Below are 119,499 nucleotides of genomic sequence, written 5' to 3' on the forward strand. Positions count from 1 at the left end.
AACAGGGAGCAGAAGTCCTGAGGGCCAGTGTACAGACGTGTGGAGAAATGTCTGCCCTGTTCCTGGAAGGCCTGGATGCTTTCCTGGGAAATAGCTCTGCCCGGGGCTAGCTCAGTTCCACCTCGGCGGCCCTGATTCAACACCATCACACTGGCGTGGTAGCACAGGCCCACTCTAAAAGTACGTTTTTCTTCTATCGGTTTTATTTTTTTAATATTATTATTTATTTTAGAGAGGGGAAGGAAGGGAGAGAAACATCGATGTGCGAGAGAAGCGTGCCCGAGTTGTCTGTTGCACACCCCCAACCAGAGACCTGGCCTGCAACCCAGGCATGTGCCCTGACCAGGAACTGACCGGTGACCTTTCGGTTTGCAGGGCAACACCCAACCCTCTGAGCCACACTGGCCAGGGCCCACTTTAAAAGTTTTATGGGTATATAATCACTCTTCTCTATTAAAAACTATTAATCATCTGAAATCAAGAAGCATCCACAGGAACACAGACTTTTCTACTCAAACTGAACAGGCCATGGCCATCGGAGACGGCATTAGTACACCCTCATGAGAAGAGAGCATCTAAACGGGGGCTGATTTGATGTCTATGTACAGAAGGAGGGAAATGGGAAGAGAGGACCCAGCACGGACGTGACTGACCAGCGCGGCAAAACTGCTCCGGCCAGGGGGCCCAGGACGGGGTGCTGTTCTCGGGGAAGCGAGGAAGGCAGACAGTACCACATCCGTGTCTGCGGTCACGCTCAAGTGCATGGGCACAGGAAAGCCAAAGGCCAGAGGACACACGTGAGCCTGCTTGACGTGCACTAAGAAGGTACATTTTACAACGTGAAAACGAGACTCTCTTGGCCAGGATACTTCGCTTCTGGAATTCCCTCTGTTTTAGGTATAATAGGAATCAAAATACTCAGGGAAAACTTTACTTTTCTTATAGGCTAGTCTGATCTCAGACGTGTCTGAGTTTAGTCATTAATGTCAATATTAGTGTGTGAAGGAGCCCAACATAGCAGAGTTCAAAAATTAAATAAGTTCTCTCTGTAGATATAACAGATACACTATATAATAACTAAGCTTTTTAAAAGCACCCTCATCTAAAGTAGATAAAGCTTTGTGCCTTATACTGTAGATCAAGGAAACATTCGCCTGTCTTCCAGGTGTCCCTGTGTGTCTGTAAGCTCCCATGTTCTCTGGAAGGGAAGGCGTCTGCTATCATCCATTTTTGTAAAGGGCTTTCTTATCTTCAGCTATTTACATTAAACTGCTTGATCATAAAATAAGCACCATGAGCTTTCTTTGTGCCCACTCATCCTGTCTCACTAACAAAAAGAGGAAAAAGTCAGGACAGTCAAGTCCTGCTGTGGGGGATGCCCCGGTGCCTACTGACCGGGTCTCACAAACTCGCAAACTGCCCGGCTCTGTCCTGGTCTCGCCCCCAGAACACACAGCAGAGCCAGATGGAAATTTCACCGACTGAATTAAAACACACTAATTGGGCATCGAATTTCTCCTGAAAATGTTCCTTCCCAGCATCACAGATGAGGCATCGTGTGGGTGTCAGATGTGCGCCTGAGAGGAAATTCATTCTTTCTGTACAAATAAATCACTCAGATTCACTTTTACTAAAACTCCCTTACCGGCTCCTGGAAATGATCAAATGGAGGATGTGGGGATTTTAACTGCTCAAACATTCAAAAGGTTTATTCATGGACGGAAACAAGAACAGTCAACTCCAGCTAAATCGTTTCTAGATAAGACGGATTCCTCTGCCAACAGTCGGAGAAATCAAAGGTCACCTGTGGATACAGACATGCACAGATGTTCTTACCTCCAAACACATGAAAACCTCTTGCAGTTCACATGATATGTTAAATGTTTTAAAGACCTGATCTTAAGACTTTCTGTTCTACCACTCATTCCCAGTTTTTAGCATCACCCAAAACATGCTGTATGAATTTAACCTTGCAGTTAAATCCCACCCATGTGTTACTCAGGCCCATGAGCTGCACTGAGTACAACAGCTTTCTGGGTATTGCTTTCATGATCTTGAAACACAACTTGAACCTCCAAATGTTGCTCAGAATAGTTGGCCTGACCCGAACACCACAGGTCATGCCCGAGTAGTTCTTAAAGGGCTCTGTGCTCCTCAGGTCAAGGTCAACATCGACAGTGACAGATCATGTCCATAGCATGTGCCCTAGATGTGATGTGATGAAAATGGCATTTTATCTCTACAGTCTTCCTCCCCAGAACCAATAGCGTCATGAGAAAAATATTAAATAAATTCCAGTACAGGGACATCCAACGGAGCACCTGACCAGAAGCCCTCTAAGCTGTCCAAGTCACTAGAAACAAGGAAAGTCCGATGGCCACTCACTGTGAAGAGGTGTCCCGGGGGTGGGCTCCTGGACTGAAGAAGGGTGTCAGGTGAAAACTGAGGACACCTAAGTGGATGGTGGACCTTGGTGGACCTTGGTGGACCTTGGCTGACGGAGACACATCAGTACCGAAAGGTGACATATCTGTACTGGTTCCTGAGCTATGAGGACAGAGTTCGGCACAGGGACTAGGGTGGGGGGAACTTCTAATACCTTCTCAGTTTTTCTGTAAGTCTAAAACTGTCCTAAAAACGAAGTCTAGTTTTAAAATTCATTACAGTTATTTTTATCAATGCCAAAACTTTATGCCTACGCCTACTTGTAAATGGTTCAAATAAAAATTATACCAGTAGATGAAAACAGATGGGAAAGAATAAGACAAATGTAATAAAATGTTAATATTTGAAGACTCCAGGTAAAAGTATCTGGGAATTCTTTGTACTAAGTTTGCAATTTTTCTGTAAGTCTGAAACTGTGTCAAAATAAAAAAAAAATTAAGGTTAAAAAAACCCACCATGAACAAAAAGTAAAGATGTATACTAAAAGGGGAAGTATTTGTAACATTTAACAGACAATGAATCAACTCACGTATATGCAAACCATACACATGTCACAACCAAAAAGCTAAATGAACAAGTAGGTAACAAAAAAAGTATAAGGGCTAATTAATGTGTGTGAGTGCGTACGTGTATATAAATACATATACATAAACCTCACTACCAGAAAGAGAAATGCACATTTTCTTTAAGCTGTGGTCAAATGTTTCCTGACAAACTGACCTTCCAGAGCAAATAACAAAGAAAAAAATCTGAATTTGACCAAAAAAATTCGAAGTTGGAGAGCGTGTCATCAGACAGGCACTGCACAGCTGGCGGTTGTTCCGACCCGCCCAGCATCCGGCTGCTACTTGGCCACAGAACAGCTTTTTTTTTTTTAATTTTTTTATTATTATGCCATTACAGTTGTTCTATTCCCCCCCTTCATTCCCCTCTACCCTGCACATCCCCTCCCCCACCATTCCCCCCTTTAGTTTATGACCACGTGTCTCAAGTTCTTTAGATTCTATATTTCCCATACTATTCTTGCCCTTTCCCCTGTCTATTTTCTACCTACTATCTATGCTACTTATTTTCTGTACCTTCTTCCCCCTTCTCCTCCTCCCACTCCCCTGTTGCTAACCCTCCATGAGATCTTCATTTCTATGGTTCTGCTCCTGATCTAGCTGTCCTTTTAGTTTGCTTTTGTTTTAGGTGTGGTTGTTAATAACTGTGAGTTTGCTGTCCTTTCACTGTTCATCTTTTTTACCTTCTTTTTCTTAGATAAGTCCCTTTAACATTTCATGTTAACATTTCATAAGGGCTTGGTGATGATGAACTCCTTGAATTTGACCTTATCTGAGAAGCACTTTATCTGCCCTTGCATTCTTAATGAAAACTTTGCCGGATAGAGCAATCTTGGTTGTAGGTCTTTGGATTTCATGACTTGGAATACTTCTTTCCAGCCCCTTCTTGCCTGTAAGGTCTCTTTTGAGAAATCAGCTGACAGTCTGATGGGAACTCCTTTGTAGGTGACTGTCCCCTTATCTCTTGCTGCTTCTAGGATTCTCTCCTTCATTTTAATCTTGGCTAATGTAATGATGATGTGCCTTGGTGTGTTCCTTCTTGGGTCCAACTTCTTTGGGACTCTCTGAGCTTACTGAATTTCCTGGAAATCTATTGCCTTTGCCAGACTGGGGAAATTCTCCTTTATTATTTGTTCAAATAAGTTTTCCACTGGTGGCTGTTCCTTTCCCCCTTCTGGTACCCCTATAATTCGGATGTTGGAGCGTTTAAAGATGTCCTGGAAGTTCCTAAGTCTCTCCTCATTTTTTTGAATTCTTGTTTCTTCATTCTTTTCTGGTTGGTCATTTTTATCCTCCTTCTGGTCCACTCCTTTGATTTGAGTCCCAGTTTCCTTTCCATTACTATTGGTTTCCTGTGCATTTCCCTTCATTTCAATTAGTTTCGCCTTCATATGTTCCTCTAATTTGTGACTAAAATCAACCAGTTCTGTGAGCATCCTGATCACCAGTGTTTTGAACTGTGCATCTGAAAGTTTTGCTATTTCTTCGTCACTTAGATTTATGGGCTCTGGGGCTTTGAGATCTTCTTGAGCCATTTTTGGTCTGTTCGTGCCCGTTAAGTATGAGGAGCGGAGCCTTAGGGGTGGGGCGGGGCCTCCAGGGCGGGGTCGCTGGGTTGTGACGCTATATGTGGTGGCAGGGTCAGAGTGGGGACATGGTGTCCCCCTCTCCTGCTTCCAGATGCTGGGTGAGGGGCGGAGCCTTAGGTGTTCACCAGGATAGGGTCGCTCAGGTTGCTAGGTTGTGACGCTGTATGTGGGGGCGGGGTCAGAGCCAGGAAATGGCAGCCATCTCTGCTGCCTCCTGTCACTGGGAGCCGCTTGGTGGGTCCTGTCTCACTGCCCACTCCCTTGCCGGTCTATCTGCTCAGGAATTCGCCAGCACAGTCACCCTGCCGCCCTGTGCCCTCACTGGGTACGCCAGTTGCTCCCTGGGTCACGCTCACTAGGTTGCTCACTGGGTCAGCCCTTTGCAACCCCATGCCTGGGATCCGTGCGCCTGAGTCCGTCTGAACGAGTTTTCCTGTGCAACCCCGCTCGGCCAGTTGCTGGTTTCACCCCTCTTACCAGTCAGGCTGAACCATTCGTTGTTATCGGACTTCCAAAAATTTCAATTTTCTGTGTTCTGGCTGTGTTTTCTGTTGCTAATATTTTGTTGTCTATAAGCTTGGTCGTGTGAGAAAGCACGGCGTCTCCACCTATGCCTCCATCTTGGCGGAAGTCAGAACAGTTTTGAAAGATGTTCAGCTCCTTTGACTCAGCATCCCCTTCACTTGATAGGACGCATCCCGAGGAAATAAGCAGAGAAGTGGAAAATTACATCCGAGGCAGTTCATTATCACGTTATTTATAAAACCATCATGTTAAAGGCTGACGTGGGGACTGGTCAGATGTGAATCATGCCACATCCGTGACACTGGATTCCTAAGCAGCCACAAGACAATGAAATCACGACGGAGTGGGCCCTGACAGTGGGAAAGGCCAACAATGTGGACACTCTCAGCAGCAGTCACCCTGGGGTTGTGTCACTGTTCCGTAGGCAGGAACTTCGACGGCAGGAAGAGAGGCTGGCCCTGGCCTGAGCTGTCCTCTATCTGATGGAATGCGGTGGCTGCGAGGAGCGGCCGGGCAGCCTAAGGAAGACCTAACAACCCACCTTGGACAGATGGTACGGGTTTTACCAAAAAATGCTGACTTTTCCCAGCTTAAAAAAAAAAGCTACATATTCATTCATTTTGCAAATGCTTAGTGCCTGCTATTTCCCAAATACCACGCTAGGTGCTCTGTGAAGGGAGAAGGTTCTGGAAAGCTGAATAAGGGGTGTTCCCTGTCCCCAGTGAGCTCATGGTTTGGTGGGTGTGATCTAAATAATCTTACAAATAACCAGAGCACTGAGGAGGCAGAGGGCATATCCGGTCGTGTTGAAAGTAAAGGAGATGGGAGACCCCGGGACTCAAATATGTAAGGCTGGCGTGGGGAACAGCATGCAAAAGGGGGAGGCCTGGGGGACATAAGGCTTCTTCCAGAAAGTGCGCCTATGCCGATTCTGCTGACCACATGGCAGGGGAGGGGGAGCTAAGAATTAGAAAGGTGGGGAAGGACAGAAAATAAAAAGCCTTAAATGCCCACCTGACAATGTGAACGGAATGTGTTAAGTGAGTGTGGTTACTAAAGGTCTCCGAGCCGCTTGAGAAAACCTGTACCGATGAGATGAACCTGACTTCCGTCACCCGCAACGAGGCATCCAGAGAAACTCGCCTGGGGCAGAACAGCTCGGCCGCATTTAAGACGTCTGTGTAATGCAGGACGGGACTGGCCGAATCGTCAGTAAAATCCTTTGAGTCCTGACGTAGGAAGAAAGCATGACTCCAAATAGGCGAGAAGATGATGAAATTGGTGTCTGCTCTGAGGGCCTCTGCCAATTCCTGATGGCTGAGAGCAGGGGTCAGCAGGCTGTAGCCCAGGGGCCACATAGAGCTTGCCACCTGTTTTGTAAATAAAGATTTATTGGCACACTACCCCACCCATTCATTTACTCAAGCCCAGGGCTGCTTTCATGAGACAAGAGCAGAGCTGAGCGGTTGCAACAGAGACCACAGGGCCTGCGGAGCCTAAAATGTTTACTACCTAACCCTTCAAAAAAAGCGTGCTGAGTCCTGGACTTGAGTGTAGGTGGGTCCAGTTTGTGGGGTTTGTGAGACAAAGCCAAGGGCCCGCACAGAGGGAGACGCCGCAGGAAAAACTGCATTAAGGTGGGAACCTAAAAGTTGGCACCCTCAGTAGATGAATTAAGAAAATGTCCTCAAGAGAGAGATAAAGGGCACACAGTCATGAGCCCCATAACGACGTTTCTGTCAACGACGGACCACGTCTGTGACGGCGATCCTGTAAGATCACAAAGGAACTGAACATTTCTGTCACCTGGTGATGTTGTAGCCACGGTAACTTCCTAACACCGCCTCCCGTGCTGGCAAACCAAAGCCCCTGTGCTGCACGTTGTGAAACCGCACAGCCCCGACGATGGGGCATACATAGCACCTGATACTTGGCCATGACCGTGAACAACGACGTCACTGGTTTATATACTTACTGTACTATATACTTTTACCATTACGGTATAGCACACTCTTTCTACTAATAAGAAGAAATAAAGCTTTGCTGTTATGCTGGCAGCAGTCGAATATCTTCTGTTTACCGTGTCTCTGGATGATATCACTTTCTCTTGTGCTTGATTTAATCCCGTGTTGTTTTACACCATAACACGCTGCACAGGCTTGTAGCCTGGGAGCGATCGCAGCCTTGCTGCGCAGTAGCCTGGACCTCCGCTGTCTGAGTGAGCCCACGCCCATGTTCGCGCAGCATCGGAGTGGCCTCCTGACGCCTTAATCAGAGCGCATCCCCGTTGGTGGGCGGTGCGTGACTGGGCTTGCTTGTTTACACCCCTGGGGTGGAAAGGAAAAAAATTCCCCTGAGAATTTGGAAGTTTGTCCTCTCACTGTGCGGTGGCCCAACACTCTTCACCAAAAACCCAGCTTACTCGAGTGACCCCGGCTCAGCAGCACTTCTCGGGGGTCTGGCAAACAAACACCAGTGTTTGGACCCCCACAGCAGAGATCCAAAGAACATAAGTTTTAAATAAAAAAATCACACAGTGCATGAGGAAACAAGTTACTAAAACTAAAACTAAAACTAAGCAGAAAAAACTGACAGCAGTAAACCCACAGAGACCGCCAATACGGGAATTTTTAGATTTCCATAAACATAACATCAAATATTATGTTTACTGCAATAAAGAGAAGCTTTAGAGAAGGACACAGAGGTGACCAAAAACCAAATACGATAGAGAAACATGACAAAGATAATCATCAATATCACAAAGTCGATTAATGCAAAGTAGCAGATGCAGTTAGAAGAGAGTAATAACAGATTGGGAAATAAATGCGAACACACTACGCATAACCCAGCACAGAGGCAGACACAGAAAATGCGAAAGAGCTAAGAGACACAGGAGGGGGCAGTTAGCAAGTCTGGCACTTACCCCAGTGAAGCCAGAGAAGGGAGACAGACTGGGGAGGGGGTAACGCCCAGCAATTTTCTAGAACTGGTGAAATACCATAATCCTCGGATAACCCATAAACCCATTGCAAACAAACTGCAATGCACTGACAGAGAAAAAGCCTTTAGAGAAAAGACAATACCTGTAAGAAAGGACAATTAGACTACAAGCTAACTTTTCATTCAGTAATGATATTAGAAGACAGTGGGATAACACTTTCAAAATTCTGAGGGAAAATACCTGTCAACTTAGTTACATATACATGAAGTTATCTTTCAAGGAGGGCGAAGAAGAGACATTTTCAAGCAAAAACCAATAGAGTTTTCAACCAACAAATCATCCCCAAACGAACTTTCAAAAGAAATACATTGTAGAAAGAAAACTAACCCTAAGATGAATGATCTCTGAGGATACGAAGGAATGATGAACCAAAACGATACGTGGTTAAATCTAAATAAATATCGACTGTCCATATACACAGTAACAATAATGTCCAATTAGTGGTGCTAAAGAGAGATTCAAATCTACCCAGGAACGTGCAACTGGGAGGCCGTCCTGTGAGTTAGCGTGTTCTGAGAGTGCCCCGGTAGGTTTGCAGGAGGGCCAAGCCGTTAGCTTTTGGCTTCCCTACGTTAAGTACGGATTTCACGCGCCTTCCACAAGCGCCAGGAAAGAACCCTAGCGCGCCAGCCCAGGCCCACCCGGGCCCCAGCGCTGCGCAGCTTTTCCTCCAGCCCAAGTGGGCTTCCTCCACTTCCCCCCACCCACCCACAGACGCCCGTAGACCACGTCCTCCATCGCAAAGCCTGCTTCCCGAGGACACTGGTCTGCAGTGAGTACCCAAAGGAGAAGCCCTGGTGAAAAATCCGAAACATGGAATCAGAGTTCGGGTGGAAGACAGCGCTGTGATCGGATGCCGGTGACTTTCACACGGAGGTGACAGTGGAAGTCCCGGGTGGGAATGAGACGGCTAATTCTTCCACAAATGCAGACAGCTTCCGAGGGCGTCTCCAGCCCAGTGTCCGCACCTGAGAAGCACAGGCGACTGAAGAGGACCGAGGGGACATCGAAGCGGTGTTGCAACCCAGTGTCATCGAGGTCAAGAGCAGAAAACTTCAAGCCACTTGTCAACAGTTTTAAAGGCGCATCCTATAGATAGAAAACTGTGGTCGTGGATACTTGACGTCTGTTGAGAACATCCAGCTCCTTCTCCCAGTCTGTTCCCTAGTTTCACTGTGGGAAACCATCCATCTCAATCACAGACGCATGCCTTTATTAGAAAAAATCTACCGCCTTTAAGATATCGTTCACGCGTAATCATTATTTTAAGAAAAGGGTAATCAGGATTTTTAATTCTGTAGTCTTAGATTGACCAAGGAAGACGTGAGAAGAAATTATGTTGGCAAATGGACTGGCCAAATTGAACTCATATTAACCCACATTCATCTAACCTTTATAATAGATTTTGGTTCGTGTCTTACTTTATAAAAAGAGTATTAAACCTAAAGCTCTGCCCTGGCCAGGTAGCAGAGTTGGGGAGAGTGTTGTCCTGATATGCCAAGGGTTGCAGGTTTGATCCCTGATCAGGACACATACAAGAATCAACCGATGAATGGGAACAACAACTCTCTCCCCCTCCCCCCGCCTTCCTGTCTGTTTCTAAAACCAGCAAGTACATTAAAAATTTTTTAAACCTAAAGCCCTGGGTTCTAGTGGTTTCTCCAGTGGGTATTTGTAACTTTGGCACTGTTGTAGGCACCAAAGGAGTTACTGTAGAAGACCATGAGCCTCAACCTGACCCCCCGAAACAAGCCACAGACTCCATTCCCATTGCCCTAAGGGGGTAAAGACCGAGGGGCTGACCCGAAACCTGCATTCGTTTCTCTCACTCTCTTGCTTCTCCCCTACTTCATAATTACTGCTGAAGATCGGTGCAAGTCTTGCATCCCGGAGTTAGAACCTGTGCCCTAGTCAGAAATGATAAATCAGAGCTAAGAAAATAACTTAGCACCCCAACCAAAAGTTGTCATGGTTTTGGTCACACAGTGTCTAACAGTGACAAGAGTGACCTCTCCCTAACACAGAAATTTGAGTGACCCACTGTCCATGTCACACGTTTTGGGTGGTTCTCCTAAGTTTCAGCACGGAATGTGGACTTCCTAATATGGTCGATACGGTCGAGTAAAATCTGGCCTCCGCTTCAACTCTCCAGACGCATCTCTTACCGTCTTGTCAGTGAAGCAGACTTGGCCTCCTCATCTACCCTGCTCATCTCCCCACCCTGAAGCATTCTTCCGCTCTCAGTGTAGACCTCAAGTGGTTCGGACAGGCTCTCCTGACCCCCTGTCTGGGTTGGCGCCTCTCCTGGTACTGCCAGGACATCACAGACAGTGAACATTACAACTTCCTGCGTGCTCACCCACACCCCCCACAGCAGCAAGTGCTCTGAGGCGAGGGACTGGGTCTCTCCTGCTCACTGACCGGTACCTAGCATGGACTGGCCCACAGTGGGAGTTCCACATATGTGTATTGTTGGATGGACGAATGAAGTTATAAATGCCAAGCAGGGTTAGCATTCATGCAATGCTTCTCAACATCACTGTCTCCAGTCACTGGGTGGGTTTCCTTGTCTTAGCATTCCAGAGAAGTGGCAAAGCTGTTCCCATATCAAAGTTCTGCAGGGACTTTAAGTTTATGCACAGATTAAATCTGTTTCTTTAAAGGAAACATGCCGATGGATGTGGATGAGTGTGGGCTTACAAATAAATGCTCCTAGACACTCGGCTGCTGGTCACTGCCCTTCAGGGAAGCCCGCAGGTCCTCCCTGCCTACAGCACGTCTCCTGGGACCTGCTGGTGCCTGAAGTTTCGTGATGACAGAGTCTTTTCTTTGGCTTAAGATTTTATAGCCTCTTAAATAGAAATAATGCAGATAAAGCAGGACATTTTATCTTACAAATCATTTATGCTGCTAGAATTTAATGAAACAACTTCCTTGACCAATCTAATCATACATAGTAATAAGCCATCGAGAATTCTGGAATCTTGCCATGAAAGGTGTCCAATCTCTCTCAAAGAATATGTAACAGTAACAATGAGAAGACAATACTGATAAAAACAGCTAACAGTTATTAGGCCCTGAGGGGTCAGGCTGTGTTCTGAACGCTTTTGCAAGCACCTCCCATTCTCCTGCCGAGGAGCCCTCCGGAGTGAAAACCACAGTTGCCCCATTTTACCAGAGATTAAGTCACTGGCCTGAGTCATACAGTTGGTGAGCTGGGATTCACAGCCAAACCCTCCGATTCCGGAGCTTAGGTTCTGCATCATAGGCCACTTTTCTTATTCTACTTTTAGCCAGAATGAAAGAAAATACATTGCCAAGGGACCAATTGGGTAAAATAATGCCAAATTATTTTAGAGCTAATTTCAAAGAAGTAAACATCTCAAAGCTTCCTTTTTAAAAATATAACAACTTTATTTTCCACATGCGTCAGCTAAGCTGAGCTACTTGCTTGGGTCTACATAAACAAATCTCATCTGTGTCGGTGGCTATGAAGGAGTGAAATATATTTCTGAAATCTCTTAATGAAGAATTGAACCCGAATATTATTTATTTATTTATTTATTTGGCGAGGGACTAGAGCACACCCTACCGGCCAGCTGATTGGAAATACAGCATTTACTTGGCAGAAATTGTTCACATTTGAAGATACAATTAGATGAGTGTCTAAAAGAAATGTGAAAAAACGCTCTTGTAAACATCCACGTATTAAATTAATGTATCTATGAGATACTAAAAAAAAATTCTAGTGGTTCTAAGTTCTAGACACAGAATAGAACTAGGAATACAATAACTACCAACAGTTCTAAATGTGCATTAAAAGAGCATTAGGTAAATGAAAAGTGGCTTAATTAAAAATAAACCACTCTATGAACAACCTGTCTAAGAAAGAGCAGTTTTAAAAAGTAGCTAACATGTAAAACAACAAATTGATAAAACCTGCCTGCTCAGTCCTCTCACGAGCTGAGTATACTACAAATATATTTTCTTTCTTTCTTTTCTTTTTTTTTTAGGGGAAAGGTTAGGAAGGAAGAGGAGTAGTATCACCAGTTACATAAGGGAAAAATGGGAACTGTAAAGAACTCTTTTCCTGTGCAACTTTTCAAATGGCTGCTAAATCCGAAAGCACAACTCCTGGATGCATCTCAACTCTTATCAGCCTGCATGTCTTAAAGCAATCCACAAAGTTCTTCGCCTGCAGAAATGCACGCGTCTGTGCCCAGATGCTTCCGAAACGTAAAGCCGTTGGTTTAGTGCCGTAAACCAACAGATCTGTAAGAAATGCCATTCTTCATTCAGCTGTCAAGCATATTTTTTTCCTGCACACTTACTTATCAATTACTTTTTTTAAAAGTGGATAGTTACATTGACATTGTAAATGGACAAAAGTAAAGGCTTGTGGACTAAGGGTGATGATGCAGACAGGGTGTCTCAATTTAAAATATTTCTTTGTCCAGAAGAAGGAACACAAAACCTTTTATAAGCAAGAATAAACACCAAAATGTGTATGTCCTCGTGGGATTCAAATAATATGGAGACGAGGTTGGGAGGTGGGAAGGGTCCCCCCACCCCCTGCGAGCCCTCTGCAGCACTGGCGGCACCGCTGGGAGAGGAGAGAAAGCCCCAGCCCTGCGGAGAGCAGAGGCTGTGGATCTAAGGTTTCCAAGCCAGAACCTCCCTCTTGTTCCCACTCCAAGGACAGCTTCTTCTTACACGGAAAGAAGGGCAAGTGCACAGTGATGACCTGGGTCAACGTGATGTAAGTCTAACATTTTAGATGTTATGTTTAGGAAGTTTTTTTATACTGAAAACAATCAGCTAATATAAATTCCTTGAGAAGTGGCCTCCAAATTAAATGGACTATGAGAGGTGTAGAAAACACATTGCCCGACTTTAAATTTCTTTCTTGTTGCAGGCAATTTAAAGCAAGTTAGGTTCAGTACGAAGAGTGTTTTTTTCGTAACCTAAACCTCTAGACTAGTGTCCTAATCTGTTAAAAATCGGTGAGAATGATCATTTGATAAGTGCAATATGCTACTATTATCTCAACTTGCATAGCATTCTCCTTTCCAACTCTTTCCCAAATACTCTATTATTGACATGTCAGTGGTATAACCAAATATCTGAAGTGGACTATTAGATCAAAGATTTGTGGGGGTTACATCAGTATAAGCCTCCTCCTAATTGGCTCACAGCTGAGAAAGCCATATTGTACGAACATAACTGTAAGCAAAATTCAGTAATCTATCAGCTATACCTGGCTTTCCATCCAAAATGAATACATCATGATGTTTTTGTTGCAAGTTTAAAATGGAGCAGAAGAAAACTCAGATTAACACATTACTCAGGGGATTTTACAATTTTTGATAATTTACCAGAACATTAGCATATCATTCAGCTCACCACCGTACAGTGGGTATCCTGTTGATCTTCTGTCTCTAAAGAAGGGGTGTGTCTGATGGTTGCTTTGGTGATTATCACTGTTTTATGAATAGGGAATGTCAAAGCCATGCCAATAAGGCCAGCACAAATTACAACTGTATTGTACCAACTTGAAATAGCGTAACTAGGGTTCCTTTCCGAGGAAACTGGAGCTCATCAAGGTCCCCATTCAGTAAATGCTTCACTGTGAGCTCTGAAAAGCTGTTCTCTGGCAAATTTTCCGGCTGGTCCTTTTTTTACACTGATAACGGCATATGGGCGAGCCTTCCACATGGACGGAACCAAAATGGGGAGGGGGATCTCATATTCTGTGAATCAAAAAACCTAATGTGGTAAGAAAACCAGCAATTAGTTGTGACTAATTTCCATCATCCTACAATAATACTAAACAAAAGCCAAAAGTAAGAAGTTAACAAACAAACAAACAAAGGTGGAATTGCTGGAAATGTTGATAAGCAGCATAGATAGGAAGATAGCCTGAAGCCTCTGTTGTCCAGAAAGAGCTGGTCAGGAATGGGGATAGAGGCTACTCTGCTAAACATTCATTTATCTTGCAACTGAAAAAGGGCAAAGGGATTCTTCAGATTTTTTTGGTGTGTGCCTACGTGTGGGTGGGTGTGTGTGCTTAAGGGCCTGTATTCACAATTAAGCCTTTGAATTAAATTTAAAAGAATGTAAGTAAATAATAGGGGAGAAAAGGCAAATCGTGTCTGGGAGGGCAAAGTTAATAGTTAACCTGATAGTGAGGTGGGAATCTCTCATTCCCTGCAAGAAGCCATCCCAGTCAGGCTAAAGGTACAACTACCTTCAGCGTTATCGCTGAAAGGCAGGCAGGGACTCCAGGGAGACGTAAGAGGCAGTAGGAGGTCTCCAGCCTCTACTCAATAGAGAGTACCATTCCAAGGGAGTTGCTCTAGTTAAAACTGGAGGGTTTCTGTCTGTTTGCTCTTTTTCTCACTTCAGTTACTCTTGGTTTGTTATCATTTGTATTATTTATTTTACGGTTAAACTATAAGCCTAAAGTTGCATCACCAGTGCCCCAAGAAACCTCCTCCAGCGGGCTCCCTGGCATTTGGTCCTCGGAGTCAGGGGCTGCCCCTGGGCCAAGGGACAGGGAGGCCCGAGCGGGCCTGATAGGTAACCTTGACTTGGGGACCTCAAAGGGACGCCAAGTTAGGGGTGGAGGTGCTCCTTCTGGAAGCCTGTGGGTGGCCCTGGCCGGGTCCACTGCTGCCAGGTCAAGTGGTCAGAGGGGCAGTGGCTGGTCAGCCCCTCTCTCAACTATCCTATGGGAGAGGCATCAGCCGTTTGGCCTCAGGGCCCTTAAAGGTCTCATACTGTCCCACACTGCTCATTGTACCCCACAGTCTCTCATTTCAGGGCCCCCCTAGGTCCCATGCTGCCCCTCACTGTCCCTTGCTCTCCCACTGTCCCATGCTGCCCTACACTGTCCTACTCTGTCCCTTGTATCCCACACTGTCGCTCGTTGTCCCAGGTGTTCCTGCTCTCCCACACTGTCTCTTTCTGTCCCACGCTGCCCCACAACGTCCCAGTCTGTCCCTCGTTGGCCCTTGCTGCCCCACACTGTCCCATACTGTGCCACACCTGGCTCTCGCTGACCCTCCCACGCTGCGGCCTGCGGGCATCGTGGAGAGCGGGGCGGCGCCCGCGGACACGCAAAAACCATCCCCGCGGCTGGAAATGATGGGAAACTCCGCGCGAGGCGCAGCGCCGCCTTGGGGTGAGGCAGGAACCGCAGCCGGAGCCGGGCTGCCCCCACTCTTCTTAGAGTCCGTAGAGCTGAGACGCGAGGCCGCAGCCGGCCAGATGCACCTCCCTGGGGGAGACAAAGGCGGCTTCCACGCAGGCCGCGCGACGCCGGTGGACCCCACGCGCGCGACCGCAGCATTGCCCCTTTAAGGGACTGGCGGCCGGGATTGGCTGCCGCGGGGAAGGGGGCGGAGACGTGACGTCACGCATCTGCCAATGGCTATAAAAGCAGGCGGCAGTGGCCGGGCGACTGCGGCCGAGTGCGAGAAGAGAGTGCGAAACGGGAGAGCCGCTGCGATCGGCCAGGCGCCTGCGCGGTGTCCGGGCCCCCGGAGCCCGCGGCGCTGAGCCAGCCGGGACGGACATGCGCGGGAGGGCGCCGTGGGGCAGCCGCGGCTCCGCGGGGTAAGGGGCCTGCGGGGTACGGGTGGGGAGGGTGGTGCTGCACCCCCGCCGCTGTGGGCTGCAGGCGGCTCCCGACGCTGGGCGGGTCCCGGGGCGCGGAGAGGGTCGCCCGACGCGGAGTCTCCGCGGGACGGACGAGCGGAGGGAGGGCCAGCCGGGGTGGCGCGGCCGGGCCTGGGGGCGCCCCAGCCTCGCCGGCCGCGCACCGGGCCCCAGGACGCTCCTCGGCCCTGAGACTGCTGCGGAGGGCACGGGGCTTCGGAGCGGCGAGCCGGGTCCTGCGTCCGTGGCTGGCGGCGGCCTCGCGCGCTCTGCTTGTCCACAATGGAGCTGCCTTCTCCTGGCGCGCACCGGGTGCCCATCAACCCTGTCCTGACATCCGCGGTGGGCGATCGCTGCCCGCGCGCGGTCCCCTGCTCAGTCTTGGCGACCATGGTCTTCTAACAGTCGGTTTTCCTTAATTCATCCCATAGCTCTGAGCCCTCTTCCTCTCCTAGGAACGTGATTCTGCTCTGAGCGTCCTAAATACTGCTTCATAAGGGAAGGAACTGCAGAATTCTCTGTTCTAAACGGGAACGCTCTTGGGTATTTCCCGGTGTACGTGTGTATTTATGTATATATCATAGTCTTAGTGCAAATGAGATGACTCCTTAGCCATGATTGGTGCTGTATGGTGCTTGCTAAGTCTTTATTAGGGTTTCGTCATTGCTTGAAAGGAACCAGTCTCTTACCTGATAAAAAATATGAATAGATTGTTAGTCATAAACTTAAGTGCAGTCAGAATAGAGACTGTAGCTTTAAAAGAGATGTGTTGGTGACTTTAGGTACACCTGCAACACAGGTAGGGCAGGACTGGTTTCTAGGCAACTGTCAGAGGTGAAGGAAGGTGAGGTTAAAATGCTTTTTTTTTTCTTGAGGACGAGTGTTCTGCAAAGTTTTAAGTTTTGCAGATCTGTAAGAATGCAGTAGCCATGTGTTTGTTGAGACTGAAACATCTTTGTTCAGCATACCTAGTCTTGCCTTTTAAAAAACTGACTTTTTAAAAAAATGTCTGTAATTACACGGTTTTAAGTGAAGTTGTATTTAAAAGGATCAAAGACCGGCTAGGTGCCCATTTCAGGGAATGACCAGATTTTGGCGAGACCAAAATAAAAGTTGGTTTCTTGTTAACATGCTGACTCTGATTGTTACGAGTATGTTATCCACCAAGCTTTTTTTTTTTTTTTTAAGAGACTACATACAGGTTTTAGCCTGGACTTCAGCACACAGTCACGCCCTCCTTCACACAGGTCTGTTTTCAGGTGTGTTCCATCGGATATGCACTAATAGGTGAGAGAGGTCTTGAACAAACCATTTATAAACCAACAAGTACTAGATTGTAAACCCCTTAAGGGCAGGAACTCTGTTCCTGTCTTATGCACCCTTGTACAGAGTTAATGATTGATAAATAATTGCACGAAAGCATATTATACATTTTAAAGCTCAGCAGGATTGGAGCAGTCACTGATAAGGGTCGCAAAGCAAATCTGTTTTTTAATGACTGTTAGGAAATGTCCAAATCATTCATATGTCGATAGTAGGAAAAATTGTTTGAATGAATTGTTTATACTACTTCCAGCTCCCCAAAGGTACTAATCAGTCTTTCTGTGAGATTTAATATACCACAGACTTGAGTTTTTGTGTGAAAACTGCTGCTTCTTGGCATCTGAACCAGATAATACTTCCTTTCTGCTAATATTGATGGTAGCTTTTAAAAGCAGTTGCTAAATTACAGGTACAATCGAACATGCTTGAAGCTGACCTGAATGTCTACATGCCATCAGGTTGCTTTAGAAAGGTGAGCAGAGGAGGAGGGAGGGGGTGGTGCCAGGGTTCATTCCAGGAATTTGAATGTCATGGGCTCCCTCTACCAGAGAAACCACTCTTCTCGCAATCTAAATACATTTGAATGGCTCCTTCATCATCAGGGTTCTGTGGCGTCTGCTGGTGCTCGAGTTTGGCCGTGCTTTATAGAAGCTAATGAATAACGCACTAGGTAAACAAAATGCAGTCGTGGCATCTGGGCAGTGTCTGCAGGGATAAACACTTGCTTTGTGAAGGCAGAGAGAACGGGAGCTGCGGGGCTCTGACTGTAAGTTTAACAGAGAAGTTAGTTTGGAGGTATGGAAAAGTTAGTGTTGGCCTCAGACTTCAGAAAGGAAACAAAAGATTCTGTGAGTTAGAGTCACTGTTGATACTTTATTCCAAGTCCTAATACCAGCAGTTTTCAACTTCTTCATCTCATGACACACATAAACTAAGTACTAAAATTCTGCCGCACACCAAAAATGCATGTTTGCCAATCTGACCCAAAAAGTAGGTATAATTTTGATTCATTCACATCAGAGCACTAGTGCTATGTTGGCTGTTGTCAATTTTTTTAATTTGACAATTTAAGGGGAAAGAGGTCAGTGCCCCTGACTAAACAGTCAAATATTGAATGTTTTAAAAATTCTTGCAGCACACTGGTTGGAAATCACTGCCTCATACCATAAAATTGGGCAATTACTAAAAGGCCAATGTATACACTTTTAAAATATGGGTCCCTGGCTATATGGATTAGGCCTTTTCAGCTCCAAAGTGTGTCACAATTCAACAGGACATTACAGTTGAATAGAGGGAACCATAGGAAGATAAGAGTTAGAAGGACAGCCCTGGCTGGTGTGGTCCAGTGGATTGAGCACCAGCCTGTGAATGAAAGGGTCGCAGGTTCCATTCCTGGTCAGGGCACATGCCTGGGTTGCAGGCCAGGTCCCTGGTAGGGGGCATGTGAGATGCAACCACACACTGATGCTTCTCTCCCTGTCTTTCTCCCTCCCTTCCCCTCTCTCTAAAAATAAATAAATAAAATCTTTAAAAAAATTTTTTAAAAGAAAAAGAAGATAGTGTCCAATAACTCTTATTAAAAAGACCCACAGACTGGGAAACAACTAGACAGGTTGTCTAAAGGAATGCTGCGCCCTGTGTGTGGAGTGTTCGTCTCCTAACTCTGTGGGTGTTGCCTTTCCATCCTTTTACATAAAGGATTTTTATGTAAAAAGTCACCTGAGAGAGGCCTTCCCTAACCACCTGTTGGAGGTGACCGTGATCTGAAATGGTGGCTTTGACCGTTGTAGCTCTCACCACTGGACTGAGGCTTCAGCAGGTGGCGGCCATGTGTCTTGCACCCAGTGTCGTATCTAGTGCAGAATAAGCATTTGATGGCTGTTTATGAAAGGACTTCGTCCTTGCCCTCGAAGAACTTGTGAGCTAAACACTACAAATACCTCCCGCATTGCACGTAGCCATCCTTTGTGTCAGTTTCCCCATTTGTAAACAAGCGTGTTGGGAGGAGAAACGGTGGGGAGGGGGTCGCCTGAGAGGGAAGCAGCTGGGGAAAGGGGGGCCAGTGACAGTGTAGTGGGGAGAACACTGCTGCGTCTGAGGCAGAAGCAGTAACAGGAAGGTGCCACTTCATTTCCTCCTGTCTCTGAAATGGAGATTATAATCCCTGCCTCTTCTCACAGGGATGTCATGGGGATCAAGTGAGATGATGTGTTAGAAAGTGCTTTGTGATTTGTGGAGTGCTTGGCAAATACAAGATACCTGATTATGGAAAGCCTGCAGCCCTGAGACCCAGGCCCAGGCCGTGAGCTCGTACACTAGCAAAGGAGGCCTGGGGTCGGGGGTCACTGACCTCTTTCGAGGGTAAAGGGCACTGACCTGCAAAGTTGTGTCAAACAGGGCACTTCAATGGATGTGGGGGGGGGGGGGACATCGGCGTATCATTAAAGATTGAGGGCTTCAAAAGAATTGCTTGAAGTAATTGAAGAATATAAACCTAATACCTTTTTAGAGGATATAAAGGGCAAATCTGCAACTAATCACTTTTATAGGAGAATCTGAAGGAGTTGAAGTAAAACAAGAACTTCTGTAGGATAAGGGTTACCCAAGAAAAATTATCTCCAAGCCACAAATCCCCAGAAAAGCCCGTCTGAACCGCCCTACAACTGGAGCATTGTCGGGGTCAGAGCTCATCCTGGCTTCACTGCCAAGCGGCCTGAAGAGGCGGCGTGCGTGGTGGGGGCTTTGGTACCAGGCTCCCTGGGTTAAGTCTTGATCCACTGCTTGCCATACCCTCCTCAGACTTGACCTTGACCCAGTAAGGTGCTGACCTCTGCCTCCAGTTCCTCACCTGTAATAGTAACGCATATCCCTAGGGTTGCTGAGGGGGTTCAGTAAGTTAGCGTATAAATAAAGCACTTAGAACAATGCCTATCAGGGAAGCGTCCAGTGGATCAGTTGTTATTTTTACTGGTCTGATGTTCATTATAACAACTAGAGCTACCCTCTGGGTGCTCATTAAGTAAATTTGAAGTTTTGAAGATACGCTTCCCATCATTAGACCACCGTGCTTGTTGTCATTAAAATTAGAGTAGAATTTACACATCTCTTACAATTAGAACTACTACACGCATGTCTTAAAGGAGTAATGTTTTTCCACCCTCTGGGTGCTGCCCCTGATTAGACTGCTCTGCAGAAAAGGACAAAAGACCAGGTCTGTGGTGTCAGAGACCAGCTGAACCAAAAGGCTGTTGATAACTGTGGTAGTTGAACGGATAGGTTTTGTTACCTTGCCATTTCTTAATACTCAGAAAGCAAAGATTCTGAATTATCCAAGAGATCATGTCGCTTAGCTTTGATTTTGACAGTCTGAAGATAAGTCACTTTCCTTGTTGCCACAGCGTCTCCCGACATGGTCGTCACACACCCGGTGTGTTGGGGACAAGTGTCACCCGCGCTGGTTCCAGCTACACTTCCATCTTTACCAAAACCACCAAGCTTAGCCTGGACTCGTTCACAACTATTTTACTCACATTTTATTGAGATAATGTAAGCTTTTAAAAAGCCACCTGTGTTTTTATTTTATTTTTTTTAAGATTTTACTTATTTTTAGAGAGAGGGGAAGGGAGGGAGAGAAACATCCAATCAGTCGCCTCTCTCATGCCCCCAACTAGAGACCTGGCCTGCAACCCAGACATGTGCCCTGGCTGGGAATTGAACTGGCGACCTTTAGGTTCACAGGCCGGCACTCAATCCACCGAGCCACACCAGCCAGGGCTAAAAGTCACTGTGCTTTTAATGTGAAGGCTGTTGGTACTCTTCCCAGTGACTGGATGCAGCAAAGGAAAGAAATATCATTCACTTGCTTGCCCCTCTTTCCTGTTCCCCAAATCACACCCTATTAAAAACCCTGGGAAGAAACCCTGGGTTGAGGCCTTGATTTTGAAGTCTTTTGCTCTTAGTAAATAGCAACTGTCGCAAACACTGATAAACATCAGATCAGTGCACTTTGTCATATTATTAATAAAGGTTGCGATTCTATAAAAGAGGTCAGCTGAACGTTCGGTATGTCGAAGGGCTTGGCTGCTAGTGCTTTAGACACAACTCCCAGTAAAAATGGTGGGGTTTTGTGGTTTTTTCCCCAAAGGTGATTATTTTAGAGATTTTCAAAGGAAAGACCAAAACACGCAGGTGTCAGTTGATCTGGGGAGGATTTACAATCATGGGATGTGTCACGTTCCTAAATCAGTTTCTTCTTACACATTTTGCCCCTAAATGTAATTACCTTATATGTCCTTGGGTCTGGGCATAGTTCTGTAGGTGATTGTTGAATGCAGCTGAAAAGACCATTTATCACCCTGAATAAACAGAAATCAGGTTCTAAAACCAGATTGAAAGAAGGAAATTACATCACACTTTTAAATAAGGAAGCACTGGGCAGAACTGGATGAGTCGAGTGACAAAAATGTGCCCCTCCCCCCCTTGTGGGCTGCTCCTGAGATTTATTAATGAGATCTGGTGGCCAGGTAAGCAGATCTAGGTTATTGTCTTAAGGTAGCCTGGTTTTTTCAGGTTCAAAGAGACTGTCCTCCAGGTAAAGGCCTGGGATTCCACCTTAATAAAGAACATTCAGTGTGCTTATTGGTGTAGCTTTTTTGTTTTGTTGGGTTTTTTAACAGCAAAAATACAGTAGATGCCTTATAATCCAGAAGAAATAATGTGTAAGAGCAGGGGGAGTGAAGCACTGCCCTGAGACTGCCTTAAGTGAATACACAGCCAGAGAAACCGATTTCAAAGGCCACACTGTTAACCATTTAAGTTTACAATTTTTACCCAGTCCGCAGACTGTCCACTTTAGATTTTGGAAATGAATTTGAGGAAAATCGACTGCTTCATATCCTAAACGTATTCCTTACAGTCCTTTGCTTTTTCCCTTAGTTCTTCACTGATTTACACTGCATGTGAATCTTTCACGTAGTTACTTTTTTAAAAAAATGAGATGAACCTTTTCACAATATCCATTTAGCAGCTATTAGAAATGAGTGATGCCAGGCCTTCCGGGGAAAACCAGGCCCTGTCCTAGAAGGTTTGGAGGATGGGAAGCTCAGGGGACCCTACACAAAGCCACAGGACCCCTGGCTCTGCTCCACGCACTGGTGGACAGGTGGGCTAGGGGCTGGCCCTCGAGGGGAAGCTGAATTTTGACGGATCTGGGGGAGAGAGAAGCAAGTGCCTGACACACGTAGATGGGGCCTTGTGGAGGCCCTGAGGCCAGCCCGGGGCGCTCTGGGTCAGAAGATCTGACACAGTGGCAGGTCTGCACTTGAGCTGTAGTCGGGACCACTGAGTGGAGCGGCGCGCAGGAGTAAGGGGCACCTGGGAGACCGTGGCTCTCTGTCACTGAGCCCTGTGGGCTGCAGCTCAGGTTGAAAGTGTGGCGCCCCTAGACCCTGACCTGGTTGGGGAAGGAGGGTAGGGCGCTGGGAGTGCCAGAGGACCCCCCCTAAGTGCAAAGACAACCACCAGACAATGGGAAATGCTGCGTGGAAGCCGGAGCCAGGGCTGGGGTCAGGATTCAGGGCTGTCTGTGCTGCTGCAGCCGCAAAGTGGGTCAAAGCTGGGCAGGGCCGGCCGGTGTGAGGACCTAAAAGGACCACCTCGAGAAACATGGCTTTAAAGAGTATATTTTCCCCTTGAATGAAAAAACATCCATGTGATGTTTAACAAGAAAAAGTAGTTCACATCTGGGATTGGAATTTAACAGCATTTTTAACACACTTAAAAGATGAAAGTTAGCTCATAACTTTTAGAAAAGTTATTATACCTAAGGTTATTTAGATCCTGGTGTGTACCACACTGCCTGGATTAATTAATTAACATTGGCTTTCATATTTGCATTTCAACAATCCCATCTTGTACTCCCAGGTGCTGATTTTCCTAAGGGGTGTATTTTTGCTATTGTCCTCCTGATTAGCTGTGAGGCAGAGCTGGCTTCCCGGTTACAAAGAGACAATGTGAAACGCCACAGCTTCAGGTGGCACTCCAGCGGCGCTTTCCTTTCCACCTGAGGCCGGCCCAGTGGGTCCGGCATCTGCCCCCCATTCCAGGAGCCCTCACTCCGGTGAATGCTCAGACTTCCGCGCGTGGCGTAAAAGCATTCTGGTGGCTCCATCGCCTCAGTTTACCTGCTGTCGGAGGCACCCATGTGGCAGGTTCGTTTCCCAGCCTGTGGCAGGTTGCCCTCTGAGTCTGCAGTCATGTTTTCCGCAAGAAGAGAACATAAACTCACGCTGCCCTCCTCGCTTCTCCGTGCAAGCAAGTAGGAAGTTGCGACGGGTTTCATAATGCGGCCCATTCACAATTCCCCATTGAAACGGAGAGGCAGGTCACCTTCTATGAATACACAAAGACACTATTGTGGTCAGAAGTGAGCTGGCTTCATGAACACAATTCTTTTCAGACTAAAAAAATTTTTTTCTTAAGAAAGCTAACAAGTAGGTGATGGAAACAATGAATAAAAAATAACTTTTTCTAGAACATGTAAATGATTTTAAGGGACCCCTGAAACATAAGCTTAGAACTGAGGCGGCCGAGGCGTGTCGGTCTGTGGAAAGCTCAATAGATGGCAACGGGCGGGGGCACAGGGGCGCTGCTGGCCTGCAGACAGGTGGGGGCGGGGCCCCAGGGTCCCCACCGCGCACGTGCGGCCCTGCCTGTGCTCCCGGGTGCTCGGCACACACCTCTTCTCTGAGCTCACGGGCTCGTAGGAGGTGACAGATTTGTTCCTAAAACAAAAAAGTAACCTGTGCTCCCCTGCCCTCACCTCCATCCTCTGCACACCAGCTCACATACATTTGGTGAAAATAAGAAAGTGTTGTGAAGTCTCTTCACACATCTGACAAGGGGTCACTGTTACACATATAGTTGACAAAGTATGTCCCAAACGTGTTCTAAGCCTGACATAGATACTAATTAACACGAGCACTGATGCTCTAATGGCGAATAAAAGCGAAATTAAAAAGAGGCTCTGGGGACTCCGGGCCAGTACCCACTGATGAGGGAGGGGGCTCCCAAAGTTGAGGATCAGTAGGTCAAGGAGAGGGTACGTCCCTGTCCCTGTCACCCATGCCTTGCAGCTGGCATGTCAGCAGGAGAATGTGAAGAATGCACCTTTCTGTCTGTCTCTGAAAGGGAAGAGGAAGCTGTCCCAGGCTGCCACCAAAGCCAGCCACCTTGCAGAACTGGATTTTTACAGGATAATGGAAATCAGTATCTTCCTATATTCCTTTATTCTTGAACAAGTAACCACCGGAGAATTGTCTTCCTGAGGCCGACCCTGAAACGCAGAATCCAGATGAATGTCGGCCGTGGGCTGCCGAGGTGCCAGTTGTAGAGTCTCGTCTGCGGGAGGCGTTGGGCTCTTCGGAACAGGAGCCCTGCAGTGTGGGCCATGGGGGCTTCTGAAGGCCAGGTGTGGGCAGTCAGAGGCCGCCAGCAGGGCTGCTGTCAGCTGTGGGCCCTGGCATGAGGGGGTCCGCTCTCCCTGGCCACAGGTTATTTCCCACTTTGCTCAAAACATTGCAAATCTTGGATCAGGACTTCAGGAAAAAAATCACTTTTAACGTCTACGTTTCAGTACCCTCACAAGAAGTACGAATGAGTATAAAAATGTCAGAATTAAGCAAAAGTCTGTAACTAAGTTTTTCTGTTTGGCATCCTGGAAATTCTCTAGTATTAGCCGTTGATGGGTATTTCTGAATTGTCCCTGCATCCTCTCGTCCCTCTCTGTCTCCTAGGGACCAACAGCTGCTGGCTGACTGACAGAGCCCTTGGGGTCCCAGTGTGAGCACAATGTCAACCGCAGGAGTGGCCGCTCAGGAGATTCGCGTCCCGCTGAAAACCGGGCTTCTGCGAGATGGGCAGACCATGGGGGACCTGAGCACCTGCTGGGGCAGTCGTGGAGAGTTTGAAAAGTGAGTGTGAGACATGTTGCCTTGGACTCCCTCACTCCCTCGGAGTGTGAAAAGAAAACGAGAGTGATCGCTACTTGTTTCTGACCAAGATGTCTTTGTTTTATTTCAGTCACTTTTTAAACATTGACCCAATAACCATGGCCTACAGTCTGAAGTCTACTGCTCAGGCGCACCTGACATCTCTTGGTATGTGTCCTGCGGATCCAGGCGTCCGCCGCTCGCTTGCCCCCCGGCACTGCCTTTCAAAAGGAGGACACAACCCAAGTTCCTCCAACAGTCTGACCCCTAGTGGCAACACTCTGAAGATAGTCTGTTCTTCCGGGACTATCGTCCCTGATCCGAGTCACTGATTCCCAACTAGACCCACCTGTGGAAGTTCAAGAATTAAGTTCTGGTCCCAGTCATGACACACACATAGCTTTTAGAACCTTTGGGTGAGACCACTCACCTTTCGTACTTGTATCGAATGCCTGTTTGCAAGTGATCAAGGAGTAAAAATGTTGATAAAACCTTAGAAAGGCATGTTAGACACCATATAGTCCTTGTAACGTGGACATTACATGCTTTAGGTTTTTGCAGGCAAGTCCACTCACTCCAATACCACCCTGGCGAGAACTGCAAGGGCTTCATCTTATCTCTCGCAGGCCCCGTGCACTGGGGATGGTCGCAGCTCGTAAATGACCGGGCTGCCGTAGTGTGGTGTTCGTGTAAATTACATGCTGTTCATCTTCTGCGAGTTTTGCACACGTCACAAAACCTGCCAGAGAGGTGTGGGTGTGTGCCATGCACATGTCCAGGGGAGATAGAAGAGATAATTTGTTCTTTGAACCAGATCCTGTGCGCTAACAATCTTCTGGGCTCTAATTACACCCCTGGTGGTTGCGTTGCACGGGTGTTCTCAGGGTGACGGCGGCTGCCGTCCAGGCAGCAGCCCTGGGAGCCCGGGCAGCCGGGTCGTCCTCACGCAGGGGAGGGCCCTGCTGGGCCTTTATTCACCTTCCCGTTCTTTCCAGGGCGCTCCGTGACATCTGCTCCGACCAACGGCCACCGCCTTGCAGAGCAGGGCGCCTCTCAGAAGGCCACCCTGCCCCCTCTTACTCTTCCCACAAGTGAAAACTTGGGACCCCATGATGAAGATCAAGTTGTGGGTGGTTTTAAGAAACTCTCAGTAAATGGAGGGTGTGCTCCCACCCCCCCTCTCACACCCATGAAGAACAGCCCGTCCCCGTTCCCCTACCAGGCGCTCGAGCGGGGCTGCAGGCCCCTCCCCCCCCTGCCCATCTCGGAAGGCCACTGTCTGGACGACACAGACTGTGAGGTGGAGTTTTTCACCTGCTCCGACACAGACTTGCTTTTGGAGGACTGCACGCCTTCTGAGTTCAAGTACAGAGTCCCTGGCAGGCGGAGCTTCCGCGGGTGTGGCCAGATCAACTATGCTTATTTTGACACCCCGACCGTCTCTGTGGTGGATCTCAGCCAGGCATCCGAGCAAAACACAGGGGGGCAGCACCCAGAACCCCCTGCACCCCAGAGCCACCGGAGGTTAAGAAGGTCTCATTCGGGCCCAGCTGGATCCTTTAACAAGCCAGCTGTAAAGGCACACAGCTACGTGCACAGAGCTTCTCCAAACTCCGATGAAGACAAACCTGAGGTCCCCCCCAGGGTCCCCATACCTCCGCGGCCCATGAAGCCAGACTACAGAAGGTGGTCGGCCGAGGTGACTTCCAGCACCTACAGCGACGAAGACAGGCCTCCCAAAGTGCCACCGAGAGAACCTCTGTCGCGGAGCAACTCCCGCACGCCGAGCCCTAAAAGCCTTCCGTCTTACCTCAACGGGGTCATGCCCCCCACCCAGAGCTTTGCCCCCGACCCCAAGTACGTCAGCAGCAAAGCTCTGCAAAGACAGAACAGTGAAGGGTCTGCCAATAGGGTTCCCTGCATCCTGCCCATCATTGAGAATGGGAAGAAGGTTAGCTCCACACACTATTACCTACTACCTGAGAGACCGCCGTACCTGGACAAATATGAAAAGTTTTTTAGGGAAGCAGAAGAAGCAAATGCGAGCACTCGGGTGCAGCCCTTACCCGCCGACGGCGGTGTCGGCCCAGCCACAGAAAAGCTGGACCCGATGCCCAGAGCGGACCCGGGTGGCCACGGGAAGCGGAAGCACTCGGCCTACGTGGTCTCACCCTAGGCGCCGGCTCGGGTCCGGCGGAGGTTCCAGGGAGCAGGGGGTCCTCAAGCAAGTTCCCAGCCTGCCTGCGGTTCACGGGAAGGCGTTCCAGGCTGTGGAACAAACTGCTGAACTCTGGAGAGAGAGGCTGAGAGGTGCTGTTGTGCTGAGGGCCCGGCTTGCCAGCGCTGGAGAGAGGTCTGTCCGCGCGCCAAGACGTGGCGGGGCAGGGCGGGGCGCCACGCACACAAACGCCACAGACTGCATGTGCACTCGTGGCGCAGCCTAGACCAAGTAGCAGGTTAGCCAGCTAGTGACTCCCTTAGAGTAATATATATATATATATATATATTTGGGACGTGAGAACTCGCGCTGCAGGAGGACTCGGGGCAGACCGAAAACTGAGCACATAGAAGAAACCACAGTATTTAGATCGGAATCATAAAAATTATTTTTGCTTAGTAGTAAGTTTGCAGATTTCTGGCTCTTCGGTCTGTTATGTTTTGTTTGATTTCTTTTTGCCAGCAGTCTCTTCTTGGGGCGCGGGGTGTGCGTGCGCTCTGTGGCTGTGCCCCCCAGGCTGAAACGCCCCACGCGCTTCCCGGTTGCACGTCCTGCGGTGCTGAGGGCAGGGCCGGCAGCGTGTGTGGCAACTGCATTCTCACCCGGACGTGTCTCGCATCTTGGGAAATAAGAAGATACGACTGCATTTTCCTCACAACTCCTGCTTCGTTCCACCCACCAAGACGGCCCGTGGCCGCACGAGCCTCACGGGAACAGTGGGACGCGGGGGACTCGAGAGGCGGACTGTTCACCAGGGCTCAGGACGCGGCTCTTAAGCAATAAGGAAACACTTAGCTATGCGATTGAGAGTTACTGTGTGGGGGTGTGTGGCGGGTTTTTTGTCGTTTGTTTTGGTTTTTTTTTTAGACTCTTAATAAACAAATCCAACACAAGCTGGCCTTGTGTTGCAGGTTCCTACTCAGTATTTCCTGAGGATTGTTTGCTTTTTAAGTAAAACACTTCTGACCAAGAGCGCAATATATGTCTTGCTCCCAGAGGTCACATCAGCATCTTTCTGCTTTCCAATCCCACGGCTGCCTGCTCGTTCCACTCGCCGGAACACACAGCTCTGCTCTCACTGCCGCGGCTTGGACGTGCGAGTCCTGCGTAGCCGGGCACACGGCAGGCGCTGGCTCCCACAGGCACGCCGCTGCGACGGTCTCGCAACAGTTAAACGGGCTCTTAACGGTTTAAGCTGCTGAGTGATTATTCGAGCTATTTAAAGCTATATTTTAGTCTGAACTAAATGAAGGTTAAAACATGCTTTAGAAAGTGCACTGATTTCTGCATTATGTGTGCAGTATTGGACAAAGGATTTTATTCATTTTTTGTTGCATTATTTTGAATATTGTCTTTTCATTTTAATAAAGTTATAATACTTATTTATGATACCGTTAGTAATGTTTCTTGCCTAAACTCTCGCCAGACTTTCTATCTGCAGCAATCTGACATCACCGTTTTTAAGCACAAGGGAAGATTTCTAGTTGCACACTTGAAACTTACTGTCATTCCCTAAAATGCCAGATAATATGAGCAAGTTGTGTTTAAATAGTATACAAGTGCGCAGTGGAAACGAGCTGTTTGTGTTCCTTTCGTGAGAAAGTGAACTTGAACTGATGCCACGCTGCTATCCAAACAGGTGTCGTTGGGGAGGGGTGGCCCCTGCGAGGGGGCAGGAATGGGAGAAACCAGCCCTGATGGACTTGGTGACTCGTGTCAGATTCAGGACTAGGTTAGGATGACTCAGTCCCTGAGAGGCCACCGAGGGTCCCAGCTTGCCCCAGCATCGAGGAAAGGGTGACCCCCTGGCAGCTGCGGGTGCAGGTGGAGACTGCAAGGCTGGGCGGGTGTGCAGACGCCTCTGCCCTCGCTCTGCCTGCTCCCCACACTCCCCAGGCTCCCGGGTTCCTGGGTGAAGTGGGGGAGGTGAGGCCCTCCGGGACCTTAACAGAGCACCTGCATGTGCTGGAACCCCCCTGGGTCCCAAGTGAGGACTCGAGGACCAAAGGTCTGGGCTGGAAGTCCAAGCCCACCTCTCCTGTGCAGTGGACAGACATGAAAACAGGTGCCTCCATCTCCTCATTGGTAAGATGGGTGAGGACTGATACCCACGACAGCACATTGTCCATGACAACTGCAAATGAGCCACGGTAACTACACAGTGGACCGTTTGGGGTCACCCACCCCTCGCATCACCCTGAAACTCGGGTGTGGTTTCTGGCCTGGCCCAGATGCAGAGGGGCCTGGGGAGCTCGCTCTGCGGACATCTGTGGAATGCTAACCACACGCTGGGCCCCGAGGGAGAAGGCCCATCCCTGCGCTGATGGCACTGAAAATAGCCCGCAGTTACAATGCACAGTAAATGCTGCAAAGAAATGAGCAGTGACAATGACAAAGGGGTTGTCCCTCTCTGAGGTGTAAGATTTGAAGGGCTGGAATCTACGCTGAAGGTGGGGGGTGAATGACGGGGAGAAGCAACAGGGAGACCAGTGAGAGGCTGTTGCTATGGCAGCAGTAGGTGGACCGGGAAAGGCCAGCGGACGCTCCTCTGTGTCGGGGCTGGTGTGATCTAATTTGCCTTTAGAAGGGGACAGGGCTGTTTGGAAACACTGGAGAGAAGCTGAAGGACCTTGGGCACAAGATGTCCTGACCCAGCTGAGTGTGGGGCTGTGGGGATGGGGAGAAGCTGCCTCTGAAACACACTCGGCGGCGGAAACCGGGCGGGACACGGGCCAGCCCACGTGGCTCCAGAACCAGGCTGAGCGGTGCCCGGCCCTCCAAGTGGACGCCTGAGCGTGGCCTTTCCACCATTTTACCAGCATCCCACATTTTTTTACCTTTCATCCTCTACTGCTTTTCCTTTGTATTGTGGTGGAAGCTATAAAGATAGTTCCCTATTTGCTTCCCCCTTACCTTGGGGATTTCCCTTGAGCTTAGGAGAACATACATTTTCCTAGTGTTTCCTGGTCAGGCTAATTTTCACTGCCAGGCTAATGCCGTGTGATGAGGACCCTGCGCGTGGCAGCGTTGGCCAGCTCAGTCCTCGGCCAGCACCCCAAACACACTGCGCTTTAAAGCGCCCTCCCGGCGTGGGCTTGGCTGTGCCACTGAGGAAGCCAGGTGGGGGGTGGGGGCGGCAGGGGGTTGCCACTTGGTGCACTGCAGAGTCTCGTATTGGCCAGCATCACTTAGAAACACAGCTCGGACCTCAAATCAGGAACAGGAGGCTCCGGTCTTAACTCTCATGTCCCACGGGAAGGGCTCCCTGAGCTCCCAGACCCTCACTGCCCCAGCCACGCGGGACCACACTGGAGCAGGATGCAATACCCTACAAACCCACAGGCTCTACTATTAGGAACCTTCATGGCAGAAAGCAGAAGCTATGGTCAAGGGGGCTCCTTTGTAAGCCAACTGCAAATTCGGATGATATTAAATGTTAAGTCCTCCCAGGCTGCAACAGTCAGTGGGCATCACCCATACTGCACTGCATTCCATGTGCCGACGGGGGTGTGGCCTCGTTACACATTGATTATGTCTCTCTAGGTCTCGAGGGACGTCTTCACAAGGCTATGGAAAGAACTGTCTTTAAGAGGATGTTTCTTCACTGTCAGGGGCCCCATTCCGAAAAAGAGGCCCACAGATTCTTCTAGAGGGTTACACAGCTGAAGAAAAGAAAACTTCGTCCACTTGTCTACTGGTTCAACAATCAAAATAGATATCAAGCTACTCTTACTTTAGGTCTTAATTTCACCACAGAATTTATAGTTTTAGGATATATGGAGCCTTTTTCCTAAAAAAAAAAAAAAATCTCCTAGCATGATTATTGCATGTACTTTTTTTTTTTTACTTTTTATTTTGAAATAATTATAGGCTCCCAAGGAGTTTAAAAAACAGTACAGAGAGGTCCCCTGTGCCATTGCCGAGACTCCCCATTGGTGACATCTTTCAGAATTACGGCCCGTCATTAAAGGAGGAGACCCATGTTGTCACAACACACACAGTGTTTCATCTGGAAATAGTCACCAGCAAAACGGACTTGGGTCTGACTTTTAAATTTCCAAATGAATGTTGGCATTGTTAGGCATTTTTTGCGAAGCCAATAAAGTTTTAAAAATATGGTGCCATGCAACTACACATCACGGTCATGGCAGCCGAGAAGGTAAGATGACGTGAACTTTGATCTGCCACAACTTTCGGCGAGACTCATTTGCCTTAGCCCTAGAAACGGCACTTCAAACCGAGGACTCGCGAGGGGCGCTTCCCGTAAAGGCCTGCAGGTCGACACAACCTGGCGGTTTCACATCCTCGCAAACGGGAACTGGCCAGGAGGTGAATGGGTTTCTAAACCAGGACTAGAGCTCATGGTATTCTCATCCTTAGGAAAATGTTTGGTTCAAACTCAAACACACTCAGACGTGTTTTGTTTTGTTTTGTTTTGTTTTGTTTTGTTTTGTTTTGTTTTGTTTTTGTGGACCAGACCATTTGACAAATGTTCTGGCCCTTTTCTACTCCACATGAGAATCACAACCTTTAAGAGCAGTTTTGGGGATTCAGTGGGGGGAGAGCTGAGAGAGGAGGGCACATAGAGTGGAAGATTCAAGTGGGCCCTAAGCTGGCCTCACATTCGCTCCTTGTCACTAAGGGATTGCGTGAGACCTGTCTAGTGAAGCTGGAGGGTGTGACTTCTCATGCTTTCTTTGCACTTGAATGTATCCAACTTTAAGGCACTTCCACCTAAGACCCAGAGAACCACTCACAACGCGTGTTAAACAAGGTCAGCTCAAGCTTCGTGCTCTCAGAGCTCAGGGGCCGGCGTGCGGTGAGGATGTACTTCCCTGAGGAAACCCCTCCGCCACCTGGAACGGCCCTTTGCACACCGCCTGGCAGGGGGGCCGTGGGGCGTGGCATGGGGATGGGCAGAGGCCCCAGGAAGCCCACGGAGGAGGCTTCCAAGGACTGGTGTCCACCTGCCTAGAAGGGCCGCTGTCCGACCACCGAGCCGTCACCCCTCGATCTGTGATGCCAGAAAACTGCCGGGTACCCCCAGCAAGTCAGTCTGCAGCCAGTTCCCCGAAACAGTCTCCGTGAGGACACCCAGTAGAAAGGCCAGGGGGAGGGACCAGTCCTTGGGAGAGAGTGTTAGTCCCTTGACTCTGTCTTTAGGAACACAGGCACCACCTTCATTCCTCGGAAATAACTCTGGATCCACGTCAAACATCTTAATCACACGCTTGGTGCAGATTTCATTTGCCAGTGGGCGGGGTCAGCCCGGCGCCGCCCCCGGGGACTGCATGGCCTGTGGACACTCCCTTCTTGTGTAAGGCTAATGAGTGTCTTTCTGGCCTGAGCTGCAATGCCTCGGGCACGGCACGCAGGAAGCTGCCTGTACAGTGTGCCAAGTCCCGGGCGGGCCCAGTGTTCTTGCGAGAGCCAGTGTCCTAGTGCGTGGTTTTCTGTTTAGTAATCGATGGAAGCTCTGGGCCGAGCAGAAGCAGCTTTGGACAGTTCCCTGGCTCAGCCAGGCCTGGGCCCAGATCAGCAGCGCGGCAGAGGGAGCCGTGCAGCCACAGGGGCCCGGACGCGTGATAAGACTTGTCTGCGCATCACCCGGGCCGGGAGCCTCTAATTACACGTCTGGGACCTGCCGGAGCCCAGGCGGCCGGCTCACATGCTCCAGAACTGTGAAGCCAGCTCGGGCTCGGTTCTCACTGCCCGCACACCCAGTGGGGGAGGCGCCGAGCCCGTGCGTCACGGCCATACAAATTATAATAACCACATTCCAAAGACAACAGGAGTCCATTTACCCAGGCTGTTCTTTCTGCTCAAAGCATTGCCACAACTTTATCTTCCCATCGATGTTCCAAGCCCTGCCTCTTTCTCTGTTTCATCTCAACTTTCCACCTGCTCCCAACGTAAACAGTACAGCAGAGCGCTGCTCGGCACCTCAGCAAAGCTGGGGTGCAGAAATGGGCAGTGCTGGTTCCCCGGGCCGCTGCCGTGTCTTGCTCCGCACTGCGAGGTGTCTGGGGTGCTGGAACTTGGGTGGATTCACCCTGCTTACGGGCACCTAATAACTGCCACCAGGTATCAAGAACCTACCATTTGTCAGGGAGAGAAACACTGATGGGTGATGTCAGCAGAATCACCCTGAGAACTAAAAGGCGTCATTCAAAGGAAAGAGCTCTCGCACAGAGCCCGGGCAGAAAGTCGCCGCCACTGGACCAAACCTGCGAGGGGACGTGCCAGGCAGCAGAGGAGGGCTGCACGGGGAGGGTGGGGCCTGCAGCTGCTGACCCCGTGGGCAACCCGCCTTGCGGGAGGCTGCCGACGGCAGCAGCCAGAGTCTGTTCTTGTTTTTGTTTTTGAAGCTACACTTTTTGTCCCCTTCCAAGCTGAGTGGATGCTGATTCAGTTCAATTGTTCCCTTTGCAAGAATCCACAACCATTGTTTATTATTAACAATAATAAATAGATCACCATGGGTCACCTGGTCCTTGATAAGGATCTCAAAAATTGAGTTACTGCACTGACATGCTCATTTAAAATGTTTTCCTACAAAACATACAGTGTCAGTCTGTAGACAGCTTATATCCACATAATTTTTTTCTAAAATTGTATTTTTTAACTTACTTATTTTCAGAAAGAGGGGAAGCAAAGGAGAAAGACAGGGAGAGAAACATCCATGTAGGAGAGCAACACGGATCAGTTGCCTCTCACATGCCCCCCACTGGGGACCTGGCCTGCAACCCAGGCATGTGCCCCGACTGGGAATCGACCAGTGACCTTTTGGTTCACAGGCTGGTGCTCAATGCACTGAGCCCCACCAGCCAGAGCTGAAACTGTATTCTTCAGGATTCTGTGCGATCAGTAACCCCCAAGGACAGTTTTCTGGACACAGAGATGTCTCTGAACAGCCTGTGGGCCAGAGAAGGTGTTGCCATCCTCCCGGCACCGTGACTCTGTCCTGGCTTCACCCGCACCCAGATGCCCATCTCCACCGACACAAACCCGCATTATTCCTTCTGAATCATACATAAACACCACGCCCTGAGTTGCACATAGAGCTCGGCCGCACCACGCAGACGTCGCTGTCTACCGCCACACGCCGTGGCTGGCTCAGAAGACGGCCGCTCACGTTCTTCCTGACTCACATCTCACTTCTCCCCACCTGGTTGCCGGTGCGAGTTTCACCGACGCGTTTTCCTCTAAAACTGCCTAATTGGAGGAGACGTTTCCAACCCCTTTTCTGGTTATCAATCCTGGCGCTGGCAGGTCTTTAAACTCTGAACCTCACTCAAGACAAGCGACGGGACTCAGAGAGCGGCAGACCCTGTTTTACAGTTCACAGCCAGCAACGTGGGTGATAGGCAAGGAGCGCCGGTCCACACACGGACCGGCGGGGAACCAGGGCCTCCTGCTTCCCCGCTAACCATGTCCTGAAATCTGAAATTAAGGCTAACTCGGCAAGAAAAACGCAGAAATGTCAACTGGCACACGGGACTACTTCAGGAATTCACAACAGGCACAGAGCAGATGGGTGTGGCCGGGGGAGAGACCCAGTCAGAGTACGGGGCCAACACGTTCCTGGGGACGCCTCCTGTGGAGGCCCTTCCAGGAGTTCGGAGAAAGCTCTGAGCTTATGGCAGTGGATCAGGATGGAGCCTGGGGTGGCGGTCACGGTGGCCACAGAGAGAACCACGTTTAGGGTCCCAGCCCCTCCCCCAAGCTGCCTCCCTGAGTCCACACCTGCAGCCTTGAGCCTGGTGGCGGAGAGGCTTGACGTGGCCCCAGGGGGCCCGAAATCTCTGGGTGAGGTGGAGGGCTCCCATCCCGGCTCCCTCTGTCCCTAAGCCAGGCCCTTCCTCTCCCCAGCTCTTGGGGATTTTGAAACACAAATATGAGCGTAAACTTTATAATCACAAAACATTTGAGGAAAATTAATATCAAGAAAAGCACAAAACAATAAACAGAGGCCGGCACCCACGCAAACGTCCCACAAACACATGTTCAAGTAATCCTCGGAGATCAGACAGAGGATCTCGCCCGCGAGACAAACACGGGCCTTCACGGAAAAAGAAGAGCTAAAGGGAAGCGGCGCTTAAGGGTCGGAGCGGACAGGAACCGACGGCCGAGGACGTGGTCAAGATGCGGCAGCAGGAAAGCGTCCAGCTCCGGGGGCCACGCAGGTCTTCACGGGAAAAGGACCCTGAGGCCGAATGACTCCCCTGGAGACAGGAGCAACCCAGATACACTTGCAAAGCTTCGGAACGCCAGGGACAAATAAATAAGTAAAGAAAACCTTCCAAACAGAAGGATTCCAAAGAGAAAAACAAGCAGAAAGTCAGCCTGCAGAGGAGTGAGAATTAGATGAACCCCAGCCACAAGGGATGCAGAAGAAGATGGAGCCCTATCATGAAGGTTCCAAGAAAAACTGAATTTGAACTTGGTCCCATCAAGAGCATTCGAGTGAAAGGTCAGAATCCAACGCTTCAGGCATACAAGCTTCAGAAAGTCTGTCCCTCCCAGACTTGCTCTCTGAGAACTTCTCAAGGACTGCAACACAGCAAGACAGACTGAGGAGGAGGAGGAGGAGGAGGAGTCCCCAACGGGCCATGGCAAACGGAGAAGCCACTGGCAACTCTGAGTGACGTTTCCATAATTGTTTGTGCAAAATAACAAGTAATAATAGACAACCAAGATCCTGGACTAACTGAAGGAAGAGAATGAGGGCAGAAGGGAAAGCAGACTAAGGTTTTGGTCTCTTTGGAGGAGAGGACAGAGTTGATTAATTCTGGATGGTCTTGAATGCCACAAAGCATACATTGAAGATTTAGGATAAGTTCTTCAGGTGACAGCGTAGAGGCGATTCAGGAGAACCATCCTGCCCATGATCATGGTACACGGAGGACAGGGCAGAACCATGGGAGGGTCCCAGAGAGTGGCCGGTGCCTGCCAAGAAGGCAAACAAGCTGGCGGAGGTCCTCGAGTCACCAGCTTTCCCCAGGCACCTGCCTCACTGTCCCAGCGCATGAGACACAGGTTTAAACAGAACATGGCCATCTCATTGGGCTGAAAAGACAGGGCTGCCAGAGTAGCTGGGAGCTGAGGCGGGTCTGTGTACAAATAACCCTAAAATCCTTGGTGGAATCCTCAGCTGTCCACGTACAGGTCACACCTCTAAGGGGCTCAGGGGAAAGTGGCAACCAGAGGCCAAAACGCTGAGCAGAGATTGTAGCGGCTGCTTGGCTGCAGACAGAGTTCGGAAGTCAAGTCCAGCCAAGTCAGAGATGCTTGGCCAACCCCACAGAGGGGCCGTGTTTTAGAATTGAGGGGCCCCACCCAGACTGAGTGCAAAAGTAAAATAAGCCTGTCCCCGCAAAGCCGAGAAGCAAGCCACCGCAGGGCCACGTCATCTGCAGGGCATCGAATGCCTTCTAGAACAAATTTCACCACTTTCCAGAGGACGGCGAGAAAAACCTCTGTTCTGCGGTGCCCCACCCATAACGTTAATTATCTGATCAAAACGTATGAGGCAGGCCAAGCAGGAGAATGGACCCGTAATCAGAAGAAAAAGCAGGCGATAGAAGCAGAGCCTCGGACAGCGCAGATGTGGGAACTGGCAACCCCTCTGACGGGACTCTAAGCGTGGGAAGGACTTCACGGGCTGAAGACGGCTGTAATGGATGAAGGCATAGGGAGTTTGGGGACGTGACGGAGAAATCACAAAAAAAGAACCCAATGGACATCTTAGACCTGAAAAATGCTGCATCCGAAGAAAAAATTTTGTTGTAGGGAATTAAAAGCAGGTGGGATACTGTAAAAGAAAGGATTATAACAGGAACATAGAGACCAAGAGGTAGAGAGCATTCAAACTGCAAACACAGAAAGGGAAAGATCAGGAAAGGGTCCCGGCTGGGACGGCAGAAACTGGATGGAGAACTTCTAAGTCATTTGAAGAAAAAGAAAAGAAACTTAAAAAAAAAATGATCAACCCAACAAATGATAAGTAAAAAGAAGAAATTTAACGTTAAAAAACCCATGAAGCCTGGAGGCCTGGAACTGCTGCAGGGCTGGTATTTCAGCAATTCTCTTGACGTCTCCTTCACGGTCACAGGATGCCTGCCAGGGCTCCAGGTGTTGCACCCGCATGGAAGGCGGGAGGGGCAGGGAGCAATCCTCATCACATTGCTTCCTTTTCCAGGAAAAGCAAAAACCTTTCCATAGAGCTCTCCATAGACTTCTGCTTGTGTTTCATCAATCAGAACTGCTGTCTCCTGGCAAAAGAGGCAGCCCACCCCAGCCTCCCTAGTAAAAGAATACGAGGGAATTAGATGAGTGTCCAGTAGCCAGTGAATAGTGTCTCCCACAGGTTCAAAACGAGGGAGTGGGAAAAACACACCAGCAAACGCTGACAAAAGACCAGCAAGGGCCGCTCGGTCACAGAGAGCGCGACTGCCGGGCACTTCTGTCCTAAACACGATCACCAGGGCTTGTGTGTCGCGGTCAAGTGAGAGATTCATTGTCAAGGCTCTTTTGCAGCGAGGTTCTAGCAATGAGGGTCCTCCTGCCCCTGCACAGACCCATGTGGGTTTCAGTAAATGCACCGAGGCAGAGGCTGTCTTTCTGCTGACCACCAAGGGCATGGGGACGAGAGTGAGACTGTGTGGCTGGGCCGGACTAGGCAGTGCGGGGTCTGAGCAGCCGCTGCGTGGGTAGACATGGCTGCTATGGTCCCAGCCGCGGTGGCACTAGTGGCCTCCTAATCCCAGCTTCCCGATGCCTGAGTCAAACCTATGGAGGTGTGGTCTTCAGCTCAACAGTCCAGGGAGACTCCCTGATTCCCACCCCTCCAGTTCTCCCAGTGATTTTATAAATGCCTCATCCCCCAGTTTAAATCCCTTTCTGCAGATGACTTGTTGAGCTGCTTCTATTTCCTGCGCTGAACTCTGAAACCGATACCAAACATACATCTTGGAATGACAGGGCCCATGAGGAGGGACTTTCAGGGGCAAATGCAAACCCTTTCTGGAAGAACCCAAACCTCAAAGAATTCCTACAGAAAAAGCAAATAAATAAAATCGAGGAAAATAAGCACATCCCAAGCAAAACACACAAAACCCCCAAGGAGACAAAGCACCCCAGGCTAAAACCGCAGGAACCACAGGACACGGAACAGCACCGCCAAGACTTCGTGTTTTGGAACGACCGGCCATGGACACGTGAGCCTCGTGCTCGGTGTGTGTTGGTAAGTGAACATGTGTGCAGAACAAACAGATTTGAAAAGGAATAAAACATTTAAAGATAAAATGTGTATGTGCTAATTAAAACGAGTCGGTCAGTGAACGTGCCGACCACCAGACTGGGCACAACCGAAGACTCAGGGACCGGACAACGGGTCTGGATGGGTCACAGGGACACAGGACCAAAGACCCGGGTGGAGGTTCGACTGGGCGGTTACAGGTGTGGAAGGCACAACGAGAGGGAGTGGCCATGTCATCGGGAAGGAGAGGTTCAGTGTTGTCCCCACACTGGTGACAGTTAAAACGCTGGACAGGAGCCAGTGTGTCAGGACATGGGACTGCCACCATTTTTATTCCCTGCTCCTGGGCTACAGACTGCTGGGACCCTCAGAAGATGGCGCAGCCTCTCCCAGTGCAGGGGTCTTAACCCGGGTGCATGGTGACTACTGAGGGGCCTGTGAACTTGAGTGGGGAAAAGACCTACCTCTGTATCTTCTCTCCTCTCCTACCAGACTCGGTTTTGTCTTCTTTGGGGGCCCAAACCCAAGTAGTTTCAGTAGTACTTGTGACTTCCATCAGGGGAACACAGATGTTTGCCTCCCACGGTAAACATGTCGCCGATGTCCCACAATGTCACTGATGGTCACCGTGACTTCAAAAGGATGGCAGCTGTCTGACCGATTGCTACATATTACCACTTAACTGAAAGACAACATATGGCTTTACCATAGGTTTGTTTTTTTAAATATTTTGAAAACTACATCACAACACAACTGGCTTCCCTCGCAATCCTGTGTATTTTATTTTACGCATTTTAAAATGCTATTCTGAGAAGGTGTCAGAAGGCTCCCCTAGTGTGCCAAAGGGGTCCCCGGAACAATGGTGGTTAAGACCCCTGTCACCACTACTGTGGGACATGAGTGGGACATCACCAAGTGTCCACCCTGGAGAAACTCCTACACGTGTGCGTCCGGAGGGTACGCGTGCACAACACTGGAAATGACCCCAATGGGCGCCAACAGTACAGTGGCCAGACTGTGGACGAGTCCGCGGTGAACTCGTGAGAGGCGTTACTTCGGGGGAGGAGGTGGGGCCGCTGCCAGAGCCGCTGACCCGGCCCCGGCAAAGTCTCTCTCCTTAACTTGGGTGGTGGGTAAACAGGCATTCATTTAACGTTGTGCATCTGCATTTTCATCCGATTTCTGTATGTAAGCTATCTCACAATAGAGATTTTAAAATAAAGAAATGGATAATAATCCAAATTCTTGAGCACAGGGGGAAACAGGCAAACTGGAAGGCAACTTGGATTAACATTGCCTGTCAAAGGCCCAAAGCGTGTGCCTGGTCTTTGATCCAAAAAATTCTCTGAAAATATTCACACTTGTACAAAAATATATGTACAAACGTATTCCCTGAAACATTTAAAAATATTTAACAATTGTAGCCCTGGCTGGTGTGGCTCAGTGGATTGAGTTCCGGCCTGAAAACCAAAGGGTTGCTGGTTCAATTCCCAGTCAGGGCACAAACATGGGTTTTAGGCCAAGTCCCCAGTAGGGGGCGCAGGAGAGGCAACCACACATTGATGTTTCTCTCCTGTTCTTTCTCCCTCTCTCTCTAAAAATAAATAAAATCTTTAAAAATTATTTAATAATTAAAAAAATATAATGCATTCATATCAACAAGAAAACTAAACCTAATTCAAATATTAACAAAGGACTAGACATTTCTCCTAAGAAGACATATGAATGGGCAACAAGCACGTGAAAAGATGCTCAACATCACTAATAATTAGGGAAATTCAAATCAAAACCACAATGGGATACCACCTCATAATTAGGTGTCTACAATTAAAAAAAAAAAAAAGAACAAGTGTGGTGAGAACACAAAGTGGAAACGTGTGTGCGGTTGGTGGGGTGTGATGTGGCCCAGCTGCAGTGGAAACAGAATGGACAGCCCTCACAAAGCTGAACGTCCAGTTACCATGGGACCCAGCAATGGTAACCGGAAGTGGGTACGCTTCTGGGTCCACACCCCAGAGAACTGAGAGCAGGCTCTCAGAGAAATCTGCGTGCCCCGAGTTCCTAACAGCATTATCCACAACAGATAAATGCAGAAGCAACCTGAGTGTCCGTCAGCAAAGCAGTGGATAAACAAACTGTGGCCCATCCACACCGTGGAGCATCACTCAGCCTCAAAAGGAGGTTCTAACACAGGCTACAGCGTGGGTGGGCCCGGAGGACATCACGCTGAGTAAGTCAGTCCCCAAAACACAAAGGCTGTATAGGAGCCCACTCCTCCGAGGTCCCGGGAGGGGTCTGACTCATAGAGACGGAAGGACAGATGGTGGCGCGGGGGGCCGGGGGGCCGGGGGGCGAGTGTGCAGTGGCCGGAGCCTCGGTTTTGCACAATAGAAGTCCTGGGGACAGAAGGTGGTGGCGGCTGCACAACAGGCCCCCGAACTGTGCACTTAAAAATGAGAAGATGATAAATTTGATGTTGCTTATTTTACCATGATAAATAAAACTAAGGGAAGAAGCACGAGCAGAGGAATGGCTAAAACTTCCACCGCCCAGCAGTGCTGTGGAAATCTGTTCAACTGTTACATAAACAAAGTCGACCGCACAGGGCTTAGGTCTCTGAGACGTATCAGGTGTCTAAAACATTCGATTTGCAAGACAATGTACACAACAGGATCCTACTCATCCATTAAAAACACCATTTAAAATGATAGCATACCTATCTGTGAGCACGTGCAACGTGTGAGGGTGTGGGTGTGTACGGGCGCACGTTTGTGAAGTTCATGAGAACAGACTGGAAGAGAGGCCCCAAAGTGGGAACGTGGGCAAAGGGCAGGGGCACGAGAGGGGACAGGCAGGTGCGGCTTCACCTGTCCGTGCACTAGGTGAGTCTCTGCCGGTGAGCAGGTAGCGCTAGATCTACTGTATAACTGAGTTCTAAAAAGTGTAAGACGCACACGGTGGCATTAACCCTGGCTGGTGTGGCTCAGTGGATTGAGCACTGGCTTGTGAACGAAAAGGTCACTGGTTCAATTCCCAGTCAGGGCACGTGCCTGGGTTGCAGGATAGGTCCCCAGTTGGGGGCTGCAAGAGGCAGCTGAGAGATCTCTCTCAGGGACGAGGGGGATTGAAAAAAAGATGCAGGTGCACAGAGCTTGGTGTCCCTTGGACACAGTACGAGTATCATCCACGGTATGACATTGACTCAGTCTGCTAGAAGCACAATGAGTGGACTTGGGAGTGCAGATGGAGAAACACACCGAGTTTTTTTAAAGAGAGAGTGGTCTCATCCTGCTGATGAGCTCACAGTTATTCTTGTGTTGATGCCCTGCTCACGGAGAATCAGACGGACTGCTCAGGGTCGAAGGCTTCACTGCCAGTTCCCATCATCTTTTTACCTGCCTCTCACCTGGCAAGTTATCCATGACAAGGCTGCCACCTCACCACCCGACATCCCCAGGGCTGGTCAGTCAACACAGAATGGAGAAAACTCTGCTTTTTGTTTGAAACTGACCACCCACCGCACCTTGGTGGGGCCTGGAGGCTCAAGGCCAGACGGACAAGGCCAAGCCTTCACACTGAGACCGGGAGGGAGGCTTGTGAGCACAAGCCTCTGGGGACAGGACAGCGCAGCCATTCAGGGCTGATACAGTGCATTCCATCCGGGTTTCAAAACAAAGCACGACTTTCTCTTTGGTAAACTTGGTGAAATATTATTCTCCCTTTGAAAAAGGAAACCCGAGCCAAGCACACTCTTCACGGCACAGTCCCCTCTGCTTGGCTTTTGAAAAACCACTGGAGCAGACATGTGGGCCACGCTGAGGCCCTGACCCGGGTGGCTTTCCCGAGAGGCAGAGCCTCGGGTTCTGGGTCCTTCCCTGTGTCTGTGTCTGCGGGTGGCTCCCGTGACCCATGACTTTTTTCGTTCCTGGTTTTTGAAGACAATGAACTTTTCATTCTAACATTACTTGTAAGCCAAGCAAATATCTCCAAGAGCAGGATGTGATCGCACGTGAAAATGAAAAAGCAAAACAGCAGCTGAGTGGAGAGGCACAGCGTGAGGCCAACGGGAGCCCTGGTTGGCCCGGGACTCATCTGGGAACCCGGAGCAGCCCCTGCCGGCCGCAGGAAATGAAGATGAGGGTGATGACGACCATGCAGTAGTGGTGATGGTGATGCGGACGGAAAGAGGGGTTCACGGAAAGTGGCCTCACAGGGTGATCTGATCATGAATTTCTGACTGGGCAGGTCACAGTGACTAGTCATGTCCCAGGCCTGTGACTTTTTAGTGAAAGGCTGATCTTTGGGGGAGCCAGCCTGGTCCGTGGTTTCTGCGCACCGAGGTTAACACACCTTCGAAAGGACCTCGTCAGCAGAGCAGAGGATCTTGTCCAGGACCCTGTAATCCAATCCCCGCACGCTTTCTCCCACCTCCGTGGAAACGTCCTCATTTTCCCTCCTGCGTTTCAAAGGCACAGAGAAGCTGAAACTGTTCTCAGGAGCATCTGGGGGCCTACTCACCAGCCCATGTGGTCAGTTTGGCTCAACTAAACTCGAAAAATTCTCTACAGGTCTGGACGTTTTTTAACAATGGTGACAGTGGTGATAACAGTCAATTCTTCCTCAGTGGGTGGTCCCATGAAAGCCCAGCCCAGCCCGGGGGCCTTGAGGCTGGAGCTGGGTCTGGGCAGGCTGTGTCCTGCCCAGAAGGAACAGGACTTCCTGTGGCCCCTTCCTGCCACCTCACTGGCTCTGATCCCCCACATGTCGCTAAAAGGAGGCCGGTAAGGGAACATGGCCCTGCCCCACTGTTGCTGCGAGGGCGCCCAGGTGCCTTAAGTAGGGCAGAAGCAGGGAATTTTCCAAAAAGGGCAACGAGCCCCAGCACACCGTGAGATGATTCTGCAGGAAAAGGCTTCTTCCTTCCCCAGGGCCCCAACGCCCTCAAGGCTGCAGCAGTCCCCAGCTTTTTCATCTCCTTGGTTCCTGGAACTGACCGCCTCCCTAACTCTCCAAGGGGCCGAGTGCAAACGAAATGCTGGAGCCCCCAGAGCCGTCCTGAAGTGAAAGAAACGATGCCCGCCCTGACCGGTGTGGCTCGGGGGGTTGGACGTGGTCCAGCAAACTGAAAACTGAAAGTTCACCTGTTCGATTCCTGGTCAGCGCACATGCCTGGGTCGTGGGCCAGGTCCCCAGCTGGGGGTGTGAGAGGCAACTGACTGATGTTTCTCTCCCACTCTTTCTCCTTCCCTTCCCTTCTCTAAAAATAAATTAAGACTTTTTAAAAAGAAAAGGAAGGATGCCTGAAGGCCCTTGATTTCGGCCACCCAGGCTTAGGAGGCGGCCCAGGGCAGCAGAACGGGCCGAAGACTCACACTCCGACTGCAGGTCCCTCCCACTTTAGTTTGAGTCCTCCTGCTCCGTGCAACCCCGCCCCACCCCCAGCCCCCTAACTTCCTAGATGGAAGGGGGCAGGTGTGTTTAGCTCAGAGACAGGCAGAGAGGAAGGGAGAGACTTTTAAATGTTACCAGTTTGCCTGAAGCCAGTAATCCTGGACTTGGTCAGAAAGGACCCAGGCGGGTCCTGGAGCCCACCCCGAACACCCCCACACCACAGGGGCTGTGGGGTCTCCGAGAAATGCTCTCCTATCGTGTCCAACTGTCAGGGGTAATCTCCAGCAGGTCCTCACTGGTAGGTCTCTCTGGAATTCCAGGGAGCTCATTCAGGGGTACGGGCTGCAGGCAAGACTGCCCGGGCCTGGGGAGAGCTACCAGTGCTCACCACTGAGCCACACCTTCCCTTAGCGCTCTGTGTCCACGGTAACAGGTCTCCAGTTTTCTCCTCTATGAAAGGTGCATTTGAGAGACACCGCGGATTCCTCCACCCGAACTCTAAGTCCGCCCCGCCTGCCCCCCTCGCGGCTCAGGGTGTGGACTCTCCACGTGCCCTGGTGTCCGAGTTGGAGACCGGGCCATATATTCCTCTCACCCACAGGTGGGTGCCCATCTGCACCCGCCGAAGCCTCCCACCCTGGGCCTCCTTCTGTACAGAGGAAGCCTTGGAGCCCAACAGGATCAGGGTCCTCCTGCATCAAGGGGGTTCCCATCTGAGTCAGTTCCGGTCTGGTCTCCAGCTCCCCCCCAACTGCAGGCCCCCAGCCCAAGGGGCTGTTCCCTCGAAGCCCAAGGTCTCCTGCCTGCGGTGCCCTCACTCAGGCCTTCCCTAACCACCCTGGGGCCCGCTTCCCCCCACAGGATGTAGCTGTTCTTCAACTCGTTTTCTTCTCTCCCTCTCCTACAGGGCCCACGAGGACAGACTCTCCCAGCAGCTTATACCCGGCCCCGGGGACATGCTCGGTACACAGCAGAACGAACAGACAGCCGAGGGAATGACACCCAGCCCCCACCCCCACCCCAGGCCTCAGCTCCGAGGCCTGTCCCCCGGGGACCTACCCTACCACCCCACCCGAGGGACGGTGTGGCCCGAGGCCCTTAGCAGTGCGCATCCCCGTGGGCAACTGCTGTGTCCTCGTTCCAACAGTTACCACCCGCCCAGCCTTCTGGTCCGGGCTCGGCCGACCAGAGCCCACGGGCCACCCCCACGGCTGCCTCCTCCCCACCCCGAGCAGCTTTGCTGACCACCTACAGTGTCCGTGGCTGCTCCAAGGCCGGGAGGCAGCAGCTGTGACACCAACTTTGTGGCCCGCACGTCTACGGTATCTGCCACCCGGCCTTTTCGGAACGTGTGTTGACATCTGTCCCGTCAGAGGAGGGAAAAGGAACAAGAGAGGCTGTGGGCAAAGGGCCCCTCTGAGGCTCGATCGTCCTTCGTAGCTTCGCTGCCTTCGGACGCCCGAGCACTGCCTCCTGCCTTTGCCACGGTACCTGCCCCGGGTGAGGAAACAACTGAGAAAGCCGGGACTGCAGCTCCTGTCAGCGGGGGCGGCTGCCGCCTGCGCTCAGGCACAGGGGGGCCCGGCCCTGGTACCGTGCCGGCCCTGCACCCCGTGCTGACGCCAGGCTCCCACGTCAGGGTGCAGTCTCACCGCCTGTTCCCTCGCCCGCCCAACACAGGGAGAGCACGCGGCGGTCCAGGCAGAGGCCCGGCATCCGGCTGCACTGGCTGACTGCTCTCTCCTGGGCCGCTCGGGCGGGGTCGACAAGGCTCTGCCCGCTGGGGCCTGGGCCACCTGCCCAGCCTGGGGAGTGTGCCAGTCACTGCTATGGGCGCTGGGTGGCTCCTGCACGTGAACAGCTAGGAGCTGTTACCAGAGAAGGAAAAGCGGAGCCCACCCCGGACTCGGAGAGCTCCCAGCTCCGCCCGCAGCCTCTCTGTGACGGCCAGAGGGGAGCTGGTCTTCACCAACGACCATGACGGCCCCTCACCTCCTCTTCATGTCTTTTGTCCTGGACACACACGTGTGTGGAGGCTTCCCCACACCAAGCAACGCTCGGACCCCAGCAGGGTGTCTGAGAGCTCAACTCCTCTGGACACCACCCAGAGAAGCAATGTGATCCCAGAGGGGAAGGACTCAGGCCCACGGGGCCGCCCTCCACTGGGCTGCCCGGTGCTTCCGACCCACCAGCCACAGGTGGGAGGGTCCGAACTCCCCTCCTCAGTCCCACTGATCTGCTGGGACGGCTCAGGGAACTCAAGAAAACCTGCTCACTCACTAGATCGCTGACTTCTTAGGAGAGACACTGCAGGGTGCAGATCGGCAGCCAGATGGAGACGTGCACTTGGGGAGGTCGGGGAGGAGGACGGCGCTTCTGTCCCTCTACAGCGTGGGGCCCGGCTTGGTGACTCATGGAACAATTCTGCTTTCCCACCGTGGAAGCTTTTCGAGAAAGGGACCGATGACCTGTCCTTTCCGGGGTTTGTGGCAGCTTCGTTACATAGTCAAGACTACGTCACTGGCCATTGTTGAATGATTCAACCTCCGGCCCTGCTTCCTCCCCCCAAAAACCCAGGGGTGCCTCCGAAAGTTCCAGTCCTCTAACAATGAGAGGTCCCACCGGCCCCCGGCCCCCACCCTTGGGTGGAGTCCAAAGGCAGTTTCGTGAACCTAACGAGGCACAGGGATCACTCCGAGGAAAGCCCGAGGGTCTGGGAGCTCTGTGCCGGGGGACCAGACACGCGTTTCTCACTGGAGAATCGCCACACCACACGTGGCCACTGTGCCTTCGTTCCAGCAGCTGCGTCACAGTGAAGGGCTGCCCACGAAGCCGGTAATGAATCTGGTTCCACAAAAGAAATGGGAGACAAAAGGGGACATCTGGCAGTTTGCTAAACGTCCTGTTTATTCTGCAATCAAGGTTCAGAAATGTGGGGACACAGCTGTGGGCGAGGAACCCATGGAGGGTCCCTTTGCGACCACACTTCACGAGAGCAGCGCCGCGGCTTCCCTGCCCAGACACCGCCCGCCCGGGTCTAACACGCACGTGGAGGATGCGCGGCCTGTTTCTAACCCGTGACCCGACGCTTCTGCTCTAATCCTTCAGCACGAGCGGAGCCTTCACCTGCTGAGCCACCTCCTGGCCGCTCAGCGCCTCGACAATAGCAAGAGCGAACTCGAAGCTGGTCCCCGGCCCCCGGCTCGTGAGGATCAGGCCGTCCTTCTCCACGCGACTCTCCGAGTAGCTGTAATGACCTTGGGTGTAAAGATAAGACAGGGTTACATCCCACTGGGCTCTGCTGGACAAGCACAAGTATCACTCAGCCGCTCAATTCCTGGGTTGCAGCCTATCACTGGTCTTATGTGAATAAACCAGAAGGAACACCCAACACTCCAGCCAGCGGTTCAAAGCCAGGCAGGCGCTCCCAGCCTGCGAAGCACAGCAGGAACACATGGAAGAAGCTGTCCCGCAGAGGGCGGGGCCGGAACAGCCGGTGAACGAGATGAACGTGGGTGCGTGCAGCTGCACAGGGCCTGCTCGGCGTGAGGGAAAGCAAGCGTGAACTGCCCCGTTCCTGCTGTACAACCCACGCTCAATTCTGTAAACTGAGGGGCAGCAGAACGTGGCCCCCAAGATGTGACTGTACGAGCTCAGGACACGCCGCCCCCAAGTGCGCCGCGGGGACATGTCATCTGAAAAACAGCCAGTGTGGCGGGAGGCTTTCTCTGAACCCCCTCACCTGCACGGACACAGGTCCCCTGAGAGCGACTCAGGGGCCACCCGTCCCTCCCAGGAGCTTCATGACCCGGGGCAGGTGGACTCTCGTCATTGGAGAGGAGGCCAGAAGCCGACCCACACCCAGACCGACGCTGCCACTGACTATCATTCCCTCTTCTCTCCTCTCCTAAGGGCCCATCCGTCTCCCTGGAAACCGCTTCCTCCCAGAGAGGCCTCTCTCCCCCATCCCCTGTCACTTATAATGGTGTTTAAGTCCAAACTCAAAGCCACATCAGGAAGTTACCCATTTTCCCCTGGGCGGCTCCCATGTATACACGAGTTAGAGGTGTTAATACACTTCTTTTAGTTCTTTTGTTAATTGGTCTTTCACTACAGGGCTTTGGGCCAGTGCTCAGCCAGGCAGAGGGTCAGTTGTTTCTCCTTCTCTACAAAACGCTAGAGGGGAAGGGCTGAGGGTGGAACTCGCGGGCAGTGCCGACGCCCCGTGCCGTGCACTCTCTCTGTGTCCCACAGAGCAACCACGGCAGCAGGACACGCGGGATGGGAGAGACCCCCCTCCTTTCCCAGGGCCCGTGTTCCCGCCGCGGCCCCCGCCGAGGGCGTTCTGCAGAGACGGCAGCGGGAACCGGCCTCTCCTACGTGCAGGAGAGACCGGGCCACAGGTGGGCTCCTCCGCGTGGACTCGCAGGCTGCCCCGCGGACAGTCATCAGACCCCCCTGTGCATAGAACTGGCCTCCTGCGGAGAGCACCCCCACCACGTTGCGGAGCACACCCCAACTTTCCTGCCCCAGGGAGCACTGCACTGGCTGCTCCCCGGCCCGGAATGCTCCTCTCACAACCTCCTCCCTCGGTCTTAGCATTGACACTGAGAGGAGGTGTCTGTGACCCCCTCCCTTACCCAGGTCCCTTGGATCACAGCCCCCTCCCTGCACCGACCCAGCTATGAGCTGACCACCAGGCTCCCTGATCACTGTCCACCCTTCAGAAGGCTGGGCCTGCAGTACCCATGGCCCCCAGGTACCTAGAGACACCACCTTACCACAGGCTCTGTGCATCACAGTCCCCTTCTGCTTCTCTTCCCCCCACTCCATGCTCTGCAAAACCAAAACGGTGACCTTTCCGAAATGCAAAGCCCCTCCGGTTCCCTCCCCCGTGAGAACCTTTGCCAACTTTCTCCAGCACCTAAAGGTGACTCCAAGCTCTGTGCCACGAGGTGCAGGCCCTCTGGGTCTGGCCCGACCTCGAGACCAAACTGGAAGGAACCAGAAGAGGACAGAAAAGAACCTGCCATCCAGGTGGACAGTGGCAGAAAAGAGGAAAGGACGGTTTGAGATGTAGCTTAGAGAGAAAACGCCCAGAACTTAGTGAAGGGGCGGTGCCACGCAGTGACCTGGGACACGGAAGACAGGTTCAGGGGAGGGGTCGACACTAAGGAGGGTCCTCTAAGGAACCCCGCCACGCCCTGTCACCGTGGCTGGAGCAAGCACGAAGGCAGCCCCCACCCCGAAAGCAGTGCAGACCACCGCCCGCCTCTCCCCACCACCAGAGGGGCCGCTTCCAGAGCCTAAGGAGGGCTCCCGAAGGGCCTGTTCAACGCACACGTGCAGAAACGCCACCGAGGACTGAGTGAAGCAGAGGCATCAGAGCTGTCACTTCACGGTGGCTCCGTCCTTTCAGAGGGGACCGGCCGACCACCTCCAGGAACTTGCCTTCCTTTCCTCGTTAAACATCAAGTCACCCGCTGAAGTAACACAACACAGGACATCAAAGGTCTTCTAGTTACACTACTGCAGAGCTAAGAGGACCCCTGGCCTGAGCAGAAAGGTCTACACAGTCTAACCCTCCTTGCTCATGATCAAAGCAGGCCAAGGTCATTCAAACGCTAAGCTAGAAAACCGGCTGAGCTGGGTCCTCCAGAGCCGTGGGGTGAGCTGCCTGCACCGGAGCAGTGTGAGGCCTGATTCTATGGAAGGGGCTCACTGAACAAACGCTTTGCAGGTAAAATACTACAAGTACCGCCTGAACTAGTTAAAGGTGTTCAAAGCTGCTCCACAGTGCTTTTCAAAATTACAACCAGAAAGTGCCAATGGTCCCACTTGTCCACTACCGCCACCTGGTGGCAATCGGGAAAAAAACAGTGCGAGTAGCAGCTACTGATTTGGTGCTTAGCGAAGTCACACCTCATAACCATTCTGGCACAGGGCATTAATTTCCCTTAACTATAAGCAAATACCCCAAAGCTGGGAGTCTCTTCAGAGATAAAGCACCTGGGGAAGTTAAGGTCAACCATGAACACAGCTCCTGGGCACGTGGTCTGGCTCCTTTAGTTGCTGACAAGCCTGAAACATTTACTATTTGGCCTTTCAAGGGGAACTGGGATCAAATCCCATGCTTGCCATTTAGTAACCCGACCTCTCTGAGCCTCGCTTTCTCTTCTGTAAAATGGGGGTGACACCAACCGCACAGGACTGTGTGGGAACCCAACCAAACCAGCCACCGGGCCAGAGTGGTGGCAGTACAGTCGAAGCAGACAGTGGTTGGGCAGCCTGCGCACCGCGGTGAGCTGGCTCGCCCTCCTCCACGTGGGCTCAGGCCGGGCAGTGTTCTGAGTTAAAGATGCTACCTCGCCGAAGCCACCAACAGCCCTGAGCAGGTGCTACCGTCAACCTCGGACAACGCGAGGGGGAGACAGGCTCAGGGAGGCTAGGGACCTGCCCGGGAGCCCGACCGGTGGCCACCTGCCTCCAGAGGGCCGCCTGCCCCCAGAGGGCCCGCCCACTCCTCATGGTGGGCACCGGGCCATGGGCCGCTCACTGAGCAACGGACCAGTGGGAACTGAGACCAAATTAGAGTCAAGACTTACTTCAAAAAGGGAGAAATGGAAAGACTTTGCCCCTCCGATGGGATTGCTTACTTGAATAAAAGCCTCATACTGCTCTGGGGAATTCGCGGACACACCCAGCGGGAAGACACCCAGGGGGTGCTCCCGGCTCCACGTCTCAGAACGTCTGAAGGAGCAGAAACTCCACACATTTTTTTTCTCGTAACAGGGCTTCCTGACTCCACTCCATGCCTGGTAACCTGGCCGCGTGCGGGAACCTCACGAGGCGGTGGCCCGGCCTCTCTGAGCCCATTTCCTCACTGGGGAGGCCAACAGGATGCGGCCCGGGGCCCGGGGGGCTCCACTGGATGATACCTGTAAGCACCTTAAGGAGTTTACAGCCTCATCCGTGCTTCCACTCCCCATCAACCTCCGTGTTCTTCAGGCGGTACAAGGAAACAGAAGCAACAGATGCACCTTCGGGTCACGAGGAGCGTCCTCTACTCAAGTCTTCGCTCTTAGTGTCCTAACGACCTCGGGAAGCCAGATTCGGCTCCTCCCGGGCCTCCAACACCTCCCCACCGGCTCACAGCAAATTAAATGCCTATGAAGTGAAACATGCCCAGAAGTGAAAAGATATTTTTAGAAATCAGTTTTCGGGAGGGAGGTATAAGAGGAATAAGCGGTAATGGAAAAAAAATAAATAAATAAAGGTTAAATTTTTAAAAAATCGGTTTTCACACAGATAGTTCTGACAATTCAGTATCCTTCTAGCAACTACAACAAAGTTACAGTTTTCAAGAAATACCATCTTGGATCAAATTTAAGAACGTGCAGAATGTGCCACACGGAGAGTGAACCCGAATGTGAACTGTGGACTTTGGGTGATGACAACGTGTCGATGCCGGTTCCCCAACCGTGACGGACGCCCCGCCTGGCGCAGGAAAGGAAGCTGGAGCGGAGGGAGGCTGTGCCTGGGGGGTGGGGGGGCCGATACATGGGACCGCTGTACTGTCTGCTCAGTTTTGCTGTGAACCTAAAATTGCTCTAAAAAAGACAATCTGTTAATTGAAAAACACAGCAATATAACAAAAAACCGCCATCGTTCTGCAGTATAAGAGCTAACACATGTTAGCTGCCATACTCTGCTCTAATTCAGAGCAGCCTAGAGCACGATGAGTGCGGGGAGAAGCTGCATCAGTTGCGGTGACCTTCAAGTCAGCTCTGGATGCTACCGCTACCCGGTCTCGTTTATTCAATGATGCTGGCTGGGTGCTATGCTAACTCAGTTTCCGCACTAGCTGCACATCGGCTGCACCACATGTGGCTCCTAACTGGGAATTTCTGATTCTCTTGCAATTATTTTGCACAGGTGTGATTTTTCTTTCTCTTTACAAGTTCCAGGGTCTCTGCCTCTCTGTGACACCCACTCAAGGGACAGATGACAGGAAGGCACCACCTGTCTGACAAAAGGCACCTGGCTGGTGCTCGGAATGTCATGCCGAGAAGCAGTAGCTGTCACCAAGAAAGCATCCGTCATTAGGCTGTTGGACATGCCGGTGCCTGGCCACGTTGTTCTGCTGCTAATTAGACACTACCTGGTATTTTGAAACTTGCTGTCCGTGTCTCCGTGAGCAGTTAACCCCTGCAGGGCAGACACAGTGTTCTGATTCTTTTATAGCCTCCAAATAATAAGCAACACAAGGAAGTGAAAGAAACAGTTGACAGATAACAAAAAAAGATGTAAGACAATGTCAGGTTAAAAAAGCAAGCTGCAGAGAAATATACTTAGTAGCTCATTTGAATAAAAATATTAAACTACAAAGAATAATGCATATGTGCAGAGAAAATTCTAGAGCTAACAAGAAACTCTGAATAGAAGTTACCTCTGAAAAGGAGAAAGGGGGTGGAGAGGTTAGAGGAGAAACATGCATATACTTTACCCCCTTCTAGCCTGTTTTCGTTTCTTACTATGAAAAGAAACTATTTTAAAGAACATAAACTGATCAAAGTCAAATATCTAGCTGGTATTTATAAAGGAAACATGTCACTAAAGGAAACATGCCTACCACCCAGGTATTCTCTGAAGGAAGAGGGCAATGTCCATTTTACTCTGGACTACGGGTGAAAGGGCACTTTCTGAAATTGCTGCTGAGGTTTAAAATTTACCCTCAGGCCGCTGGCAAAGTACCCGGTAAAACTACTAGTTAAACTGGCGAGTCGTCATCACCCCCATCCGCGACCGACGGGAGCCACCACCCCGCCCCCCCGCCCGGGCACCGCACACAGGCCTCCCCGGCGGCGCACTGGCGGACAGAGGGGCCCCTCGCACAGGTGCCACTGGGCGGCCAAGAGAAGGCCCAGCTCTTCGAGAAGCTCTTTTTGTACGTGAAACGCGAGCACACACTTACTTCCGGTCATCATTTTGTCTTTAGCAAGTGGGTGTGTTGTGACTTTGCTTCCAAAACCTATTTCATGAGCCAACAAAGCCGTTGGACCTAAAAAGAAGATGAATAAAAGATTTAAGTGTAGAAAGAAAAAACCATGTTTTGAAAATTACAAAAGCAAAAGTATTCTTCAAAATCAAGAGGCTCTTACCTAAAATATACTTATGATTCTGAAATTATATACTTCTTAGTATGAGAGGTAAAGTATATTTATGTATTTATTTATTTTTAAATATTTTATTTTTAGAAAGGGGAAGGGAGGGAGAAAGAGAGGGAGAGAAACAGCGACATGATGTGCCAGAGAAACAAGGACCGGCTGCCTCTCACACACCCAGCAGGGGACCTGGACCACAACACAGGCACGTGCCCTGACTGGAATCGAACAGGCGACCTTTCGGTTCAAAGGCCAGTGCTCATCCACTGAGCCACACCAGTCAGGGCAAAAGTATATTTATAAGAAACCATCCACTGAGCATTTCTGGAAAAGGTGTACAAATTCAAAGCACTTGAAAAAGAGTGCTCAGAAAGACTCGGCGTGCTCTCAAGGAGCGCACAGGTAAATGGCTGCGGCCCCGCCTCAGGGGACGGGCGGCGCACGTGCTGGGGTGCGAGTGGGACGCGGCCAGGGCTCAGTGTCCCCCCACCCAGCAGGTGGAAATTTACCTACACGTTAGTTAAAGGCAACTGCAACTCTCTGAACTTCTGGACTTGATCGCTATTTTACAGACCAATTTTATTTCTTTTTACTTGGAAATATTAGCACCTACCCATCCAAACATACCAGGTGGTAAAATTTTTTTTAATTATTTTATTTTTTGAGTGATTTTATGTATTTATTTTTAGAGAGGGGGAATTTTATGTATTTATTTTTAGAGAGGGGGAAGGGAGGAAGAGAAACATCACTGTGTGGTTGCCTGTCAAGCGACCCCTACTGGCAACTTGGCCTGCAACCCAGAAATGTGCCCTGACTAGGAACTGAACTGGCGATGCAGGCCAGCACTCGATCCACTGAACCACACCAGCCAAGGCTGGTGGTAAAATTATTAAAATGAAGAGAATACTGTCTAGCCCGGAAGGAGATAACTGTTAAATGTTTACAAGTCTGAGATATGAAGACACTAGCATTTCCTTATTAAAACTAATTAAGAACCATGAACAAATGTCAGTGTGCAGTCCTCTATGCCTTCCCTCTTAAAATAAAAATGTAAAAAATATGCAGTTGCTAACAAGATTTATCAAAATGTATTCACTGAAATGGTCAACTTCACTGACAACCACAACATATTTAGGGTGTAATGGCCCACCAGTAAGGACAAACGAGAAAGGTTTTTAGACATTTGTTACATTATCTTAAAACCTTTTGTTTTTGTTGTTGTTCCACTCGCTGATGTACTCATTGATTGATTCTTGTGTGTGCCTTGACCAGGGATCGAACCCGCAACCTTGGCATATCGGGACAATGCTCTAACCAACTGAGGTCTACCTGACCAGGGCTTTAAAACTGAGTATTCTGCCTTTTTTCTCTAAGGCACACATACAAACCTTTCTAAGACCTCATGTCACACCTAGGAAAACATGCGTCAGAACTGTCTCTTGACCCCTGAAATGATTCGGGCACTGTGGCTAGAACACTAGGACAGTCTGTACACTGGAGCTTCAGCAAACCTGAGCACCGGCTCTTACTGGCCTTTCATTCTGCAACATGATTCCAAGTGAAAAGTAGTTACATAATAAACTAACAGGCTGCTCAGATCGTAGCTGCTACAAAGGAAGATCAAACAAACAGCGTGTAATCACACGAGCTTCCTGCGGGCATCAGGTGTCGGTCTCAGACCAGGTCCTGGTATCTCTCGTAAATCAGAAGCCTCAGATATTTGATGTCTCTTTCCGCCTTACTCTTGTCCTCAATATGAGACAGCTACGTAGGGCAGCAACTTTTAAAACTCTGTAAAACTGCATAATCACTCAATTCTTATTTGAATGAATTCATGAATTACCCTTTATTCTAATTTTGTAAGATTTTAAGAAACAAGAAATAATTGCCTACGTTGTATTTTAAAGCAAACCTCAAGAGATGATTGTACTGTGAGGAGAATGACCATACAGTGACTTAGGAATTTTTAAGCTGCTCCTTTCAGGTGATAAAACTGCTGCCTACAGTAATGTGCCAATAAATTTATGTTACAGCTGAACAGAGGGCTTCACACCTTACTCATAGGGTAAGCTCTTCATTACTGCTGTGTGAGGCTTAAAAATTCTGCTTGGAAAAATGAGAGAAGAGGTATTTAACCACTACCATTACCTCAAACTCTACAGGGACCCAGCTCTGAGCAGGGGCAGGGGGAAAGGCGGACAGTAGTCCCTTGGGCAACTAAGAGGGGAAGCCATCAGCGCCACCGTGTGGTGATTTACAGAAAGAACACCACTGCTGGCTCTCTCACTTCTAGGCTTCCATCCCTTTCCCCCACCCAGAGTGACACTTTATTTTGCTTTTGATTTTCATGATAGTCTCCCTTCCAGTTTCTGTCTCTCTCACTTAGTATTAGGGGCTAAGCTACCATTCTTCTGGTTCAATAAACACTGCCCATCTACAACTGCAACACTTAAGAATCATCTCACGCTTCATCACTTCTTCCTCTTCTTTGCAACGCCCAGGAAAGCAGCCAGGACACCCGACAATGCACATGCACTGTCAGAGCACTGTTACTTTCTAATGCCAATCTGAACGATTCTAAGACCTAGGCACGCAGGCTCGCCTGAGCGCAGCACAGTGAACCAGATGGGGCAGATGAGTTGCAATCCTGGTGACCCTGCAGGGCAAACTGACATGTGGTTCCCACATTCGGCAGAGTCAGGAGGGAATGGCCCAGCCCCAAGCCTTCCTTTCGTCCCCTGGTGAGGGCACCCCAGGAACCTGGGGGTGGGGGCAACAGGTCAAATCCTCACACAACCAAGAGGACCTTCGACTCCCTCCTCTCCAAAGAGGGATGCAGCTGCTTGGGCTGCAGCAACTGCCCAGTCCTCCTGCAGAGAGAAACCCCTGCGCCCCAAGGGCAGGTCAAGAGGCTGGTGCTGAGCCGAACCCAGGACGTCCAGGGCTGTCTCTAATGTAGCGGTTCTCAAACCCTGAGATCTTAGAACCCTTTAGCTTTTAGGGAGGTTATGTGTCTCAATAACTGTCCCATTAGAAATTAAACCTGGGAAATGTTTACAGCACAGGAACCCTCGAGCCCACACACCCAAATAGCAGCATCAACACACTGTTGCTACTCCTGTGAGAACAAGAAGGGAAAAGGCAAACAATGTCTTCACAGAATCTGCTCCGCCCCTTTCAAACCCTCTGAAAGAAAGCCGAGAACCACGGCTCTGACTGGAAGTCCCAGGATCCCTAGCCATAAACTTCTTCTAACATCTACTGCAGTGAACAAAACGTAGCTGCGCCATTTTATCCAATCCACCCATTTTTTGTTTGTTCCACTCTCTCCTTTTTCATCCTCACCTGGGGACATTTCTTCATGCTTTTAGAAAGAGAGGAAGCGAGAGAGAAACATCGATGACAGAAAAAAAACATCAGCTGGTTGCCTCCCGTACGTGTCCTGAACAAGGATCAAACCTGCGACCTAGGTCCACAGCGTGACTGGGAACTGAACCCACAACCCTTGGGTTACGGGAAAACACTCCAACCAGCTGAGCCACACTGGCCAGGGCTATTTCACTCTTTGGACAAACATTTAATAAAGACCTATAACCAGGGAGGCACTGGTCAAAATTACAGTATGGAAAAAATGCAAGGTGCAGAAGATCGTCTGATAGGAGAGCAAGAATAGATTTAAAAATGGTATGAGAAATGAAAATATGGCCGTTTCAAAGATGAGGGACAGCTATGAAGCACCACTGGCCTCATTCTAAATTGGGGCAGATATGAGTCTAGCACTGGACGCTGAGGGTCAGGCAGGAAGTACCCCGGGGCCGCAGGGCAGGCACAGGGCAGAGCGGTTGTTTATGTCTGACGGCTCCTGCTGACTGTGCTGGCAGAAATGCTTCCTGGCCCAGAGATTTGCTGCGACAAGCTGTTTACTGAATTCCAGAGGGCTGCATTTTCCCCCGAGGTCAACCAAACACAGAAAACGCTGTTTCACAGAATGCAGACCAAAGGCAGGGAGAGGCAGAAAACAACTGTACTCAGCTCTGAAAGGACCCCAACGTCACACCACCCAAACTGGAAATGCTGCCCCAGACGCCCTCCATGCTTCACGAAGGGGAAAAAGTACTCTGAGCAATGTCTGGCAAGTGCTGATCACCGCCCCCCCTCACATAGTTTTCGGAGAAAAGCAACAAGACACGGAAGCCCGGGCAGCGGGCGCGGTACCTGCACAGATGGCGGCTATGAGGCCCTTCCTGCTCTCCTGCTCCTTCAGTATCTCCTTCACGGCAGCAGACTGTTCAGAGAGGACCGAGAGCACATCAAGTTCTCATTAAGCCACAAGCCAGTACCTGCTAGCAACTTTAGTAGAATCTGATTTCAGCTTAAACCACAAGATCTTAAATCTAGCTACTTTCAAGAGTAGTTCTAAATGCTTAAAACAAAAATGATCAAAGTCACAATGTTTCTGCATTCCTAAACCCAATCAAGGCACTTATTATAAGGAAAAGGAATCCTTTTCTTAAAAATATTTGAGGTTGAGATGAGAAAAGCAACCTCCCCTGGGCACGGTGATCGCCGCCCCCTCCCCAGGGTCTTGTACTACAAGGAGGAAGAACTGGACGTGAGGGACGTGGTGTTTGGGGGTCTTCAGGTGGCAGGTTCAGAAACAGTGGCACAGCCCCCGCTGTCTGTCTCCACCTGCTTCACGAGGTCATCCGCCCTCCCTCCCCCCACACTCCCACTGCGACCCCGTGACCCGTGGGGTCCCTAATACCGTTTCTGCTCAGACCAGCAGCTCGGCCCGCAGGAGTCCCAGCCCCACTCCCCAGGCGCTGAGGAGACAGCTAAGCTCTCTCGCTCCTTGCGCAGCGCTGCACAGAACACAAACGTTCTCTTCTGCTGCCGAGTGGGGAGCAAGGTAGCCTGACGTCTGGACTGTAACCCCCAAATGTGTTCATAAACGACTCTACCAATTCAGCTTACTGCTACAGTGTATGTCACCGGACACAGGTTTTGAGATTAAGTTGGGATTGTTCATTTCACCTGCTCCTATTGTAGTCACAACCTCCTTCCTGAGATAGTACCAACAAGATGAACAGAGCTCGGCAGTCCTTACCTCACACAGATTCTGTGCTCCCACATTACCTCCCGGCAGAACCACCACGTCATAGGGCCCCTGTAACGGTGTGAGACACAGAACAAAAGAGAACATTTCATGTATAATGTGCATTAAAGTGACAGTCCATAAAACGTTCACATTTTAGTCCTGGCTGGTGTGGCTCAGGGGAACGAATGCCTGCCTGCGAACCCAAGGTTCGCCAGTTCGATTCCCAGTCAGGGCACGTGCCTGGGCTGTGGGCTGGGTCCCCAGTGTGGGGGGCACGTGAGAGGAAACCACATGCTGATGTTTCTCTCCTGATCTTTCTCCCTCCCTTCCCTTCTAAAATTAAATAAAATCTTTAAAAATAAAAAAAAATAAAGCTTCCATATTTTCAACACAGGCCACAGCAGAGCATCCAGAAGACCTGTGAGCAGTGCCACGAGAGACACTGTGCCCTGCGGGGCTGCGGGGCAGCACGACCTCACTCCTGCGAGACACAACTGCACGTGTGTGCGCGCGCACATGCGTGGGCATGGCACGCACACACTGCCACACGTGTGTAGAGCACAGACACGCGCAGATGAGGGAGGCGCCCCAAGCGTTAAAGGGGTGGTGTGGATGGAGGCAAGGGGGGGACATTCACATTGTGGCTCTACATACATCTACACTGTATGAGTTATTTTTCAACAGGAATGTACACAGTAATAAAATATAATCAAAAGAAAAACAAATTTTGAGTAAAAGGCAATGAAAAATATTTTTTACTTTCTGAAAAGTGAAACGAGTCCTGGCTGGTGTAGCTCAGTGGATTGAGCATGGGCCTGTGAGGCAAAGGATCACGGTTCGACTCCCAGTCAGGGCACATGCCTGGGTTGCAGGCCAGTTCCCAGTGGAGGAAGCATGAGAGGCAACCACATTGATATTTCTCTCCCTCTCTCCTTCCCTTTCCCTCTAAACATAAATAAATCTCTATAAAAGTAACTTAATGAAACGAGAGAAATATGATGTACTCTTTTAGTGTCCTAAATACCAAAACATCCTAGAAATCTAATGATTTCAATTTGTTGAAATTACAAAACGAAAACTGGTTTAATAATATCTTCACGTTTAAAAAGTTTAAAAGATTTCATCATTAAGCAAATTAGAAATGAAAATAATTCAGTATATTTAGAGCAACATCTACTATTTAGAATTACTTTTTTTTTTTTAATTTAATTTATTTATCTTTAGAGGGGAAGGGAAAGAGAGAGGGAGAGAAACACCAATGTATGGTCGCTTCTTGTGTGTCCCCTGCTGGAAGCTGGCCCGCAACCCAGGCATGTGCCCCGACAGGGAATCGAACCGCAACCCTTTGGTTCACAGGCCCGTGCTCAATCCACTGAGCTACACCAGCCAGGGCTAGAATTATTTTTAGAGACTACAAATATCCTGTTGTTTTAAAACCAAAGGAAACTGAACCCTAAAAAAGAACATATGTGACGTACAGAATTTCTGTGATGCACAGAATTTCAGTTCAGATTCTGAACCGACCCATAAATAGACACAAGAGGTAAAAACTATTCTGAAACACAACAGGACGAAAAAGGACAGAGAAGAAATATTTACTTCTACTCTTAGTTTTAGCGCACTACCTGGAGAGCTTCGCCATTTGTATGTAGATAACATTCTAACGCTCCACAGTTTACCACTGAAATGTCTGAACTGACTAGAAAGCAGTAAATCTTTTTCTGTGCATTTGAGGACTGCTAAGTATGGGGACTCGTTCTCACAGGTCCCTCAGGGGGACACAGACGGCAGTCACGAGCTGGCCCTGCCTCCTTCTCCTCTCAAGAGGGCAGAGCCCCCATGCCTGCCACACCGGCCGGGTAGGCCAGCGCCCCGTGAAAGGGCGTGCACAAGTGCCTGTGCACGTGGGCGGGCACAATTCTGAGGAGAGACCCCATCTCCAGTGGGTTCCCACACGTGCTGGCTGCCCCCAAGAGTAAGGACCCAAATTCTACTGAGACTGAGAAAGTGACACGATTTAAGTGGCACCCCTACCCCCGCCTCAATCCAGCCGTGGAGCAGGTAGAGCTGCTCCATGAGAAGCAGGCCTGCCCCTGCGCCGCTGCAAAGGAAGGGAACGCGCTGTCCTGAAATACAGAATCAGAAGCAACTGGAACATGTGGCAGCTGATCGCAGTCGATCACGGAATGAAGCTGGAACGGGAGGCACGGCTGCCTGTGCGCACCACAGAGCAGGGCTGAAGGTGGCCCATCCTTCTGCCTCCCCTCCCAGCCACTTCCTGAGTACACAAGGGGTCAGGGCACTGCCAGGTTCCACGTTTACACAGCAGAGAAAGGCCAAGTCCTGCATTACTAGGGCTTAGTGTGGGGAAGACAGTCAAGCACAGTGACTTTCCTAAAATAAGACTGTGCTAACAACAGCCTTAGATACACTCAAAGGACAGTTCAAGAAACTGGTAACAAAGCCACAGGGAGCAGTAATTCCACGTATGGAGAACGCACCTCTTTTCTTGCGTCTTCCAGACTGGCGTCAGGGCAAATGACAACGTCTCGGCTGCACTGTACGGGCTCTTTTCCAGCCAAACCCGCAACGGTGACCTTAATCTGAGAGAAAGACGTCATCGTGATATTTAAGAACACTGATATGCAGAGTAACATTTTCACAGCTACCCTGTGTTTTAAAATAACTTGACAGGAAATAGTGCAACAAAACCATGCTGACTTTAAGCTAATAAATTGGCAACATATATTTAATATTGCTAGGTCTGTCCCAGTGTGCCTGGGACAGTGCTGACTCAGATGCCGCCCCAGCACGCTGTCTGCTTAGTGTCCTTTCCCCCACACGTGTTCTGGTTTGGAAGATAAACTCTATGATCATTCTATTAATAATCCACCCTGCAGAGTTACTGCTGCCAATAAAACAACAAAATGCCACTGCATCCTGCAAAAATCTGCAAAGTTAACAATACCCAGAGCTGGAACCAGGAAAATGGAAATTTTCCTCCACTGCTGATGGGCCCACATGTTGGTTCTTTGGAGTCACTTAACAAAATCTAGTAACGCCAGCCAGGGGCTATCCTGTGGCCTAGCTAATTCACTTTCCAACACTGAGCCTGGAAAAACTTTCACCACACATTTGCACAAGGAAGCCTGTACAGGAATAAGAGTATTGTAATGCCGTGAAACAAGGTAACAGAAGAATGAATTTACAAAGACAGACTGTGGCATGTTCACAGAGTGTAACACCAAGCAGCGATTGTAAATAGACAACCCGGATCCACATGTAACGCCACCGCTGAGAACCGGAGGAGTGCGGGTTTCACGGACTCCGGGGCCAGGCTGCTGGGGCCTGAGCACGAGCTCTTCACTTACTCCCTGTGCAGTGCGGGCACTGGATCCAGTGCCTCCTGCACCAGTTCCTTCGACGGCAAAATTAAGGACAGCGACAACTCACAGGGTTGTTGTACAACCGAAACGGGTTTCTAGAAGTGCTCAGAATGACACCTAGCGCTCAGTAAATGCTATTTAAGGGTTCACTATGGTTATATAGCACATATACAGATATTTAGTACAGACACTCTAACGCTCCTTTGCCTCCGGGTCGGAAGGGGAATGGGGTTGGGGAAATGTACAGAGTGCTCTGCGGTGCTTTATTTCTCTGGGAGCATGTGTTCTGCAAGAAACACTCTGAAGGAAACAGGGCAAAGTGTTAACAAGTACTGAGTGTGGACAGCAAATAAACAGGTTATTATTACATAAACTCCACTATGTTTGAAAGATCTCATAAATTATTTTATTCCAAATGATTTTTTAAATTAAATTTATTGGGGTGACACTGCTTAGTAAGATCATATGGGTTTTAGGAATACAATTTTCCCACATCATCTGTCTATTGTACCGTGTGTTCACCACAGCAAGTCAAGTCTCCCTCCATCACCACTATCCCCTCCTTTGCCCTTTCCTTCCCTCCACCCCCTCAAATGACTTTCAAAAATCAAGAAAGGTTTTTCAAAGCGGGAGAGCTAGGAAACACAGAGGCACTCACTCCAGCTCGCCTCATGACGTCCACAGGGATGACCGTCTCCATCTCCTCGGCTCCTTTAGCCAGGATGACCAGCGCTCTTTTGGAAGCCATTGTTAATGGAGTATTTTGTCAAGACTTCAAAAAAAAAAAAAAAGATTTTCAAAAACCTTTCACCATGACCCTGGAAACAGCCAAGCTATTAAAGTTTAGACATAGATTAAAGCAGAATAACTAAGTGCCTCCCAGGGGGAAAGTGCTGCTAGACAAACACAAATGAGTCTGGAAACAGCATTTTAGGTATTGGTTCACATAAAATTTCAATTGCTGTATTTTTCAAATGAAAGCACAGTATGGTTGCTAACCCAGTTTGTATTAATTTCTCTTAATGTGTTTTTAAAAATCCAGTTTCTAATACTATACTGCAGATGAAGTTTTCTAAAACACCAGGACGTGGGTCTCGCATTTCACACAATGCAGGGAGACGGAAAATCTTTTTTGAAGTACCATTTTATAGAGGAATGACTAAATTTAATTTCATGGGCAAAAACCTAAATACACAGTCTTTAGCAATTAACCTTTAAGATTTTTGGAGGGGATTTTTTTCTTTATCTAATAGTACTAAATATTCGGAGCGGGGTGGGGAGGGGTTAACAGTGTTAAACTGATTACATGTTTTTTATGACGAATAAAGATGGGAATCCCCCCTTACTGAAAGCAACACGATACTTCTCTCATTGTAAACGACAGCTGCACCAGGGCCAAAAAAAATTTTAGCAGATAATTTTCTGCAGTGTTTGTTGCGCATGCAAAAGATTTTAATAAAACCCGATTTCAACAAACACCGGGTCAACTAGCTCCAAACTGGTGGAATGCTATGCACACAATTTTGGAAGCTTTACAGTTGCTACCACGCCAGCAGTCGAAAGCCCACAAGCTTCCGCTAGAAGGCCACACGGTCCTCAGACTCGGCGGGACACCGTCAGGAGGCCAGTGTGCGGGGGAGGGGGAGCTTCACGCCGAGGCCCCGCCCCGGCGGCCACTCGCCACCCGCAGCGCCAAGGCATGCGCACGTGCCACCCTCCCCAGTCCCAGACCTGAACCTCGCCTCTCCTCCTACAGAAGCGGTTCCTCGGCCAATTTGGCTGTACCGCTGCACCAGGCACAACCGAACTAAAACCAGCCTAACAGGCACGCACGCAGGGACGCACGCGTGCACGCAAGCACGCACACCGCCCGTCAGGAGCCCTCGGCACCGGCACCGCGCTGACGCCCGCCCGCAGGCTCCCTATTTTCACTCACTGCGCAGACGCACGTTGCTCGCATCGCGTTACGTCACATCCGCCCATCCTAACTCACCCCGGAGAACCGCAGACAGTGGCTCCTATTTTTGCGTCAAGTGTGCGCTTAGCTTGATTCCGATTGGAACATCCAGCACCGCGAGAATCCCCCGGCATCACGCATCCTTACGAAACCCCGCCCCCCGAGCGGCGGAATCCCGTGTAATCACAGCACCTGATAGGTTTAACCCGCTTTTTTGCTGTAACCCATAGGTGCAATTCCTGACCCCAGATCCGTAGCTTCTTAATTTAAGTTTGCATTTTTCAAAAATAGAGTTGTTCTTTCACCATTAGGTCTCTGTACTGTCCTCCTGGAGCGCTTTCCCGTGTCGCCTCCGCTCTGGTAGGCCTCTCATTAAGGTCACCCTGGCTTTATCAACCCCATGCTCGGTCACCACTTTTTTATAAATGGGCAGTTCTAGTTTTTTGTTTGTTTGTTTTAAATTAAAAAGACTTTATTTTTAGAGAGGAGAAGGGAAGGAGAAAGGGAGAGAAGTATCAATGTGTGGTTGCCTCTCACGCGCCCCCTACTGGGGACCTGGTCTGCAACCCAGGCATTGTGCCATGAGGGGAATGGAACCAGTGACCTTGTGGTTCACAGGCTGGCGCTCAACCCACTGAGCCACACCAGCCTAGGCTATGTCCCATTCTTGGCAACTAATTTGCTAAATTCACATGTGTTCATGTATTCACGTGTATATGTTTTCAGAGTTGTTTTTAAAGATCCCAGTGCTACTTTTGCATCCACAGAATTAGAGCAATACTGAGCACTTAAGTCTAAAAAGTACTTGATTATATTTACTGCCATTATAATCTCAAACTTTTTAAAAGTTTTTGAATGTTGATTCTTTTACCAGTTTCAAAAACCAGGAGGATCCTGATAACATTGAACAGACAGGCTCCTACCTGTCCACATCCAGTTCCATTCCCATCCCCAACAGGTTGTTTGTTTGGGGGGCATCTTTCCAGCGGTTATGCAAGCAGAAGTAAATGCAAATATATACTATTATTTTATTTTTCTACTTTCTCATAAAATACTTCCTCTAACCCCCCAATAGTTTTTTAACTGGTACCCTACTGATAACACTTAGGTTATTTCCATCGTTTCCTCTGCAGACAGCCCCGTGGGGAAACGCGGCACTGCCCTGAATGGCCTTAGTAGTACGTCCTATTGTGCAGACATAACTGGAGGGTAAATTCCCAGAGATGGGAAATGCACTGGAGCAACCCCATACAAGTTGAGTCACTTAGCACGCACACCGGTAATAGGTGAGGTCAAACAGTATTTTAGGTGTGTTTATAGGTTTCAATTTAGATGTTAAAAACAGGTTTATTTTCAAGAAATAGCTATTTTTCTTGCTTGGTTTCCAGAACACTTTTATATATCTCATGTGAACCTTGTAACGGTGGTGAGAGTGGTTTATACTCAATTTTTAAAAACTGTAAATAGACTCATTTCTGCAACATTTTGCACTTGTGCAAAAATTTTAAGTGCCTGGAATCATTGTACCTTTTCAGAATAAAACATTTTGGGAGTTCTGGAATGACTTCGCCTTTGGCTGTTTGCAAAGAAAGCAGGCAAAAGCCACCCTCTTTCAGCTCGGAAGGAGTGTGGGAAATGGGAGAGACAGACAGGGAGAGGGTGCAAGTGGCAGGACATGTGCTTTGGGAACCGAGGAGGGATTTAGGTCGACGGAAAGGAGACCAAAAGAAGACAGGCTGTTTTGCTCCCCACAGGACACTCTGGGAGGAGAAAGCGATGCTGGTGACCTGCTGCAGTGTGACAGCCACGACAGATAAAAATGGCAACATGCTTCAGCAGTGGAAGAGAAAGAACCCGAGTTAACACTTTTGAGACAACTGCATCACCATCGAGATCTGAAGTGGTCCCAAGGGAGCATTAATTTAAATCAAATGACTACACGGCACACAGTTTTTAAAACTCAGATATAACTCATGGTGAATTGGATTGTATTTCAGAAACACTGGCTCTTTCATCCACATGAGTGGAAGGGACTGCTCCCTGACTTTGGGTCTACCCTCGTTTTGGCGAATGGAACATTAGCAGACACAGCCTGATCAAAGCCATGAAAAGCATTGACCTGGTGATTAGACTTGCTCTCTTGTCTTTTCATTGCTGTAGGAGGAGCTTTCCCCCAGGGAAGGTGCTGCCACACTCCCAAACTGGGTTTCAAAATGAACACATGGAACACAGCTGCCCCAGCCAGTCTACCTGTATCTGAACCAGGGCACCACAGCCCAGTGACAGACTGTGGTACTCAGATTTTTTATACAATAGCTCATTGAGCATTACAAGGTTCATAACGAAAAACAGCAGGCTTCTCAGTCCTTCATGCCCCTCAGCAGCGCTCTTCAGAGGCAAATATTTTCAACTCTTTATTTCATCTGATAATTATCTCAGTATTTTTAAATAATAGTTACTTCTCACTTACTGATTTTAGGCATCATATATGGACTTCCTGGCAGGCAGTAACAATTTTTATTTCATAGATGCAGAGGTTGAGGTCCTAAAGGGTAAAATGACTGTACAAGATCCTGCAGAGCCTTTGCAGAAAATTCAGATATTCTGCTGCCAAATCTCACACTACCCACAGTAGACTCTACCAGTATTACTTAATAAGTCAGCAACACTCATGACACTTAACTTTATAGTTCATACCCATGAACTATAAAGTGATGAACATTTTTCATCACTTACAGTGCAAAATAAAAAGTTAAACCACTTAACCAAAAATCATTGCTCTAGGACTGGCAATGAACACGCTTCCTAGTTCAATCTCTTACTTCCAGGTAGAACAACCCATCCTATCCACCACATTTTTATTCAACAATTCAGCACTTCGCCAGTGTCCATGCACTGGGGGAGGCACACACTAAAAGACTCACCAGTTTCTTGTAGCACTTGCAACACTGAACTAAGAAATCCTGTTCTGCCCTGTGGAGTTCACAATCCAAGGATGGAGAAACAGTGTTGACAATGTAAGTGAAGGGATCTAGGACATGCCACTTCCAAACACACTGCCTTGGCATATGGATTATTCTGCGTTAAAGACATTTGGGAAACAGCGGATGCAAACAAGTCACTGCGATTCCATTTTTTTTTCTTCCTGAAAGCGGAAAGTGAAACTCTCCTGTGAGAACGGCCCTCCCTATTAATACAAGGTGTTAAAAAACATTTTTACCACCAGAGAGGGAGTTCAGTCTGGCAGAATTTGTTCAAAGAGATCTTGTTAAAATAAATAACTCTTAGCCCTGGCTGGTGTAGCTCAGTGGATTGAACACAGGCCTGCAAACCAGAGGATCATAGTTTGATTCCCAGTCAGGGCACATGCCTAGGTTGCAGGCCAGTTCCCAGCAGGGGACCCACAAGAGGCAACCATACATGGATATTTCTCTCCCTATCTCCTTCCCTTCCCCTCTAACGATAAATAAATGAAACCTTTTATAAATAAATCTTATCTTTAGTTGCTTCACCACAATCATCACTCTCTGTTCAACCCAGTATATGAGCATTTGTTTTGCCACTTCTTGGGGTCATTTCCTCAGGAAGGCTCCCAGGTCACAATAAAACTTGTATTAAATAAGTGTATATGATTTAGTCTTCCCATTTAAATTTAATTCTCAGGCCCAGCTAGATATTCTAAGGTTGAGGTAACGTTTTTGCCTCCCCTACATTAGCAACAGTCACCCATGGCCTTTCCCATCCCAGATCCAAAAGCAAATTTCCCTAGCATTAGTCTGATCACAATAGATAGCAAAGAAACTGCTGCCAGGTTATTTTTTTTTCCATGGGTCATTTACATCTTGGATTGCGTCTTACTAAATAACACAAGTATTCCTATTAATGTATCCTTCTATTTCATTGATAGCACTTCTCTAGCATTTTGTCTTTTGTTTACTTATTGTCTGTGTCCCCTTCATCCTGTGAATTTCATGATGGGATCTTCCTTGTCTTGGTCACCGCTGAATCTCTAGCATCTGTTGCAGACTGTGGCGCAAAGCAGATGCCCAATAAATGCTTGCTGAATATCATCCCACTTTCACCCAATAAGATGCTCCTTCCTTTCTGAGCCTAGAGATAGTTTACGATGTGATTTCAATCAATTTCTTATTCCTATTTTCATCTTATCTCCCAGGTCAAATTCCTTTTACTAGACGGTGAATGGGAAGTTCTATGTGCTGAGGGAAGTGAACATTTTCACCCGTTTTCTATTCATTATAGGGGGCGGGAGTTAAATTGAAGTTACTGGGCGTAAGGAAGCCATTTGGGGCATTAAGTAAACGGGTGGTTCAACATCCATTAAAGGCTGGTTCGGGGCCTCCATAGACGTCCGGCAGAAACGGCGAATTTCCCCTCCGGAGCCCCCGAAAGGTTAGGTTGGCGAGACCGAGGAAGAGTGGGCGAGCCCTGACATTTGAGGCAGCGCTGGCGCATGGGGGAAATTCTGACACCGAAGCCTGTGAGGGGCCGCAGAGGACGGCTTAGCCCCTGCTCCCACCTTGTGTGAACAGCACCCCGCCCCCCCCAACGTGGGCCAACGAGCACAACTCCCACTGGCAGCAGGGCGCCAGAAGTGGGCGGGCCAGCCCGCAGTGACGTAGGGTCCATTCCGACCACTGGGCGCGCGGCCCCCGAGGGCGCCAGTGATTGGCCGAGCCGGCTGCAGCGGGCGGACTGCGAGGGGGCGGAGCGTGAGGGGGCGGAGCGGGGTGCGTTCCCAGACGCCCAACCTTCTGCGGCTGGCAGGGGTCACGTTCGGGACTGGGGCTGGGGCTGGGGCTGGGGCCGGCGGCCTGTGCTTGTTTGTGGGCGGTGAGAAGTATGTGAACGACCTGGCCAATCCTGCTGGGGTTTCCGTAGCACCTCGGCGACCCCGCGGACTTCCGGGGAAAGCTGCGGCCTGCGAGTGCGAGGCAGGAAATCCCACCTCCTCACCCTCCTTAATTCTGGTTGACGATGAGTGATGAAGGGAACCACGACACAGAACCTGTTCCCGGCCTCAGGAGCCTTGGATGTTTTTAAGAATCTACATCCAGGCTCAGTTAGTTACATTCAGTGTATTAACCACCTCCTCGATCGCTGAGGCACCGTTTTTTCTCAGTTCCTCGGAAAACACTGCCATGCTCTGCTGTTATTGGCATCTTATTTCTAGAAAAAGAGAAAGATCTGATTAGTGATTCAGTAATGGGTTATGAAAAGGTTTTAAATCGCCTGTCCTTTGTACAATGTGAATAGTAATGCCCCCCCATAGCTTGGCGAGTAACTAGTGAGATCATACATAAAACTTTTTCACCAAATCCAAAGGAATTGAAGTGAGTCCCTTTTCCGTATTTCCTATTGAAGTTTTTTATTCTTACTCTGCTTCAGTGATGTTTTCGGATTCCAATAGTGTTGGAAACATACAACATTCCAGGAGCCACCCAGTATTTCTGTCAATGGGCAAAGTAATCAGCATTCCATCCAGTAGGACACATTCGCATTTAACAAAAGGTTCCTGAAGCCCTGCCCTTGCCCTTTGTACCTTATTTCCCTCCCCGTTCTTGAGGCCCCACTTACTCCGCAGATGGTTAAGCCATGACTGCTTTCAGGGTGAGAACAAAATATTTTGGCGACTTTCTGCATGTCGGCATGGTTCTGTGGGTCTGCTGACCTGACAGTGTGTCCTAGGTAGGGGGTTCAGATCACGGTAGGTATGCTGAGGACATTCAAATCCCTCTGCACTGTGTTCAAACGTCTTTTCTTCCTTATCTTCCACGTTCTTACCTCTTCCTCTCCCTCATTCATATTCTGTGTTCCTTGCACAGAGGCTGGACTTTGCCTCCTTCGAGCCTCTCACCAAATGACTTCTGCTGTCACACCTGCTTGTCGATGTTGTATTATCCTTCCTGAAAAACCCAATTATAGTGCCAGTGCCCCCCAGCAACCTTTTTCTGTATTCCCACAGCTCTTTGTCCTTTGTAGAATCTATAAAGCTGTGTGGTAGCTTTATCGTAGTTATTTGTGTAAACTTCATTCTTCTCTAGGCTGTGAAGCCTATTTTGATGGTGGCTCATCTATATACAAATCACAAGACAGAAAAGCTCATTCAGGAAACATTTACTAAGTGCCTGTCGTTACAAAGCCTGCCCAGCACTGCTTTTGAATGCCCTGGATACAGCGGGATAAAAATAATGTCCCCTCTCGTGGGGTTTGTGTTTTTCTGGGGAGAAAATCGTACTAGGTGTTAGACTAGTAGAGTCAGAATAGACCTTGGTTCAGCAACCTCGGTACTTGAGTTCTGGTGGAGAAAGTCTTCAGAGCCAAGACTCAGACAATAAGTGAACGTTTATTTAGGAGATCACAGAGGTAGAAGAGTTGAGCTGTAGAAGAAGTGGGCTCCGCAAACAAGTTAAAGCAAAAGAAGTGCCCTTGGAGCTTAGGAGAAAGAGGCAAGGAAAACGCACTTGGGGGAAAGGGGTGGGGAAAGAAAGCCATGCTGGGGCCTGCATCTTGAAGGTATTTAACTGGAGGTCTCGGGGGAGGATCAATAAAATATTCATCAGCTTTCCAGGTGTGTCCTTTCTGGGTGTGGTCGCCACTTATTGGTTGGTGCCAGGGGGTCATCAGTCAATGCAGCTCATCCTGATGTCAGCCATTGGAGTTGCTTGTCTGGTTTTGCTGCTTTTCCAGGCCCAGCTGAAACACAGCTGAGGCCTAGATGCATTTTGACACAGGTAAGAACCTCATTGTCCCAGGGGCTTAATGCTCAAGGACTATTCTCTGGTCCCCTTGTTTGTCCTCCCTTAAGGAGGTCTAACCCACAGGACCAGCACCATGCCAAGAGGGGAGAGGTCAGGAGGGCATCCTAACCGAAAGACCAGCAATATGAAAGGGCAGGGGGTCTAAACCGCATGCCCAGCAATGTACTACAGGAGGAAAAGCTACCCTGAGGGTGAGGTCCTTGTCCCAGTTTTGCCATCGCTAGGTTCCCGGGGCTTTCCACCTCGGTGACCTTCTCTACCTGACCCATCATCCTTGCTCTGCGCATATCTTTCTAACTGCCTACCACAAAACAATAAACCAATGCACGAAAGCTGTATGTGCCAAGTGGAGGCACATCCCATGAAGGAGAGTAAGAGAGGGAAAGAGATGGAGAGTAACAGGGAGAGCTGTTCTGTCAGGTCAAGGAAGGCTTTTTTCCGAGGAGAAAACCTGAATAAGATGAGGGAACAAGTCATGTAGAAAGTGGGAGGAAGAGCATCTTACATGAGAGAGCAGCCAAAGAAAGGCCCCTTTGGTACCTTAAAGAACAGCAAGCGAGGGAGTCGGGCTGGAGGAGCTGGCAGGATGCAGAGCAGAAGTAACCAGGTCAGATCATGGACACACTTGCATTAGAGCTTCAGTAAATGCCTGTTGAACTGAAGTTACTGAACTAATAAGGGGTAGAGAAAAAGGACAGTAACAAGGAAACCTGGAAATTACTTGAGTAGGACAGGCCCAGCAGGCACGTATAAAGTATTCACAATTTACACGGACGTTGGAACTCTCACCTAGAGTAGCAAGGTTCAACCGAAAGAAACCTTAATGAAAACTAGCAGTGTTGTGCACGGTGATTTTCCATTGATATGCAAACCCAGAAGAGGAGGCAGGCCTTGTGGAGGAAGAAACAGATTGACACAGTGGGATTATTCGGTAGGTGCTATTGAGGGACCATCGCAAAGTTCAGAAAGAAACAAAATCCATCTCCTGATGTTGTCTTGCTTTTTATTTGGGGAAACATCCTTGACTGTTAGCTGACAAAAGCAGAGTTTATGAAATAATTGGATAAAATTGTACATTTATAACTTGAATAGCACTTTCCTCCCCAAGGGCTAAGGTGGATGCCAGGGACAGGGAGCCAATACCTGGCAGGCAGTTCCTGGCCCTCAGCACAGGCATAAGATTCAGGGTCATGTTGCTCATTGGAGTGACATCGCTTGGAACGCAGTTGTCACTTGCAGCCCAAAGAACACTTTTCCCCTTAGTGCCATGTGGCAACTCTCTCCAGAAGAATAAAAACTACTGAGCACTTGTTCATTTAATAACTTTTAGTTACATGCTGTTAATTTTTTTTTTTTTTTTAGTCTGGCTCCCTGAGAAAGGTGATCTGCTCTTCATAACATTTCTCAAAGTTTAGATTAATCGTCAGTTTCTTGGCAATCATGAGCATAGATGAGATCGAATGTGGTTTCCGAGTCAGCTCTCAAACCACACTCAACTGCCAGCCTCACTCAGTCTTGGTTGCTTAGTCAACACGTCTTTTGATTCATTCACAGGAATGAGTAGGTACACTGCGAATAGCGCCTGACTTAACCATGGCTCTTGGCAGAATATTCAGCTGGCCTTTGCATGAGAGGGCCTGGGTTCCGTCCCTGGTTTCTCCTTCCCTTAAACGTGGCGGAGTGAGTGTGTTTGCTCTGAGTCTGACTGGTCTGGGCTTAAGGCCCGCTCCACCCCGTGCTGGCTCCTGGAGCCTGAACCAATCACCTGCGCTTCCCACCCCCAGGTCCCTGTCTAGAACACAGGGATAACTTCAAAGGGGTGTTGCGAGGATTAGAGGGGTTAACGACGATAAAGCTAGAACACTGGCCTCCAGGAAACACTCAGATGCTGCCACGAACTCTTGGCTCAGTTACCTGAACTCTCTCAGCTTATGCATCCTTAACATTAGAAGAGTAACAACAGACCTGGGCGGCGTGGCTCATTGGACTGAATGCCAGCCTGGAAACCAAAAGGTCGCCGGTTTGATTCCCAGTTAGGACACATGCCTGGGTTGCAGACCAGGTCCCCAGTCGGGGGGCGTGTGAGAGGCAACCAATCGATGTTTGCCTCACACAACGATGTTTCTCTCCCTCTCTTTCTCCCTCCCTTCCCCTAAATAAACAAACAAACAAACAAATAAATACATTTTGAAAAAGGAAGATCAACAATAGTTCTTACCCACAGAATTGATGAGGCTAAATGAAATATTTCACGTGCTGAAGTACATACGGCATCTGCAGGGCAGGAAGAACCCACATGGCTTAGCCGGTATTAAGTACCGCAAACATTTATCAGCAGTCAGAGATTATTCCACAAATAATATACTTTAAAAATTAATACAGTGTATTATTTCTGCCTTTATTTAATTTGTTATAAGTGAGAGTTACACATCCTTTGTGTTTTGTTGACAGTGCTGACTTAAAAAATTAAAAAAGTAATTGTATACTCAAAGTGTATAGAATTTGCATGTCGGTAATATAAATGAAGTATGTATAACTTTTAAATTAAAAGTACTTTTTCTATTTGTTTTTAGAAAGTTGTTTTTCTTTGAAAATTGCCAAAATAACCTATTAAAATGGAAAAACATAATTGATAAATATAAAATTTTTAAAATTGCTTAAATATATAGGAGACTTTTTATTTTTAGCAATGTAATAAAATGTTACTAAGTATTTTTATAGTTAAAAACTGCAGTTAACTCTGGGGTTTTAGTTGATTCCAGCGAGGAACCCACATGACAGTTCTTAGCTACTTACTACCTGTGGGGGCGTGGTGGGCAGAAGTAGGTTACAGTTGTGGTACAAATAAATAATACAATCGTTAGTGCATAATAATACAACTGTAACAATACATGATAATACACGGTGATACATTTCACAGACAACTGTAAACCTACTTTTGCCTGCCCCCGCATGCACACTTGTGAGTATTACAAGCTGTTCTGTATCGCAAAGATAGGGCCCAGAACGCGGACAGCTGGGACTTCTGGGAAGCCATGCTTCCCGTGAGTGTCTTTCATGCGAGTGGACGGTGCCGGGGTCTGTTCCGCCCTCGGTGTCTGAGAAGGACTTCGCAGGCGAGCCTGTCTTTTCCCTGCGCCAGGACTTGGGTGGTCCCTCGGTCGCTCTTGGCGGGAGCACAGCACGGAGATGCTGTCCGTCGCCTTGTGTTTCCGAGACACAGAACGAGAACTGGGGGGCGTTTCCCTGCGGACCGACAGCACCATCCCCAGGGCGAGGGCGATGGGGCCGGTGGCACAGTTATGTGTCCGCTGTGCCCACACGAAGCACCACGTCCCCGGTCACAGAGGCACCCATTTGTGATTGCAGGTGTGTCTGTGACTTGTGGGCCCCGACCTGGAGAGAACATACTTTATAACAGTGTGCTTAGCCGACCTGTAGCATCGAGGCATCTGGACAGAGGCCTGGAGTCTGGGTGGGGACACTGAGTCTTGGGAGAATCGATCTTTTGGGAAATAAGTATAAACTGTGAACGTTCCGTGGACGAGGTCGCCTCCGACGGGTGCCCTGGGACAACAGAAGCAGGTTTTATGGAAAGCTTTACTTGGAGGGGCTGTTTATCTTTCCATTTCTAGATATTGTTTATCTTGTTTAGACTTGAACTACATGCTGTTTAGCCTCAAAGCATCCTTGCTTCAGATATTCATTGCTACACCCACTGTCAATAAAAATAAAACAAAATCGACTCCATGATTTAGGATGAGATGTGTAGAATGTGATGAAACATATCATTGCTGAAAGTGCTAGTGTTGATGTTTGCTTGGGGTCGTCTCTGATTTTGTCTGGGAAGCCTTCATGGATGAGATGGAATTTTTGTTGCCTCTGAAAGACTGGAACTCTATGACGAAGAAGCAATGTGAAACAGATTTTAAAGCAAACGAAAGGCGTACAGAAAGAGCGCACCTTTGGCCAGCTCCGATAGCAGGTGTGTCTGGTTGGTCTAGAACTCGCCTCAGCTTCCTAAGACAAGCTTATCAAACAGCACTGCGCACTGAACACAATTCTTTAAACACCCGCAGAAAACTATGCAGAGCCTTCAGTAGGGTGATTCTGAAGTAGTGCTTTTGTTTAACTGTAGGCTGTTACAACTAATCTTCAGAATCGTTTAGCTCAGTAAAGACTTTTATGTCACTGGCTCAGCTTGGAAAAGTGAGCTAATTACTGTGCTGGGAAACTACGCATGTCATTTTCAGGGGGAGGTAATAGCTCTGCCCACAGGATATCCAAGATGTAGATCAGTAAGTAGCATTTACTTCCATGAGAGCAGAGTCCAGTTAAATGTCCTGCTGCGATGTTAGACACAGCACCACACAGAGAGGAGGAGGCCGCTTGGTTAGGCCGTGACTCTGAAAGTAGTAGGGGGAGATCAGCCGTGTAGTTTGTATGGAATGGCACAGAATTTGGGGATAAAACCTGTAGATAGTCCATGCATTTTTCCCCTTCTCTCGCTACTTGCTCTGGGTTGTTTTACTGATGGGAGACTAGAAAAGGAAAATTTCAAAACAATAAAATCCCAGTTACATGAACTACTATCTTGAGAACTGTGGGCCAGGCGTTGAGCTGAGTTCTCCATGTTCACTGTCTCATTTACTCCTCAGTAAATGAGGAGGACATACCATGTCCCTGCATCTGTAAGGTGTGGCTGGAAAAACGGAGACTTAGGAAGTTCAGCAATTTGCCCAAGGTCACGTGACCATCCATGGTCGCGAGCCTGGATTTGATCCAAGCCCATCTGAGAGCAAAGAATGGGCTCTGCACCGTGTACTCTTATATTCCGCTGCTCCCGAGAGACGGGGTGGGGGGCGTGAAATGGAGGTAAGGGCGCAATCAAAACCCCAATGAGCTAGCACTTCACACCTGCTAGATTTTAGTAATTTTTAATGAAAAAAATAACACGTGGTAGCAAGGATGTAGAGAAATCGGAACTGGGAATGTAAAATGGTGCAGCTACGGCGGGAAACAGCCCAGCAGTTTCTCCAAAAGAGAACCAGACGTAGCGCAGAATACAGCACCTCCACCCCTCGCTACCCACTCGAGAGATAGCCACACAAAAACCTGGGCAAAGTTGATCGCAATGGCATTAACAGTAGGCAAACAGTGAGAACAGCTCCAATGCCCACCGGCTGGCGAGTGGATAAACAAAATGTGGTACATCCACACAGTGGGAAGTTGTTCAGCGACCAAGAGGGATGACGCCTGCTACGGTGTGGAGAAATTGCGAAAACACGCCGAGCGAAATAAACCCGATACGAAGGACCAAATAGTATGATTTCACTCATTGAAGTGACATGTCCAGAATAGGGTAATCTACAGAAATGGGAAGTAGACTAGTGGTCACCAGGGACGGGGGTGGGGGAAGGGGCTGGGAAGTGACTGTTAATGGTCTAGGGTTTCTTTTTGGACTGAAGAATGTGTTCTGGAATTACGTCCTGGGAATGGCTGTACAACCTAGTGAATACACTAAAATCCATCGAAGTGTACACTTTAAAATGGTGAGATATATGTTGTGTGAACTAGACCTTAACTTTCAAAAAGAGCAATTTTGGGCCAGATCCCAGAGGTCCTTGAATGCTGGACGCAGGGAACCGCTGGGCATTTCTAAGGATGTCGGCACAACGAGAGCCACGGGAGTGTGGAAAGGGCTCGGTGCAGAGCACATGTTCAGTGAACGGCAGCTCTCTCACCCTCTCCCTCCACCCATCCCCAACTCAAGACCAAGCCTCCGTGTCTCCTGTGGGGGGAAAAGAGCTGTTTTCTGTTGAGATCCTAACAGCAAACCCATCTGTTTTAGTCTAAACCACTGTTGCTGTCAGTCCCTCCGGTGGTCTTCCCATGGACGCTGGATGCATCTTTGCATCTCTGAAGCATCCTTCTCCTCTGCTTCCTCCCGCTCCTCTTCCCCTCCTTCCCTTCTTCCCTCATAGATCTCACTGCATCCACCAGTGTAACCTGGCCATTACATTCTGTGCTTCCCCTTGTCCCCATTTTCCTGTTTCTCCTTCCTTCTCCTCCCCCAACTCACCCACGCAGCAAGGAGCACAGTATAAGCAAGTCAGGTCGTCCCAGGTTCTAACCCCGGCTCCCCATCCTGCTATCTGGCTAGACGCATAGCCTCAGCGTTCTCACTCACATAATGCTGTCCCAGTAACAGCAACTCCTGGGGTCCACTTGAGGACAGCACTCATGAGGGTGCTCATGGGACGCCTCGCACATCCGCTGCCCCCAATAAATTACAGCCATAGCAGCACCTGTCATCAGAGCGAAGGGACAGTATATTATTGCACAAGGGCTGGTCCTTATTCCTCTAATCGCAAATGTTTTAGGAACATTATGAAGTGACAAAAGCCTGTCTTCAAAGTCATCCGAGAAATGTCCTTACACTAGAGAGATGCTTCCAAGAAATGTCCCAAAGGCCATTGTTAAGGGGGATTTTAGGGTCAGCAAATATCAAGTGAGCTGCCACGGAGAGCTGAGCTGCGGGGAGGGAATTTCCCGCAAGGCCCGCCCCCGGGCTGAGTCACTGGGGGCGGGGTCCCTCACTGCAGCCTGTTTCAAGCTGCAGAGCCTTGCTGCTCCGCACACGCACTCACACTGCACACGCACTCACACTCGGAGTGGAAAGTTCTTCGCCAGCCCGGAGATCTCCAGGTTCGTTCATCTGGGGCAGGCAGGGGGAAGCGAGCTGGGCGAGGGCAGAGGCTTCGTTTTTCTTGGTACCTTACTAGACTTTTTCCCCTTCTAGTTGCTACTAACATCTCTTCCATAGCCCATTGAATAAAGATCAAATAAAGATCTCTAAACAGATTTTCTTTTCACACCTTGGTCCTGTTACTGTCCGAGCCTCAAATCTCGAAATGGGCCAGTACGCCGATTAAGAAGGTGTGGCGGCAGAAGGAGTGGGGTCATTGACATTGTGACACTTTGTGCTGCCAGGCGGGTGCCAGGCTTGTGGGGGGATAGCCTTGTGAGTTATACGAATGTCTAACCATTACATTGTGCACCTGAAACTAATAGAATAATGAATGTCCACTGTCACTGAAGTATTAAAAAGGGTATTTTATTGTGAGAAAGAGTTGAGCAGACAGGTGTTTCAACATTTTAGCAATTAGTTGTTGAACTCTGTGCATACCACTCAGACAAGTGGCAATAGAGAGAGCGTCTCATTCAGCTGACTTGCTAGGTGTCCCCGAAAGAGTCTGTTTTTGAGGGTTATATTTCAGGGTCAGCAAGCAACTGGCGTGGCTGAAGTCTGGATGCTAATGCCAAGTGTCCATGAAAGTCCCCAAAAGTTTTTGCCATTGTTACTTCTGTGTTTTGGCAAATCTGGTTGGGAACTGTGCCCTCACACTGAGGCAAGCGTGCACGAAGCCCTCTGCTTAGTCATGGGTGTCCTCTCGTGGAAGTTTCTATGAATCTGTTGCCTTCCCTTCACTGACTGTTCCTGAAAGACTCTGAGCTGTGGTCTTGTGGAATTGAGAAGTCATGGCTGGGATGCATAAGTCTGAAAGGAGAAGCCGCCTCATCCTCGTGAATTTCTGCCTTTCACAGAGTGCTACCGGTGAGACAGCAACTCTGGTTAAAGTTCTTTCGGAGGCTGCTCTTACCAGCACCACATCTGTGCAAGACTGTGCCATGGGAAGTGGGTACTACAGCCTTGTGGCCACCGCGCTGCTGGTCATGAACTTTGACAGGACGAGGTCCACGCGGGATTCCTGTAGCGACTGTCCAGCTGGTGAGAACCGAATTAATGCGTGTGCTTGAGCTCTGTTTTAATGACCTTTTATTCATCCCTTTACAAATACTTCTTGGATGCTGCATCTTAGCTGTGTGAACAGGGCTGTGGCCCTTAATTCCTATGGCCCCAAATTTGTCATCGAGGGACAATAAGAGAACCCATTCCATGGATGGGCTCCCAGCACAGCAGGTGTGTGAGCACCTGTGCTCAGGTGGGGGGCCCCGCAGGGGGGCAACAGGAGGCAGGGATGGGGGCCGGGCAGGGGAAGGCAGACATGGGTACCCATGAATCCTGTCCTGTCGATCCAGCTCCATCCAGAGAAATCATTGTGTTTCATTCCATAAATGAAGGAAACCATTTTCTTCCTGTTGGCTTATTTGCTGCAATGTCTATACTTGGTGATTCTTATTTCTGAGGTTATACTGAGGGCCATCTTGCAAATGTCTACTTTTAAAAAGCTCACCAACGAACACAAAGTCTATCACTGTGGCACCTAGAAAAGGAATTGTCGTTCCATGTGCTAGTTTTCTTGTGACTGTCACAGTGCCTTGGCGGCAGTAACCCGCTGTCCGGTGTGTGCAGCTGTGATCTGCCTTTCTCAGGTACTTTCTGTGGGAAAGACAAGAGTCAGATGTGTGTTCCCTGCCCTTCAAACAGCTTCTCCGGCACCAGCGGACAAAAGGCCTGTGACATCTGCAGACTGTGTGAAGGTAGGAGTTCTGAGACATCTTTTTAAAAAAAGATTTACTTATTTTTAGAAAGAGGAGAAGGGAAGGAATAAGAGAGGGAGAGAAATATCAATGTGTGGTTGCCTCTCGTGCGTCCCCTACTGGGGACCTGGCCTGCAACCCAGCCATGTGCCCTGACTGGGAATCTAACCAGCAACCCTTTGGTTCACAGGCTGGTACTCAATCCACTGAGTCACACCAGCCAAGGCTCAAGATGTTTTCTTCATTCGGGGGCATGTTGGGGAGCCCAGATTTCCTCCCCTTGTGTGCTGGCCTTGACTGAGAGCCAGGTGTCAGATGCTGGTCACCTGCCCATAGGCAGGTCCAGTAAAATAATGTACAGTAACAGCAGTTATTTGTGGATTGAGCTTTTTAAATATTAGAGGAAACACACATTTTATAAGAGAGAAATCTTTCATCGGAAAATGTAAACATGTCTTTCACTGGGATTCAGAAGGAAACGTTATCCTTGGAGGCCAGTGAAGGTTTTAAGCAGAGGGAGCGTGGTTTTTTTGTTGTAGGATGTAAGTTCGCTCCCAGGATTTGGAGGTCGACCCTCATCTAACATTGGGGGGGCTTTGCAGGTGTTTTCAGGACCAAGAAGCTCTGCTCCCCCACCAGCAACACCGAGTGTGAGTGCGTCTTGGGGTTCCACTGCCGGGGGCCCGGGTGCGCCATGTGTGAGCAGGACTGTACACGAGGCCAAGAATTAACCAAAGACGGTGGGTGTGTCCTTTGTCCTCTCGTGTGAGTCTGTCCTGCAGACGGATGCCATTCGCTTGGGTCCTTGTTATTATGTTTTATCTTTTGAAATTTCACTTAGCACAGATTCACTGTGGCAACTTCACAAGCTCAGAGCAAACAGAATAATGCCTCTCAATAAGCCAAAGAAAGAAATAACATACTCCACATAAAAGGCAGATTAATCACACTGTTGTTGCAGGCAAGGGAGGGGAAGGGACAAAGCCCAAAGTTGAGGGGGGCGTACCTTTCCTGCTGGAAGACGCTCGGGGAGGATGGCCAGCCGGCACCGACTTCCGGCTGCCAGCGCACTGGCTCTCCATCTCTGAACGCAGAATAGAGCACAGACCTGTGGGACCTGAAAGTGACAAGCAGTGAGCCCCTCAGTCGAGTGTCATGTGTGACATTTACAAACTGTTCCTCAATCAACGGCAGTGATTGGGAGTCACGTCTGTCACTCCCTGGGACCATCGTTTTCGCCCACTTTGCACAAACAGATGCAAAGCTGTGTCCGACCGGAATGGAGACACCCATCCTTAGGGTTTGCTTTGGAGAATCTGTGGCCAGTCTGTGGAGGAGGAATGACGTCAGTGGCTGTATGACGTGATTAGGTTCATCACAGGGACAGTGAGCAAAGAATGAAAATCCGTCCTTTTTAACTGTGGCTTTTATTTCTGTGCAAGGTTGTAAGGACTGCAGCTCGGGAACATTCAATGATGGGAAGTTCGGCACCTGCCAGCCCTGGACAGAGTACGTATGATTTCCTTTTGCTTACAAAATGAAGAATTTGGGTTAACTCTTTAAAGACAAAGCATGTTATCGTGGAAGCTTTTACAAATCTGTCAAGTATGGACATAGGATGACACACTACTGGGCAGTGTGGGGACAGGGCAGGGTGACAGCAACTTCACACACACGGCAGGCAGTCGCTCTCTCCGGAAACACTCTCTGCTAATAGGCTCACCTTTCTGTCTGCAATGTCCACCACCGAGAATGAAATACGAGGATGTGACTGCCCTCCGAAATGTCACATGTCCTCGGGCAAACGAGACCATCGCAGGGAGTAGAGGTGGCCAACAGTGCACGCGGGGACGTTCCCGTTGACTCGTGTGACCGGGGCTACTCCGAGCGTGGTCTGCGCACAGGTGCGGGCCCCAGTCGGTCCCGTCCACAGCGAGAGCACACGGGCCCCAGGAGTTAGCGGTCAGACACAGGGCAAAAGGGCAGCCACGGACACCTGCCAACTCCACTGAGAGAAATGCGGGTCTCTTTTCATATAGCATCTAAAATGTTGTATTTTATATGCCTTTGCTCTTGTTTCATTTGGTTTTCTTACTAGAAAATCATCTTCATTATTATTTTACACTTACATTTTTATTATGTTTACAAAAGTATTGGTTTGTAACAGATTGGAAAGTTGTGGGTTTTTTTTTCTTTTTGTCTTTCATTACAAATCATTTAGAACCATCGAATGAGTCCACGTGGAAAGTGGAAATGAACTGGGCTTCGGGTGGCTGGGGGTAGGTTAATGGGCAAAGGAAAGACGTAGGGATGATGACGGTGGCAGCTACCGTTTACTGGGAGTGAGTCAGGCAAGTGAAAGTGGTTCGTTGGTTTGCTCTTCAGCAGAAGCCCGGGAGCACGCACCCCTTACTGTGCAGATGAGAAACAGAGGTTTGGGGGGACGTCCCCACTGGCCCAGGTTGCTCCGCACAGGGATGTCCCCAGGGCTCTGGCCCTGGTCTCTGTCTGGTGACAGCACGTCCTGGGATTAGGACCTTCCGACCCTCCTCCAAGTTGTCTGTCCTTCTGTGTCCAAGCGGTCGGGGTGGGGCTGAGAGACTGACCAGGCCACAGTCGACACTGGCCCAGGACAATGCTCCGGAGCCTCGGAAGGAGGAGCCCAGTGCGGTCAGGTCGGGTGGGGCGAGTCTCGGAGAACCACGAAGGCTGAGTGGACCGGCTGGAGGAAGCCAGATGGTCAAGTGGACGTTTTTCAACACATCTGGACAAAGCCAGACCCACGCACCTTCGTGCCTGGGCTGCTTCACCGGGTGGAAAATGTCAATGTTTTTAATGAGCACGATCTGTCGCTAAATTAATTATGGGAACTCTTTTCATTGGACTGCCCAGCTGTTCTCTGGACGGAAAGACTGTACTTGTCAATGGGACGAAGGACAGTGACGTGGTGTGTGCACCAGCCCTGGCTGACATCTCCTCAGGTACGTCCTCGGCCACCGCACTCACACCTGTGACAAAGCCAGGCAGCCGGTCTGTTGCTGTCAAACCGACAGGACCATGTCCTGGCTCTTCCCAAGGGAGCAGGACAGGCCTCAGCATCCCGAGGCCTCCGGTCTCTGCCACGACAGGTGCCCCAGCGCACTTCCTTCTCTTATCCTGGCATCAAGGGACCATCGGTTCTGTAGGCGCTTGTCATTTAGTCTGAGACACACTTAGTACGCTGAGCCAGGTGAGACTCCACCCGAACAGTACTACAACCTCAACAAAGTCCAGTGAAGGGGATGACAGAGTCCTATATTTTCTGTATGAAATCCAGAAAGGCCCAGTGTAGAAAAGCCAGAGCACCCCACTTCTGGAGGCCTCTAGGAAAATTATGGAGGTTGGGAAAAAAGCTTTAACACACATGCAAGTTTACTAAGTTGGCCGGTTGGAGATGCCCAAGGGACCTCTTCTCCCTGCGATTAGGGTTTGCAAATGGAAGTGTACATGCAAAGTGACAAGCACCCCTCCTTTCACTCTTTCTTCAAGGCCACCCCTCCCAGGTCAGCCTGCTCCTCCTCGTGCTGGCGGTGACGGCGGCGCTGTCCCTGTTGCTCCTCCTCATGCTCCGCTTCTCTGCGGTCCAACGGGGCCGGAGGAAACTCCTGTACATACTCAAGCAACGTAAGGCTAACTAACCCAAATGTGTCTGTCACACAGGAGCTCTTCTGAGGCAAGGCTTTTCACGGGAGAAAGGAAAAGGTGGCAGTCTGTGGGAGTTCTAGAAGCTGGGTTAGGGCAGCACTGTGATTACCAAAACACAGGCAGTTCTGCCCCCAAGGGGACGTGTGGCAACATCTGGAGACAGTTTTGGCTGTCCCTACCTGGGGGGTGGGGAGGATGGTGGGAGGGAGGCTTCTGGCACCCGGTGAGTGGTCCATGATGCTGCTAAACACCCTGCGACACACAGGCCCGCCCCACAGCAAAGAGTTATCTGGCCCCAAATGTCAATAGTGCTGAGGCCAAGAGAGCTGGACATAGCAGAACATAATCCAGGGATTCTAGAAAAATGATAATGGAAGTATGTGCAGTCTTGGATAACTCTGTGTGTGTGCACAGGTGTGAGGCCAGCCAGCTGTGCACACAGGACACTGGCAGAGAGGAATCCAAAAATCACGGCCGCCCCACTGAGCCCGGCTCCTCAGCCTGGCTGATGGCCTGAACCTGAGTTGGACCTGAAGGGAGGAGACACAGAGAACGCGGGGTGGGGCGGGTAGGGTGTTTGAGAAGGTTTAACGAAATGGATTAAGATCTGAATGAAATGAGAGACTTTAAGAATGGGTTTCCTTCATTAAACTAAGATACTATTTTCTTATGGGATTTGGCACATGCCTACCAAGAGTGAGTATTCACTAAATGAAACCTATTAGTATTTTTTTCCAAAAAAGTTTATAGATGGGGCAGCCTGGTTTTTGTCTTCGTGGAGGACAGAACCAGAGATCCAGGCTGGGCTTGATAAGAGGGATTCGTCTGCAGGTGGAGTGCTCTGGGAGCGCTGTGCTGGGACCCGAAATGTTAAGAAGATAGCAGGGACAGGAAAAGTCAAGGCTTATCTAAAGATGCGCCACACTAACTTGTGTAAAGGTCTTTTGAAAGACCCTTTGAAATGAAATCTCGTTACATGGTACAATGTAACACACAGGAAAAAAAATGCAGCCGTGTAAAGTGTAGGAAATTGTTGTGGAAGGAACAGCAACCGCATCGCCCCACCCGTGTCAGGAAACAGGAGGGCCTCTGCTCCCCGAAGCCCTGCACGCCCTCCCTTCCAGCCAAAAACGGTCCCTCCCCACCAGCGCTGGCCACACTCACGGTTCTATGGTATTTCCTCCCTCGCTCTTACAGTTTTGCTACCTAACCACACAATTTAATTTAGTGACTTGTGAACTTCTATAAGTGAAATCACATGTATCTATTCTGTTTTCTGTTTAGCCTGTATTTTCTGTATCTAGTCTGTATCTGCCTTCTTTCATGCAACACTGTATCACTATGATGCATGCCTGTGTTGCGTTCACCTTTGCCGATTTCTACTGTGGAATACTTTGTATTGAATGACCGTATCAGTGTTGATTCTCTTCTAATATTGATGGATACTGAGATTATTTCCAGTCTGAGGCTGTTACAGACAATGGTGCTCCGATATTTTTGACTTCTCGGCCCAGCACACCTATGATGCGTGTCTCTGTGTTGTTTTTTTCTTTTAACTTAGAAATAAAATTGCTGGGTCCCTAGTAGACCTACCAAGCTGTTTTCCGGCATGGGGTGACTCCGCTCGTGCCGGCCCGGCAGCATAGGAGAGCTCCTGGTGCACCAGTCCTGGCTAACACTCGGGTTATCAGACTTCCTCCTTGTTAACTGTGTGGTGGGGAGAGAGTAGACCTCACTGCGGTTTTCATTTGCATTTCCCTGATTTCTAGAGAGATGGGGCTTTTTTCACATTATATTTCACATAAAAGAGGCAATCCAGATTGCCTCTTGTGAAGTGCCTGATCAAGTCTTTTGAGCATTCTTTTATTGGGTCGTCTGTCCTTTTCCTATTCCTGCACAGGAACCCTCTGGCCCGTTTTCCTGCACTGCCACCCTTCCTCCACTCTGTGGTTTGCTCACCGATTCTCGTTCTGAGGTCTGAACCTTTGATTTAAACTTCTGGGCTCCCACCGAAACCTCTCATATAGAGAACTAACCTTCTCATCTTCACCCAAACTGCAATAGAGTTCTTTACAAAATGATTTTCAGAAGTATTTATGAGTAATCTGTGAGTTGCAATGGAACTATATTCCATTAAAAAAAATTCAGGTCATTTTTAGAAGCTTTCTATTTTGAAATGATTGTAGATTCACAGGAAGTTGTAAAGACAGAGCAGAAAAGTCTCATGGGCCATTCATTGGGTCACATTTCATGTAACTATAGCGCAACATCAAAACAGGCAAGTGATGTTGGTGCATTGTGTGTCTACACTCATATGTCACTGTCACACGTGTGTACTGGTGTAACCACCGTACGACCCAAGCACAATATTCCACGACCATAAGGATCTCTCTCCTGCTCCATGGTCACATCCGCATTCTCTCCCCCTTGGGGACGGTCCCAATGACTGCCCTAAGCCCTGGCAACCACGAATCTGCTTTCTATCCTTACAATTTTGTCACTGAAGAATGTTACATATCAGTGGAATCGTACAATACGTAGATGGACCATGAATATATAACCTTCTGAGACTGGCTTTTTTTCATGCCACTGAGATGGGGCCAAGTTGCCGCACTTCCACAATCTACTCTTTTTACCTCGGGCTGGTACTCCGCGGTGCGGGTGTGCTGGTCTACGTTCTGTTCCCCTCCGGAGAGACGCCAAGCTGTGGACATAAGTTTTCGTATCTCTAAGATAAATGCCCAGGGGTGCAGTTCCTAGTCATACGGTAGGAGTATGTTTGGTTTTGTTAGAAGCCACCAGACCAGTTCCCAGAGAGCCGTCCCATCCAACACTCCACCAGCGGCACGTGTGGCATCCAGTCTCTCCTCCCCCTGCCAGCACTCGGGGGGGCCGCGGTTTCTTACTTCGGCTTTCTAAAAGCTGACAGCTCCTTGTGGTCTCAGTCTGCCTTTCCCTAAGAGTCGAACACCTTTCCATACACTTATTTTCCATCTGCCTTTGTTCTTCGGCGAAATGGTCCTTCATGTGTTCTGCCCATCTCCCAACTGAAGTGTCTGTTGCTTTGCCACAGACATTTGAGAATTCTGAGTTTCACCTAGACGTGAGTCCTGTGTCAGGTGCGTGGTTTGTAGAAGTATTTTCTTCCAGTCTCTAGCTTGCTTTTTCATCCTCCTCATGGGGTCTTTGGCAGAAAAAAAATATTTTAATTTTGATAAAGCCCAATTTTGCTTTGTTTTTTTTTTGCATTTATGGAGTCACAGCTAAGAAGGCTTCATCAGGTCCTAGGTCACAAAGATTTAGATTTTCTCTTACGTTGTCTCCAACACGTTTTGCATTTAACTCTGTGGTTCATCTTTAGTCAGGTTTTGTATAAGGCATGAGAGGGTCAGACCCAGACGCCTGCTGCTGCTTTGGCCAGTGGATGTCTGCTGGCTCCGCCACCCTTTGTTGAAAACATCATGCGTCCTCCACGGAATCGCTTCCGTGCCTTTGTTAGAACCCAGTGGACTGTGCCTGTGCGGGGGCTGTTTCTGGCTCCACGCCCCCGCCCCCCGATCCACATGCGTGTTCTTTCGCCAGCACCACACAGTCTGGATTACTGCAGCTGCTGAAGGCCTGAAAACTGGGTAGAGGTTAGAGTCCTGCTGCCTACTTCTTCTTCAGAATCGTCTTAGCCACTCTAGTCCCTCTGCACTTCCGTATACGTTTTCGGATAATCTTATACGTACCTACAAAAAGTCAGCAGGGTTCTGATGGCAGCTGTGTTAAACCTGAACAGCAATGTGGGGACATGGACATCTTTGCTGCCTTACGTGTTCTGGTCCATGAACACCACCTGTCTCCATTTATCTGTAGTTCCTTTGATTTATTTCATCATCATTTTATAGTTTTTGGCATACAAGTCCTGTACATGTTTTGCTAAATCTAGGCCTTAGAATTTAATTTTTTAAAACAACTCTAAATGGTATTTATCCTGAATTTTGGTCTCCACGTGTTCATTGCCGTAGGGATAAAACCAATGTTTGTATATTGATTTTGTATCCTGTGTTTTTGCTGAACTCACTTGTTACCTGTAGGAGTAGTTTGTAGATTTCTTGGGATTTTCTGGATAGGCCGTAATGTCATCTGCAAATAGGGAAGTTTTGTTTTCTCTTTCTCTTTGTGCACTTTTATTTCCTTTTCTTGGCCTACTGTGCTGGACAGAACTTCCAGAACTGCGCTGGGTAGGAGTGGTGAGCGAGCATCCTTGTCCTGCTTCTCATTCTAGGGGCAAACATTTCGTTTTCACCAGTAAGTGTGACGTGTGCTGTGGATTTTTAGTGGATCTTGTGTATCAGGCAGAGGAAGTTCCCCCTCTGTCTCTCGTTTTCTGAGAAGTTCTTTAAGAACCATGAATGAGTGTTGAATCTCATCACAGGCCTTCTCTGAAACAGCTGATATGACCATGTGATTTTCTCCTTTGTGCTGCTCAGATGATGGCTCACACAGATTCATTTTTTTTAAATCCTCACCCAGGGACATGCTTACTGATTTTAGAGAGCGGGGAAAGGAAGGCGGGTGAGAGGGAGAGAGACATTGATTGGCTGTCTCTCATATGTGCCTTGACCAGGGTCCGAACCTGCAACATAGGCAGGTGCCCTGACTGGGAGTTGAACCCGTGGCCTTTCAGCCCAAGGGATGATGCTCAACCAACTGAGCCAACCCGCCAGGGTCATGGGTCCATTTTTCAACATTGAACCAGCCTTGCATCCCTGGACCAAACTCTGCTTGCTCGTAGTATATAATTCTTTTTCTAAGTCGCTAAATTGTATTTGCTAATATTTTGTTAAGAATTTCTGAAGCTACATTCCTGAGAGATATTGATTTGCAGTTTTCTTTCCTAGTATTATCTTTGTCTGGTTTGGGTGTCAGAGTAATACTGGTATCAAAGAATAAGTTGAGACATGACATCTCATTGGTATTTCTGAGTAAGTCTTGCCAGTTTTTCATGAATTCTTGGAGACAGTGCAGTTTGGGGGTTTCAGTTATTTTTTGTAGTTAGCATGTAAAATTGGGGCAGGGCCTTTTGCTTTGTCAGTCTATAAAAATATCTCTTTAGGATTAAATTTGTTCAGCAGTAACACAAACACTTTACGCGGATGTAAAAGAAAACCCGGAAGCTGATGCGCATGAGTCAGTTCTTTACTTACTGACTGGTGGAAGTAGGGGCTCGTCTTTAGCATCTTGGTGCCACGAGCCTTGCTTCGGAAGAAACTGTCTAATGCGCAACTTAAGTAACCCTCACTGAAACTAGTTACATTTGGAAATGATACATTTCACTTCCTTTGGAAGAAACTGTCTAATGTGCAACTTAAGTAACCCTCCTTGAAACTACAGTTACATTTGGGACATGATACATTTTAAGCCTTAGTGATTCATGCTCAAGAGTGTATTTTTATCCATTACATAAAATAAAGAATATAGTTTTTCAGAACCAACAAAAACATTTGGTAAAAAGGAAAAAATCTTAAATAATCCTGAGAAAAAAGTCCATGCTCACCATCACCTCTTTTACTGATGAGATGCTTCACATTCAAGTGGAGGATGTTTGCGGGTTACAGATGTTTGTTCCACAACTATGATTTCTAGAGAGCAAATGTTACATGATCCAAACAGATAACCAAAGATGAGTATCTCTGAAATTACTTTTTAGCATTTATGAAACCAGTGCAAACTGCCCAAGAGGAAGATGCCTACAGCTGCGGATTTCCGGAGGAAGAAGAGGGAGAAGAATGCAAACTGTGAATGGAAATCCCGGAACTGCTGGGGCTCTTGCAAGAAGAATTGAAGGAGCAACAGGAGGACCCATGACTGTGGCTTTTCTGTATTGAAAAACGCAGTCCTGGACAATACCCAGGATTACCCACATTTCTTCTATAGTGTTTACTTTATTTTATTATTTGTCTCAATTCACTGATTTTAGAGAGAGGGAGAGGGAGAGAAAGCTCAATCTGCTGTTTCACTTCCTTATGCATTCCTTGGTTGGTTTTCATATGTGCCCTGACCACGGATTGAACCCTTAACCTTGGCTCATTGGGAAAACACTCTAACCAATCGAGCTACCCTGCCAGGACCAAGTTTCTTCTAAATGCTAGTGAGTCAGCCTTTAAAAATACATTGCTTTTGACAGAACAAGGATGGGAGGGAACTGGTAGTAAAGGGGCATTTTCTAGATAGTACTTGACAGATCTGGGCTAGTTTTTGTGAGTTTCAAAGAGAATTATATTTTAAATTTAATCATGAGGACACATGGCCCAGCCGATATCATCCAGGGCGAGTGTGTGTGTGTTCACAGGACACTCGACAGCAGGCTATAAGATGCAGGAAACAGCCCCAACCGAATGTCCTTTTGGCTCTGTCCCTCCCCACAATGGCCTTCTCCACTGCTGCGGGCACAGGGGGAGTGCCGGAGTTGGGGAGGGTTCTGGGAAGAGTTCCGATGTCCCAGCGTGCCCTGGGGTCCCCGCCATCGTCACACCCTCTGCCTCGCTTCTGCTCCCCTCTGAGCCAGGGCTTACATTTTTTTTTATTCTTAAATGCTTAAAAATACTATTTCCTGCCCCCAAACTGATACATGAAACAGGAATGAAACACATTCCCTGAATGAAGACCCATGAGCCCAACCGGAGAGCCGGAGCAGGGGCGCCACACTCCCGGGGCCACCTGCCTTCGCTGGGCTCCGGAGTGAGGAATAGTTTCTGTGTGGTTTTTACAACCAAGAGAAGGGCAATATCTCACGACATGTAAAATTATATGAGACTCACATTTCAGAGTCTGTAAATAAAGTTTTATTGGGACACACAGCCACACCCCTTACTTATGTCTAAGGCAACCTTTGAGACACAACAGCAGAGCTGAATGATTGTGACAAGGGACTCTGTGGCCTGCCAAGCCTAAAATATTTACGATCTGACCTTTTCTAGGGTCAAAGTCAAGGTCAGAGCATCCGCCTGTGTGCTGCTTCTCTCCCTCATCTCCTGCCTACCTTCCCACCCACCCCCACGCAACCTCTCTCAGGAAGGTGGGGTTTATCACCCTGGCTTTTAAAAAGATCATTTATTATTATTATTATTATACACTTAAACTATTTTATTTAGTTGTGTTTGTTTTTGAGATTCCTGAAAATGATATTGTGCTGTGTGGGGACCTCAGTGACTTTGCTTAAAGACTTAAAATTATATTTATAAGACTCACTCATGTGGTGGTGTGCAGCTACAAGGCATTTGTCTTGACTGCTTCATAATTTTGCAAGTAAATTATGAATTATCCATCCATTTCCTACCACAGGACAGGCAGGCAGTTTCCAGGGCTGTGTGCCTGAGAACCATGCTGCTGAGACTGTTCTTTACCTGCGTCCTGTGCCAGATGGCCTCTGGGAAACTTCCTTGGGGTTAAATTTCTGGTTAAATGTACAACTTATTTCTTATATGGTTAATATTGTTTTTTGTTTCCTGTTTGAAGAAACCCTTCCCTGCCCCAATGTCATGAAGATATTTCTTCATATTTTATCCTAAGAGACTTGAGTTTTGTCTTTCGTGTTTAAGTCTGATCCATCAGGAGTGCTTACTGTTGCGAGGTCATGATCTGATCTTGAGGGTTGCGGATGGACAGCCGTGGTCCATTCCCATTCATGCACTCATTCCCTGGGCCGTCTTCCCCCAGGGGTCTGCTGTACTGTCTGTCAACCAACCAGGTGCCACAGACCTAAGCCTGGGCTTCCGTCCCATTGGCTTGGGACAGGTGCATTGGCTTGCACCGTCTTTGTTACAGTAGCTTTAGAACAGCTCTTGACGTCTGATAGAGTAGGTCTCTAATTTAATGCCCTTCAATAAAGTGTTACAAAGTTTCTCCAGAATTTGTGTGGGTTTTTGGGGTTTTTTTGGTTAGGCTTCTTTGCATACTACATTGTTGCTTTTTAGATGGTTCGGTTTGTTGTTGGAGGGTAGAGATGTTATGATTTGCTTATATTACTTTATATAAGTCTCTTAACTTTTCTATGATTTCAAATAATATGTATATAAATTATTTGTTTTCTAGAACATCGTATTATGTGCAATAATGTTTTCTTCCTTTTCTAGTCCCTTATGTTCTATTTCTTTTGCTTGATGCGTTGCTCCACTTGTTGCTAGGATCTCTGGTACAAGGGTTTTTAAAATTTTATTTATGGGAGATACTTTCAGGGGTTTTTGTTTGTTTTGGGAAATATATGACCAACTTAAGGAAGTTCCCTTCTACTCCTGTTTGTGAAGAGGATTAGTTTTTATTTTATTTTAAAATCACGAGGGGACTTCCAGTCAAGAAGGCAGCACAGGCAGACGTGATTTACCACTTTGCACAACCACATCAGCATTACAACTACAGTGTAGAACCGCCATTGCTCAGAACCATCAGAAATCGAGTTGAATGGAAGTCTGATAACTACGGGATTAAAGACACCACCTCCATCCAGGCTGGTAGGAGGGGCACAGGTGTGGAACAGGCTGCTCCCTTACCCTCAGGTGGTGGATAAAAATTCAGGAGGGGGATATCTTGGGACCAAGGAGTCCCAGCCCCACACCAGGCCCCCAAGCCAAGGGTTCCAGTGCTAGGAAGATAAGTCCCCACAATTTCTGGCTGCAAAAACCATTGGGGATTGAGTCAGTGGAAGGAACTTCTGGAACCCCAAGCAGTTCCTCTTAAAGAACCCACACAAATATTCACCTACTCAGACTCACTTCCCTCTGAGCTCCAGCAACGGGGTGGCAGCTTGAAAGGCACCAGTGGTTCACAGGGAGAAACTGAAGTGTCTGGCATCGAGGCGAGCAGAGGCCATTGTCTCTTTTCTAACCAGCCCCCCTCGCCCCCATAGAGCCAGCAAGCTGCTGCCATATCTGAGACTCCATCAGCCTGGCTAACACTGTTTAACTGGCCTTGGAGACCCCCAGAGACTCTGTCCCACCTAAGCTGCTTTTCCACATGAATGGCTAGTCTTGGCTCATGCTTCACAGCTTCCTAAATCCTATCAAACAAGTTAACAGCTGGCCTCACGGAGCCCCAGGCCTGGCACTAGCAGCAGCCAGCCCAGATTGACAGCTTGGCTTTGCCTGGGAATCTCCAAGCCCAGCACAAGTAGCAGCCATCTCAGATCGCTTTATAACTCAGGAAGGGTGGCCCTGGTCAAAATATGGGTGGGGGATGGCCTTGGTCAATACCACCTGGGAAACCACAGGGCCAGAGCATTCAGCAGACAGCTACAGACCACATCAGAGCACCACCACCCTGCCCCTGCATAGCTGATCCTCCACGGAGGGCAGAGGTTGGTGGAAAGAGGTCACAGCCAATTCTTAGAAGTGACTGGCCTGGGTAAATCCCTCCCATTGACCTACTAACAGTGACCAAGAGAAGGGTGTACTCAGCCCACACAAAGCGCGCACTTCAAGTACCCAGCTTAGGTGATAGGGGAGGCTGTGCCCCTGGACCCTACAGGACACCCACCACGTGAGGCAACACTACCAAGACACAGAGTCAGAGTAGCTCTACCTAATACACAGAAACAAACACAGGGAGGCTGTCAAATTGAGGAGACAAAAAACTATGGCTCAAACAAAAAAACAAAAAACAGAACAAAACTCAAGAAAAAGAACTAAATGAAATGGAGATAAGCAACCTATCAGACACAGAGTTCAAGACACTGATGATCAGGATGCTCAAAAAACTCATTGGGTACAGCGATAGCATAAAAAAACTCAGGCAGAAGTGAAGGTTGCATTGAGTGAAATAAAGAAAAAGCCACAGGGAACCAACAGTGGGGAGGATGAAGCCAAGAATCAAATCAACAACATGGAACATAAGGAAGAAAAAAGCATTCAATCAGAACAGCAAGAAGAAAAAAGAATTAAAAAAAAAACAAAAAAACAAGGATAGAATAAGGAGCCTCTGGGGCATCTCCAAATGTACCAATATTCAAATCATAGGGATGCCAGAAGGAGAAGAGGAAGAGGAAGAAATTGAAACCTTATTTGAAAAAATAATGAAAAAAAAACTTCTTTAATTTGGTGAAGGAAATAGACATACAAGTCCAGGAAGCACAGAGAGTCCCAAACAAGTTGGACTCAAAGAGGACCACACCAAGAAACATCATAATTAAAATGCCAAAGGTTAAAGATAAGGAGAGAATCTTAAAAGCAGCAAGAGAAAAGCAGATAGTTACCTACAAAGGAGTTCCCATTAGACTATCAGCTAGTTTCTCAAAAATACTTTGCAGGCAAGAAGGGACTGGCAAGTATTCCGTGATGAAAAGCAAGGACCTACAGCCTAGATTACTCTACCCAGCAAAGTGATCATTTAGAATCGAAGGGCAGATAAAGACCGTTGCAGACAAGGTAAAACTAAAGGAGTTCATCATCATCACCAAGCCATTATTATATGAAATGTTAAAGGGACTTATTTAAGAAAAAGAAGAGCAAAACTATGAACATTAAAATGGCAACAGATTCACAACTATAAACAACTGAATCTAAAAAACAAACTAAGCAAACAAGCAGGACAGGAACAGAATCATAAATAGGGGGATCATTTGGAGGTTATCACCTGGGGGGGGAAGGGGGAGACTGGGGGAAGAGGTGCAGGGATTAAGAAGCATAATTGGCAGGTACAAAATAGAGGGATTTTAAAAAGTGTATAAGAAATGGAGAAGCCAAAGAACTTACATGCATGACCCATGGCCATGAACTAAGGGGGGACTGCTTGAGGGAGCGGGGGTACGAGGTGGAGGGGGGCGGGGGGAAAAACTTGGGACAACTCTAGTAGCATTATCAATAAAATAAATATTTTAAAAAGCATTCAATTGCAGATGACTCCACTGGTGATTCTATCATGCTTGCTTTAGATTTAAACTTTGGCAAGAACATTACTACCTGAAAGACATTCAATGAAATAATAAGTATTCCTCCCCTTTCTTTAAAGAATGTATTTTTCTAATGCTTGGCGTATGATATAATTGTATGCATTCAGAACACTTTTGTTTTATTGACTGGTTGATTTTAGAGAGAGTGAGAGAGAAGCATCAATGTGTTGTTCCACTTATTGATGCTTCACTGGTTGACTTGTGTGTGCGCCCTGACTGGGGATCAAACCCACAACCTTGGAGTGTCAGGACAACACACCAGCCAATGAGCTCCCCGGCCAGGGCAAACATTGGTTATTTTAATGGAAATAAAGTACCTTCACTTGGATTTTCATCTTGTGCACCTGGTATTCTGGCACGAATACCATCACCAGGAGTTTGACCTTTTTAAAACGGGAGACAGAGCGGAGCTTCAGGAGTTTGTAGGGCCACTTCAGAACCAGGGCTAAGGACAAGCCTCTCTCCCCTTCCACGCCGTGACACTGCAGGTTCTAAGGTGGCTTTCCCCGCTGGCTCTGGACACCTGGTGTTTAATTCCCTGCTGCTCTTTGTCCACACACTCGAGAGGAGTGGTCCTGCCCCAGAGATGTGTGTGGGCCACCGAGACAACCCCCTCCACTCCTTTGTCCCAGATCACGAACATGGAAGATCCAGTTTGCTCTGCTTCCCGGGCGGAGGTTTCAGCACCCAGACTGCACGGACTGTGTGAGGATTTTATCTAGTGGGTTTTGGTATAACGTGTAGAAGTTATAAATGAAAAACACAGGAATTTGGAGTGAGTCATCTTTCCCCCCAAATGACAGTTAAGAAGAAAGGACAGCAAAACAGAGTAAAACGATCCTCTAGGGGTCCTTCAGGAAATCCAATCATCGAGCCTAACAAAAATGAATGTAACTTTCTGTGATCAAAATAAATGAACACCCATTTAGGGATATACATGTTGGAAATAGTTTTCTAAATGCTTAAAAACAAGCTTAGGTTACTTCTGAAACAAATGTTGATTTTCTTCTGTGGTGGAAGATATCACTCTGATGGAAACTTCTGATATGAGGGGCGTCTGGCGACAAGGGTGGGTGTCTTCCTCCCGTGCAGGGCAGATCTTTCCACTGTGGGTGGGCCGCACCCGAGGACCGCAGTTGGGGGTGAGTTCCACTCGGTGGGGCTGAGAGAGTGATCGTTATCTGTGTTTTTAAACAGGGCTCTTTAATAAAGCACAAAGCTATCGTTTTCACCAAAAAGAATCTGAGAAAAATGGTTCACTTAAAAAAACCTTCATAACATTCTTGCAGTGTCAAATCATAAAGGCTGGTCAGGAAATAACGGGCCATTCTCTGTGAGCCCTGGAAACAGACCTTCACGCCGAGGTATGCGCACGACACAGTTTGGGGTTTCTTTTGCTCCGAACAGCTGACGTGCTGTTCACGTAAAAACGACTCCTGCTTTAATGTCAATACTGACCTCAATAGCTGTAGTTCAAACTGACTGTCACTGAAGCCTCGCAAACATGTCTTGCACAAATTCACTGAAGGGGCAGATTCTGACAAACCCACTGAGGGGCTGACGGAAACACAAAGACCCTTCACTGAGCCGGGTGCTCTGAAGCGGGCACCAGGCAAAGGCACGAAGGTAAAGGACCCACCTGCTGCCAGAGCAACTGGCAAGTACAACCTGAGAAGAGACGCAATGGTACCCGGACGACTACGTGCCAGGAACGGCTGGAGCTTTGGGGATGGGGAGAGAGCTGTGCGCGCACCTGTGCTGGGTGGGGGGCACGCTCTGGGGGGGGGGTCTTCCTGGGGAGGAGCAGGAAATACCAGGCTGTGTGCTTCCCAGGAGCGAAGGGCTCAGGAAAGTGGCGGGGAGGCCAGTGGCTGGGATGGAGGGGACATGAAGGATGCTGTGGGGTCAGCTGGGACGAGATACCTAGATCTTATCAGCCATGTTAAGAAGGTGGAATTTTAAACGATGGACACTGGATGAGGGGCCAGGGAAGGGCTTTGACCAGATTTGGAAATTAGGATGATTTCTCTGACCACAGTGAAGAAAAGGGGTTAAACAGACTGGGGCTCCTCCAGGTGAGGGAGGCCCCTGGCTCCTGGCTTTGGGCATCTGGGGGCAGAGGCAGCACCCATGGAGCTAAGGCCCTGGAGGAGGAAGGTGTGCTCCAGTGTCAGCGTGGGATGCTGTGGGGTGCCCCAGGGGAAGGGCCACACGGTGGGGGAGAGGATGGGCGGACAGGGGTGGGGTGTCTCCAAAACCCAGCAGATGAGAGTCGGGACCATCAGGGGCCACCAAGAAGCTGGAGAGGTGACAATAAAATGTACACAGGGGGTCACAGCCAGTCCCACCAGCTGTCTGGCCTGGGTAAATCCCTCCCACTGACCTGCTGACAACAATCGAGACTCATCTACAGGAGGAGGGTGTACTCAGCTCACATGAAGGCTGCACCTCGAGTGCCCAGCTTGGACCCTACAGGGCACCTACTACATTAAATGGCCATGCTACCAAGACACAGAGTCAAAGCAGCTCTACCTAATACATAGAAACAAACACAGGGAGGCTGCCAAAATGAGGAGACAAAGAAACATGGCCCAAATGAAAGAACAGAACAAAATCCAGAAAAAGGACTAAACAAAATGGAGATAAGCAACCTATCAGATACAGAGTTCAAAACACTGGTCATAAGGATGCTCAAGGAACTTAGTGAGGACCTCGACAGCATAAAAAAGATCCAGTCAGAAATGAAAGACACACTAACTGAAATAACAATTTACAGGGAAAAACAGTACAGTGGATAAAGCTGAGAATCAAATCAATAATTTGGAACATAAGGAAGCAAAAAAAAAAAAAAAAAAAAACAACCCAAGAAGGAAAAAAAAGAGGTTTAAGCAGCCTTAGGGACAACTTTGAACGTTCCAACATTTGCATCATAGGGGTGCCAGAAGGAGAAGAGGAAGAGCAAGAAATTAAAACTTCAGTCAAAAAAATAATGCAAGAAAACTTCCCTAATTTGCTGAAGGAAATAGACATGTAAGTCCAGGAAATACAGAGAGTCCCACGCCAGATGGATGCAAAGAGGTCCACTCCCAGACACATCATGATGAAAATGCCAAAAGTTAAAGTTAAAGTTAAAGAGAGAATGTTAAAAGCAGCAGGAGAAAAGAAGTTAGTCACCCACAAGGGAGTTCCCATAAGACTGTCAGCTGATTTCTCAAAAAAAACAAAAAACAAAAAAAAACTTTGCAGGCTAGAAGGGATGGCAAGAAATATTCAGTCATGGAAAGTTGGGACCTACAGCCAAGACTGCTCTGCCCAGCAAAGCTGTCATTTAGAATCAAAGGGCAGATAAAGAGCTTCCCAGACAAGAAAAAGCTAAAGGAGTTCATCATCACCAAGCCATTATTATATGAAATGTTAAAGGGACTTATTTAAGAAAAAGAAGATCAAAACTAGGAACAATAAAATGGCAAAAAAAAATACATATTTATCAACCATTGGATCTAATAAAAAAAGTAAGCAAAGAAGAACAGAAACAGAATGATGGATACACAGAGGGTTTTGATGGTTGCCGGATGGGAGGGGTGTGAGGGATGGGTGAAGAGGTGAGGGGGTTAAGGAGTACAAATAGGTTGTTGCAGAATGGCCAGGGGGATGTACAGCGCAGTATAGGAAATGTAAGCCAAAGGATTTACACACGTAACCCATGGACACGGACAATGGTGGGGGCACTGCCTGGGGAGCGGGAGTGCTGGGTGGAGGGGGGCCACGGGGGAAAAACTGGGACAACTGTAACAGCATACTCAATATAAAATACACACTGGGTTTGGCAGCAAGGCAGCCACCTTCATGGGAGCCCTCTCCTGGGAGTGCTGACCTCACGGGGAGTGACAGCGAGTGTCCTCCAGCGAGTGTCCTTTCAGAAGTCACACAGAAACTGAAGGCAGAGGGTGGGGATCTGGTGGGCACATGGGGTCTGGACGGGTCGTCAGATTAAATATGGACGCCCAGTAACATTCAACCTGCAGACAGACGACAAATAATTTCTCAGTATAAACTGGTCCCATGCATTATTCGGGACCTGCTTTTACTCAAAACTATGTTTTTTCAGATCAGAAATCCAAATTTACCTGAGCATTCCCTTTTTTTTTTATTTGCTAAATTTGGCAAGCCTAGTTAAAGGGCAGGTTTTGGCTCTCTCTCAATTGGACAGGATTGAGCAAGAGACGCAGGTTTTAGAGAAAGTCTGGAATGGGGAGCAGGGGCGGGGCTGCTGGGCGGAGAGAAGGGTTCGGGGAGGCCTGCGAGGCGCAGGGGAAGCTGGAGGATGGGGAATAAGGAGCCCATTGTATCGGAGGCCTGGTGAGCCCTTCACCCCCGGGGCGGGTCCACATTTGCTGTGGGGCTGAGGCACCAGCCAGGGCTGAGGAGGCCCAGGGGACTGTCCCCAGGGAGGGGTTTTCCAGAAGGCGGTGACAGGAGGTCAGCAGGATAAGGAAGTTGAAGATACGGACAAGAGAATGGACAAAAGGATTCAAAGTTCAGAGCTTACATGGTGATTTTGTACTTATTACAAAGGCTATTGGGATGCACTCCTCAGTCTCTCGGAGGGGCTTTCCAAACACCTGCGCACGCCCTGGGCGGTGCCGGACCCCGACGGCAAATGGGAACTTCAGTGGGAAATGGGGTCACGGGGGGGGGAGCTGTTGGCTGAAACGTGCTCCTTCCCTCCTCCTCCACCCCATCTCCGTGGGACAGGAGAGGCACAGAGCCGTCTCTTCAGAAAGTGGGTGGCAAAGCTAAGCGGCACGGAGGCTGTGTGCAGTGTGTCCTGCAGAGAACTCACTGTAATCCCAGGCTCATTGCCGCCTGGCTCTCCACTGTCCCCTGGGAAATGCCAGTGACACGGGCTGAAGGAGGGACTGACTGAAGGGCGCCTGGATGAGGGGTTAGCAGTCCCGTCTGCAAAGACAGAACCGGAAAGGCGGTCCGGGCCTGAGGGGGTGGGTACGGGACAGTTTTGGTTTTGACAAGACTTCTGGGGGTGGACGGCGGTGCTGGCTGCATAACAGCATGAATGCAGGTAATGCCCCCGAACTGTACACTCAGAAATGGGGACAATGGCAAATTGTATGTTACATGTGATTTACCGTAATTTTGAAAAATAAATAATTGGTTTTTAATGTTAATGGCAGAGACTGTGGGTTGTTCTCTTCACTGCTGTCTCCCCAGCACCCAGCAGAGTGCCCAGAACATAGTAGGTGCTCAGTAAAAGTACAACGAACAAGTGAATGATTTAATGACTGAAGGGCTAGAGGGTAAATGAAGTGAGCTGGCCACGGGGGCACTGTCCCTGCTTGTCTACTTCGGTGCTCAGGAGAGGGTTCTAAAAAGTATGCATCTTGCCCGAGCTCTCCCCTTCCGGACCTGTTAGCAGAACTGACTGCTGGGGGAAACACGTGCTGGCTAAGACCTGCACTGCTCTCCCGTCAGGAGCCCACCCTCCCTCCTGCCCTCCGCCCCCACCAACCAACCGCGTTTCTGTTTTTCTGCAGCTGCGCCTCCTCAGCCCTGGCTCCAGCTCAGCCCTCTGCCCCTCCGGGTGGGCTCGGGGCCACATGTCCTGGGATTTACATCCAAACTAATTCCCAGGGTCACGGGGGCAGCCATTGTGCTTAGAGGTGCACACGTTAGGGCCATAGCTTTATGTTTATGTTTTATTTTTTATTAGACAAATAGCTTTTGAAGACAACTAGGAAATACGTCTACATTGAAAATAATAAAACCCACCATTTGTCCCCGCGGCTTCAGGGCAGCTCCCTGTCAGCGTTCATAGCAGAAGAAAAAAACAGCTCTCACAGTCTCAGTTGTTTTTTTTTTTCCCTAGGACAATCTATCTGCTTATATTTGAACTGAAATTTTCCAATCCCTAACAAAAGGAGAAAATAAACATTTCCCCTGCCTGCCCCAAGCAGGTCACACTCAGAACAACTTCCCTTTCCCTCCCTTCCTGCCTTCCTCCCCCTCCCTTCCTGCCTTTCTCTTGCTGTCACTAAGCATGACACTCAGTCACTACCCATGTATTCATTCATTGCTTGCTTCTTGTACGTGCCCTGACTTACGTGCCCTGACCGGGGATCGAACCACAACCCTGGTGCATCGACAACCTTGGTGCATCAGGGGCAACTCTAACCAACTGAGCTACCCAGCAAGTGCAGGTGTTCACTCCTTAACACTGGATCTTTCAGATTTCATCAGGAACTTTTCAGTCAGACAATAAACTGAGAATTAAAACCTTTCACCACAAGAGGGCAGTAGATGCCCCTCAGTGTGGACGTCTGGTTTGGGATGGAGGGAGAAAGCACTGGGCTGCGAAGGAGCCAAAGGTCATCAGACCTCTGCCTCTCCTCCTGTGGATGGATGGGAAGAGGGAGATGTCTGAGATCATGGAGCTGGTCCCAAAGCCAGAGTGTCCCTGAGGTGCCACTCTCCAAAAAGGTTAATGTGTCCCCAAGTTAAAGAACGAAATAGGAGCTACCCTATTAGGAGTAGCAGTCTAAATATGACGTGGAAGTCGAGCCCACGGACGGGAAATAAGAACAGGGGAAAGCCACGCTGACAACCAAGGCTGTTTCTAAGGCACAGAGGACACAGCGTTCACGGCAATGATTTCCAAGGACTTGGCCAGAATGGTAAAACTGTCCTGACTGACGTGACTTCTCTCGAGCCCCAGAAAATGACCCCTTCCCTGGTAGGACCAGCAAACTGTCATCTCGATTGTTCCTCAGTCCAAGAGACAGTGTCCAGACACAGCCACTGTCTGGACGCAGTGCAGACTGCCAAAAGTGACACCTCAACCTCACGCTTTCTGTGCGGTCTGATGGGGCAGGGACACAGCACTTCCACCTCCCAGGCCTTGGACGGCAGGCATTGGGAGAGATGGCCAGGGGACTCTCAGCAGCCAGATCCCCGCGTTGGCTCCTGCAGATACCGGAGCCTGAGAGCAGAGACTGCGCTGGAAACAAGAGGGAACGAACAGGAGGGCTTTTCGGGAAGTGTTGCTCTGACCTCGTTGTTGAATGAACCCTGGCGGAGGAGGGGCGCCATGACTCACAGATGATGCATCTCAGGCTGAGGCCAGGGCGGTGGGTTGGGGTGGGGTCAGGGGCACCGAGGCAGAGCCAGCCTGGGGGACTGGACCGAGAAAGCTGAAGCTGCCAAGTGCTGTTTTGGAACTGAATTGCATGGCTGGAAACACAGGTTAGGTGAGAAAAGAGGTTTTAGAGAGACAGATGAGGACCATAAACAGAAGACGTAGAAGTTAAAGTTAACCCTTAAATACAGCCCACCATGGAAAGGAAATAATCCAGGTTTGGGGGTTGTTTTGGTCTCTTCACTGGATGGAAAGAAGCACTGAACATCTTAATTTCATTACTGTGCCTGCCCTTCATGTGACATTGTGATTTATCACAAGAAACACATGCTGGTCTCTGTCCCCAGTGCCTGACACGAAGCTCCTGAAACCTTTGTTACTTCCTGGGTGACGGGCACACCTCTCGTTCTAACGAGCTGACTCCAGGTGGGCTGCTGGAAGGGGGCTGGACGCCGGGAAGACCAAGCTGTGATTAGAACCATGGGACTAGCAACCCTGCCCCCCATTCTCCAGAGAGTGGAGAAGGGCTAGAAGTGGAGCTAATAACTGATCCTAAGGAAGCCTCCACAAAATCCCAACAGCACCGGGTTCAGAGAACCACTAGGTTGGAGAGCACGTCCACACAGGGAAGGTGACACACCCCAACTCCACAGGGCAGGGGCTCCTGCAAATCAGAACCTAGCAGCCATTTCCGCAGGAGCCCGTCACACAGATGGCCCTTCAGGGAGAAGTGTGCACTAACTTATTTGCCTTTGCACTTAACTGCCAGCCTGCACTATGGTTTTGATATCTGAGCCAGCTCTTAAAACAGAGTTCCCAGAATCCCATTTCAACCAATGGGACTGAGGCTTGCCCCAGCCAATCAGGAATGCACAGGGACTTCTGGCCAAGATGGAGGTGTAGGTAGATACTCTTGGCCTCATCGCACAACCACAAGAAGGACTACAACCAATTTAAAAACAAAAAACAACCGAAAACGCCAAAAAAATCGAACTGTATGGAAGTCTGACAACAAAGAAGTTAAGAAACATTCATCCAGACTGGTATGGGGGGAGGAGATGGGCACCTGGGTGGAGGACTCGCAGCAAGGCAGCAGCTGGCAGGCAGGGTGGTCCCACATTTGTGTGCAGATAAACTGGGAGGAACAACTGGGGAGCGAGACAGACCACACAACCCAGGGTTCCAGTGCGGGGAAACAGAGCCTCAGAACCTCCGACTGAAAACACCTGTGGGGGTTGAGGCACTGGGAGGAACTCCCAGCCTCACAGCAGAGTTTGTTGGAGGGACCCACAGGGTCCTAGAATGTACACAAACCCACCCACCTGGGAATCAGCACCAAAAGGGCCCAATTTGCTTGTGGGAAGCAGGGGAAGAGACTGAAAGCCAGCCAAGAGCCAAGCAAGCAGCACTGTTCCCTCTTGGACCCCTCCCCCATATACAGAGCAACAACACGCAGTGATATGGGTTGCCCCACCCTGGCAAATACCTAAGATTCTGCCCCTTACTACATAACAGGCATGCCAAGAAAAAAAATATGGCCCAAATGAAAGAACTGATGAAAGCTCTAAAAATAGAACTAAGTGATGAAGAGATAGCCAACCTATCAGATGCAGAAAACACTGGTAATCAGGATGCACACAGAAACAGTTGAGTATGGTCACAAAATAGAGGAAGAAGTGAAGCCTAAGCAAAGTAAAATAAAGGAAAATGTAGAGAGAACCAATAGTGATGGGAAGGAAACCAGGACTCAAATCAATGGTTTGGAGCAGAAGGAAGAAATGAACATTCAACCAGAACGGAATGAAGAAACAAGAATTCAAAAAAAAGGAGGAGGGGCTTAGGAACTTCTGGGATAACTTTAAAAGTTCCAACATCTGAATCATAGGGGTGACGGAAGAAGAGGAAGAGCAAGAAATTGAATACTTATTTGAACAAATAATGAAGAAAAACTTCCCCAATCTGGTGAAGGAAATAGGCTTCTGGGAAGTTCAGGCAGCTCAGAATTCCAAACAAGTTGGACCCAAGGAAGCATACACCAAGGCACATCATAATTACTTTACCCAAGATTAAAGATGAGGAGAGAATCTTAAAAGCAGCAACAGAAAAGGAGACAGTTACCTACAAAGAAGTTCCCATAAGATTATTGGCTGATTTTTCAAAAGAAACCTTGCAGGCAAGAAGGGGCTGGAAAGAAGTATTTAAAGTCATGAAAGTCAAGGAACTACATCCAAGATGACTCACTCCATCCAGCAAAGCTATCATTTGGAATGGAAGGGCAGGCAGATAAAGTGCTTCCAAGATAAGATCAAGTTAAAGGAGTTCATCATCACCAAGCCCTTATTATATGAAATGTTAAAGGGACTTATCTAAGAAAAAGAAGACAATAAAAAATATGAACAGTAAAATGACAACAAAGTCACAAGTATCAACAACTGAACCTAAAAAAAAACAAAAATAAAAACAAACTAAGCAAGTAACTAGAACAGGAACAAAATCACAGAAATGGAGATCACATGGAGGGTTAACAGCAGGGAGGGGGTGGGAGGAGAATGAGGGAAAAAGTACAGGGAATAAGAAGCATAATTGGTAGGCACAAAATAAACAGGGGGGAGTTAAGAATAGCATGGGAAATGAAGAAGCCAAAGAACTTATATGCATGACCCATGGGCATGAACAAAGGTGGGAGAATGTTAGTGGGAGGGGGAGTACAGGACAGAGGGGAATAAAGGGGAGAAAAAAATGGGACAACTGTAATAGCATAATCAATGAAATATTTTTAAAAAAGAAAAAAGTGCACAGCTATGTCCCCACCCATCAATATCTTTACCAACCAATCAGGAGTTTTTTTGGACCTATCAAATTTTGAAGATTTGAAATCCTCATTTACATGAGGATGGGCCAATCAGGGACCAGGGGCAGGGACTTGTGTCTATATAAGGCAGCTCCCCTGTGGCTTTGAGAGTGCTCTTTCCCTTTCTGTAGGAATTTGAAGACTGTTTCCCCAGCTAGACTGGCAGGAGCTGGAACAAAAAGTCGTCTCCTAGGGCAGAGCAGAACTGTCAGTTGCTGCATTAACTCCATGAGGGCTACTGATTTCTCCACATCTTTAAGAAAACAAATACTAGTGCTTTTCTTTCTTTGAAGGTAGAATGTTAACAGTGCTTCTGCCTGTGTTCATGGTAGACCCAGCTCACTGCAGCTGCAAATTAGTTTCCTAGCGTTCTCACCTGTGAGGTAGTTACAGCTGGCCTTTGGGGCTCCTGGAGGAGGTGTATTGGTTTGGTTTTAAAAAACAAGGAGGAGCTGGAGAGAAAGGAAAACTATTCTGGTTAAAAACTTTTTAACTGCTTCTAAATCTAATAAAACTTGAGTCCATTGGGAATACTTATTCTGAGCCTGTTATACACAGAATACCCATTTAGCTTTTATGAGATTTCCTTTTTATGGATTGTAGATGCTGGAGCCATCATTATTTTAGATGTAACTGCTCCCCTGGAAACACCCAAAGGGACAAGTGCCCAGGGAGCTGACAAAGAGCTGGAGTCATGGGAGGAGCATCATTCGGGCCAGTCATTGAGGCTGAGACTGTGTGGACTGAAAACGGAGCCGTGCTCTGGTGGCAGACGCGTGGCTTCACGAAGATGTGCTTGCGTGCCTTCCCCCCACAGCCCCGCTGCTCGGCTGAGTCTGATTCCCACACTGGGGCCAGTACGTGGACAGCAGTGCCGTCATCCGGCAGTGATGGCAACCACATCAAGAGGACAACCCTGAGAGCTGGCCCTGCCTGGCGCTCCCTCCGCACCACACGCCATGCTCAGTATATTTCCCCGTCATCTCCTGTAATCCTCCGGATGCCAAGAACCAATGCAATTCCCCTTTCGCAGGTGAGAAAACTGTCACACTGAGAGATTAAGAAACTGTTTGTGTACCCAGGTAGTGAGTGAGTCATCAGACCTCAGAACCCGAGCTTCCCCCATGATTCTGTATGGAATTCTATTCTCAACCTAAACAAGTTCCATCCGTCACAATTCTTAGGGAGAAATGATGTTTACAGAAATAATGCCTCTCGGGTTATAAATTATATATATATGGGCTTATATATTTTATATACTTACATATATATTGTATGTGTGTATATATATATTCATATACTATTCTCACCCAAGGACATTTTTTCATTGCTTTTAGAGAGAGAAGGGAGAGAGAAACAGCAACGTGAAAGAGAAATATTGAACAGCTGCCTCCTGTATGTGCTCCGACCGGGGATCAAACCTGCAACCTAAGTATGCGCCCTGATCAGGAATTGAACCCACAACCCTTCAGCTACAGGACGATGCTCCAACCAACTCGGTCACACCAGCCTGGGCATAAATTATATTTTTCACTGTGTGTCATACTATTAAGTGGTAAGGAAGGGGAAGAAAGAGAATAAGGGACCATTGAGTCATTTTTCACAACAGGTCAAATGTATGCATGAAAATTCAGATGTAGATAAACCGGGAACAGCCTCTGATGGAACTGAGTTCCATCAAACCCAAAAACTTACAGGCTCAGTGAAACCAGCCAGTTCCTCGGCTACACCTGACATTTCTCATTTCAAACCAATGTGTCTGTTTTTCCCTCTAAAAACCGTGGGCCTCACAAACAGCACACCTGGCCTGCATTGGGGGGAAGCAGCAGCCCCAACACTCACACGCAGACCCCGTGGAAGACCAGGAGTTGTGTTTAGTGGAAGTGAGACCTCCAGCTGCAACGTAATGATATGCTAATGAAGGCAAAACACTGCTCACCCACATGCAATTCAATTCCTACTTTGCGCTGCCCCATGTATTTAGCTGACAAAATGAGAAGGTATAGGATGCAGAATAAACATGAGGCCGACCTTGCAAAGGTCAAAAGAACAGACGTGTTCTCCAGGCTTAGTTTTTTTCACTGTTCGCGGAAGGACAGTGTTTTCTTGAGGCCCCCTCTTCAGGGGGCCTGGCCCACAAACGGGGCCAAGGTGGTAAGTGGGTGCGGTGTGTTCCTTTGTGCTCTGAGTGCAAATGTTATCATTTGAGGGTTTGCACAAGACGTGACACTGACACACCTGTGAAGACAAAGGGGGAAAATGGTCAGTTTTCAACCTCACAGGACTATCATGTAGGGGGAGTGACGGTTCAGGCTTCTTAACATCTTTAAGGGAAGAAATCAGAGTACAAAGAGCAGCCATTTGAGGACTCTGGGAAGTAAACCATAGGAGGGGACTGGGGGGGAGGCAAACTCCAAGAGGCAACTTGTGTATAGGTGGTGGCGGGGATGGGGGGGAGGAGCGACTTTTTTATTCTTTTCTCTCTCCTGGCTTTGACCTGAGGCCGCCCCAGTTGGAACTGTGCGACTCTGACATTTGGGTCCCGGGTCCCAGAAACGCGCTCTCGCACATCAGACTGTGCAAGAGAATTTCTTTTTTCCCTGCAGGCCCTGCCCTGAGAGCAAAGGTCTCTAAGGTAGGTGGCAGGGGGAACAGCTGTCATTCAGAAGGAAAGTCTGGATTTCTAGCCATAGGACTGTGGAAGGGGACCCTGGGAGCCAAAGAGCGTCCAGGGAGTCACTGAGAGGAGACTGGAAAGGGGGAGGGGTGCATCTCCTAATTCTGTGTATAACTGGGCACAAGTCCGCAGCTTGCCCTTGAACTCTGCATGTGCAGGTCAGGCCCAGAGGAACCGGCAAAAGCTGTGAGAACAGAACTGCTAATGAAAACAGCTGCCTGCATCCCAGGCCCAGCTCTGAGCAGCCTGTCCGTGAGGCAGACCACAGGGCACAAAGTGATGCTGGTACCACACCCCTCACAAAAGGCAAAATAGAACCTGTGGTAGGAGCCTAACCAGGTGCCTGTAACATCTCCAAACCAGCATCCTCCCGAGGATTTTATCAGGACACAGAGTCTCCCAACAAAATCATCAAAATGTCAAAAACTGTTCAGCTTACAAGGAACCAGGAAAATGTGAACAATCCTCAAGGGAAATGAAAATCAATAGATACCAACCCTGAGCTGACCCAGATATTGGAATTAACAGAGGTTTTACTGCGGCTGTTACAACTGTGCTCTGTGGGGAAAAGGTAAACACACATCATATAAATGGAAAGAGAGACATTCTCAGCAGAAAATGGAAACTATAAAAAAAAATGGAACCTGCAGAACTGAAAAATATAGTGTCCGAAACAAAATAGCAGAGTGGGGTTGACAGTGAAAAGAGTTAGTGAATGTGAAGATAAATCACAAGAAATTATTCAATTTGAGGAACAGAGAGAAAGATGATTAAAAACAACTGATCAGAGCTTCAGGGACCTCTGGGACAACATGAAAATGTCTAACATTTGTGCCATGGGAGTCCCAGAAAGAGAAGAGAGAGGTCGGAGCAGGAAAATATCAGAAGAAATCATGTCCCAAAACTCTCAGACTTGGTGGAAGACACAGATCGACAGATTCAAGACAATGACGCATCAAACAGGAGAAAGTCGAAGACTCTCAGACTCAGACGCATCGTAAAAAATTGTAGAAACCAGAGACAAAAGAAAGCTTCTGCAAGCGGCCAGGTAAAGTGACATGTGACTTACAAGGCAATGATCGGAACAGCTGCCGGGGACGGCTCATCAGGAAGTGCGGGGGACAGAGGGCAGTAGGACAACATTCTGTAGTCAGTGAAAATATTCTTTGGGAATGACAGCAAAGTAAAGACAGGCTCAGGTGAAGGGAAACTAAGAGAATTTGCCGCCAGCAGACTTGCTGAAGAAAAATGCCCCATGAAGTCCTGCAAGCTGATGGGAAGAGATGGAAACTTGCTACTTCAGGGCCGAAGGGACAGCAACAGAATCAGCCCCTATCTGACTAAATACGATAGACCGTTTTCTTCAGTACATGCTCACTGCTGAAGAAAAAAACTGCAGCATCGTCTGGTGGGATTTTTGGTGAATAAAGGTATAATACTGTACATAGGACAACTGTAATTTACAGAGAGTGAAGGGTTTGTATGTGTGTAAGATTTGTACACTTTATGTGAATTGGTAAAATATTAAATCTAAGAATAACTGTGAACTGTTAGATGCGTATGTTATAATCTCTAGTGCGACCACTATAGAGTGGTAACAAGAGGTATGGACCAAAGAACCAAAAGAGTCTACGGCCATACCACCCTGAACGTGCCCGATCTCGTCTGATCTCGGAAGCTAAGCAGGGTCGGGCCTGGTTAGTACTTGGATGGGAAAAACCAATAGATAAATGAAAACAAAGGACTAAAAAAATCAAATAAAAAACGTAGGAAAGGAGGGACAGAGGAACAAAGAACAGTGGATGCAAACAAAACAAAGGTAAGATGGGGGCCTTAGTCCAATTCTCAATAATGACATGAATGGTCAAGGACGCAAACACACCACTGGGGAAACAGACATGGTCAAGTTCGATTCAGTACAGACGATGCAACTATGTGTTACATTTAAAGAAACCCACCTTAAATATAATGACAGAGAGAGGTTAAAAACAGAAGGATGAAATAAGATATTCTACAAAAGGACTAGCCAAAAGAAACTGGAGTAGCTACATTGATATAGACAAAGTAGACTTCAAAACCAGAAATATAACCAGGGACGAAAAAAACATTACCTAATGATAAAGGGATCGATTCACCATGAAGACATGCCATCTCCAAATGTGCTCAAATAACGAAAGAGCTTCAAAATATTGAAGCAAGACACGAGTGAACTGTTTAGCAAAAAGGATACATTTCAATGCATGATCATTTAAAATTTGGTAATTGAAAAACATTTTAAAAGAAATCCACACTCCTCATTTGAGTCCAACCTGAGCTACCCAGCCCAGTTCAAAAGATGGTGGGGTTACAAAGCAGAGTTTCAAATCAATGAGGGGAAATTTGCTTTTGTTGGTGCTGTTTCACTTTGATAAAACAGAATCAAGAAGGGATGTAAATGTGCTATGCCACGTTATTAAATAACATAGCAACCACTGTCAACAGATTTTTTTAAAGTAGGAGAATATTTACCTTTAAAATAGAAATAATGATGAGCTCCGTAAGGTGGTACCTGGTTTCCTTGTATCATGTACACAAGCAATTTCTTCCTCTGGAATGGTCCCATCTTTGGATTCTTTTCACTATTTTTCTTTTACTCCAAGAGGGCTACGAAAATCCTTATATTCCTCACCTGTGCTTGAAATAAAAATATAAAGAGTGAAATGCAGGCGGTCAGGAGCAGAAATAAGACTCCCATAGTGCCCAAAACCTGGCTGCAGCAGGCAGCCGCAGTCACATCAAAGCATGTTTTAGCTTCTTTCTTTGCTACATGACCATTTGAACAGCGCTTTGTCTTAGACACTGTGGATTAGATTGACAGGCGCTTGGTAAAGACAGAGTTATGCATACAAGTCTTCCCAACAGGGATGACCATTCGTGGGCCTTCAGTTGTGGCCCATTCTGTCCACAAATGGTACAAGTCCATCCAAGGCAACAGACCATTAAGCAAAAATATGTCTCAGCACTTTGTAGAAGGGAATGCTCTGTAAGGACTAAATATTTTTAAATTACTTTTTAAAATGCCTTTACCAAAAAGCAAAAACATACCATTTTCCTTAGCAATTTCTCAAAAAAAAATTTATTCCCATGGGATAAAAAAAATTTAATAAGGCAAAACATACAACTAAATGTCAAGTATAAAAAATATTAATATTGGCCCTGGCTGGTGTGGCTCAGTGGATTGAGCACTGGCCTGCAAACCAAAGGGTCGCTGGTTCGATTCCCAGTCAGAGCACATGCCTGGGATGCAGGCCAGGTTCCCTGGTATGCAACCACACACTGATGTTTGTCTCCCTCCTTTCCCGTCTAAAAAAATAAATAAAATCTTTAAAAAATATATTAATAGTGTATGCTGCCAGGTGGGTACTGGAAATATCCAGGGATCACTCTGTAAAGAATATGATTGTCTAACCAATCATATTCTTTACAGAGTGAAACTAATACAAAACAATACTGAATACAAACTGTAAATGGAAAATAAAATTTAAATTGAAAAAACCCTAGGCAATAACTAGGTATTATTTCTGTGTTTTTACCATTCAGCAGAGTGCTTGGCACATAATTTCCAATTAGCTACATTTTCTACATGATCATGGAGAATGGGTTAATTAATAGATTTAAACATACTATCATTTTTAAATCTTTAAAAAACAGCCCTGGCTGGTGTAGCTAGCTCAGTGGATTGAGTGCGGGCCTGGGAACCACAGGATCACTGTTCGATTCCCAGTCAGGGCACAAGCCTGGGTTGCAGGCCAGTTCCCTGCAGGCCAGGTCCCAGCAGGGGGCGCACAAAAGGTAACCATACATTGATGTTTCTCTCCCTCTCTCCTTCCCCCCTTCCCCTCTAAAGATAAATAAATAATAAAAAATAAATAAAATAAAAGCTTTAAAAAACAATTTCTGCTCAAAAAATTTTTAATAAGATAAAAGATACATGCCCCTGTAATTCCAAATGTGGAATTATTCTGTTTTTATTTACCTTTGATTATCAGAGCCGAGTACAATTGTGACAATAACTTGACGTCTATTAGAAAATCCAAAGACCGGCCTCAAATAGCTTGAAAGCTTCCGAGGTCCCAGAGACTGCGTAGGCGGGAAGCAGTCTCAGACCCTCCCCCACGTCAGTGGTCCGTGCAGGGGGGGGCGCAGGTGGGACGGAGACTTACACCTGGATACCTAATACCTCGGGACAGGAGCTGTGCCGGTGACACCCGAAGGGCACAAGAGATGAAATCCCTTGTTTCTAGAGATGGAGAAAGAAACTGGGCCCCGCCCGGGCCTCACCAGTCAGGGACTCTGACCCCCAGCACCCAGCCCGGGACTCCGACTCTCCCCACACACCTTCCAAGGCTCCGGCCAGTAAAGTGCCTCCTGCGTCTCCTGGCCAAGCCCCTCCTGACTTCCCAACTTTGTCCCTTCTGGCTCCGCCATTACTGAACCAGGAACTCCCCACGGGCACCGACTAGCTCCGCCTCCAGCCCGGGCCACAAGACCACGCCCTTCTATCCCCCAGCCTTGCCCCCGCCCTTTCGCACCTGCGCCACGCCCTCCCAGCACCTGTCTGACCCCGCCCATCCTCTGCCCAGGCGCGTTCCTGAGCGCCCAGCGCCAACACTCGGATACGGCCCAGACTGCTGCGTCAGGGCCCGCCACGCCCACTCTCGCCACGCCCACCCAGGCTCCGCCCCACCCTGACCCCCAGGAGAGTAGGCGGAGGGACACTTGGAGGCAGATGGTGCAGAAGTTGGCTCCACTGTGTGGACCCCAGATGCGCCTCCTCACCCCGCCCCTGCACTTCCAGGGCGGCAGGAGCTCATACCTTTGGAGGCCCGAGGGAAGCCCAGGCTCAGGCTGGGATCCATCTTCTAGAACCACCCGCCCAGCCCAGGCATTAGAAAATGAAACACCTGCCGAAGTGGCGCTATGGACACACAGTGACTGTTGAGGACTTGAACACACGGACAAAGAAGAAACAAGAAAGGAAAACTTACCTTTAGGAAACTTTCCAAAGATGTTCATTTTCTGAATGAGATTTAAGTATAAACTAGTAAAAGCTGTAGGTGGATGGATGGTGGGTAGATGGTGGGTAGATGATGGTTGGGTGGGCAGATGGGTGAGTGGATAGACGGGTGGTAGGTGGGTAAATGGGTGAATGGACAGCAGGTGGATGAATGGAGGATGTGTGGATAATGGGTGGGTCCATGGAACTACTCTTAACTATTTTTCGGAAGAGTAACTCTGGGGCGCAGGACTTTAGAACATTCTGCTAGAAAAAAAGCCCGTGTGTGACTGGCCAGGTATGTATGTATCATACAGATGACCTCTTTAATTAATGGCCAGCATCATCAACTGTTGGGAACCGCTCTGCCTGGTTTCAGGAGTTGTAACTGCCCCCCATGAATAAGGCTGAGTGAGCGACCTCCGGACTGTGAGCCACTAAGGAGACAAAGCTTATCTCCCTGGCAGGGGCACTGCTTTTGCCCCAATGCTTGGTCAGTCAATCAATGACAGGTACGACCCCTCAGAGGGGGGGCAACCTAAGCCAGACACGATCACTTGGGAGGCCCTCAAGGAAGGGACTCGGGGAGCTGTAGCAAAGAGGGGGTGATGGACCCTTGTCCCCCAGGTATTCTGACATAGCCTGAGTCTGAATTTCCATCTGGGAGAAGGGCTTCCTGGCTCTAATCCACTTAAGCCTGAAAACCTATGACTGGGAGGGCGGTGCAGCCCTTTGCTGGCTAGAGCGGATTCAGGGTGATCGGGCATAAGAAAGAGTTCCTAAAAGTCCTGTGAAGCCTGCTTTGCTAAGAGTGTTTTCATTCATAAGAGTCAGAGCAGGAAATGAGCATGTCTCCCAGTTTCTGCAACCCCCTTTCCTGACAGACACTGACTCAGACTAAGCCCTCAGATTTCTTTGAGATGTTATCTACTGTTTGATTCTTGCTGCCTGTATTCCTGTGTATTACAACCCAATAAAAGCCCCTTGAGGAAGGGCTCTTGGTCTTTCTCCTGTGAGAGATTGGCCACCTCTTCTCTCCAAGCAGATCATGTCTTGGTAGTTTCATTTTCATCTGTGGTGAACTGGGGGACTTTTGGGCAAAGTTGCCCCCACAGTCAATCATTATTGAGCACCAGCTGGTTCCAGGCAATGCAGCTACAGCAGTGAGCAGAACAGACAGCCCTGACCTTATGGAGCTCACCAGCACCAAACCAACCACAAGCAAATGAGCCCAGCGCATGTCAGAGGGCTGGCGGGGAAAGCCAGAGCAGGCTGGGGGGGGGGGCCAGGCAGGAGCAGGGAGGGTCCTGAGGCTGCATTTGATGAAATGAGTCCCTGCTTGTGAGTCATCGAGTGTCCATCAGAGAGGTGTATCATGTTGCATGTGGGAGAAATAAGCAAGTGGATGAACAGTAGGAGGAGACAGCTCCCAACAGCAAGGCTGGCCTGGCCCTCATGATGGGGCCTTGGAGTTCTCCTGTGGGATGTGACGATTTCACAGGACACTATCAGACAAAAGCACCCCATGTGCATGCCGCAGCAATATAAAAATGAGAGCACTCCGTAGTCAGATCTGCTCAATCGGACCGCAGACAGGGTCCAACATCCCCTATCCTGGCTGATGTGAGTGCTGGCTGCCTGTCCAGGTACTGGGCTGGCCTCACATGGTCTTCCGTCTTCCAGCTAAGCATCCCTAAGATAGCCAAGCATGGATCCTCCACTTCCAGCCCAGAGCAAAACTCTGCTTCCCGGGGTCCAGCACCCGTCCCTAACCACCCAACGCAAACCCTCGAAGTCTTTTTAATCCCTCCTGACAGAGACAGTTCATGGTTCCCCTGGGGTATGTGTTTATAAAAGGAGTGAAGGAACCCAAGTTACCTGGTGACAAGTGTGTTGTTGGTGGGTTTTGGTGAAGACATGGACACCACAGAGGCTAACACAAATCACTTGTTCCCAGACAGTAATTCAATATTCTGTATTTCTGAAACTTGGGGAAAGATTCTCTTCTCCTGCCTTTACACTGGGGGACTCAGGTAAAGTAAGTTCTGATCTTAGAAAAGACCCGCAAGACACATACTGAGAACTTGGGAACCTCAAAGCTTGCTTCCTGTTCCGGGGACGAGCCAGCTTTCTCAGCTGAGAACGCCAGTACACCTGCGAACCGGGGACCCGGCGGCGCTGCACAGCAGCTGTTTGCAGTGAAGGATGGAGCCTGACCTCCCATTACATACGGCTTAGGGACGGGAAACGGGAAAAATAGTCACGAAACTAAACCACCCATCTGGCTCCGCTCAGCACCGGGTCTCCTCACAGCGCCATTGCCCGGGCACAAATGCATTGAAGCTTTTCATTTCCATTCAACTTCACATCCAGCTCCCAGCCAGAATTAATATTCTTCAGAAGTCTCCTCTAACCTCAGAACTATGGCCAAAGTGCTGGCGGAAGCCCTGCAGGCCTCATTCGGGGGACATGTGAGTCATTTCCTTGACCCTCCCCCCACAACAAGCCTCCTGTGAAATTGGATGAATCAAATTAATAAATGGGGCTGATATTTATTAGCCATTACCCTTCCGCCTCTGCCGTCACTCTTGGGGCCTGACGCATCCCCTGGTGGATGACATCAGACCTGGAGTGTCATCCTTCCGTGCGAAGTGGTCTTCCAAGTAATAGGGATGGAGAGGGACGTCACTGCTAGAAAAATGACACCTGAAAGAGAAGTATCAGCCCTCTATCCCCACGTCCTGCAGGAAGGAGGCCTTTTTAAGGTCAGGGTATGGACTCCTGTTTCAAAGCACTTTATAGAGATCTAGGCCCATTGCACAGGGCCCTCATCACTAGGAATGTAGCCACTTTCTCGTGAAGTCACCCCATTTCAGGAAGAGGTGGGTGAGCACCCCGGGCTGCCATCGAAAGGGGTCAGTCGCACACCTCCCACCTTCCCACAATGTCAGGGTCATTGAGGGATGTCAGTGTGGCAGAACAAACGGCCCAGCCAGACCTGCGTGCCCAGGGCAGACCCAGTGCTGACCAGCTGCAGAGAGCTGGCAGGCCTCCTACCCTTGCGCTGCCCTGAGATGCCACCTAAAGGCTCCAGGATCAGCCACCTGGGGTGAGAGACCACGTGGAGAGGGAGGCCCACTGCCAGCCAGCACCCGTCTCCAGACAGGTAACAGTCCTCCTGGAAGGCGGGGCCACGAGAGTGAGCCCAGACAACCAGGGCAGGCCCTCCACCCACCATGAACCTGTCCAAGTTGCTGACGCCCAGAATCATGAGCCAATACAGTGGTGGGTGTCTTAAGCCACTAAGTTTTGGGGGTTCCTCACACAGCAATAGATGACTGAGGCGATAAGCTTCGGCTGGAAAGGATAAACAGAGAAGCCGTGCACCAGGCTAAAGGGGTGTCCAAAAATTCATGCATTTGGCGAATAGTGTTTGAGCACCTACCACGTGCCAGCCACTGAGCTAGTCAGTCACCCAGGGTACATCAGTGAGCACAGTAGAGATGCCTGCCACCTCCAGAACAACCCCCACAGACATAATAAGTAAATAAAATGGGAAACATTTAAAATGGACTCAGGAACGGGGTGGGAAATACACAGGGAGGAGAGAGAGCAGGTTGTGGTTTTAAACGGAGATTGTCAGGATGGCCCCATGAGCAGAGGCTTAAAGGAAGTGAACTTAAAGGCCCTGGGGTGGAACTATGTGCTGAGGGCAAAGATCTGGGCGGGACACCGCTGGGGGTGAGGTGGGCCCTGGCAGGCCATTGTAAGGACTTTTCTCAGAACCAAGAGATCTTTCATTACAAACCAATATTCTAGTGACAGGCACCTGGGGGATCCCGAAGTCCAAAACCTGGCTACCACAGCCCGGAAGTGTGAACAATGACTCGGTGCTGCTGCTGCGTGTTCCTCACACTCAAAACCTGCCAGGAGTGGGGCACAACCATCCCGAGGGCGTGTGTGCTTCTGCCTCTGGTCTGGGGAACGGGACCCTGCAGTAGCCTGCTGAGGCTGGACAGGCAGGGGTGGGCGCCAGGCACTGGTCTCTGCAGCTCGGGTCACCCTGAGGGCACCCTGGGCAGAGGGCAGATCTGGCTGTGCACCCTGCCCTCTGTGATCCCACCCTTCTTCATCTGCCTCTCCAGACCCCGAGTCCTCACCCAGCTGCTGCCCCCGACCTGCTCCCTTAGAGAGTTGTTCGTTCATTGCCTCTACTTCCTTATTTCTGTTCTTTCTTGAGCCCACTCCAATCAGCCTTTCCACCTTGTAAATGCCACCCAAACTCCTCTTGTTAATGTCACGAGGACCCTGGATTGCCAATGGGAACCCACTGGTCATTCCTCGCCTGCCACCCTCATCACAGTTGATCCCTCCTTCTAGAAACACTGTCTTCATTTGCCTTCCTCCCTGGTGTTCCTCTCTTTCTCAGTGCCAGCCGAGTGGGAACTGGGCTGGTTTCAGGAATTCTGAACTCGGACCCAGGTCTGCCTAAAAAGTGGCACAAATGGTGCACTAATAGAGGGCACAGACACATTCCTGAGAAAGCGTCCCAAATAATGAGATTGTCTGTCACTAACAAAGTTCTTAACAGGCGTCAAGAACCTGCCAAATTCACATCCTATCAATTTCCCCTCATGGAGCCTCACGCTTGAGGACAGTCAATATAAATAGTATATTCAAAAGTTACGTCCACGTGATGAGAGGGTAAAGATGGCTGTAGAGCCCTGGCTGGTGGCTCAGTTGGTTGGAGTGTCGTCCTGTGCACTAAAAGGTTGAGGGTTCAATCCCCAGTCGGGTCCACACAAGAGGTAATTGATGTTTCTGTCTCCTCTCTCCCCCCGCCCCAGCATCTTCCTCTCTCTGCAATCAATACACATATCTTTGGGTGAGAATTTTTTTTAAATGATGGCAGCAGAGAGGATGAACTTGGACCAATTTCAAAGCAAGACTAAGAACAGCTGGCCAATGCACGCTGGCGTTTCGTGGGCACAAGTTGCCCAAATATGTCTTGTTAGTTCTTTGCTCCTTCATGACACAAAAATACCTCTATATTTAAGAAGGTAATTTGCAACTGATTAAAGGGATCCCCCCATCAGTCAAATGTGCTCTGACAGTAACATAAAGATAGTTCTCTCACACAGGCACCAGGGACCCAGGGACCAGTAGGGTGGAATGAGTACCCTCAGGACATTTCTGGGACAAGGTGACACTGTCATTGATGGGCTGCTGGAGGGAAGAAGCTAATTTTCTTAGAAGCTTCAACCTTTAGTAGTAATGTAATCAGGCCATGCTATAAAATCATCACTAATAACTGTCAGAAGTGCCCGTGAGTCACCAGGGAATGACAAAGCTTGGCAGACAGCATCGGGCACAAACGGAAAAGGCTGGCGTCCACCCCTCCTGCCCCTCTCTGGGCCGTCCCCGCGGGACGCCAACAGTGGCTCCTCGCCCAGCGGTGGACTTTCCTTCAGGACCATTGAACACACACATACACACACACGCACACACAACACAAACATGCAGTCACAGACACATGTGCACACACAGGGAGACACACAGAGACACACATGTACATGTTTAAGTAGAATTTTAAGGAAAACATTCCTCTACCTTACCACAACTATTCTGAATTTCTAATATTACATACCAGTTCTTGTCCAAGCAGTCACCTTTCTTATACACAGTGTCAGTTACCTTCAATGTTATTCTATGTTCCAAGTTTTCTATAACCACTTTCACGATTACTAAAATTACCTAAGCTCTATAAGCTACTAACTTATACACGGATTGGGGCACAGTGGGTGCCCGTGGATTGAATCATGGCTTGTGGATGCGTCTTGTTTGAAATACACAGGACTTTGCTGTAGCTGTTGTTTTAACTTTGGATTAGTTGCCAACAGAATTCATGCACGACCCTTCACATTCAGAATTCTCACATTCCAGCTGGGCCATGGAGTCCAGGTCACAGCAGCCTGTCTTCAACACTGGCATCTGCTCTCCACTCTGCTGCAGTCCCCACCTACTGTCGTGCCTATTGTCATTGCTATGCCTGCCTTCCTCCTTTATATCCGCACCTCGACTCCTGCAGGCATTTGAGTTTGCAACCTGTCTTGCCGCTACAGATAAGGCTGTGGGTGATGTGCTCGGGTAATTCTTTGCTTCTGCTGTGTTATTCCTTTAGGGGATACTTTGAAGGCAGACTTGGTATATTTCGGCTCCTGCTGTATTATATTCCATTTGGGGTGTCTGTTGGGGCCATGGCCCTCTTTTTTGCAGAGAGCTGCCCTTTTGCAGGGGAGTCGGCAAAAGCCTTGCTGAGCTGGGCCACAGACACCCTTTCTCCCTGGAGTTTGCAAATTGGACTTAAGGTGAAAGTGATGTGTCTGAGCTGATCGCTTAAATTTTGGCAGTGGGGCATATGTTTAGCCAAGCAGATGTGGGGGGGGGGGAAGACAACCAAGTCTTGATAAGAGAAAAAGAATGAGATATACATGGACAGAGATGGTAAGGCAAGAAACCATGGAGAGAGAGACAGACAGACAGACAGAGAGACAGAGGAGAGAAGCGAGGAGGAGGAGAGAGAGAGGCAGGCTAAGTGGGGAGTCAGGTCAAGTAAAGCGGAGGTCAGCACAGTTCCTGGGGTTCTGGAAGCTATTGGTGTCTTTCCAATATGCTTTATTTCCTTAAGCTGATTTCAGTTGGCCGCCATCTGCCCTCAGGTTCTGGAGGGCCACTTTCTGCCCTCGTGGTCCACCGCTTGTTTCCCGCCAGGCTGCTGGCACACTGCCAGCTGAGAGGTCTGCTGAGTGGAGTCTGAAGACGCCCCCTTGCCATCCCAGCAGACACATGCGTGTGTGAAACTGCCCACGTGACCCCGTCGAGGTCGCCACTCCACGCTGCTACCCCAGCATCCGTGCTAGGGCAGTTCCCAGGGGCTCTGGCCTGGCAGCTTGGACGCCTCCATTCGAGCTCCTCCAGTTCCCCTGGCCATTCCGCCTCGATTCTCTCTGTGGGATGCTCAGAACACACATTCCCTACTTCATCTGGGTCTGAAGCAACACCTTCCCTGACCAGCTGCCCTGTGGCACAGTGTCCAGAAAGTTGTTCAGATTAGCTGGGGGTGGGGGGCTGTAAGGGGTGAGCAGTGTCCGAAGAAGTAAAGACTAAAATCAGGAGTCAATGGAGATTAAAACACAGTCAACTTTGTCCAGGTATCATGTACATACAGTAACATGCATCGTGGTCAGTGTAGAGTGTGATGGATTTTGGTCAAGATAGAGGACATTGGTGGATTGAGCACGGGCCTGGGAACCAAAGGATAGCAGTTCAGTTCCCAGTCAGGGCACATGCCTGGGTTACAGGCCGGTTCCCAGCAGGGGACCCATGACAGGCAACCATACATTGATATTTCTCTCCTTCTTTTCCCCTCTAAAGATAAATAAAATCTTAAAAAAAAAAAGTGACTTAAATACATCATCATTAAAAAAAATAGAGGACATTGTCATTACCCCAGAAAGTTCCCTTGTCTCCCTATAGTCAACCCTCTGCCCCCCACCAACCCTTTCTGACACTCTGCATTCATTCATCTTGCCTATCCTAGAATTTCGCTGAAATGGAAGCAGGCCCTACATGCTCTTCCAGGTCTGGCTTACTTTGCCCAGCAGGTAGTTCTGTGTTTATCGGTGGTTCCTTTGCGTGGCCAGGCAGAACTCCCTGGAACGGTTCAGTACCCCTTAGCTATTCACCTGCCGATGGGTGTTAGGGCTGCTTCCAGTTCACACCATTGTGAGTAAAGCTGTTACGAGCATTTCTGTACAAGTGTGTGTTAGATACACGTTTGCATTTCACTTGGTGTGACCTAAAGAGGGATTTCTGGGCTCCAGAGGTTAGGGTGTGTTTATCTTTATACGGAAGTGTCCAGCTCTTTTCCAGAGCAGTACATGTGCTGTGTAAGGTCCCACCCTCTGTGTGAGAGGCCCACGGCTGCACCTCTGTCAACACTTGTTGTTGTCAGGTTTGCGGTGCAGCCGTGTGATGGGTGTGCAGGAGCATCTGACAGCTCTCGATTTGCATTTCTCTGATGAAATGATGTGGAGTATTTTTTTAACATCCTTATTAACTACTTGTGTACTTTCTCTTGTGAATCAACTGTTCAAACCTTTTGCTCATTCTGTTAATTGGCTTGTTGGCTTATTGAGGTTTATTTTTTAAAAATACCTGGAGAGGTCTTTTTGTTAGGCATATGTTTTACAAATAGTTCTCACAGTGGTGGCTGGTCTTTTCATTTTCTTATCAGTGTCTTTCAAAGAGCAAGTGTTTTTAAT

At 48.8% G+C, this 119,499-nt stretch overlaps 3 protein-coding genes and 1 long non-coding RNA gene across 5 annotated transcripts; 2 read left to right on the forward strand and 2 right to left on the reverse strand.

Annotated features, from left to right (window-relative positions):
• Positions 1-15,594: 15,594 nt before the first annotated feature.
• Positions 15,595-28,700, forward strand: ERRFI1 (ERBB receptor feedback inhibitor 1). The gene is made up of 4 exons (XM_037154246.2): positions 15,595-15,740; positions 24,899-25,075; positions 25,185-25,261; positions 26,089-28,700. The coding sequence occupies exons 2-4, from the start codon at positions 24,954-24,956 to the stop codon at positions 27,267-27,269; spliced, it is 1,380 nt and encodes a 459-aa protein (XP_037010141.1). The 5' UTR covers positions 15,595-15,740; positions 24,899-24,953; the 3' UTR covers positions 27,270-28,700.
• Positions 28,701-46,845: 18,145 nt separating this feature from the next.
• PARK7 (Parkinsonism associated deglycase) lies at positions 46,846-63,437 on the reverse strand. The gene is made up of 7 exons (XM_037154266.2): positions 63,342-63,437; positions 62,269-62,382; positions 60,726-60,827; positions 58,234-58,293; positions 57,342-57,411; positions 52,937-53,023; positions 46,846-47,219 (listed from the first exon to the last, which is right to left on the reverse strand). The coding sequence occupies exons 2-7, from the start codon at positions 62,356-62,358 to the stop codon at positions 47,059-47,061; spliced, it is 570 nt and encodes a 189-aa protein (XP_037010161.1). The 5' UTR covers positions 62,359-62,382; positions 63,342-63,437; the 3' UTR covers positions 46,846-47,058.
• A 14,451-nt stretch (positions 63,438-77,888) lies between these two features.
• TNFRSF9 (TNF receptor superfamily member 9) lies at positions 77,889-90,542 on the forward strand. The gene is made up of 7 exons (XM_037154248.2): positions 77,889-78,138; positions 78,744-78,851; positions 79,454-79,591; positions 80,294-80,360; positions 81,744-81,832; positions 82,380-82,514; positions 88,231-90,542. The coding sequence occupies exons 1-7, from the start codon at positions 77,889-77,891 to the stop codon at positions 88,320-88,322; spliced, it is 879 nt and encodes a 292-aa protein (XP_037010143.2). The 3' UTR covers positions 88,323-90,542.
• On the reverse strand, positions 78,134-110,619 carry LOC119055928 (uncharacterized). Of its 2 annotated transcripts, XR_005083783.2 has the most exons (4): positions 110,518-110,619; positions 108,649-108,808; positions 79,858-79,968; positions 78,134-78,750 (listed from the first exon to the last, which is right to left on the reverse strand). It is a non-coding gene; the product is annotated as an uncharacterized LOC119055928 (long non-coding RNA). The 2 variants fall into 2 exon arrangements; XR_005083782.2 differs by lacking the exons at positions 78,134-78,750; positions 79,858-79,968 and adding an exon at positions 103,145-105,701.
• Between the last annotated feature and the right edge of the window lie 8,880 nt (positions 110,620-119,499).

The sequence above is a fragment of the Artibeus jamaicensis genome, unplaced genomic scaffold (assembly GCF_021234435.1).
Source record: "Artibeus jamaicensis isolate MK-2021 breed Jamaican fruit bat unplaced genomic scaffold, CSHL_Jam_final scaffold_847, whole genome shotgun sequence".
In the NCBI taxonomy this organism is placed as follows: Eukaryota; Metazoa; Chordata; class Mammalia; order Chiroptera; family Phyllostomidae; genus Artibeus; species Artibeus jamaicensis.

Excerpts from the sequence above, each read along its gene's own strand:
- TNFRSF9 (XM_037154248.2), top strand. The coding sequence starts at position 77,889 with ATGGCTGGGATGCATAAGTCTGAAAGGAGAAGCCGCCTCATCCTCGTG. Across the intron at positions 78,852-79,453 it reads CATCTGCAGACTGTGTGAAG|GTGTTTTCAGGACCAAGAAG; the intron begins GTAGGAGTTCTG and ends GGGGCTTTGCAG. Across the intron at positions 81,833-82,379 it reads CCTGGCTGACATCTCCTCAG|GCCACCCCTCCCAGGTCAGC; the intron begins GTACGTCCTCGG and ends TCTTTCTTCAAG.
- PARK7 (XM_037154266.2), bottom strand. The coding sequence starts at position 62,358 with ATGGCTTCCAAAAGAGCGCTGGTCATCCTGGCTAAAGGAGCCGAGGAG. Across the intron at positions 53,024-57,341 it reads CATAGCCGCCATCTGTGCAG|GTCCAACGGCTTTGTTGGCT; the intron begins GTACCGCGCCCG and ends TCTTCTTTTTAG. Across the intron at positions 47,220-52,936 it reads AGACAAAATGATGACCGGAA|GTCATTACAGCTACTCGGAG; the intron begins GTAAGTGTGTGC and ends TTTACACCCAAG.
- ERRFI1 (XM_037154246.2), top strand. The coding sequence starts at position 24,954 with ATGTCAACCGCAGGAGTGGCCGCTCAGGAGATTCGCGTCCCGCTGAAA. Across the intron at positions 25,076-25,184 it reads AGTCGTGGAGAGTTTGAAAA|TCACTTTTTAAACATTGACC; the intron begins GTGAGTGTGAGA and ends GTTTTATTTCAG. Across the intron at positions 25,262-26,088 it reads GGCGCACCTGACATCTCTTG|GGCGCTCCGTGACATCTGCT; the intron begins GTATGTGTCCTG and ends CGTTCTTTCCAG.